The sequence below is a fragment of the Ovis aries genome, chromosome 13, assembly GCF_016772045.2.
Source record: "Ovis aries strain OAR_USU_Benz2616 breed Rambouillet chromosome 13, ARS-UI_Ramb_v3.0, whole genome shotgun sequence".
NCBI classification, from domain to species: domain Eukaryota; kingdom Metazoa; phylum Chordata; class Mammalia; order Artiodactyla; family Bovidae; genus Ovis; species Ovis aries.
In genome coordinates this window covers 57118361-57262539 of record NC_056066.1, presented here as the reverse complement: position 1 = coordinate 57262539, position 144179 = coordinate 57118361, and the positions used below count along the sequence as shown (strand labels likewise).

General features: G+C 46.3%; 2 protein-coding genes and 2 long non-coding RNA genes across 24 annotated transcripts; 2 read left to right on the top strand and 2 right to left on the bottom strand.

Annotated features, from left to right (window-relative positions):
* Positions 1-24405: 24405 nt before the first annotated feature.
* On the bottom strand, positions 24406-53779 carry LOC105606221 (uncharacterized). 2 transcript variants are annotated; one of them, XR_009595953.1, is made up of 4 exons: positions 53422-53779; positions 27309-51852; positions 27003-27097; positions 24406-26478 (listed from the first exon to the last, which is right to left on the bottom strand). It is a non-coding gene; the product is annotated as an uncharacterized LOC105606221 (long non-coding RNA). The 2 variants fall into 2 exon arrangements; XR_009595952.1 differs by having other exon boundaries at positions 24406-51852.
* On the top strand, positions 43009-85981 carry LOC101102411 (neuroendocrine secretory protein 55). The gene is made up of 2 exons (XM_060396969.1): positions 43009-44133; positions 63595-85981. The coding sequence occupies exon 1, from the start codon at positions 43366-43368 to the stop codon at positions 44089-44091; it is 726 nt and encodes a 241-aa protein (XP_060252952.1). The 5' UTR covers positions 43009-43365; the 3' UTR covers positions 44092-44133; positions 63595-85981.
* On the top strand, positions 43009-109928 carry GNAS (GNAS complex locus). Of its 20 annotated transcripts, none has more exons than XM_027977001.3 (13): positions 43009-44133; positions 95458-95530; positions 98484-98528; positions 102745-102799; positions 102886-103005; positions 104784-104881; positions 107950-108004; positions 108136-108209; positions 108327-108385; positions 108494-108614; positions 108774-108904; positions 109126-109193; positions 109418-109928. In XM_027977001.3, exons 1-13 carry the CDS (start codon positions 44091-44093, stop codon positions 109562-109564), a joined length of 1089 nt encoding a protein of 362 aa, XP_027832802.1. In that variant the 5' UTR covers positions 43009-44090; the 3' UTR covers positions 109565-109928. The 20 variants fall into 20 exon arrangements, with proteins under 20 accessions (XP_027832802.1, XP_060252944.1, XP_060252946.1 ...); XM_060396961.1 differs by having other exon boundaries at positions 102742-102799; XM_060396958.1 differs by lacking the exon at positions 43009-44133 and adding an exon at positions 44876-58150.
* LOC121816191 (uncharacterized) lies at positions 75246-88709 on the bottom strand. The gene is made up of 2 exons (XR_006055660.2): positions 76759-88709; positions 75246-76115 (listed from the first exon to the last, which is right to left on the bottom strand). It is a non-coding gene; the product is annotated as an uncharacterized LOC121816191 (long non-coding RNA).
* Positions 109929-144179: the final 34251 nt, after the last annotated feature.

The following is a 144179-nucleotide window of genomic DNA, read 5'->3' as shown; positions in this document are numbered from 1 at the left end:
CAGGTGGTCCCTGCTCCTCTGATTCTGGAGTCAGACCTGGATTTGAGTCCTGTCCCCATGATCTTGGTCTGTGTGGCTGGGAGCAAGCTGCCCGCCTTCTCTGAGCCTCTGTCTGCCTGTCTGTGAAAGAGGATCATTCCAGTACCTTCCTCGTGAGATGCAGCAGGGTGATGTGTGGACGTCGGTGGTCCATGCTCACCATGGTGCCAGCCGGGCTTATTCGCTGTTTCCAGGGATGAGCTGGAAGACCCTGGACACACTCCACTCGTGTCTGTCTATGCCCAGTAGCTTCCAACACTATCTAAAACCTCAAAGACCTACCAGAAACTTCACAAACCAGCCAGATAATCAAGCTCCCCAGGAACCTGACTTTCTTAAATTCAAACCTAAATCAAAGATGTTTTCTTTGTTATTCAGTCTCTAAGTTGTGTCCGGCTCTTTGTGACCCCATGGACTGCAGCACACCAGGCTTCATTGTCCTTCACTATCTCTCAGAGCTTGCTCAAACTTATGTGCATTGAGTCAGTGATGCCATCCAACCAGCTCATCCTCCGTTACCCCCTTCTCCTTAGGCCCTCAATCTTTCCCAGCGCCAGGGTCTTTTCCAATAGGTCCACTCTTCGTATCAGGTGGCCAAAATACTGGAGCTTCAGCTTCAGCATCAGTCCTTCCAATGAATATTCAGGGTTTATTTCCTTCAGGATTGACTGATCTCCTTGCTGTCCAAGGGACTCTCAAGAGTCCTCTAGCACCACAATTGGATTAACTAGGCTTTCGATAGAAGAAAATAACCAGCCAATGAGGAGATGACCATGAGCTCATGCACTAGGACCACGCTGTAACCAGCTCCAAGTGAGCGGGCACTTGGGGCATTCTGAAGGTAGACAGCGCACTGGGTTCCGGTGAGACGCTGCTTCTGTGCAGCAGTAATTCCACTTGGCACTCTCAGCCCGTCTTGCTGAAATTCCAATCGGGAAAAACCCTTAGGACCTTCTCCCTTGGAGCCCTCCATATGTTTCCACAGTGTGATTTAGAGCTCACTTGCATCTAAGAATCCTATAAAACAGTATTGCTATCTCCCTGGTTAACCAGTTTTTAGATCTTCTGAGGGGAGCTTTATCCCAGGACCCATGTCTGGCCCTAGCTGTCTGCACTGTCTCTGAGAATGAACTGCAGGCAAGTGTTGATCCTGCCAAATGCTAGAGGTTCAATAGACTTACCTTATCAGCTGGAGATTTACGGCACTTAGACAGCAGAGAGTGGACAATACGTTCTAGGACAGAATGGAAAGTACCTTCTAAAACAGAATAGAAAGTGAGGGTCATCGTCTCTGAACAGAGGTGGACAGACCCAGCCAAAGAGCACAGTGTACTTTGGGGAGCCTGTCCCACCCACCTAAGCACAGGACACCTGGATTTTCTCCTCAGCACAGCAATTAAAATCTCACTACAAAGGCCCGTTTATTTCCTCTTTTCTTGATCCTATTGCATGAGAGTCCAGGAGACCAGGTCATCAAACGTCAAACAGATTTGCAGAGGAGAAGGGGCCGTGTTGTACAGAGCTGTGTGTCCCCAGTTTCAGTACCAAGGGATCTAGCTCTGTGATTTGTGCTTATCTGCAGGCTTAGCTGTGCTATTGTTCACTCAATACTGTTTTGCTCTTGCGTTACTTAAATTATTTGAAAGGGAACTTTGACACTCCCATAGTGGATGGAAAAATCTATACCACTTGCCACACATAGGAAATATCCATAAAAACAAGTCCATGCTTATCAGCCTAATAACCTAGCCAGATATCAGCCTAATAACTTAGCCATAACATATCAGCCAGAAGCAGGTTAAGGGGGTTTAAGAGTTCTAGAACAAGTCACCGCCCACGACTAGAGGCTGTCATCAACACGTTGTAATTTGAAGACATCCAAAGATCACGGCATATTAGCAAAGCAAAGTGCCTTAGAAAACAACTGCAAAATGAAAAATTCCAAGATGCGGAGAGGGGCCCAGGTTTGCCCAAGGCGATACACTGGAGTTGGTTTCACAGGAATTCATCATCCTTTCCGCGTGATATGTTTTTCAGAACAAATTAGCATGGTGTGTGGTTGTTTTCTCTTTTTAAAGGAAACTTAATTTTATGTATTTATTTCTGAGCACTTATTTCTGGTTCAAAAAAATCAAAACACAGAAAAGGGTGTGCGGTAGCACGTCCTGTGGGCTCTCTCCTCCTGGCCTCCCCCTTCCCCTCCTGGGACCCAGCCAGCCCGGTTCACTGGTCTATACAGACTAGGTGTACACAAGCCAACGCACACGTGCATATTTTTTCCTTTCTTTATAAACACAGATGGTAGCACACTATAAACACTGTTCCCCACCGGGCCTCAACAATGCGACCGTGATGACGCATCTCCTCTCACTGTGCAGTGCGTCTCCGGGTCTGTTTTTAGCGCAACATGGTAATTCCATGGGCAGGGGAGGAATGGGGTTATTTAACCGGTTCTCTATGGCGGGCATCTACGTGGTTTCCAGTCTGTTGCTATTACCAACCGATCCTCAATGAATAAACCTGTTTATTCATCATCGCCAGCCCGAGCGAGGGGACAGCGGCAGAACAAATTCCTGGCAGTGCAATTAGCATGTGTCTGTAATGTTCTGTCCCCGCAGGATGGAGACCTGGGCCAGGGAGGTCAAGACCAGGGGGACATGAGGGCCCAAGAGTTGCTTTTTATTTTCTCCATTTCAAGAAATTGTCTCTCTCAGCCAAGGTCTTCAGAGGGAAAAAAAAAAAAAAAAAGGAAGGATAATTCAATTTGAGCTGCACACCCCCTGACTGGGTTCTCTATGAATTATGGATTTTTAAAAAGACAGAAAGGGAGGTGAGATATTGAATTTCCAAACTGGTTTTATCTTACTCAATTTAAAGTTCATCTCCTGATTCTTGTGTAGGTGCTGGTGTGCCAAGTGGCCACAGAGGCATGTGTCCTGGGCCTGTCCCAGTTAGTCTGGGGCTTTGTTTGCAGGGCCAGCAAACAGGTTTGCCCTGTGGTCACTCAGCTGGAGCACAGCCTGCCTGCCTGTCATTATTTTTTGAGAAAGCAGAGACCCAGGCCTCACTACCTCCTGGTGAGGCTCATCAGGGGACTCCAGGGCTCACAGACCATCAGGGGTTCCCTGCTTGGGTGAGGGGCTGTGTCTCAGAGTGGAGAGACACAAAGGGAAGACTTTTGAAGATGGAAAACACAAGCAGTGACTCAGAAATGCAGCAGACGAGCCTCCTGAGCCAGGAGCCTGTACCACTGCTCTGAGGCCTTCTCGTTAAAACACCAGGCATGCCTGGCCAGCCCAGTGGCTCTGCACGAGCGTGATCTTCAGCTCCCCCACTGCACCGTTTGGCCTTGGCTAGAGACATTTCTAGTTGTCACGGACTTGGGGGAAGGAGGGGTGGGTGCTACTAGTTTATCGTGGGTAGAGTCCGGGGTTGAGGGTGCTCCTAGAAACCCAACAGTGTCTCTGCCTCCCCCTCTCCATCCTCAGAGCAGGGAATCATCCCACCTGAACATCAACAGTGCCCCAGTGGAGAAATCCAGCTCTTAGCCTGGCCTTGAGATGAAATCAAAATGATCTGAGTGCTAAATGCTACCTTGGGAAGGTGGGAGCCCCAGTTCTGCCCACCCTGAGCATAAGAGATTGTGGACCCCACTCTATTTCCCAGTCCTGGGCACATAGAAGACCTTCCCTGAATGCCAGTCTCCTGAATTTCTAGGCTGCAAAAATGCACACATTACATCAGAGGGAAGATGGATACATGGGAAAAGCAATAACTCAACGCTCTCAACAATTCTCCTCTGGGCTCAGAGAGCCTCTTTCCAGGACACTGTTACTTTATATTCCTACAATATTGCTCAGGAAAGATTGTTCTTCTCAGTTTCCAGATAGACATATTTTCCAGAGAGCTGTTCCTGACAGCTAGTTAGTGAGGCAACCGGATCAGAATCGATAAGTCCTGGATCCCTTTCTCCTTTTTTTTTTTTTTTTTTCACAAAATGAAAACAGTTCTTCTTCTTGGATTATTAAAATGATACATGCACCTTGTTCCTTACAAAATTCAGACAGTACCAAAAACACGAGGAAGAACAATAAAAAATTACCCAAACCTGTTCACCAAGAGATAAACAAATGTAGACATTCTAGTGCTTATCTTTCCAGCCCTTTCTCTGAGCCTGAGCATATGCATATATTTTTACTGTTTTACCCACATCAGGGTTTCCCCACCTGGATGCTGCTGACATTCTGGGCTGGATAATTCTCTGCTGTGAGGTGTCCTCTGCATCGTAGGATGTTTAACAACATCCCCGACCACCAGATGCTAATGGCATCTCCCCACCCCTGAGCAGTGACAACCAAATCTGTCCCTGAAAGTAAAAGTGTTAGTCACTCAGTTGACTGATTCTTTTCGACCCCATGGACCGTAGCCTGCCAGGCTCCTCTTTCCATGGAATTCTCCAGGCAAGAATACTGGAGTGGGTTACCATGCCCTTCTCCAGGGGCTCTTCCCAATCAAGGAATGGGACCCAGGTCTTCCGCATTGCAGGCAGATTCTCTACTATCTGAGTTACCAGGGAAGCTCAGAACTGTCCCTAGACATTGTCAAATGCCCCTGGGGCGAGAGGGAGCCAGACTGTCCTGAGTCGGAAACCACGGATTATCAGTGGAATCCCATGCCCAGTGCTCTGTATACACACAATGTTGGGAGAGAGAAAATGGAGAAGTTTATGACTTCCGTGTCCTTTGGCATTAGCGTCAGAATCGGGCATCAAAGTCCAGCTCTGGTATTTACGAGGTAAGAGCTCTAGGAAATGAGTTGGCTTCTCTGAGCCTCAGTTTCCGGTCTGCAGACTGGGACAGGGATAGGACATTGTGCCAGGAGTGATCCCGAGGGGCCCATCCACAGACCTCTCCCAGACTGGTCCCATGTATGCCTTTCCCTGTACTTCCTGCCACAGGGACCCCAGGATCAGAAGGAGGATGGCCCCTGGCCAGGGGGGGAGGTAGGCTGAAGGGTGATTTATTGCAGGCACCTAGGCGAGGGGAGCAGTGAGGGGCCTGGTGCAGACAGCGTCGTGAGGTTCTGTTTGTGGGCTTTGTTTTTTAATTCAATTCTTTTGAAAAACAGATAAGCGCACGTCTGCTTCAATCTAGTATGCTGGGTTTTTTTCTTTTCGTGTAAACTTTGGTTTCTTTTGAGCTTCAAATATTAAAAAAAAAAAAAAAAGACAAATGTACTAGATCAGTGGAGGTTTAAGCAAATTGGTTTATTTCACTGCCGGGGGAATTGGGCTGGATGAGTCACTATCCTAGACTTGTCGGACTCCTACCAAGAAGTGCATGGTTTCCATGCTGATGAGGAAGACGAGGCCTGCAGCCTCCTATGGGCCGAGGAATCAGGCCCTGAGCCCATGGGCCCTTCGGGACCCTCCTTTCATGACCCCCAGTGGTCTTGGCTGGGCCTCTGCTCGCTCTGGTCTATGGTTGTGCTAAGTCACTTCAGTCATGTCCAACTCCTTGTGACCCTATGGACCATAGCCCACTAGGCTCCACTGTCCCTGAGATTCTCCAGGCAAAAATACTGTAGTGGGATGCCATGCCCTCCTCCAGGGGATCTTCCCAACCCAGGGATCGAGCCTGCGTCTCTCACATCTCCTGCACTGGCAGGCAGGTTCTTTACTGCTAGTGCCACCTCCCTTGTCCATAAAATGATCCTGCAGACAGATCTGATTGTGGCCCACCCGCTCCCTCTAGCATCAGTGCACCCTCTACCTTCAGAACACTAAGCTCATCCTCTCCAGGGGCTCCAGAGCCCTGAACTCTGAGCCCTGCCCACTGTTCTGCCAGCTCACCTGGCTTTCCATGGGCCCTGCCTGCCCCCTGGGTTCTCCCTCAAGGGGCCTTTGCACTTGCTGTCACACAGCTCTGCAGGCGGAGCATCCCGGCTCTCAGCCTCCAATCGCCTCCTGGGGTGGGGGTCTGGGGGACCGTCCTGGCGTGCATCCTCATGTGCAGCAGTTTGGCAGGTGCTTCTGCGATCAACCAGTCTGTCTCTGGTTCGGACACAAGCACCCCCCACCCCGGGGGGGAGTGCTGAAATCCCGTCTAGTTTTGTTCTCTATGGCATCACCAGCGTCTCACGCGATGCAGGGCACAGTCAGTAAATACAACTCGAAGGAGGGAAAGTGACCCTCGCATCTTTGAAAGAGAGATTTTTGTTTTTCACCCTCAACATCTCAGTCTTCCACTTTCAAGTGGGACTTGTAACATAAGCTCTCACTATCCCCCTGGGCTCCCGGGCCCGAGGTGAGCATCTCCCATTAGTGATGGGGAGCCGCATCCATTAAGCCACCTGCGAGGGCCGGCAGCCGCCAGCCGGCGCGTGGGCGGAGCGATGACTCAGCGCTTCCCGGCTCGGGTGTCCACGCCGCCGCCCGCCTTCCCGGGGAGCCGTCCTAGCCAGTAATGGAGAAATTATGTGAGGCGTAATTTATAGTAAAAATCAAATGAACATTAATTCTGGTGAGTCACCCATGCAGAAAGGGCACCGGCGGCTGTGGACGTGGGCTGCGGGCGAGGACGGCTGGATGTTTAATCAGAGGGAGGAGAGACTGCTGCCTGGTACCTAAAGTTTGGGGGGAGGGGGAGGGTGGGGACTCGAGCCCCTTTTGGTGACCACAGTCCCACATCAGCACCATCCCGGGGCTCCTGGACTCTGAGGGACGTGGCCAGTAGCCTTTCCAGCTCCCTATTTGACAGGTGAGGACTCGAAGACCAGAGGGAGACTCCAAACTCATCAGATGTCTGGCCCCAAAGCACCCTTCCCGGCCTCGCCCATCCCTGCTGTCTCCTGGGTGGTCCCTCTCAGCAGTCCCCATCGTCAGGGCCACCTGCACCCAGTGCTCTCTCTGCACTCCTCTCCCTTCCTCCTGGCTGGATGCTGCCACCTCTCAAGGGGCAGCTCCAACAGCTCCTCCCCCAACTTGTGTCCCGGCTTCCCCTCTGGCCTGAAGTGGCCTTCTAGAAGGAACTTTCCAAAATGCAAATAGGTTGTCATTTGTCTGAAGCACTTGGGTAGTTCTTTCTTCCCTGCCCCCTCAGTCTAATCCAAGCTCGGGGTGGGACTTGGAAGGGGAGCGGCTTTGCAAGGTCAGGGCCCTCCCACTTGCTGCCCCATCCCCCATGGGCACACTTCCCTTCTACCTAGTCATCTGGCGACCTCAGGTACATGCCACCTCCTTCAAGAAGCCCTCCTTGCTTTCTCCTGGCTAAGACCCTGCTATACCCATGGCCAGGTTCTGTGTCACACCTGGGCTCTACACTCCATGAGGACAGGCTGGTGTCCAGCTTGTCCTCCCCTGTGTCCCTGGGGCCCACGTCAGAGCCTGGCTTGCAGTGGGTATGCTTATGTCTTTTCACACTGTCTGCAGGGAGAGGTGGGTAGTGACTGGCCACAGAGAGCTGGTGATGGTGCTGGGCAACCCCACTCTTCTTCTTCTGCCCAGAAGGGAGCTGGTTCTCAGAAAAGTTGAGGGGTACCTTTGCTCACATTGACACCCCCTGGCCCACCATCACAGCCCGTCCACCTGGCAGCAAACCACACCCTTCCCCCCAGCCTTCCTCACATCCCACTTAGATATGAAGGAATAGGTCGCAGATGACCGCTTTCACAGGTGGGTACAAGTGCCTAGGACAGGGGCACGTCCTCTTTTTATCAGGATGTCATCAGTCCCAAGTCAGTGATGCAAACATCCTGCCTCTTGAGAAAGGGAAAAATTCAGAGAAGGGGGATATTGGAGGCAGACAGGGCCTCCCCTAATTTCCTTCTCCAAACGTGTGCTCTGAGTTTTGTTCATCTGTGGAAACTCCAACCAGCTGCCAGGAAGCCTGGCCCTATGGAATCTCGGCTGTGGGCAGGCTTTGCCAGGGAGCTGACCAGAAAGGCTCTGGAACTAGTGGTTCTGGCCCAGTGAGGCTGTGGCCTTTCCCCCAGGCTGTCCTGGTGGGCATGTTGGGGGTACCTGGAAGCTTCCAGGGTGCAAAATCCCACCACACCTGTCCTGTGCCTTAAACATAGAACCAACAGCCACTCCTCATTTGCTCACTGCCTGTCTTTGGTGCTGAAGCCCCAGGCGCCTCCTGTACCCTGACTTCCCACTCCCACCCACAGAAACCCCCTCGTAAAGGACTGTCTCCCTCGCCTCTTCTACTTGGATATCGGCCGTGCACCTGCTGGGTGGCAGTACACCTAGGACTTGGGCAGAGCAGGGCAGAGCCCCACCGTGCAGCCTGTATCCTGGCGGAAAGGGACCCCCAAGCCCTGTAAACAGGCGAACTTTGAAGTGTGATGCAGAGACAGAGCAGCAGGCCCGGATTGGAGTGAGGGCCTCCAGTGGTTCTCTCTGCAGCGCCTGGCTCTGTCCAGGAAGGCCTGGTCCTTTGTCACTCTTTCTCATGAGTCTGGCCCCAAAACTATCTCCATATGTATATGCATATATATACATGTATATATGTATGTATATTATGGTGTCATCTAACTTTATTTCTGTGTTGCTTTTCTTTTTTTTTTTTTACATTTTGAAGTGCCTTTATCTTTTCTTAAAATTTTATTGCAGTATAATTGATTTACAATGTTGTGTTAGTTCCAGGTACACAGCAAAGTGATTCAGTTAGATGTATACATATATTCATTCTTTTGCAGATTCTTTTCTCATGTAGGTTACCACAGAATAGTGAGTAGAGTTCCCTGTGCTCCACAGTAGGTCCTTGTCGCTTATCTACCTTATATATAGTAGTGTGTGTGTGTTCATCCCAAGCTCCTGATTTGTCCCTCTGCCTTTGGGAAAGTTTGTTTTCGATACCTATCAGTCTGTTTCAGTTTGTAAATAAGTTCATTCGTATCATTTTTAAAAGATTAGATTCCACATTTGAGTGATATCGTATGCTATTTGCATTTCTCTGTCTGGCTTACTTCCCTTAATATAATCATCTCTAGGTTCATTCATGTTGCTGCACAAGGCATTATTTCACTCTTTTTATGGCCGAGTAGTATTCCATAGTATATATGTTTGTTGTTTTTTCAATCACTAAGTCATATCTGACTCTTTGTGACCCCATGGACTGCAGCACGCCAGGCTTCCCTGTCATCACCAACTCCCGGAGTCTGCTCAAACTCATGTCCATTGAGTCGGTTATGCCATCCAAACATCTCATCCTCTGTTGTCCACTTCTCCTCCTGCCCCCAATCTTTCCCAGCATCAGGGTCTTCTCTGGAGAGTCAACTCTTCATATCAGGTGGCCAAAGTATTAGAGCTTCAGCTTCAGCATCAGTCCTTTGAATGAATATATTCAGGGTTGATTTCCTTCATGACTGAGTGGTTTTGTCTCCTTGCTGTCTAAAGGACTCTCAAGAGTCTTCTCCAACACCATAGTTTGAAAACATCATTTCTTCGGAGTTCAGCCTTCTTCATCTACATCTATACATGATACTTGGAAAAACCATAGCTTTGATTTTACAGACCTTTGTTGGCAAAGTGATGTCTCTGCTTTTTAATATACTGTCTGGGTTTGTCATGGCTTTCTTCCGAGGAACAAGTGTCTTTTAATTTCATGGTTGCAGTCACTGTCCACAGTGATTTTGGAGCCCAAGAAAATAAAATTCTTTCCACTTTTTCCTCGTCTACTTGCCATGAAGTGATGGGACCAGATACCATGGTCTTGGTTTTTTGAATTTTGAGTTTTAAGCCAACTTTTTTCACTCTTTTCACTCTCCTCTTTCACTTTCATCAAGAGGCTCTTTAGTTCCTCTTCGCTTTCTGCCATTAGGGTGGTATCACCTGCCTATCTGAGGTTACTGATATTTCTCCCTGCAGTCTTGATTCCAGCTTGTGATTCATCCAGCCCAGCATTTTGCATGATGTACTCTGCGTATAAGATAAACAAACAGGGTGACAAATATACAGCCTTAAAGTCTTCTTTGCCAATTTGGAACCAGCCTGTTGTTCCATGTCCGGTTCTAACTGTTGCTTCTTGGAACTGCATACAGGTTTCTCAGGAGGCAGGTAAGGTGGTCTGGTATTCCCATCTCTTTAAGAGTTTTCCACAGTTTGTTGTGGTCCACATAGTCAAAGGCTGTAGCATAGTATATATTGTATATATTCACCACATCTTCTTTATCCATCCCTCTCTATATTTCTTTTTTTCTTTATTGTAGTTGATTTACAATGTTGTGTTAATTTCTGCCATAAAACAAAGCTATTCAGATATAGATATATAATGGAAAAGAATATGAAAAAGAATGTATGTGTGTGTATATTCTTTTCCATTATGGCTTATCCCAGGATATTGGATATAGTTCCCTGTACTATATGGTAGGACCTTATTGTTTATCCATTCAATATTTAATAGTCTTCTGTACACTTGTATTTTATCTTATTTGGCTGCACTGTGCAGTTTGCAGAATCTCAGTTCCCTGACCAGAGACTGACCCAGGACTGTGACAGTGAAAGGCAGAATCCTAATCACCAGACCACTAGGGAGCTCCCTGTACACCTATATTTTAAGTAAACTTTGTATTTTAGAGGTTTTAGACTTACAGAGAAACTGCCACTGTGTGTGCTCTGCCATTATCACATGCCAAGGTATTAATAATTCATCACAACTATGAGCCAGTGGGGCTGCCCACTAGTGGGAAGTGGGGCTTTACCACTACTGGTAAAGAACTCGCCTGCCAATGCAGGAGACATGAGAGTTGAGGGTTCGATCCCTGGGTTGAGAAGATCCCCTGGAGGAGGGCATAGCATCCCACGCCAGTATTCTTGCCTGGAGAATCCCATGGACAGAGGAGCCCGAAGGACTACAGTCCATGGGGTCACAGAGTCAGACACAACTGAAGTGAGTGAGCACACCCACACACACACACACACACAAAATGAGCCAATACTGATACATTATTATTAACTGAACTCCACCCATTATTCTGATCTCACTAGTTTTTCACTCATGCCCCTTTTCTGCTCCAGAATCTCCTGGGGGACCCTACATGACACTCAGCTGTCACGTCTCCTTAGGTTCCTCATGATTGAGACACTTTCTCGCATTTTCCTAGTTTTTGATGACCATTTTCAAGGGTGCTGGCAGGTGTTTTGTAGGGTACCCCTGACATTTGGGCCATGGGTTTGGGGGAGGCCTTCTCATCATATCCCTTCAGTTCTAGGCTCTCAATGCGGCCCTGCCACTGATGGGGGGGCTCGGCTTGGATCATGACAGTCCTCCCTCTCCTTTCTACAATGGACTCTGGGAGCAAGTCCCTCCCCTTGTCCTGCCCAGCCTTCAGGGCTGGGGAGTTGAAGGGGCACCTGCATGAATTCTCTGGAGTTACTAACATCCGTGTGGCCTTGTAGATGTTGGTTTTATACGCTGGGTTATGACTCAGTACTACTTGGCTAGTCAGATGGTCCTAGCCTGGGTTCCACATTTGTCCTGCAGTCCTGGTCCCAGCCCAAGAATAAGCTCTTTTTTGCAAGGTGCCTGGTTCCTTTTATTGGAAAATGGTATTAGAAGCCAAAACCTGAGTGTAGGGCATGGTTGTTGCTACTGGATGTCATTACTTCTCAGAGTCCTGGATAGAGCTAGGAAACCTCTGTTTGTACACTAGCTTGTGTTGACACACCAGCCCCTGTAGACACACTGTTCTGGGACCATCTCTTCATCCATCAGTCTCTACATTCAGCTAAACATCCTCAATCATCAGGGCCCTTGAAGGGCATTTTTTTCAACTTTTTATTTTGTATTGGGGTATAGCCAATTAACAGTGTTGTGATAGTTTTAGGTGGACAGTGAAGGGATTCAGCCATACATATACATGTACCCATTCTCACCCAAATTCCCCTCTCGTCCAGGCTGCCAAAGAACATTGAACAGAGTTCTCTGTGATGTACAGTAGGTCCTTGTTCGTTATCCATTTTAAATACAGCAGTGTGTACATGTCCTTCTCAGACTCTGCAACTATTCTTTTCCCCAGGCAACCATAAATTCATTCTCTATGTCTGTGAGTCTCTTCTTGTAAGTATATTCATTTGTATCATTTCTTTTTAGATTCTACATATAAGGGATGTCATACAACATTTCTCCTTCTCTGTCTGGCTTACTTCACTCAGTATGACAAGTCTCTAGGTCCATCCATGTTGCTGCAGACGGCATTATTTCATTCTTTTTAATGCCTGAGTAATATTCCATTGTGTGTGTGCCACATTTTTATCCATTCCTGTCCATAGACATTTAGGTTGCTTCAGTGTCTTGGCTGTTGTAAACGGTGCTGCAGTGAACACTGAGGTGCATGCATCCTTTCAGATCATGTTTTTATCTGGATATATGACAAGAAATGGGATTGCAGGATCATTTGGTGGCTCTATTTTTAGTTTTTTAAGGAACCTCCATACTCTTCTTCATAGTGGCTGCACCAATTTACATTTCCACCGACAATGTAGGAGAGTTTGAAGGGCATTTTCTTTACCACTCAGCTGCCCTGGGGCATTAGAGTCTAGGTCAGGATAGAAGCGACCTGAATGTCTATTGACAGGAATGGATAAAGAAGATATGGTACATACACACAATGGAATATTACTCAGGCGTTAAAAAGAATGAAATCATGCCGTCTGCAGCAACATAGATGGAACTAGAGACTGTCATGCTGAGTGAAGTAAGTCAGACAGAGAAGGAGAAATATTGTATGACATCCCTTATATGTAGAATCTTAAAAGAAATGATACACATGAATGTACTTACAAAACAAGAAGAGACTCACAGACATAGAGAATGAACTTACAGTTGCCAGATCAGGTTTAAACAGCGAATGTGCTAAAAAAAATTATTTTTCTCTGCCAAGCAGGACAAGGTAAAATTCGTGTAAGCTGCTTGTGCACCAGTAGTTCCCAACCAGGCATGAATATCCCCCAGGAGGACATGGGGCAGTGTCTGGAGACGTTTTTGGTTGTGACAGCTGGTGAGGGTGGCATCCCAGGGATGAAGGTTGGGAATGCTGCTTAACATCCCACCATGCTCAGGATGACCATAGAGGATGATCCAGCCCCAAGTCTCCATACTGTGAAAGGTGGAGAAGCCTCAGGGTGCAAAGATGCAAGTGGGGAGGAACACTTGGGGGGCCCCCATTTAAAGTCATAATCTGTTTTCTTTCTTCTCGTGAAATAATACTTAAATTTGTAGAAATGATGCATTATATTTTCTCATCTATTATAATTTTTTTATTTTTATATTTTAATTTTAAAAAAATTCAACTATAGTTAATTTATTATATTAACTTCAAGTTTACAACTTCAGATTATATTAGGTTGTTACAGGACACTGAATATACTACCCTGTGCCATACAGTAAATCCTTATTGTTTAGTTATATATGGTGGTGTGTATATGTTTATTCCAAACTCCTAATTTATCCCTCTCCCATTCCGCGCAACCCCCCTCCCCACATAAGTTCATTTTCTATGTCTATAGGTCTGTTTCTGATTTGTAAATGATTGGGTTTTTTTAAGATTCCACATATACATGCTACATAATATTTGTCTTTAACTTACTTCACTAGGTCCATCTGTGTTGCTGCAACTAGCAAGAATTTATTCTCTTTATGGCTGCGTAATAGTCCACATCTTCTTTATCCCTTCATCTGTTGATGGACAAGGTTTTTTCCATGTGTTGGCTGTTGTGAACAGTGTGAAGAACTGAGTCATTGGAAAAGACCCTGATGCTGGAAAAGACTGAAGGCGGGAGGAGTAGGGGATGACAGAGGATGAGATGGTTGGATGGCATCACCAACTCAATGGACATGAGTTTGTGTAAGCTCCTGGAGTTGGTGATGGACAGGCAAGCCTGGCGTGCTGCAGTCCACGGGGTCGCAAAGAGCTGGACACGACTGAATAACTGAACTGATGAACATTGGAGTGCATGTATCTTTTCAAACTCATGTTTTCTTCTTTTGGGTATATACCCAGGAGTGGGACTGCTGGATCATATGGTAGCTCTATTTTTAGTTTCTTAAGGAAATTCCATACTGTTTTCTGTAGTGGCTGCACCAGTTTACATGCCCACCAACAGTGTAGGAGAGTTCCCTTTTCTCCACACTCTCCAGCATTTATTGTTTGTAGACATTTTGATGATGCCCTTTCTGACCAGTGTGAGGTGATAACCTCTGTAGTTGTGATTTGTATTCTCCAATAATTAGCAATGTGGAACATCTTTTCATGTGCCTGTTGACCATCTGTATGAACTATGTGGTCCTACAAACCACATTTGGAAGAAATGTCGATTTAGGTCTTCTGCCCATCTTTCGATTGGGTTGTTTGTTTTTTATGATTTTTTTAAACTTAAAAATTTTTTAAATTTGTATATATATGAATCACTTTGCTGTACACTTGAAACTAGTACATTGTAAATAACTTATACATTTTTCAGATTATTTTCTCTTGTATGTTATTATAAGATACCAAATGTAGTTCCCTACGTTCTACAGAAGGTCCTTGCTCTTCATCTGTTTTATTATAGTAGCGTGTCTGTGTTAATTTCAAAGTCCTATTTATCTCCCACCCCATCCCATCCCCCTCGGTAACCATAAGTTTGTTTTCTATGTCTGTGAGTCTATTTCTGTTCTGTTAATAATTTCATTTCAACATTTTTTTAGATTCCACGTATGATATGATAGTAATAGTTGTCATTCTGACTTTCTTCACTTAATATAATAATCTCTAGGTCCATCCACGTTACTGAAAATGGCATTATTTCAATTTTTATGGCTCGAAAGTATTCCATTGTATACGTGTACCACATCTTTTTCTTTATCCGTTCATCTGTCAGTGGACATTTAGGTTGCTTCCATGGCTTAGCTATTGTAAATTATGCTGCTATTGGTAAAGAATCTGCCTGTAATGCAGAAGACCTGGGTTCGATCCCTGGATCCAGAAGATCCCCTGGAAAAGGGAATGGCTACCCACTCCAGTATTCGTGCCTGGAGAATTACATATTCAGAAGAGCCTGGCAGGTTACAGTGCATGGGGGTGGCAAAGTGTCACACATGACTGAGTGAATGGCACTTTAACTTCCATGAACATTGAAGTGCATTTTTGTTTTTGCCTTTTTTAAAAAATTATTTTATATTTTAGTATAATTGGTTTACAAAGCTGTTTTAGTTTCAGGTGCACAGGCTTCCCAGGTGGCACTCATGATAAAGAACCTCACTGCCAATGCAGCAGACTCGAGAGCCGTGGGTTCGATCCCTGGGTCGGGAAGATCCCCTGGAGAAGGAAATGGCAACCCACTCCAGTATTCTTGTCTGGAGAATCCCAGGGACAGAGGAGCCTGGCGGGCTACAGTCCGTGGGGTTGCTAAGAGTTGACGGCACGGCTGAGCACATACAAACTTGTACAGCAAAGTGATTCAGTTACACGTACACATATATCCATTTTTTTCAGTCTTTTCCCCCATAGGTTATTTCAGAGTATTGAATAGAGTTCCCTGGGCTATACAGTAGGTCCCTCTTGATTATCTATTTATAAATCATAGTGTATGTATATTAATCCTAGGGGTTCCCTGGTGGCTCCGTGGTGAAGAATCTGCCTGCGAATACAGTGCATGGGGTTGCAAAGGAGTCTGACGTGACTTAGCAACTAAACAACAACAAATATGCTAATCCCAACCTCCTTATTTGTCCCCCCCTCCAAAAAAAAGCTATCCCCTTTGGTAGCCATAAATTTCTTCTCTAAGTCTGTGAGTCTTTTTCTGGTTTGTAAATAAGTCCATTTGTATCATTTCTTTTTAGATTCCGATGTGAGTGATAACATTTGTCTTCCTCTGACTTCACTTAGAATGGCCATCTCTGGGTCCATCCATGTTGCTGTAAATGGCATTATTTCATTCCTTTTTATGACTAATACTCCACTGTGTGCATGTACCACATCTTCCCTATCTATTCATCTGTTAGTGGACATTTCGGTTACTCCCATGTCTTGGCTATTGTAAATAATACTGCTAGTTTTTCTCCGGATATATGCCCAGGAGTGGGATTGCAGGATCATAGGGTAGCTCTATTTTTAGTTTCTTAAAGAACGTCCATACCATTTTCCACAATGGCTGTACCAGTTTACATTCCCACCAATAGTGTAGAAGGGTTCTTTTTTCTCCAAACCCTCTCCAGCATTTTTTATTTGTACTTCTTAATAATGGGCATTCTGACCAGTGTGCAGTGATACCTCATTGTAGCTTTGTTTAGTTCATTTATTTATTTGCGCCGGGTCTTAGTTGCAGCACGCAGGACCTAGTTCCCTGACCCAGGTCAAACCTGGGCCCTCTGCAGTGGAGCACTGGGTCTAAATTGCTAGACCACTAGGGAAGTCCCTTCACTGTAGTTTTGACTTCCATGCCTTTAATAAGTAGTGATGCTGAGCATCTTTTCATGTGCCTATTGGCCATCTGCATGTCTTCTTTGGAGAAATGTCTATTTAGGTCTTCTGCCCATTTTTTGATTGGGCTGTCTTTATGATATTTTCTAAAACATTAAAAAAATTTTTATTCACATAGATACAGGAATCACTTTGCTGTACACTTGAAAATAACACCACATTGTAAATTAATTATACATATATATTCTTTTTCAGATTCTTTTCCATTATAGGTTAATACAAGATATTGAACATAGTTCCCTCTGCTATACAGTAAACCCTTATTGTTTATCTATTTTTTCTTTAACTAAGACTGCAAAGAGAGATGATTTATTATATATATATATATATATATAGTATATATACATTCAACCACAACTGAGAAGAGAACTAGTCAAGAATGAAACTGTCACAGGTCCAGGGTAAAGCCAGGTGGATCTCTCAGAGGTGGTTGAGGTGATCAGAATGGCCATAAATGTTCCAGACCCACTGAGACAGGTTCTAGATAGTAGGCATGCAGACCAACAGTTTGTACCGTGTCCCTCACCTCCGACTTCCCTTGTTTCTGCTTCTGTGACTTCCATGGGTGTATCAGCTTACTTGGACCTCTGTCTAATCTTTCTTCTTTTGCGCTTCAGCCTGCACATCCTCTTCTTCCTCCACTTCACCCTCTTGGCGTGGAGGTTTCTCAGAAGATGACGCTAAGGCTGAGAGCTATCTGTTTTATATATAGTGGTGTGTAGCTGTTAATCCTAAACTCATAATTTATCTCTCTCCCCCTTTTCACCCATAAATTCATTTTCTATGTCTGTAGGTCTGTTGCTGATTTGTAAATAAGTTGATTATATGACTTTTTTAGATTCCACATATGTGTGAACATAATATTTATCTTTCTCTAACTTCATTAGGTCCGTCCATTTTGCAGCTAGTGGCAAGAATTCATTCAGTTTTATGACTAATACTCCATTACCTACGTACACACATATATATGTATATATACCACATCTTCCTTGTCCATTCATCTGGTGACGGACACTTAGGTTGCTTCCTTTTCTTGGCTGTTGTAAACAATGCTGCTGTGAACAGTGGGGTGCATGTATCTATTCAAACTAGTGTTTTCTCCTTTTGGATATATACCCATGAGTGGGAATGCTGGATTATACGATAGCCCCATTTTTAGTTTCTTAAGCAAACTCCATACGGTTTTCCAGAGCGACTACACCAATTTACATTCCTACCAGCAGTGTAGAGGCTTCTCTTTTCTCCACACTCTCCAGCATTTATTGTTCATAGACTTTTTGATGATGGCCTTTTGGACCAGTGTGAGGTGATACCTCATTGTAGTTTTGATTTGCATTTCTCTAATAATGAACAATGTGGAGCATCTTTTCATGTGCCTGTTGATGATATGTATGGACTATGTGGTCCATACAGACTATATTTGGAAGAAATGTCAATTTAGGCCTTCTGCCCATTTTTTTCATTGGCTTGTTTTTATATTTTAAAAAACTTAAAAATTTTTTAAATTCATATATATATATAAATCACTTGCTATATACTTGAAAGTAGCACTACGTTGTAAATCAATTATACATATACATTTTTTACGCTCTTTTCCCTTATAGGTTATTACAAGATATTGAATATAGTTCCCTGTGGTCCACAGTGGGTTCTTGCTGTTTACCTATTTTTATATAGTAGTGTGTGTATCCACAGTGGGTTCTTGCTGTTTACCTATTTTTATATAGTAGTGTGTGTAGTCATAGGAAATAGACGGGGAAACAGTGGAAACTGTCAGACTTTATTTTTCTGGGCTCCAAAATCACTACAGATGGTGATTGCAGCCATGAAATTAAAAGACGTTTACTCCTTGAAAGGAAAGTTATGACCGACCTACGTAGCATATTAAAAAGCAGAGATATTACTTTGCCAACAAAGGTCCGTCTAGTCAAAAACCACTGGTTTTTCCAGTGGTCATGTATGGATGTGAGAGTTGGACTGTGAAGAAAGCTGAGTGTCGAAGACTTGATGCTTTTGAACTGTGGTGTTGGAGAAGACTCTTGAAGGTCCCTTGGACTGCAAGGAGATCCAACCAGTCCATTCTAAAGGAGATCAGTCCTGGGTGTTCATTGGAAGGACTGATGTTGAGGCTGAAACTCCAATACTTTGGCTACCTGATGCAAAGAGTTGACTTATTGGAAAAGACTCTGATGCTAGGAGGGATTGGGGGCAGGAGGAGAAGGGGACGACAGAGGATGAGATGGCTGGATGGCATCACCAACTGGATGCACGAGTTTGAGTGAACTCCGGGAGTTGGTGATGGACAGGGAGGCCTGGCGTGCTGCGATTCATGGGATCGCAAAGAGTTGTACATGCCTGAACGACTGAACTGAACTGAACTGTGTGTAGTCAAAGCTATGGTTTTTCCAGTGATCATGTATGGATGTGAGAGTTGGACCATAAAGAAGGCTGACCGCCAAAGAACTGATGCTTTTGAATTGTGGTCCCAGAGAAGACTCTTGAGAGTTCCTTGGCCAGAAAGAAGATCAAACCAGTCAATCCTAAAGGAAATCAACCTTGAATATTCATTGAAAGGATTGACGCTGAAACTGAAGCTCCAATACTTTGGCTACCTGAGGCAATGAGCCAAATCACTGGAAGATTCTGATGCTGGGAAAGATTGAAGGCAGGAGGAAAAGGGGATGACAGAGGATGAGATGGTTGGATGGCATCACTGACTCAATGGACATAAGTTCAAGCGAGCTTCGGGTGATGGTGAAGGACAGAGAAGCCTGGCATGCTGCCGTCCATGGGTTTGAAAGAGTGGGACATGACTGAGCGGCTGAACAACAAAAGTGTGTACATGTTAATTCTAAACTCCTGTTTACCTCCCACCCCCAGAATTAACCCCCATGTTAATTCTAAACTCCTGTTTACCCCCCGCTATCCCCTTTGGTAACTGTCAGTTTGTTTTCTTTTCTATGTCTGTGAGTCTATTTCTGCTCTGTAAATAATTTCAATCATTTTTTCAGATTCCATGTATGATATCATATGATAGTTGTCTGACTTTTTTCACTTAAAATGATCATCTCTAGGTCCATCCATGTTACTGCAAGTGACATTATTTCATATTTTATGGCTTAAAAGTGTTCCATTATATATATATATATATATATATATATATATATATATATATATATGTAACATATCTTCTATATCCATTCTTCTGTCAATGGACATTTAGGTTGCCACCACATCTTAGCTATTGTAAACTATGCTGCTATGAACATTGGAGTGCATGGGGTTTTTTTTTAACTTAAAAAAGTTTATATTGTAGTATAGTTTATTTTGGAATTCCCTGGTGGCTTAGATGCTAAAGAATCCGCCTACAATACAGGAGACCCAGGTTCGATCCCTGGATCAGAAAGATCCTCTGGAGGAGGGCACGGCAACCCACTCAGTATGCTTGCCTGGAGAATCCCATGGACAGAGGAGCCTGGCAGGCTACAGTCCATGGGGTCGCAGAGAGTCAGACATGACTGAGTGACTAACACTTTCATAGTTTATTTTGGAGCAGGAAATGGTAACCCACTCCACTATTCTTGCCTGGGAAAGCCCATGGAGAGAGGAGCCTGAAAGGCTACAGTTCCTGGGGTTGCAGAAGAGTTGGACGTGACTTAGCAACTAAACCACAACAACATAGTTGATTTGCAATGTTGTCTTAGTCTCAGGTGTACAGCAAAGTGATTCAGTTATACATGTATCCAATCTTTTTCAGATTCTTTTCCCATATAGGCTATTTCAGAGCAGAGCTCCCTGTGCTATACAATAGGTCCTTGTTGATTATCTGCTTTATATACACCTGCATGCTAAGTTACTTCAGTCATGTCTGACTTCTGTGACCCCGTGGACTGTCTAGCCCACCAAGCTCCTCTGTCCATGGGATTCTCCAGGCAAGAACACTGGAGTGGGTAGCCATTACCTTCTCCAGGGAATCTACCCAACCAAGGGACTGAACCCAGGTCTCCTGCATTGCAGGAAGATTCTTTACTCTCTGAGTCACCAGTTTTGAGTAGAATTCCCTGTGCTATATAGTAGGTCCTCGTTGATTATCTATTTTATACATGCTTGTGTGCTAAGTCACTTCAGTCATGTCCAACTCTTTGCGACCCCATGGACTGTAGGCGCTTCCTTCAGGAGACCTTCTCAACTCAGTGATCAAACCTACAGCTCCTGCACTGCAGGTGGAGTCTTCAGTTCAGTTCAGTTCAGTTCAGTTCAGACACTCAGTCGTGTCCGACTCTTTGCGACCCCATGAATTGCAGCACGCCAGGCCTCCCTGTCCATCACCAACTCCTGGAGTTCACTCAAACTCACGACCATGGAGTCGGTGATGCCATCCAGCCATCTCATCCTCTGTTGTCCCCTTCTCCTCCTGCACCCAATCCCTCTAGTGTATATATTAATCCCAACCTCCTTTTGTCCCTTCCCCTACCCATCCCCCTTGGTAACCAAAAATTTTTTTTCTACGTCTTTGAGTCTGTTTCTGGTTTGTAAATAAGTCCATTGTATCATTTCTTTTTAGATACCACACGTAAGTGACAACATTTGTCTTTTTCTGGCTTCAGTTAGTATGATCATCTCTAGGTCTATCCATGTTGCTGTAAATGGTATTATTTCATTCCTTTTTGTGGCTAACACTCCACTGTACACATGTACCCACTTCCTTATCTGCTCATCTGTTAGTGGTCATTTAGGATACGCCCATGCCTTGGCTATTGTAAGTAGTCCTGTTACAAACATTGGGGTGCATGTATCCTTTTGGATGTTTTTCTCTGGATATACGCTCAGGTAGGGGACTGCAGGGTCATATGCATGTGTGTGTTAGTTGCTCAGTCGTGTCTGACTCTTTGGAGGCTCCTCTCTCCATGGAATTCTCCAGGCAAGAATACTGGAGTGGGTAGCCTTTCCCTTGGTAGCTCTTCGTTTAGTTTTTTAAGGAACCTCCATACTGTCCTCCATAGCGGCTGCATCAGTTTAGATTCCCACCAACGGTGTAGGAGGGTCCCCTTTTCTCTACACTCTCCAGCATTTATTGTTTGTAGGCTTTTTGATGATGGCCATTCTAATCAGTGTGAAGTGATACCTCATTGTAGTTTTGATTTGCATTTCTCCAATAATTAGCAAACTGGAGCATCTTTTCATGTGTCTCTTGGTTATGTGTATGGACAATGTGGTCTATATAGACCATATTTGGAAGAACTATTTAAGTCTCCTGCCCATTTTTTTGATTGGGTTTTTTGTGTGTGATATTTTAAAAAACTTTTTAAATTTGTTAATTCACGTGTATATGAATTCCTTTGCTGTACACTTGAAACTAGCACTGCATTGTAAATTATACACTTTTCAGGTTCTTTCCCCTTATAGGTTATTACAAGATACTGAGCATAGTCTCCTGTGCTCTAGAGTCCTTGCTGTTTACCTATTTTTACATACTAGTGTGTATATGTTAATTCCAAACTCCTATTATCCCCTGCCCCTTGTCCCGCTATCCCCTTTGGTAACCCTAAGTTTGTTTTCTATGGTTTTCTATGTCTGGGGGTTTGTTTCCGTTCTGTAATTTTGTCTTCTTGTTTACATCTCACATATGAGATCATGTGATAGTTGTCTGTCTTCAGTTAATATGACAATCTCTAGCTCCATCTATGCTGCTGCAGATGCCATTATTTCATCTTTATGATTCAAAGATATTCCATTATATACACGTACCACATCTTCTTGATCCGTTCATCTGTCAGTGGACATTTAGGTTGCTTCTGTGTCTTAGTTATTGTAAATGATGCTGCTGTGAACATTGGAGTGCATTTTTTTTGCTTTTTAAAAAACATTTTATATCATATGGTAGTATAGTTGATTTACAACATTGTTTTAGTTTCAAGGGTACAGCAAAGTGATTCAGTTATACATATATCCTTTCTTTTTCAGATTCTTTTCCCATATGGGTTATTTCATAGTTTTGAACAGAGTTCCCTGTGCTATACAGGTCCTCGTTGATTATCTATTTTATACATGCATGCATGCTAAGTCACTTCAGTCCTGTCCAACTCTTTGCGACCCCAGGCTCCTGTCGCTGGGATTCTCCAGGCAAGAATACTGGAGTGGGTAGCCATGCCTTCCTCCTGGAGACCTTCTCGACCCAGTGATCGAACCTACAGCTCCTGCATTGCAGGTGGATTCTTTACCACTAATGTATATATTAATCCCAACCTCCTTTTGTCCCTTCCCCTACCCATCCCCTTTGGTAACCAAAAATTTTTTTTCTACATCTTTGAGTCTGTTTCTGGTTTATAAATAAGTCCATTTGTATCATTTCTTTTTAGATACCACATGTAAGTGATAACATTTGTCTTTTCCTGACCTCACTTAATATGATCATCTCTAGGTCCATCCATGTTGCTGTAAATGGTATTATTTCATTCCTTTTTGTGGCTAATACTCCACTGTACACGTTACCATGTCTTCCTTATCTATTCATCTGTTAGTGGTCATTTAGGATACTCCCATGTCTTGGCTATTCTAAGTAGTGCTGCTACAAACATTGGGGTGCATGTATCCTTTTGGATCGTGTTTTTCTCTAGACATATGCTCACGTGTAGGATTTGAGGGTCATGTGGTAGCTCTATTTCTGGTTTTCTAAGGAACTTCCATTCTGTTCTCCATAGTGGCTGCACCAGTTTACATTCCCACCAACAGGAGAACATTCCCCCTTTCTCCACACGCTCCAGCATTGTTTGTAGACTGTTCAATGGTGGCCATTTTGACGCGTGGGAGGTGTTACTTCATTGTAGTTGTGATTTGCATTCTCCAGTAATTAGCAATGTGGAACATCTTTTCATGGGCCTGTTGACCATCTGTATGGAGTAAGTGTTCCACACAGACATTTGGAAGAAATGTTGATTTAGGGCTTTTGCCCAGTTTTTGATTGGGTTGTTTTTTCTTATGATATTGAGTTGCCTGAGCTGTATATTTGGAATTTAAGCTCTTGTCAGTTGCCTCATTTGCAAATATTTTGTCTTGGTCTGTAGGTTGTCTTTTCATTTTGTTTCTGCATACCTTGTTTTCTTGTTTCTCTTAGGTTGCTTCACTTTTCAGCAGAATTTATCAGTTTCTAATGAGGCTTATCATCAGTCTTACTCTTGACCTTCCCCAGAACCCCTGGCCTCCCTGTCCTGTCCACCCAAGGGCCTTTCTGCCTGGTACCCTGCTGTGAGGGCACCTGAGCCTGGTTGGTATTAACTGCTGGAGCAGAAGAGGGACAGCCATCTCCCAGGCAAACCCCCAACATGAGGTGACTGGAGGCGTGGCACTGTTCCTGCAGTTCCCCCTCAGCTCCCCTTCCCAGCCTGTGGAGCCAGGCCGCACCCAGCAAGGTTTGTGAATGGGCACCAGGTCCCAGGAATTGTCCATCAACTCCAACTGCTATTGTGATTGGCAGGGGGGGAGCGGTCAGTTTCTCAGAGGAATTAATCTGCTATACTGGGAACAGGGTGTCCTCCTCCTGCCTCTGCTCAGATCACTACATCCTGGGCCACCGCTCACCCCCACACCTCCCGCCCCTGCCCAGAGCATCCCATCAACTGTCAGGAGGCCACTCTGCACTTTTCAACTTTGCTGCCTTTTGCACATCCTCAAGTGTCTGAGTCTGTGTCTGTGCATCCATTTGTCTGCCCACCCATCCCCTCATCCACCCATCCCGTCAATGCCTACTCTGCTCTAAGTGTGCTCTGGGATGTAGTGTTAGGCTCCATGCGTTAGGAGCGCCTGCGGGAGGGCAGACCAGGATGTGTGTGCACACGGGCTTGCAGGGCTCCCATGTGTGGAGCTGCGCTCCATGCACAACGAACAAAGACAAAGAGACCCATCTACTCGTTCTAAACAGGTTTATTGGGCACCTACTGAGTGCCACGTGTGGAGAAAGAAGCTGGAGGACCATTCAGTTGGCACAGCAGCTCTGGCCATCCCCTGGGTGCTCATCCAGAAGAACTAGAAGCCGTGGGCAGCAAATAGACTTCAGCAGAGAGATCAGACGAAAGGGATGTGATGTCCTAGGAGGGCTGATGGTCAGAGAGGCTTCCCAAGGGTGGGGAGGGCTGGCCAGGCCAGGCGTCCAGCTGGGGTGAGGGAGAAAGACCCCAAAGAGGGCACAAAGGGAGGTGCAGACTGGCCAACAGCTGCAGGCTCAAGAATATGAGGGCTGATGAGCTGCAGGTGCTCAAGGTCAAGGCTGGGGTCGGGAGCCTGCGCTCCTGGGTTTTCATCTTGATGCTCACTGGCCACCACAGGGTGGTTGACTGGGTCGGGCCTCCATCAGGGGAGCTGGCAGACACGCGGCCAGGCCAGGCTGGCCTTCCCCTCATCCAACCCCCCACGTCCTAGCTCCTGAGTACACAGCCTGTGGGTGCTGCTCTCTCAGACCCTTCAGGAAAGCCTCCGCCCAACCCTCTGAACCAAGCACAACAGGATTGGGGGGGGCCCTCCGGAAGGGTCCTTCATGGTCACTTTCCACAAGGCGGTGCCTGATGCCCCTTCCCAGCCCCGCCCACATGGGGCCAGATAGCGCCCAGGTGGACATGGACCCCTCTCCCCAGCCCAAGTTCTCACACCATCATAAACCAAAGAACCCCTACTGCCCCTTCAAACATGCACATGGAAACGGGCCTCCCAACTGCCCGCTTCCCCTCCCAGCTCAAAGGCGGCACCATTAACTTTGAAGAAACAGCCTTTGAACGTGGGCTTGGCAGCAGGCTCAGGGCACCATGGGAAGCAGAAGAACTTGACCGTGGCTCTGCCGTGGCCTCGACATTTTACTTCCAAAGGCTTTTCTGGGAAGGTTCTGTCACTGCCTTGGTCTGAATGACGGGTGGTGCTAACAATGTCGTCCTGCACAGGGGGACCCAGAGAGGGGGCCATGACCATGCCCAACCCCCACCCAACCATCCAGTGCCATGGTGATGGACAGAGACGCTGCCCCAAATCCAACAAAAGCTGCAAATCAAAACGGGGCTGGCAGCTCACCGAGGTGCCAAGCAAAAGGCTTGTCCTTAGCGGTCACAAGAAGCCCTCTTCGGCCTGTGCTCCTGTGTCCTGCCCTGTAGGCTGGCCTCCACGACAGGTCCATGAGACTGACCACAAGGACTCTCAGCTGATGGGATGGACATCCTGCTGGGAACAGTCTCTGAGGTCTAAAGAAGAGTTAGAAACCCTCAAATGCAGCCAGACCTGGACGAGGGGCCTGGGAGCAGCTAGGACGAGTGATGCTGGCTGTTGGGGGAGGGGGGTGGTGTGGTGGTGCTCTGCCTTCCACAAACCTGGTGCCCCGGGTGAGAGGGATGGAGGACAAGCCTGTGGCCCTCAGCTGAGGTCACTGCATCCAGTGGGCTCATTTACTATGCAGCAGTACAAAGTGTTAGCTCTAGGGCTGTGCTGCTGTTAACTTTTTATTTTTAAACAGATGGTCTGGAGTTTCCTGCTTATCAACCAATACAGCTTGGCAATAAACTGGTACAGTAAATCCTCGTGTCTCGGGTGGCTATGGGTTGGGGGGAGGGGGGCACCATGAATTAATCAGGCCTCTTAGAGAAGCCCAGTGATGAACCTAAGGTCAGTTGTGATGAGGTATTTCTAAGAGGCCTGTTGCTGGCCCAGACAGGACCCCAGTCTAACTGATATCTGCAGACCCTGCAACATGGAGACCCTTAAGTATAGGTGGGTTCTATTGGAGGGCGAAGACAACACCTTACCTCCCAGGACTCTATTTTCTGAGCAAAGCTCTCCTTCAAGGGCAAGATGAGATACCCATCAAGAAGAGGCTGAAGCACTAAGATTTCACAGCCAGGAGGGACATTAAGGAGGCTCAGTAGTACCACACAGAGTAGTGTCAGGGCTTTGTGGGGGACACAGCTGCTGATGGCTCCAAGGACACTGAAAGCAGAAAGGCTTGGGGGAGAGACAAAAGGGGGCAAAGGGTTAACAGGATAAGCAACCCCCTCACACACCACAACATGCCCACAACCCCCAAGGTCACACCCAGATGGATCTTCAACTTGGTGTCCTCCTTCCATTAGCCAAAACAGCCCTCAGTGCAGCGGACGTTAACGGGTGTTCTTCAGGCTATTGTCTGCTGATTTAGAGAAGTAGCCATGATTTTGAGAACGGCCCCTTCTCAGGTGAAAGCGAGCAGGCTGTAATGAAATGGGCTGAGTGGAGCTCTCCCAGGCCTCCAACATGATCTCAGACAGATCACCTGTGTGAAGTTAACTCCTGCTGGCCTTAGCCCTTCTACTTGGCCAGAGGAAGGAGTCAGAGTTGCGAGGCCCTGCTGATGCTATAGAGCAGGGGTGGGGTGGGGAGCTGTATGGCGTGGCCTCCTTCACAATGGGAGGGAAAAAGCTGGTGGAACCCGTGATGCGCCACCCAACCATCATGCAGACAAGGAAACCCACATGGGTCATGTCACCTACCTGAGACCACAGGGCTACCAGGTCCAGAGCAGGTCCAAAAAGTGTCCAGGGTGGGAGAGGGTGGGTGGGCACAGGAACCTACCCTGGAGAGTCTCCTAAGAAAGGGGCACCACCTGTTGGTGGGGGCCTGGAGCACTTTGTGCCAAGGCTCTAGTCCCAGCAAGGTCAATCACCCAGAGAGCAGTACTATGGGCGGGGCTCCATTGAGATCATGGGGGTGTCCAGGAGCCCCCATCATAGCAGACACACTGCACCAGGCACCCACCTGCTGCCCCCCTCCCCCCACCGCAGCTAACCCCCAGGTACCTGCTGTTCCCATCGGGACTAGGGAAGTGGCTCTCGTACTGAACTCTCTCTAGGATCACTCTCCTCACTGGTCACAAAACCCGGGAAAACTTGTATCACCCTGTCCGGAAGATGAGGATGAGCGGCCTCCTCAAAGGGGGCCAGAGGAGGGGAGGCACTGCTGGTATCCGTAAGGCCAGCAGGGCACCCTCCCCACCACGTGGGCTCCAGGCCCCAAGGAACCAGCTCAGGACAGACTGAGCCCCGGGAGCTGAGGAAGGGCCCAGAAGCAGCAGAGACCCTCTACTACACAGTCCACAGAAGGTCTCAGAGGGAAAGCCTCCCAGACACTGGCCTCTGGAAGCCACCCCAGCTCCAGCCTGACCCACCACCTGAGTTCAAATCTGGGCGCCCCCACTTTCCAGCTGTGTGGCCTCAGGCAAGTTGTTTGACCTCTCTGTGCCTCAGCTTCCCTCTCAGATTACTGTGAAGATTGAACGAATGAATATTCTCCTGGGAGAGCAGGCACCGCTTGTTGTGTGTGCTCCCTTGTGTCCGACTCTGTGACGCCCGTGGACTGGAGCCCACCAGGCTCCTCTGTCCGTGGGATTTTTCAGGTAAGAATACTGGAGTGGGTAGCCATTTCCTCCTCCAGGGAATCTTCCCTACTCAGGGATTGAACCCGTGTCTCCTGCATTGCAGGCAGATTCTTATACCCGCTGAGCCACCAGGGAAAAGACTCATCAAACAGAGAGGAACAAACAAGGCAGGAGGAGAGCTTCTCTAGGCCAAGCTCCTCAAGGAAAGAGGACCTCCCAATCCCCCAGGAAGGTGTCCCTGAAGGCCTAGCAGTAGTCACAGCTGCCGTGGCTCTTCCCAGGGGCCTGGACAAGCAATAGTGAAGTCGGAACCACAGAGGACCAGGAGGAAATTCTGCACAGGAATAGGAATTACTCGAGGCCCACACCCAAGGCCCCGAAGGCCCTAAGAGACCCCCAGTGCAGTGCCCTCCTCCTCTCCCTCCCCTGTGCCTTGAACCACACCCAGGCTTCAGCCTTGCCCCAGCCTCCTTGGTGTCTTCCTAACCACAGCTGAGAGGCCCAGAGCTGCACAGATGGTGTAGCCGTGGTCACTACCCTGACCCTGTGGAGTCTGTTCAGACTGCTAAGCGGCCGCTAGAGAAAACCAGGCTACCTCGCTGGGCCCATGGGCTCGGTGAAGGCCCAGGGAGGGCTCATTGCCCCCTTCCTCCACTGCCTCCTCGCCAGGCCAGGCCACTCCAGGCAGGTCCATGAGCCCAGGTCTCTCAGCCCAATGTCAAGACAAAGTCAAGGAGGCCCTGGGCAGCCACTCAGAGGCTAATTCTGACGGCCCTCATTCCTCCTGAGATAATAATAGCTCCACTTTACTGCAGGAGGCAAGTGCAGATGCCTACAGAGGCCAGGCCTGCTCAGCCTTGACTGACGGGGCCAGGTGGTGGCGGGTCTGTGGCTCACCGACAGGGGGCGGCCGCCCCTCAGCTTCAGGGCCTGCGGACTGCGGGCCCCAGACAACCAAAGGCTCCCTAGGCCCAGAAAAGTCAAATCTCCAAAGCTTTTGGGAAAATCTCCTATGATTGAAACGTTCACGGCTAACAGAAGGCAGACTTTAAAAAAAATCTGTGCAGATGAAATACATCCTGGGTGGGTTCAGGCCTCAGGGCAGCGTCGAGCTCCCCTCTGGGGTGGCGGGCATCCACAGATGAATTCCTGCTGTTAGTAACAGCGGTGGCACTTAGGAGTCTGTGCGGGAAGGGAGAAAGGTCCTAGGCAGAGGAACAGTTGCCCAGGGGGCACTGGTGGGGTGCTGAGGCAGGTGCTCAGGTCTGTTCTACAGCCAAAACCAGGGCCTAAACCAAAGCTGTATTCCCACTCCCCTCTGCGCTGGGGGTTGGGTCCTGCTGACCTCCCACCTCTAGACCTGTCCCTTGTGGGTGGGTCCCCTGTCCCCAGCACCTGCTCAGAGTCCTCACCTGCCCCACCCCCCTTGCCAGGGCCTTTAGCTCACTCACATGACCTTCCCGCTACCTCTTCACATGCTGGGCTGCTTCCCAGACCTAATCCCGCCCCACTCTCCTGACCATATCTGGCCATAGCGAGGCGGCGGCCTCCAAACCCCCCTGCCCCTCTACCCTGCCACGACTGGGCTTCCGTGTGTCCTGGGACATTAAAAATATCTGTGCGGCCTTGGCACATAAAAGCCTAGTGCCCCCAGCTGTTGGAATACAGGGCCTCACTGGCCGGCACATGCCACCGCTTCCAATAAACATGTCAGCTGACCTGGAATGCGGCGGCCAAGCCCTCCACCCCATCTCTCAGCTCTTAACTTGGCTCCTGTGTCAAGGGTATTGTCAGCCCAGCCCATTCCTGACCCTACAAGGAGAAGACAGGCGCGGGCTGGGGGCCTCTGCGGCATCTGTGTGCCCAGGATACAGAGCACATGCACGGAGCGTGGCGCGGCATCCACCACAGCTGTCCCCCTGCCTGGCTGCCGACCCCGACGGGCCCCACAGCCCTGGGATTAATAGAGCACAAGGGGCCCGGCAGCTGGCGGGGGCAAAATCTTTCCACACGGATGGTGACAACTGACATCACGCTGATTTGGACCCTGACGGCTCCATCTGTGCATTCTTTTGGAAAGATCACAGCTGCAACCTGCCTGCTCACTGGAAATGTGTCCACTTCGCTGGGGAAACTGAGGACATTTCCAGTGAGCAACTGGGGCCTTTAAGAGGGAACTCAGATGTCGGGTGGTGGCTTTGGGAGACTCGGGCTCGCAGGAGTGAGGTCTGCTCCTCGGGCCAGGCCCCCTCGGTCTGTGCTGTGGTTACACATCTTGTGGGGAAGAAGGGAAAGCAGGTTCATGACCCGACATGCTCACCCCTGGGGAATGGAGGAAGAGGGTGGCCTCAACAGCCCCTAAAAGAACTCAAAAAGTGTAGGGGTGAAATGAGATGATTTCTGGAATTGAGATCCTTTAAAGTCCACCCAGAGAAAAGGTAGAGGCAACCAAGGGAAGCAGGGCAGTGGGGCTGATGGCCATGCAGACGTGCTGGGGCCCTGGCCCCTCTCTGCCTCGGGGCACTTGGAAACTTCCATAACAAGTTTAAAAATATACACGTCAAAAAAGTATTCAACAGAAGTTTGCTGAGGGCCTAGTGTGCGCTGGTACTCTCTGGCAGAGAAGGGAGTGGGTCCTGGCAGGTGACAGAACATCAAGTCCCCTCCTCGCAGGCCTCGGATTGGTGTCAGATGTCCCATTCCACTGGTGCATACCTTTTAAATTCAGTGTTTAAAAATACCACGATGAGCCTTCTAACCCTGCAGCTGACCCAAGAAAGCACAGGCGGTAACCTGATCAACTGGACCCCCTGCTCCCCTGCCCACCTTTTCATGGAGGCAGTGAAGACGTCACATGAGTTGATCTGGGTTGACCATATGCTGCTCGTGAACAGCACTTTGCCTTCATCATGCATAGACCACTCGCTTTTGAACTTCACTATGTCTGAATACGGCCTTTCAGGCACAGGCTCTCTTTCCTGGCATTTTCTGGCAGTCAGTCAAAAACAGAAAGTGCGACGGAAGACCCCTCCCCCACCAAACCCTTGAGTGAGAAGGGCAGCCGCAGCCCTCCTGGGCCTGGGGGCGCTGCTTGTGAGGCATCTCGCTGAGGCCAAGGGCATGCATGGGGTGAAGCCCCTCATTAAGCCTCGTTCTTGGCTGCGTCTGCAAATGGAACTGAAGTATGTGAAGTGGCAGAAATGTCATGGTAAAAGCAGAGCAAGACAACTGCGTCTGTCGATGTATTATGAGAAGGCAAGTGTCACTGAAAACAGACCCGCCCCAGCCACTGGGTCCTGGTGAGACTCCACAGGGCACTGCAGCATGGGAGAACTCTTCTCACCACGTGTCCACCAGGAGAGGCCTTTCCTGGTTCTGGGGCCAAATCTAACCTGTCCCCTTTGATGGTGAGGGATACAGGAAGACCAGCTGTCTTCACAACCCCTCTGGGTTCCACACGAGTATCTATCAGGGAGAGGAGGGTGCTGGACTGGATGTAGGCGGTGTCTGGGCCGATTTCCAGAGATGAGGACCACCGCTATCTGTTTTAAGAGCTATGCATTGATCTTGGCATACTGTATATGTATTTAAGAAACACGCCGCCAGGAGCTAAGTGATGGTGGTATAACTGTCCTTTAAAACCAAATTCATTTACGTAAAGAAAGCAAGTGAACCTAAAGAAAACCATTCCATGGCTAGAGTGTGGCAATATGGCAAAATCATGAAGCTACAGGAGCAACAAGTTTGAGCACAAATGATCTCAACACTTCTAAGAGACTGCAAAAGCTTTTCTAATTTCTAAGCTGCTACTGAGCTCAGAACATTCTGACTATGTTATCTGCTTAGAAGTGGCCATTCCACACAATAGGCAGCCACCTGGCTGGACTGAGCCTCCTCGGCTCCATGTCCTGTGCTTTGGAGCATCTCCACAGCTCTGCCAGCCCACCAAAGCTGCTGCTGAAGGAAGCCCTCAACAACAGGGCTCAGCTCTTGGTCAGGAGCGCCCCAAGGAACCTCTTGGAAAGCTCCCATTTTTCTCTCCTGAGTTTGCTCTTTGCCCCAAGTTTCCATAGTGACTTCAGAAAGAAACAGACAAGCACATTACTCTTCATGCAGGTAGTTCTCCCAACTCCACAAGTGCTCTCAACCGCAGACCCTCTCTCATCCCACAGAAGCCTATTTGAAAAATACTTTGAGATGGGAATGACTTCTTTTAAATATCGTTTAAAATAATTAAATTATTAATTGTATTACCTCCTTTATTTATGTATTTTAATGCCACATTATTAATACTATTATTAAGGGAAAGCCAGGGTTTACCTGTCATCTCAGCACCTTTCTCCTCATTAGCACTGCCTTCCACACTCAAGTATGTCCCATTTGGATGACAATGACACAGTCACCCTAGTTGTGCACCATGACGAACTTGTCTATGCCTGCAATGAGTGGCTGGGTAGGAGCAGGGGGAGGACAGAGATTCAAAAGGCCGAAGAACATTGTTTAAATTGCAGCCATTCTGAACTTAAACTGTCCAGATCCAGGATTAGGAAAAGAGGTCTACTGCTTGGGTTCAAAACGATCAGCTGCCCCGTAGTAGCGGTGTGAACAGTGCTATTTTACAGGAGCTCAGTTACCTTCAAGAAGAACTAAAAGTGGCCCTGACCCCAGCATACACGGCCTCTCTCTTCTCAGATCTCTTATTGAGGTTTTTCCACCCTTTGTCTTTGTGGCAGATTCTGAAATAAACTTCACTGAAGTTCAGTGTTTTTTTCTTGACCCATTAGAGATAAGAATAATGAAGTCTAGGTCACGACCCCCCAGACCCAGCCCCAACCCCTCACGCCCACCCTGGGGAGGTCTGGGCTATCCAAGCCAGAAGAACAGGGTGGTGTGGAGAGTGGAGTCACATGTGCTGCTGGGGATCAAACTGGTGGCCTTGTATTGAAGGGCGGCTGAGCCAAGGCCCTGTGTCTACCTGTGACCCAGGTAGACAGTTAGATCCACCTCAGCAGTCGCATTGCCTGAGATCAACCCTAGAGAAGCCCCTGTGAACACATACACAGAAGCAGGTGAAAGGACAGGGGTGATGGTCTTCTAACAGGGACCAAGTGCATGGGGTGGGGGTGGGGGGGAACTATCAGCATCTTCTATTCAGACAGAGATGATGACTGACAATCTAAGAGCCAGGCAGCTTCTGTGACCCAGCCAAGGGTCTCCAAGATACAGGGCCAAGTGAAAAGCCACAAAGTGGCATAGATATTACTTCTATTGTTTTTTTTAAAGCAATTTTGCTGTGGAAACTGGCCAGTAGGTGAAGCTGGTAACCTCAGGGGCATTCGAGAGGTGGGTTATGGAGATGGTCACAAGTTGAGGGTTATTAAGGCAGACTTTGGCCTTTAGCTCTAGTTAGTATTTTAAACTTCTTATGTAATGTACTAGTTTACATATTCTACACGTAATTAAACATTAAATTTTTCACAGTAATGCCAGGGAGGAGCTGCTGCTATGTCACAGGTTTCATGGAGCAGACATCTTGAGAAAACTGACTTGTCTTTCTTGTGCCTAACTTCCATATTTGGGGGACAAGCTTTAAGTAGTTAACAGGTGCTTTTGGAGTTGGGTGAATTTTTGAACAACCGGCAGAAATAAGTGCCACCAAATTGTCTTCACTCTAACCTTGCCCAGGCCTTTCCTGGTTGCTGGGTGGACTCTGCCAGGCTTGATTACTAAGGGCAGGTACAGTTCTATTTCTAGCTTCCAAACCACTTCTGGTCAGTTCCTGCTCTGCTCTTTCTTTAACAAGAAGCTGGCAGAATGTCAGTTCTAAAGTGATCAAGAAAAGAATGCGAAGCCGGGAACTGTCCATTTGGATGCTCACAAAAAGCAGAGCTGATATCATGGGGCTGACATCCGAGCCCTCAGCTCACGGTCCGCATGTCAGTGAAGATGCCTCACTTGTTGGAATGAACAGGCACTAACCCTGAATCACAAAAGTTCTCATCTAAGAGATGGCTTTGCCATTCCTAGCAGGTCCCACCTCTGAGCCTCAAGTTTCCCCACCTGTACTGCCAAGGAGCTAAGATTTCACCTCTCGAGGAACATGAAAAGATACACAACATCACTAATTATTAGGAAAATGCAAAACAAAACTACAATGAAGTATCATCTCACACCAAAGAGTCTACAAATAACATATGCTGGAGAGGATGTGGAGAAAAGGGAACCCTCCTACGACCCTGTTGGTGGCAATGTGCATTGGTGCAGCCACTATGGATAACAGTATGGAGTGTCCTCAAAACACTGAAAACAGGGTTACCATATGACCCAGCAATCCCACTCCTGGCCATACATCAGGAAAAGACAAAAAGTCCAATTCAGAAAGATACATGTTCCACTATTTCCAATAGCCAAGACATGGAAGCAATCTAAGTTTCCTTCAAGAGATGAATAGATAAAGATACGGTACATAAGAGGCCACTAAGACACAAGACCCAACTTGACTGGCTGCCCCAACTTTACGTTAAGTTCTTCCTGCCTCTCTGGGAGGAGCACCATCGCCTTCCTGGCTTCTTGCCTTTTACCACCACCAACTGAGCTACCATCAATTAAGCTATCATTTCAGCAGCTCAATACCAGTTTGCTTGCTAATTCCTTTCCTCATTTGATCACCTTCACAACTCTGGAAGGTAGGTTTCTTTAGACCCTTGAAGGACCTTATTTTGCAACTGTGGAGGCAGAAGATGGAACAGGTAGTGCTACTAGTTAGCTATGAAGCAGGAGGCAAGATGTACCTCCAGCCCCAGCTGTTCCCAATCCGGCTTCTTGTCTCTCATCCTAGCCTTTCTGTTGAGTTCCTCTCACAGGATACCATCTTATTTCCTTTTATTTTATTATTATTTTTGTACACTTTTGGTCATGCCACACGGCATGTGGGCTCTTAATCCTCTGAACAGGGATGCACTGGAACCTCAGAGTCTTAACCACTAGACCACCAGGGAAGTCCCTGTTTCCTTTTAAAACCCACCTAAGTAGCTTCAGAGAAAAGACATTGAGAAAATCCCTTTAAACAAAGAAGCGCAGTGAGGATGTCCCACTGCACCCATCTCCTCTAGAAAAGGAGCAATGACTCCTGTCTCTCACATCGCCTCAGGAACATGGCAGCACACAGAGGAAGGGTGAAGAAAACAGGAAAAGAGGAAGGAAGAAATAAAAACATGAATCTAACTACATGACAAGACTAACTAGAAGAAGACAAAAGGTTAAACCAAAACTTATTTTTAAATTTAAAAAAGAAAACCCAGAATTACCAAATAACACAGAACTGTGAAGTCCAAAAGGACATGAGTTGGAAGTTCCTGATTTTGACATTTCAGAAAACGCTAAAATGTTCAAATTAATATGGAATGCCAACCTAGGCTGCCAATTTTTTTTTTAATATGCTGTCATTTAAAAAACTAAATAAAAACCAAATTTTAAATAAACTTCTAAAAAGTCCTCTAATATCTTCCAACAAAAAGCCTCAGGTTGCTATCAATTGTCATCCAAAAAGAAATGACAGTGAAATACCGAAAGGTAGGAAGCTTCTGCAGCCTCCATCTCAAGGACAGCCCCTTCCAGGAATACGCTTAACCTGACGGAAACCCCACGACATCATCTCGATTTCTCTCACTTCACTGTGCATTGGCATCTGGCAACCAGTGACTTAGCAGGACTCTCTCCTACCTACGGGATTCTCTTCTACAAACCTTCCCACAGCCACCTTTCAGCGTTTGCTGGAGCAGCTCCCGGATGCCTCATAAACCAACCAATTCTAAAGGGAGCAAAACAAGAGAAAGATGCACAAAAATCAATACCATTTCTATAAACAATAATCAACAGCCTGAATATAATGATAAAGCAGATTCTGCTCACAATAGCAACAAACATTATCAAACACTTGGGAAATACTTGATACATATTCATATATCAAACTCCACAAAGGATATATTAGAATTATATAAAGAAAACACAAATCCTTAATGTAAGAAATAGAAACTCAAACGAAGAAGAGACCAAACTTCTGGCTGAAGGCTTAACAATGCTATTTCCCAACTTGATTTATAGATTGACTCAAAATCCAGTCAAGGCATCACCAAGGTCATTACAGAATTTGGTAAGAATGATTCTTAAATTCTGTAGAAAAATAAATGGGCAAAACAATCAGAGGATTCTGAGAGCACACAGAAGATTCTTATCCCAGCAGATCTTAAACTATGGTATGAAATGATAATTGTTAAGGCTATAAACCAACTAAAATACTGGGGAAAGAGACTACATCTTACTACAGCAGAATCAAATTCGCTACCAATAGAAAAATACACAGGCCCCACTACTGTCCCCATAGTCTAAAGATAGAGTGATAGTTTTTAAAACCTTCTTGTCTCAGTTTGGAACAGGATGTTTTAGAGTTTCTAAGTATTCTTGCCTGGAGAATCCCATGGAAAGAGGAGCCTGGCAGGCTACACAATCCATGAGGTCGCAAGCGTCGGACACGACTTTGCAACTAAACCAAACCAAGCAATACCAGAAAATTTCAAAGTGACAAAGATGAAGATTTCTTGGCAATCTAAAAAAAAACCTTTTGAATTCCAGTGTGTTTCCCTAGAGTCATCGCAAGCCCTACCTCCTCATCCCTAGGCTGTCCAAATCACAACTTGAAATTCATTGGATTCATCTTGTTCTCCAATTGTGAGTGTGAGGATGGGGTGGCAGAGGTGCTGGCAGCGGGTGCCAGATTATTTTCCGACTTCTTTAGTCAGGGGCCCTTGCCCACCTGCCTGGCATCCAGCAGGCCCCACGCAGCCCTCGACTTCCCAGCTACACAGATTGTTCCAGAAAGTAATCCGGAATTCTCAAGTCCTCACTTGCCACAAACCAATCAAACTCAGCCATTTGGAAAACAAGTCTTGTTTTTCCTTCTCTCACCAGTGAAGAGCTGGGAGGGAAGTGTCGGCTCTTTCAGGAAGAAATTTCTAGACCAGCAAAGGGAAAACCTCCCAATTTAAACGACTTTTAGGCTTCCCCCTCAAAAAAAAAAAAAAAAAAAACCCAAAATAAAAACAGATGGAAGTGAGAGGGTCCAGAAGTCATCATCAGTCAAGAGTGAGTCTTCACTTCTGATCTAAGAAGACCTGTTCTCTCATTCTTCTAGTTCTGTGACATTTTCATTAACTCCAGCAGTTCATGTCTAACTGTGGGCCTACTGAGACCTGTATAATCCTGGCCCTGGAAGTGATCTTGTCCATCCTCTGGCCCTACATCTCAGGACGAGGGAAGAAGGGGAGGCAGGTATCTGCCAGAAGCAGGAAGCAGAGGCTGGACCCCAGCAGGCCGGGGACCTGCTCATAGGGAGCTGGTCCAGAGCACCTCCCACCCCTGCCTGGCTGACAGGTCCTACAGCCTAGACACTCGCATCTGTGTCAGTAGGATGGCCCTCCGCTGACTGCCTTGGGGAAAAACAAAGCCAAGTGCAAATAACAAACAAATACCTTAGAATCCTCCTCAACTCAAGCACCACCACCATGAATGAGGCTGATTCCCTAGTTATCAGAACCGACTGATTACAGAGCCCAGCATCATTTGCCTGAAGATAATTGCCTCAATTCTCCACTTCACTTTGCCCATATAGAAACAGTCCCAATCTACCCGAGCCTCAGTGACTAGGCATGTAAAATTGGTCTAATCACATCTTGAAGAGCTTGGCCTCAAAGGACAGCTCCAAGCGTCAGCCTGAACCATGACACCAGCAGACTCTCTCCCTCCCTCTGGCCCGCCACTGCCTCACCCTGCCCCCCAGCCAGGACCAAGCCTAGAAAGGTGAGTCAGGAGGCCCTTAGCAGAGCAGAGAAAAACAACGTGGAGGCTCTCTGTTAATGCCAGTGGCTGGGGGACAAGGTGGGAGTCAGGGTGAGCTGAACAAAAGCAAAACAGCGTGCCGAGGATACTCCTGACGGCTGAGTGCCCTCTACCATCAGCAGTGCTTTCACCCACCGCCCACCATCCCCACGAAGGGCTGCCGCGCAGGGAAAAGGATGCAGCTCACACTGCATCACCTGGGCCGTGGGCAGTGCTGGCCACGGAAAGGCACCAGGCAGGCTGGGGCAGGGCAGGTGACCGAGCCCAGTCCACATTTCTCCAGGAAAGAGCAGGAAGAGAGCCAGAGTCCAGTGTGAACCTGGGACCACATCACACGAAAGCTAAGAGCCACAGTCGAGGCAGAGAAAGAGAGTCATCCCACCCCAGGAGGCCCTGGCCACCCAAGTTTACACCCTGCCTGGGGGAGGGGCCTTCCAGACACTTTCTGTTGGATCAGGAGCCTAGAAATTGCTCCGCCCATGACAGGAGCAGGTGGGCAGGCGGGTGGATGCAGGGTTGGTGGGAGAACCTCGAGAGAGCACAAAGCTAAGGTGAACGAAGGCCACTCATGAGAGGACAACACCAGCAGCGCTGCACGAGGACACACAATGGAGAATCGCAATCCCAACAACAGAAGCCAGCCAGGTCAGAAGATGATGATTCCCTCCTGTTGTCTGCTTCTGCTCTGGACGCAAGTGCTCCCAAAATCACGAAATCAGGGGCCCAGACCTGTGGCCCTTTCTACTGGTGAGAGCCAATCGATACCGGTGCTGCTTGAGTAAGTGACATGGTGCCCAGAGAAGCGAGACGAACCCAGACCTCTGTAGGGGGCAGGCAGGAGGGCTGACGCCAAATTCCCAGGGCTGGAGGGGTTGAGCCTTCTGGCTGATTGCCACAGTCAGGGGTGGGGAGCACTTCAAACTCCCTGAATTAATTTCTACCCAAAGGAAAGTTTGAAAAGCTCTCCATCTTCAAAAATAACCTTTTCAAATGATTGTCCAAAAAATATGTTCAAGAGTGATTGTACCCACTCGCCTGGAGGAGCAGAACCACTCTTTTATCTTCCGTCTCATCTTGGAAAATGTACTGGTATTGAGGGGACCTGTGACAATGGCCCGGCAAGCCTTCTGAGAATTCCTGTGAGTCATCTGTCTCCCCAGAGGGGCCAGAGCAGGGCTTTGCACACAGTAGGCACGTGGCTTGAAAGCCTTCTAATGGGCTTCAAACAAGAGAAAAGAAAAGAAAGCCTCAAAGTCAGACGAGGGAAGAGCCCACCTCCTGCAGAAACCCACCAGATGGACACTCCCTGACATAACCACTGCCCACCGGCTTCCCTCCCTGGTTTGCCCATCTGGGAAGGATTGAGGACTTGCCACCTGTTGGCAATCCACTCTCTAATAACTGGGGGCATTTCCCACTGACATGCATGTTGTTGAATGGCAGGGTTTGGTCCCCTCTCAGTCACCTCCATCTCCCCATAGGCCTGGAAGACTGTCCTGGTCACAGAAGTGACTCAATGTACAATTGCTATACAGCTCATTTCATTTTAATTTCTGAGACAGCTCAGGGCAGGGAGGCAAAGAGGCCCAATATAATGAATAGACAGATGGCTGATTTCTCCGCCAGTGAATTGTGGAGCAGAGAGCCAGAGTCCCACCTTGGTTACTAAAGGCCCACCCACCACCAGCTGAGGCTTCCCAGTTAACACCTGTTTGCTTGTGTCCTGAAACTGCCACCCAGACATTCCTTCCTGCCATTGAGCCACCTGCACTTTCAAATGCCTCTGAAATAGAAGCCGAGTTGGAAGAACATGTCCATTGATAGAGCCCCAGCTCCTCTCCCAGGGCCTCCAGGCCCCTTTCATGAAATCAGAGTCTGACTTGAAAAAAACTCATTGAGCGTGGGGTTCTAATTCCACCTGGCTCAGGAGTCCTGGGGAAAACATCTCCAATATGTGGTCCCCTGTCTTTTGATTTAATGCTGCTCCTGACAAAGAGCCAACCACCTCCTGAGAGCCGTTTCATTTCACAGTACTAATTGTTCAAATACTCTTCCTTGGGCGGAGCTGACATCTCAGCCTGTTGGAAAGGTATCCCATAGGTTCTAATTCTACCCTCCCAAGCCACATAAAAGACATCTTAGTGCCTCTTCCCCAGGATGATCCTTATAAAGGGCTGGAGACAATATTCTTCACGATGAACTGGGAACTGCATTTCCCTATCCCATGGGCTCAGGGGCCACCCTCCGGCCGAGCCCCGCAGGTGACATACATCCGCACTTTATTTACCGCAGACAGCCTGCCCCTCGCTCCTTAGCCTGGTAACAACCTGAGGTCGTTCATCACCACTTGCTCCTTTTTGAAATTCATCCTGCAGCAAGCACTTTTAAAGTCATACACGTAATGCATTTTAAAGAGCGTTTTTTGCACGGAGCCATTTGCCTGGCCTCGGCACTAAGTACAAGATGGAACAGTATTTTAGTGTGGTCCTCCTGCTCTCGGAGCCCGTGTCAAATGAACGCCAGAAATGTACCTGTACCTATACATGACTGGGGCTCTCAATGTGGTGCTTTGTTAAATGTTTGTTTGTTGATTAAAATGCATCTTGCAAAGAAAGTGCAATTTCTAATGCAGACTGTAGTCCAAAACTATGTATTATGTAATGCACATTTTTTTAATAATGCAGGCAATCTTGTGTATCTTGTGTATTAGTGGATCGGCTCTGAGCTGCCATCTCCATTACAGGCAGAAAGCACTCCTGCAAAACGAAGTACTTTCTTATGTCCACTAAAGAATCATAATCCCCCTCATTGCTGACAGCTGGCATTTGTCTCCATTGAAAGGGCATTCAGCAGCACCCACATCTGCCTGATTTTTTCCTAAAGTGCCCTAAGAACCACTTGAGTGATGTCTTTTATGTTCCATTCACTGTCAGGGGGGCTGCACTGATTGAAAGAAAGAAAGCAGATGGGTCAATGTGAGCAGAACCTTTGGAAATGTCTTAGGGTGGGGCTGAGAGATCAGGATTTGAGATCTATAGCTCCAAAGGACCCTGTCCCCTGTCCTGTAATAACATCCATATGTGATTCGTGCCATCAGACATCTGTGACAGTAAACCCCTTTCGGTCACTCTGGACCGAGGTGGAGGGCACGACAAGAATGCAGATATGTGCCCTTTGACGAGGTTTGCAAATCGATTCCACTTTATTAGACCGATCAGTATTTTAATACTACAAACGAACTCAATGAACTCAAGACACAAGACAGGCACTGCCGAGAAGCCAGGTCAGGAACATTTAAGGCCATTCACAGCCAACACGCAGATATAAAACCTCCACATGTCCAAAACAGTGGCTAGGATCTCACTAAGGTCTTAACTCTGGGCTTGACAGCTCTAAGGCGAACATGGAAGGAAAGGGGTGAGGGTGCACCCCACCATGCTGAGGAACCGCTGTGGATGCAGGGCACTCTACTGTGGACTACCACAGAAGGTAAAGCAGAATCACCTCATAGAGGAGAGACTACCCTGATGGTCCCGTGGTTAAGAATCCGCCTGCCAATGTAGGGGATGCGGGTTCAGTGCCTGGTTCGGGAAGCTCCCACGTGGCATGGAGGAACCAAGCCTGTGTGCCACAACCGCTGAGCAACAGAAGTCACCACAATGAGAACCCCGAGCACCACAACGAAGAGTAGCCCCTGCTTCCCACAGCTAGAGAAAGTCCAAGTGCAGGAATAAAGACCCAGCAGAGCCATAAAGAAAGAAAAGGAAAAGAATCACCTCATGGACTCTTGACGTCTCCACCACATTGACTCAAAGACAAGAAAAACCACCTGTGCCACCTGGAAGCTTGCTGGTTGCAGGATTTGAGGAAGCTTGCAGACTTGAGGAAGATGGTTTTGCTGAGCTGTACCACTGGTGGACCTGTCACTAGGGCAAAAGGGATGCTCCGTATTTGAATAAGGTGGGCAGAAGCAGCAGTCAAGTTGCAACTGGAACCCCTGAGCTTCCAAAGTACCACCCTTTCCCGAGCAAGGACCACTCCAGGGACCCCCTCCAGGAGAACACGGAGCTCATTTGATTTTCCAGGGCCAAGAGATGGTCTCATCTCCTTTGGGGTTCAACGGTATGACCTAGGGGGTCTAGCTGTCCCCTAGCCTTAATACTCTGGTTGACCCAATAAATTTTCTCATACCGTAGAATGCATACTCGATTAAACAATGCTGATGGGTAAGGAGTGAGTCCTAAGTGGTTTAATGCTCTGATTAACATAAGATTAGCCCTAAAGATTCTCTCCTTAATATAAGATTGCCTTTCCTTTCCTCTTCTTCCTACTCTAGCATCTTCAGCACCTAGAACAGAGGTTGGCAAGAGCTAGGCATTCAATATTTGATGAATAACCGCACTTTGTTGAAAACCTGTTTATGAAAAGATCTGTGAACGGTACCCGGCGGTTTCCTTGATAGCCGGACGCCCTGCAGCGCCCTCCAGGGTCGGCGAACTGGTTTGCACGTACTGAACATCAGCACAGATCTTCCTTGAGGGATGTTCTGGGCAAAGAGAGACTTTCAGCCCGCGTTCTCAGCTAGAGCTCAGGGTGGCCCACCAACGGGTTTGGGGACGTGTAAACCATCACTTCGTCTGTCTGTGGTTGTCCTTCTTAGCGAATCCGTAATTAATTAGTCGCTTCAGACCTGGGGGGAAAGGACTGGAAACGTCTCAAATTACAGTCTCTAGACGAGATCTGCGATTAATGACTGCCTGAGATTACCCTTTTCCAACTATAATATTAAGCCCTTGGAAAATGCCCTGGACTGGATAGTTTAATACTGATGTACAGACGCTCATTCCTCCAGAATACAGAATATCTGCAAATTTTTTAGCTGCTTCAGGCTTTGTTCAGTTTATCAATAACCCTGGAGAAGCTGGGGAGGGGTCCGGACACCATGGAGAACCCATGCCCCGCTGCGCAAACACTCTAACCTGTGGCTCGCTGGCTGGCTGGCTCGCTCGCCCCATGGCACACGCCTGGTTCCCCCGCCGCTCGCGTCCTTCAAAACCTTTCAAACAAGGTTCCCTCCTGCCACCTGCCGGTCCACTAGGGTCTGAGCCTCGGCTCCGCGCCACCGCGCAGCGCGCGGGGACCCGCCCCCGCCTCCCTACTGCACATGCCCGGCAGAAGTCCGGGCGCGCAACTTTGCAGAACCTCTCAGCCCCGTCTGTCTTCGCCTCAGTCTCCTCTTTCCTCTCCCAGGCGAGAGGACCAGCGGAGGCACCTCTTCGGAGTCTTAGGCTACAGAGTCTAAGACTTAGAGAGAGGGGCCCCGGAGGAGACGGACTTTCCCACCCCTTTTCCCATCCTTTCTTTATGCCCAGAGAGGCAAGCAGAGGCGCGGAGCTTTAGAAAGTTGAGTGGTCAGGAAGGTAGGTGCTTCCCTTTTTCCCCTCGAGCCGAGGTGGGGCTGGGACCGCCGGACCCAGCTTCTTCCCTCGCGAGGAGCACCTTTTTCGGCTCTAGCGGCCGATGCGCTTCGGAGCTGCTCTCTGCAGAGCCAGAGGGTGGGTCGGATTCGCCGAGTGTGCGTGAGGATGGATCGTAGATCCCGACCTCAGCTAGGGCGCCGAGCTCGCCACAATTACAACGATCTGTGCCCACCCATAGGCCGCCGGGCAGCCACAGCGCTCCTCTGGCTCTCCTGCTCCATCGCGCTCCTCCGCGCCCTTGCCACCTCCAGCACCCGCGCCCAGCAGCGCGCGGCTGCCCAGCGCCGGAGCTTCCTGAACGCCCACCACCGCTCTGCAGCCCAGGTATTCCCCGAGCCCCCTGAATCTGACCACGAGGACACAGACCTCGAGCCCTCCCTTCCCGAGTGCCCAGAGTACCAGGAAGAAGAGTTCGACTACGAATCCGAGACCGAGTCCGAGTCTGAAATCGAGTCCGAGACCGAATTCGAGACCGAGTCTGACACAGCCCCCACCACTGAGCCGGAGACCGAGCCCGAGGACGAGCGGGGCCCCGTGGTGCCCAAGCGCCCCACCTTCCACCAATCTCTCACCGAGCGTCTCAGCGCCCTGAGGCTGCGGAGCCCCGACGCCTCCCCGAGTCGTGCGCCGCCCAGTACTCAGGAGTCTGAGAGCCCCAGACAACGGGAAGAGCCCGAGGACAAGGATCCGAGGGACCCCGAAGAGTCTGAGGAGCCAAAGGAGGAGGAGAAGGAGCAGCAGCGTCGCTGCAAGCCGAAGAAGCCCACCCGCCGCGACCCATCCCCCGAGTCCCCTTCCAAAAGGGGGCCCATCCCCATCCGGCGTCACTAATGGAAGACGCGCCCCGGATTCTCCTTGTGTTCTTTGACCCAGGTTGGTTGCCCACTGCTAAACTGGGGAGTCTGGGGTCGGTGCAGGACCGGCGGGAGGAAGGGAGGGAGGAAAAGCAGGTTAGAGGGGAAGCGGGAAGAGAGCGGGCTCAGTGAGCCAGCCCGGGAGGGGCAGGGGCACAGAACCAACTGGGAAGGGCTCCCCAGATCTCCCCCAGGGTGCCGGTGGGCGCCTAGGTGGCCAAACGCTTGTTGGACGGTGGGGCGTCTTTGCGTTCCTCTGGAAACAGCCAGAGGTCTCCGAGCTGGCGTCCAGGACCCGCGCAACTGAATCCCGGGCGCACCCCAGGTTTCGAGCTGTACACCCAGAAGGCACGGGTAAGTCACTTATTTTATGCGCTTTTTCCCCTTCTAGAGAAACTAGTCTCAAACCAGTTGGCCACGGCGGGTGCCAAAAACGTGGCTCAGAAGTGCTCGCGCCAACTTTCGGAAAGCAGAGCCACCGCGCTGTAGCGACACTGTTGCAATGTGCGAAAAGTAACCTGGCAGGGATTGGGTGAGAACTCCGGAGACTTGCCCGCTCCCGGAAAGTCTCTCGCGCGCGCGGCGCTTAAGGCACTTGGAGCCTGGAGCCCAGGACCCTTTGCTGCCAATTTGCAGCCGCGGGGCCTCGGCGCCAGTGCCCCTCGCGGCTGTGCGCCAGTCCTGGCCGCCACCGCCCGTCCCCGGGTGCTTGGCGGGCCAGAGACCGCCGCAAAAAGCGTGCGCACCTGCCTGCGCGCCTCATAGCAGACCTCTCCGGGCCAGCCGGCGGTTCCCCACGAATCACCTGTGCTTGGAGGGCAAGCAGAGGAGGTACGGGAGTTTCGGGAGGTGCCCAACGGGCTACCAGGGTTGGGGGCACGGACGTGGTCGTGTCGCGGCATCGCCAACCTTTTGGCGCAGCTGGTCTGATGGTGAGGCTGGGTACATCTTGGCTAGAGAGGTCCCGGGCTTTTTGCGCAGCTGCCTGGGGATGTTAGATAGTAGCTAAAAGGTCAGCGAGGTGGTCGCGAGCGGAAAGGTAAAGCAGAACAAGGAACAGGCTGGAGACAGAGTCGCGCCTATCATCAGGGAACCCCACAACGCACCCCCAAAGAAAGCATAGCCAAAGAGCGCATTCCGAAAGAGCGCAGCACCCGGTGAGCTGGGGAAAGGTGTAGGAGCCGCCGCAAGTCCCAGGGCGATTAGTTGAGAGACGGAAGGGGCCGGAGGCTCCGGCAGCCTCGGGGAGGGGAGGGCTGGCAGCCCGCACCGGCCATTTTTGGCTCGGGTGGGGATAAGTTTGGAATCTGTAACCTGAAGGCAAAGCTGGAGCACAGAAACGGCCGCAATCCGGTAACGCATCTTCGGTGCGTAAAGTGTGCCTTTCTCGCCAACCCTGGGGGGAGAAACTGGTTAGTGAAAATGTATTTACAAAACCTCCCCCGATTTGGAAATTGATCTTTTTCTTGGTGCGCGGGCGTCTCGTTTCGTGCCGGTTTGAGCTATTCTGATGAGAAGGATTTGGGGGGAAAGTGAGGCGTTTGGAGACTTGAAAAGGCGGGTCGGGTTCTTAGACTCCTAAAATAAGGTTTCAGCCTATATTCAGAACATATCTTAAGGGGTCTTCCTTCCAGGTCTCCGCCCGGGGGAAGGCGTCGGGCCGCCCCAAAACTTCGCTCTGGTGGGCTGCGGCGCTGACTAATGGCTCTCGGATGCTGCTCTGGTCTTAACTAGTAAACAGCGGCGAGGGGGCTTCCTTGGGCAGCGGGGGAAGTGTCCAGAAGTCCGAAGGCTGCCTAGGACTTGGAGGCGGGTCCGGTGTGCCCTGTCTTTGGCTTGAAAGCGTTAAACTGCCTAGGTGAAATGGGGCTCCTCAAAGCTAACATTTCTACTTAGTGTAAAAACGGCGGCGCAGTGTTCCTATTGGAGGCATTGAACGTGCTGGCTTTTTCTCTGGTGATGTCTTGGCAGCCTGCGCTCACCCAGTTAAAGGTCTCTGGTGAATAGGCGGCTGCGGTCAGGATGCCCTTGGCTTTTCAATGTGGGGGCTGCCCTCCCAGGTTGGAGAGTCTAGGGGAACTGTTTTCCTGCAGAGCTGGGTTTTCCATTAGAGAAACATGTTGCTTTAGCATATAAAAGTTGAAAAAAAAGTCCTCAGTGCAACGCCCACACCTGTCACCCCAGTCTCGGGCTGTTTTTTAAACAGAAGCCTGCGCGGGAGAGGGTGGCTTTCTTAACTGTAGGCATTATACCAGGTTAGTTGAGGGGGCTGGGTGCCCCCTTCCAGGAACGCAGTGTTGGCCATCTTTCAGACACTCCTCCACGAACTACCGGATTGAGAAAACCTGTTACCCTCCCCCACTCAGTTCCCTTCCCCCACCCCCTCCCTCCTTCCATCCTGATTCCAGGGTAGAAGAGTCATTAGGAACATACAGAACACCTGAGGAACATACCAAACCCCTGTGGGGAGGACCCCCACCCCACGGAGAGGGGCTTTTGCTATACACAGGATTCAAAAAGCCCTCTTTCTACCTACAGCACTAGTGTTTACCTGCCTTTCTCTCCCAGAAGCGTTTCTGGCAACTTCTCCAAGCATTCCCCACTCTCTAGTCTCCCAACTAGCCCTTTGTCTCACCCTGCTGCCCTGAGGTATTAGCATTTGAATGGCCTTATTTGTCCTTGCAACTTAGGAAATGGGCTTCTAAAAAGCAACCCTTAGAGTTGACCACAGGGGTGAATTATCAGCCAGTTACGAGTTTCGACTGGAGAGGAAGAAAGGAAGAGGAGGGGAAAACTAGTCAATAAAGCTGGTTAAATGGTCTGCTCCAATATTCAGGATTTTTTGTTTTGCTACATTAATCATTTGCTTAATAAAAATGTGCTTTTTCTTGGACAAAAGTGTTCTTTTAACTGAACCTGAGTTGGAAAATCATGCATCAGTGTTCAAATACTGTGTGGTGTCAACAGTATGATGAAGATTTATTTCTAAGGTTTGGCAAACAAAACATTTAATCTGTTTATCAGAATTCAGGAATTGGGAATTTTAAAGTTTGGAATTAAGATAATGTCTGTTTAACGCACTAGAAACTTTTCCTCTGGAAATGCTATCACCCCTTTACTCTTTAGCCTCAGTTTTAGCAGCTGTGATAGAAGGTTTAATGAGGAAGAAAGCTGAAACTTCAAGGTTGATAAGGAATGAGCTTTTAAAAAAAAAGTGCATGGATTTTACTCAATTTTTCTATATTATCACTGCACTTCATGTAAAGGGAGGCTACAGAGAGGAAACTGAGCAAAAATCTTGGTGGCTGGGAAAGTATGTCTCTTAACAGAAAGGTGACGGATTACAAACAAATCACTAGAATCAAATCAAACTTCCAGAGTGATGTCATATGCCAACTCAAGGACTGCCCTTCCCTTAAAAATTGTCCAGCAAAGAGGCGAGGAGATTCTCAAATTACATCTTTAATCCTGTTTTAGAATGAGGGCTGGAATTCCTCATCTTGTTCTTCGGGTTTGCCATTAATGTCGCTGTTTTCTAAATTCTGATGCCCCAGAGCTGGATAGCTGGGTCTAAGACCTCAGGCTCATTGCCCACCCCTGCCTGCGGCCTGAGGTCAGGCCCAGCGGTCTCTGCCTCAGTTTCTTCATATGGAACATGAAGGAGCTGAAGAGCAGGTCCTAGCATCCCTTTCTGTTCCCAGTACCTCCAGGGTGACTAAGTAAAGCAAATTTGACTCAGATCAATGATTTTAATGCTAAAGGAGCCTCCCTCCCCCCAAAATGAAAGGTTGATAAAATAAAAACACCAATTGTGAAGAAATCTTTCTGTTTTGTGTTTGTCTAATTTGAGTTTCTCAAATCTGATTTTGCATTGGGGGCAAAAATGGTGCAAAAGTCAGGAAAAAAAAAAAATCCATAAATAGGATTTAGAGAATTCAGGCAGACAGGTTAGAGAATTCAAAATTCCACCACAACCTCTTACTAGCAAGGATGGGGGAGTGGGGTGGGTGAATAGCCTTCTGAAGAGCAGCTGTTAAGCTTAAGAGTTACTGCTTGTTTTAGGTGTGCTGTTTGCTCATCTGCCCTCCTTCATCGCAGGGTCAGAAGACAGGCTTTTCAGGGTGGGGGCTGGCAGCCTGGAGATGCTCGCTGTTTGGGGAGAGAGCAGACAAATGCTCCCAACCTCAAACTGACCACAAGTGCTGAGTATATGTTCTAGTAACACTTACAAGTGCCCTGATGAGGACTGACCTGAAAAATTGGCTCAGAGGCTGCAGCTAATTAGGATAAACCAGTTTTCTTTCAACCTTTTTTTCCCCTTCATTATCGCTCCCTCCCAGGAGCTTTTTCAGACATTTTTTCCTGAATTAGTCCTCATTCATGAAATGTGAATACCACAGATTCAGAGATACACCATGTATCTGCCTCTCTACTGTGGACTCCTGGAATAGCTAAGGTTTTCCTGCACTCTCCCCCAAACCAATCTTACCTCTGTTGCAAATGCATGAAATTGTTTTTTTAAAAGTGTTTAAGAAAAACTAATTTATGTCAAATTAAGTGATTTAACATCCCATTTTCATTCTGTATTTTAACCTTTGGGGGGGCTACATATCACAAGGCTATATATAAGATGAATTTTACTGATGTTTGTTTTCTTTAAATCTCGTGTTTCTTCCCCCAAGACCCCCGATACTGGTGCTAGTGAATTCACATGGCAGAGAAGTCCAAGTAAACAGCCTAGTGACTTAGTGCTTCCAAGGCCAAGAGTGCAGTGTGGGGCCACTGTCACCTGTTGAAAGCACCCAGCCAGTAAAGGCAGGACATCTGAGAGGAGCTGGCACTGCAGCACCCCACCTCCCCATTCCAGGGCATGCAGTGCTGTAATTTAGTGGGAGATTTGAGGACTACAAAAGGAAAGTGTAGGGGAAGTCACAGGAAAAAGGGAGATGAGACACCTGGGAAGAAAGGAGGCTGAGGTTTGGAGGTGGGAATCACAAAAGCTGTGTTAGGGCTAGAAAGAACAGGCTAAAGCAAGAGATTTGGGGAGGCAAAGGTTTAGCGGAACCTCCATGGCAGTCTGGAACATCAGCTTAGTATTAGGAAGAGCGTTTTTCACAGCTGAGGATGACAGTGGAGTGCAGTCACTGTCTCCCTGAGAGTCTTACAGGCCTGGCCCAGAAGTTTCAATTTCATAGGTGCAGTCGAGCTGTCATATATACACCTCAACTGCTTCAATCAAATGGGAAGATTTACAGCCTAGGAAACCTTGCTTTATATGGTTTAAATCCTAAGTCCTGGATTCTGGTTCAGGGAGAGTCCCCAAATCTCAAACTTGAGGGGTGTCAGGATCAGAGTCCAAGACTGCCCCCCACCCACCCCCAAGCTGTAGAAGACAAATTTTTCCTCCCCCAGGCAAGAGCCGGCTTCTAAGTGCCCTGGCTTATGTTGCTGTCTCAATTAGATTTCATTAGGAGACTTTGCTCTGGGTAATTGAGGTTGTGTACAAAGGTGAAATATACCATTCCCCTTACAAAGTCAAGAGGAATAAGTCATGCAGCCGAGAAGCCCCTGGGGGCCTGGAATTTCCACCAAGAATTACTGAAATTTCAAACAGAGCTTCCACTAAAGCCAAATTTCTCTTCTGGGATTTCCTTCCACCATCCCTGCCCCCAACTTTTGCCCCCTTTAGTCCCCTTCCCAGGGTGGCATTGTTCCTCTAATCTGGAATAGCCACTTCCTCCCCTGGAATTCTCGGCTGCACCATCAGCCAGCCTAGAGGAGGAATCCACAGCTCCATCCAGGTGGCTGTAGAGAATGTCTGGACCCACCCTACAAGCCCAAGGGGGTCAGGTGCCAGCCTCACAGAATGGGGTGGCCATTCCAAGATGAGGGCCACCAAGGACAGCTAGTGAGCTGAACGAAGGGGCTAGCTGAACAAAGAGAGCTGGATTCTTGGTGGGAATCCTTGGCCCCTGGGGCTTTTTAATCTGAGATCAAGTCTTCACACCTCTGGCTGCCACTGTCTGTAATGTCAGCTCTGCGCCTGCTCCTAAGCCTCATCCATTGGAGGCATTTTCCCTGCACTTGGCATTTGCTGAAATAGCCTGGTCACGCAGACCCTTCTGCAGACAGCAGTAGGCTGCTGCTGCCTCCACCGGCTGAGGCTGGCAGAGGAGATGCTGGGAGGTAAAAGGATGGGCACAGTGAGTCCTAATTGAACAGTAATTAATTGAACAGCATCAAAGTCTTATTGCTACTCAGTCAGCACTCAGAAAACATTTGTCACTGGGAGGCTGAGAAATGTAATCGTTGCCTGAATTCTCTTCCCTTTGTCCTCCCATTTCTGCTTTAGCCTTTTCCTCACAACTGGTGAAAAGATTCTCCTTTTCCTCACCTGACAGTAACCCACTGCCAGCTAATGACACATGGGGGCTGCAGAGAGGGCTCAGCAAACTGCCCCCCTGCCAACCATCCCCCCACCTCCCGGGAGGAAATGTCACCACCAGGGGAAGAGGGATCTTTTTTTTTGTCCTGGTTTCTGCTCTCTTCTCTCTTGCCTACCTCCCCTCCCTCTCAAGGGACCCTCTTCCACTTTGCTTTCTCTTTATTGGATACAGGGATGAACTAAAACAGAAAGCTGATAGGCAGCTACTTACAGTCTGGATAGGCCATGTGCCTTTAGCAATGAATAAGAACCTCCAGACGTAAGTACACTGACGATCGTTCACTGATTATGACGTGTGCTGCCATGGAGGCATCAATAGAGCAGAAGACGGAGTTGGGGGGCGGGTGTTGGCAGGGAGTCATGTGGGGCTGCCAAGGAAGGGGGCCATGTCCCTGCAGGTGACACTGGTGCCGTTTAAGAATCAACAGTGAAGAAATGCTGTCTTTTCATTTGGGTTACTTCTTTACAAAAAGCCAGCTGATCACTCCCTGTGGCACCTGGGCTGTCAGATCTGAACAGATTGACTTCCTTAGAAGTGCAGTGTTTGACTGAAACATGTGTATTATTTCCCATCCTTTCACAATGCATGAAGTGTAGAAACCCTATTCTTTTTAAGTAGTTGAGGATACACAATTTTCAAGAAACCTCCACCTGGCTTCTGACAGCCCAGGCTTTCCTCCTCTCAGGGTACCATTTCACTGCAGACCCTAGCACAAGCCCTGCTGGGTGGGCGCCAAACCCCAGGCTGCAGCTTCACCCCAGCTCAGTCTTTCTTTAGGCACCCTGCCTAGTCTCTGCCTTCCTCTTCTGGGCTACATGAACCCATTAACTAATGTTCCTTCCCCCTTTGTGCTCATTTCTAAAAATATTTACCTTTTCCCTGATAGAAATCCATTCAGAATTGGAAATCAATGCCTAATGTAATACTTTGCGATTATAAAATCATAATGGCAGATCTTAAAAACTGCCCTCTGGCCACCTCCATCCAGGTCAAGGCCATGTTTGTCTTGGCCAATAAGGTCACCAGCCCTGAATGGGCTCGCCAGACAGTCCCACCAATTAGAGTGGTCACCAGTTAGCCCCTCAGCTGATCACCCCCAGCTCTTACCATACTGGTTTCTTGGGTCCCTGTGGCGAGGCTACCCAGCTGCCTTTCAGGTTAGCCAGCTCTTCTGACATCTGGCTACCCTTCTGCCAGTCTCTCAAGTCCCACTTCTGATTTGTGGTGAAGCTTCAGCTCTGATCCCCACTCATCCAAGAGATTTGGGGTTTTCAGATTCTGGTAGCCAGTCACTACAGTGAAATAAACAAGAGTGGACAAAAGGGGGACACTGGAATTAAATGCCACAACCTTTTCTTCCTGATCCTAATTTACCTTCAAATTAAGGCAGTTGCTACTTAAGTCTAAGGATCCTTTCTCAGCCCACAGCAGTGGTTTCAACTGGGGGCAGTTTTGCCTCCCAGAGGACACTTGGCAAATTTTAGAGACATTTTTAGTTGCTACAACGAAGGGGATGCTACTGGCATCTAGTGGGTAGAGGCCAGGGATGCTTCTAGACATCCTCCAGTGCCCAGGACAGTCCCCACAGCACAGAACTCCCTGGCCCCAGAAGGCAACCAGTGTAGAGGCAGAGAAACCACCATCTAAATGCTGACCAGTTCTTAAATTCTTCCCTCTGGTGTGCTTCCACCTGGCCCTTCCTAGGCCCACCACTCTTTCCTGTAATGTCCCCCCTTTTTCTCTCCAGTGCTCCAAGTGTTTGAGAGTCTATCACCAAATTTATTTCTCCCCTTGAAGATTTTATCTGATCGAATGATTTCATATCCTAATAAGGATAACTGTCACTTTGAATTTGGGGTCTTGTCTTGACTTTGGTCCCGTCCTCCTAAATGACAGGCTGAAAGAAATCTCCACCCAGACTGTACCTCCTTCTCCCCTCTGTCAGGTCCAAAACCAAACTGGCTAGGCACCATGCCAGCTTTTCTCCAGGTCCTCCCTGACTTCTCCATCCCAGGGGCCAGACTTGGGCTCCCCTGACCCTTGCATGTTGCACCCGGGGGCTGCTGGAGGGTCCTCTGGGATCCCTCTGACTCCCTCCCTCCAGCCTTCTTGCTTCCTTCACTGTGCCTGTTTCTCTGTCCCTTAAAGGTCACAACCAGCCAGGGTCTCCTTTGTTCTCTTCAGCAGGACCATCCTCCACACTGCTTCAATCCTGCCCTAAAACTAGGCTCAAATCCTCACTTGCAGGATTAAAAAAAAAAAGTTCAATATCTGTTCCATTTCCTACCAAAGAAGCCTCCAAACTGTTTGCCCTGCTATTCCACGGCATCCTCAGAAAAACACTATCCAGTATTCCCTGCCTCTCTCTCCCACTGCTCCCCCAGGCCCGGCCAGGTGACCTGTTCTCTTTATCCAGCCGAGTGCCATGTTTCTTACTATTGGATCTTTGTTCGTGGTAGGCCGACGTCTCCCATCCCCCCACTTTTGCTCACAGCCTAGCCATCCATCCCTCCGTGGAGGCCCATCTGCAACTCCATTTTCTCCAACAAGGTCCCCCCCAGCCCACCGCCCCAGTTGAGGGGTCTTTCTTTTCATTTTTATGTTGCTTAGCCTCTAGGAGGGAGGATACTGTCGGCCCGATCTTCATCCCGTCAGTGCGTGTGCTCTCCTGGCAAATAATCCAGGTGCTACAGGCTCCTGGGGATGCAGAACAGACTCTCTGCATCCATTCCTTGTTGAATAGTGCTGTGGGAAAGAGCCTCGGTGACATGGGCTGTGCGCGAGGCCTGGTGAGTGTAAACCATCCCTTTAGGGCCCCCATCGCGGCCTCCTTGAGGCTCCAAACCGCGACACCTACTGACCTTCCACTTCGGCAGGGCTCAGCATCCCCGTGACCTCAACTCCTTATCCATCTGGGGCTGTTCCTCTGCATCGGGGCAGTGAGCCCCCTCTCTCCTCAGGGTCTTGGCCCTCTACCTGCAGGCCCTTCGCCTCCTCCTCGCCTCGCCCCGGCAGCGGATCCCCCTTAGGGGTTTGCCCACCGCCATCGGCAAAAACGAGGGCTGCTCCCTGAGAGACCCCACCTCCTCTTTCAGCCTCGGTGACCTGGGGCGCCAGGTAGTGACCCCACAACGCCAGCCGGCCTCGTGGCGGCCCAGGCCTGGCCGCCATACGCCCGCCCACCAACCGCTCCTAACCACCCCAGCGGCACAACCTCTTAGGGCGTTCCAACGCGGCGCCCCCTATTGGACCTCCCACTCACATCCGGTTTCCGGTCTGACGCCCCCCGCTCATTCGCTAGGCAGCCTTGATTGGCGTGACCCCAGCCCAATGGCTGACCCAGCGCTGGGGTCGGAGGGGAGTGAATTGACTGTTGCAATCCAGTTGGCACATTCCGTGGATGCCCAAAAGGTTGAGCCGTTACGCGTGGGGGTAGTTGTTCAAAGTTTGAACCAAAGTTCAGTGTTGGTACTTAGAAGTGTATTGACCCGAAGAGCTGAGATGATACGCCCTTGGGGGGGCGGGGCTCCAAACATTACCCGGGGTCCGACTTTGTCAGTTTTTCTCGGCACAGCTCATCCGCATGGGTGGTACGGGGGCAATGATGCGCGGTGGCTCTGACCCCCTCATTCAAAGAGGGATGTGTTAGGTTTATCGAGGTGGGAGTGTGTGTGCGTACGTGGTTAGCCTGACCGTGGCTCGTAGATACAGCGATCCAGGCGATGCGATCTAAGCGATGCGCCCCGCTTGCCGCAGCCCACCTTGCACGTACCATCCCTCCCCACGCCCTAAGGCCAAGTGATCACCTCCTTCTTGCCCAGCTACCTTCCACCTAAAAGTGGCTCATGGGTCCATGTCACCCACTGGCAAGACAGATATGATGCTTGAGTCCCGGGTCTTACGTGAACTACACGCAGCAAATTTTTCCTGGGGCTCAAATCCCTCCGCAAACCCCCAAACCTTGATCTCTGTCCATGCGCACGCCAAGCCCACCCAGGTGGTGTTGGCATTTATCCCTGCCGGCTCTGAGCCCACCACGCGCTACAGCGACTGCGATGGGAGCTCAAGCCGGGCGACTGCCGGGTTTGTGGCCGGACTTAGTGCCGCCTCAGCTGGCTCAGGCATTAGAAAAGTAAAGCAGCTGTTTTGGGGGACCCATAGCGAGACGACAAGAACTTGAAGGGGGCTGGAGAGGGGCTAGAGAAGCTGACTGATCAACCCCGCAGCCGGTGCCGGAAGCGGGCAACAAGCGCACCGCGGTCGCAGCTGCCCGCACGGCACGGTGTGTATCTTTGGGTTCGGTGCGCACAGGGTTTTTCAGTTTCCGAGACCACCTTAAACTGGCCATAAATCTCAACTGAAATTCCATTTAGCCCTCTCCCAGAACAGCAAGACCCCTGGAACTCTGGGGCCTTCAGTCTGTGGGGTCCCTGTGTGCGTCCCACAACCCCCAGTTCCGTGCCGCGTCAGCTACCGCTTGTAGGGTCTTGGTAGTAGATACCCAAGACCCTCTTACTCCCTTGTATTTATCGTCGTCCCCATGAACGGAGAAGAACCCTGCCTGCGTCACCGTAGGCCACTGCAGAGACCCCAGAATGTGGTGGGGATGGGGGACATTGATGTGCTTTATAGGAGCCTGCCTCGGCAATCGGCAAACAAAAGCCGTAGAAGCGATGTAAAGTACCCCAAACACATTTTAAAAACAAATTGCGTGCTCACACTCGTCAACCCCTTTCCCCTCGCCACCAGTCTGCTCCGCCGGTGGGCTCACGACCACCTGTCGCATCCCCGCGCGCTCCTGCACCCCCTTCGCACGTGCCCGAAGCCTTGCGCTCCAGACTCGGGACTTAGAATCTGAGGCTGCTCAGGGCTGGGGGCTGCGGCTCAGGGGTTCGGGGGTAGTTTGGGGTTACGAAACACTCCTGCAGTCCCCCCTCCCCCCGAGGAGAGTCTGTTGGGTCTGGGAGGGAGGGGTTCAGCTCCTGCGCTCCCGCAGCCCGGGGCCCACGTCTTGCGTCACGTGTCCTGCAACGCAGGAGAGCGCTCTCTCTGACCAGGGGAGAAGCGAGGAGAAACACAACAAATCAGTCAGGGAGAGGACTGGAAGGAGCCAAAACGTCCCTGCGAGGCCTGCGCGCATCAGCCCCCTTACCCAAAGTCTGGGGCTCCCGGAGCCTGGCACCGGCTCCCAGAGCCATCTCGACACTGGACCTGCGTCCTCTGGTGGCAGAAAAAGAGCACTACGAGCGATTTTCGGACCGAATCGGCGCGCTCCTCTGATCCAAGCAGGCGGGGCTGGCCTGGGACTGAGCAAAAGAGAGAGGAGGGGACGAGTAAGGCCAAAGGTGGTAGGGGGTGTCCAGGGGGCAGCCTGAGGGGATAAAACGTGACCAGAAAGGAGCCGAGACTCAACCAGCAAAAATAGACTTGTTTTTGCCATGGTCTGGGGTTCGAGGCCTTGAACTCCTGAACCCCTAGACCTCACTAGGGTTGGATAGTGAGGTCGGAGAACTTTCCAGCTGGTACTTTGATTTAAATTTTTTGAAAAATTTTTTTTTCACCCTAGTTCGGTTGGGTGCTCCGTCTCACGGGGCCCCAAGTTTATTTTAAGAAGCCGCCACCGTGTTATGGGCGTGCGCAACTGCCTCGACGGCAATAATATGTCAGGACAACGCAATAACCCCCTCGAACCCGGGGAACAGCCCGAGCAACCACCTTTGGAGGCCCCAGGGGCAGCTGCCCCCGGTGCTGGGCCTGGCCCAGCCGAAGAGATGGAGACCCCACCGCCTCACAGCGAGCCCATCCCCATCGAGACTGAAGGCGAAGCCTGTGGACCCCCAGAGGTCTCCAGACCCAACTTCCAGGACCTCAGCCAGGCCATCAAGGAAGCCGGAGCCCAGGGAGGGTACAGCCCCCCTCCCGAGGAAGCCATGCCCTTCGAGGTCGAGCAAGCCAGCTTGGGAAGCTTCTGGCCTACCCTGCAGCATCCTGGAGACACCACTGGGACCGGTGCAGGCCTTGAGGCCTTCAGCCCACCGGTCATGGAGCCCCGAGCCTCCCATGAGGCCGTTCCAAGCCTGGGAAGCTACAGCCCTCCACCAGAAGAAGCTATGCCTTTTGAGTTTGAGCAGCCTGACCAGGGAGACAACCAACCTCCCTTGCAGGTCTCAGACCTTGCTCCAGGAGGCCCAGGTTCGGTGGTCTTCAGGGCTCCTCCCAAGGAGCCCCGAGCCATCAGACCTGCAAACGCAGGCATCAGAGGAGGATGCAGCCCTCCCCGCGAGGAGGCTCTGCCATTCGAGTTTGATGGAGCAGCCTTGGGGGACGACAGCCCACCCCCCGGGCTCCCCCGAGCTATCCCACAGATCGACGGCGGTGGGGGCAGCCGGATCACGACAGTCGCGGTCTCGAGTGCGATCCTCCTCACTCCCGCCGCGAACGAGCCCCCCCTCTGGGTCCCCGGCATCATCGGCAGCCCATCTCGAGAGGCTGTCAGACCTTCTCCACACTTCGCGGGAGACAGCCCCCCGATGGAGGTCTCCAGACCCCCGCGCGAGATTGGCAGCGCCCCCGTTGGGGTCGATGACGCTCCCGGCGACATGGACAGCCCCCCAGTCGCGCTTGACAATCTGCGCATCGAGGTCTCCGGAGCTCCCGCTGAGAGAGAGCAAGCAGAGGGAGAGAGACCCCCAGCCGAGGGAGAAGCAGCCGAGATGGAGGGAGGCTCAGCCACCACAGCCGCAGAGGGAGGCAAGGTCCCTGATCCCGGGGACCGAGCCCCTGCCGCCGCCGCCGAGGCAGCACTGGCCGCTCCAGCCGCCGAGGCAGCCCCGGCTGCTCCAGACCCCCCCGCCGCCGGAGCAGCCCCTGCCGCTCCTGCCGCCCCAGCCTCTCCTGCCGCCCCGGCCGTTCCTGCCGCCCCAGCCGCTTCTGTCGCTGGGGCAGCCCCGGCCGCTCTTGTCGCCAGGGGAGCCCCTGTTGGCCGGGCGGCTCCTGTCCCCCGGGCAGCCACTGTCCCCCGGGCAGCCACTGTCCCCCGGGCAGCCTCCGTCCCCAGGGCCACTCCTATCACCTGGGCAAACCCCACCTCGGGAGCCCGACCCGAGATCAGTTTCCTTAGACCCCCCAGCCCGGAGATCCAGGCTGCCGATCCGCCTGTTCCGCAGCCTCCGCGCGCGTTTGCCTGGCGGGGCAGGTCAGAGCCCAGCTGCTGCTACCTCTACGACGACCAGATATCGGTCAGCAGCGACAGCGGAGACGAATCCGACGATGGGACCTTCGGATGCCGCGGCTGGTTTTCGTCCAAGCGAAACCGCCGCCGCCGAAAGCCCCGGAGCAACTTGCTCCACAACTTCCTCGTCCGGGCCTTCCGAGGCTGCGTCTTCGGATCCGAGAGCCCCCAGTTCAGAGGCTCCTTCAGCCCCAAGGTCAAGAAGGCTGCCTTGGCGGAGAAGCGCAGACAGGACCGCAAGGAAAACGCGGGGAAGTTTGGCCAGAAGCGGTCCGAGAAGAGACACAGCCAGCTCACCAACAAGCAACTCCAGAACAAGAAGATGGACAACTCGCATACGCACCGCATGCTGTTTCTAGGTAATGCGGCGGACTTTGCCCGTGGGGAGCAGGGCCACCCGGGAACCCCGGGAGCGGGTGGCAGGGCTGCCCGATGGGCCTCCGGGCCTGGCGGCGGGAGGTGGGTGTCTGGGCCGAGGCGGGAAGAACCTGCCAGAAAGTTCCAGCACGGGGCCCTAACTTTGCCCTGGGAGCGGGAGGAATTTTGGGTGGGCTTGGGTGGGGGAGAATGTGCCCTTTGGGGGATAAACATGGCGCGATTCAACACTTGAGGGTCGTTTCCAGCTGGACAAACCAGTGCCAGCGATCGTAAGACCACGTCGCCGAGTCGTGGGGTGGGGGACGGCAAGAAAGGCGGGGGCTTCAGGTGAGCCAGGAACTGCGGGGCGGGGGGATGGGGTGGGGGTGGGGCGCTCATGGGTCGCTCATGCTAGCTGGCTGGGGCGGTCGGTGGGTTGGGGGTTGATGGAGAACGTGCGTCCCTGCCTCGCCCGGCTCGGCTTCCCGGTATCCGACAGCTTGTTGTGGGTGTGCATTGGTGTCCACATTGTGTCCGCCTGTGCATGGTATCCTCAAGTGTTCTCCAACCCCCATCCCTGGCACCCCCCAAATTACCCGCCGACTGTGTACTTGTACCGGGGAATGGGCTGTCTTGTGTTTTGCGCCATTGCGCGGGCAAAAACTTTCCGTGAACACACAACACACTCCGGCGGTACCTGTGTGCTGGCGCTGGCGCTCTGCAGCGGGCGGCGCGAAACGGGCGGCGCGAAAAGCCTGAGAAAGTAGCGGGAGATGCTGGGGAGGTTGTGGGGCCGCCAGCTGAGCTGGGGGCGGGGGCCGCCTCTGGGCGGCCTCCATAACCTATTTTCTGTCTGTCTTTCTCTCTCTTTTCCCCTTTGCGCTAAGCGTTTCCTCACTTCTTATTCGTTCGCCAAACCCTCCCGCCTTTACGGTTGAAAAACCAGACACGCAGGTATCTGGGGTGTCCGGGGCTGCGCGCAAAAATTTGGTATTCTGCGCACATTCGGTTTACCTGGTGGGGGATGAAGGGAGGAGGGGCAAAAAAACCCTACAAACCACACCGGGACTGGTTCCAGGGGATGGGCGTGGCTATGTTTAAGAACTATGAAATCATTTTTTTTTTTTTAACCTAGGGAAGAGCCTGAGGTAAGCCAATCCTTTACCCTTTTACCAAATACAGTAGGAGGGGCTTGGTTCTAAGAGAGGGGTTATGCGTTGGGAGTTGAATGCCCATCTTGTGTTTGAAATGCAATTAAAATAAAACTTTTTAAAACAAGCTTCCAGTGTATTTTAAGTGTGTGGATAAAATCTGAAAAAACTGTGAAACATGTAAATGTTTACATGTGAATTTTTTCAAGCAGCTTTAGCTGGGGGCAGAGAGGCTCAAAGGTAAGACCCTCTGCATATGGGCTTGGGATACAAAAACATTAAAAAATCTGTTGATAATCCCATTGGGAGGATGCCGACGATGGCCCTGGCCTCCGCCCTCCTCCTCCCCTCACTTTTCCAACAGCCTCCTCCTCCCCCCACAACAAGACCCTCTGCTGCATCTCCCCAGTCCTTCCCTGGCCCCGCCCAGTCCCCCTCCCTCCTTCCCCCTCCCCTAGATTCTCCTTAGCTCAAATCTGGGTCTTGATTCCTGTGCCACAATCAGAGCAGCAATTAGCAAAGGTCTGAATGTGTGGCTTAAGTGAAGATTTCAAAAGTGAAACTCCACAATCCTAACTTTTTAAATTTTATTCTCTAAGCCCTCTCGAGGGATTTCAAGATTACAATTTTTCAGGCTATGCTACATTTGCTAAATATTTTGTAATGTGCCATATAACTGTGTGCTATTTTGATATGTGCTTCCCACGAGTCACAGTTTTAAATGTGATGGTCATTTTATTCATGCCCACCCAGGGAAATAAGGACAGCATCATTTCCCTCAAAAACATCCAGGAGGGAGGTAGTTTTACACTTCAGATGCCCTAACTGCACCAAAGGCCCAGAGCCTCAAATGACAATGTGTTCTTTTCCTGCGGACAACTGATTTTGCCACAACAGTTCCATTTCAGCATTCCAAACATAGCACTGGGTAGCACACCTGTGATGGGGGAGGGGCCATAATTGGGGGCAGACAGGAGAGCCAAGGCGCAGTGTGCACCTGCCGCCTAATTGGCAGTGTCCCTCACATGCTGCAGCCTCAGTTGCCTCATTTGTAAAAATCTTTCAAGCAGATCTTCACTAAATTTTCCTTTGCTCCATGCCCGGAATCTCCTATTCTAGGGCTTTAGTGTGGGGTGCACCACCCACTTAAATCAAGACTGGAGGCTTATGCCATAGGTTATACAAACATCTACCCTGCAGCAAACAGTCCATGTCTGAGGCTGAGCCTTAAGAACATTAGAAGTTTCCCTTGCTTACTCTTCTTTTGAGGCAGGGGGGAAAATTCACCTTATAAAGATTAGCTAGGGTCACCCTGCATCACCCTGGCCCTACACCCAGGTCAAGCACCTTTGCATGCAGTGTGGTCCAGTGAGCCTTGGGCCCTGTCTATCAGGAAAACCTGAATTCAGAAAGCCAGGTTGCCTGCTGTGTCAGTGTGGCTCATTGAGCCAGACTGCAATCTGATAAGACTTTGTTTTTTGGTTTTTGGTTTTTTTTGCTGAAGTGACAAGAGAGGTACCCCACTGGATCTGAATGACTGATTGGGGAGGGGGAGAGAAGGCAGGGTGAAGACCCACAGACATCTAGGACAAACATTTTCACTAATATTTAAATCCTAACACATAAAACAAGATATCCATACATGCCCACCCTTGAAAATGCAGACCAAATGACCATCATTTTGATAATTTGTGACATACAGATTCAAATGTTGCTTTAACAACATGTGTGCATTTCTGTGTATATACCTTCCCCATTTTTATTGCCCAAACAGCTTAACCACATTACAGAGAATCTTAAAAAGATAGGTAAATGGTTAGATAGTCGATAACATGACTGAAATTCTAGAATAGCTAAAAAAAGGTGAAGCCCATTTCTTACTCAACACTATCCAATGATAGATTTATTTCCATGTTTCTATTGCCTTTCTGAGTAATTTCAGTGGCTTAAACATGTTTTTTGGAAGCCTAATTTGGGTGATTCCATCATTTTCCTTTAAGAATTGAAGGGACTGCCAGGTTAGAATTTCTTAGTAGCTACTGCATTTATTAAAATTATGCAGGTAAATGCTATATATATAATAATGGCTATTCTGTCATGACACTTTATTTATACAGTGAGTCTCAATTAATTGTATGATCATTTATGCCACCAAGTACAACAGTGAGGGCTCCGTCTCATCCTGCTGGATACCCCTTTCCTTTTTTTTTTTTCCTTTTTCAGTTCAGCCCTTTTTTCCTTATTCAAAATGCCTCCACTGAGTCATTTGTTGCAGTGGGAAAGGCATGGCTTATCAGCCCAAAAATCTCTTCCTTGCCTTTTAAAATCCAATTTCCTACAGATTTTCCTTCAAATAAAACCATTTTTCTATATAGCTATGTTAGTTTTTATCATTTGCCTACATTACAGATACCTTGGAAAACTGGTATTCAGCAAAAAAAAAAAAAAAAAAAGATTTGTCACTTTTTTGTTTATTCCTCCCACCTCCTTACCTTCCCCACCCCCAGTTTGAAAGGAGCAGCTTCACTGCCTTCAGAGTTATTAGTAACCTGTAATAGTAATGATTACACATAATGATAGCACATTCTTACTGTATTTTTAAATGCCTTTCATCCAGTCACATTCGTCCTTTGCAACAGCCTTGGGCAATAAAAATGTGATGGGACCCCAGTGCATAGGCAAATAAACCAAAAGCCTAGTGATTAAATGTCAGTTACTTTTGCTCAACTCTGCAAGATAAGTGAGGGCGTCAGAAGTTTCTGATTCATTGCTTGTCCCCAGAATGCGGTGATACGCTATAAGGCATCGTTTTGTAAGTGTGCTGTGTGTTCTCTAGTTCCCTTGTCAGATGACAGGTGTCCAGCAGTCTTCTGCTTCCTGAATTATAGCCAGAACCAGACAGATCCCTGCTTATAAATGTCCACTGTGTGTCCGTGAAACGTGAGCCTCCCCATTTCTGGAATACCTGTCACTGTTCTGGTGGTATTTTGTTTCCACATTTGTTGTAACCCATCTGCCAACACCACAGCCTTAGTTTGTTTGTTGGACTTCTTTTTTTAAAAGCAGGTTTTCCTTAAAGTCTTTTTTAAAATCCCCCAGAAGTATTCGTTAGTGAGGTCTAAAGTTTTTCCCTTTACTCAGATTTCTACTAAAAAAAATACACACGCACACAAAATACACCATCATCATCATTTTAAAATAGTTGCTTTTATGCCTAGCCCCCTCCATTTTTAGTGTTCCAGTGTAATAGACTTGTTTAGAATCTCCCGGCTTGGATCTAATGACCCTATTAAAATAACTCTTGCTCAATATTCTTCATAGTGATTATTTTTTAAAAAGTATTCCTTCCTTTTAGTCAGGGTTAATTCCTTCTTAGTGAGAGTCAGTGCATAATCTTAGAAATCACCTTTGACTTTTATGGAGGAAGGTTGATATTAAGCAAAAAAGAAAAAAAGACATCTTTTTAAGAGAAGGTAACCTAACTGACTAGATTTGAAATTCTCCATATCAACCATGAATCTTTTTAGAGTCAATTTCCCCACCATATGAAATGTACCCCTCACCCCCAGCAGAACTGTGACAACTGTGACCCTCTAATTCCCTCCCCATGAAGTGATTTTGGGAGACGTGTAGATTGCAAAGGCAAACTGTCCTCTACAGTTGATGTGACAGGGTCCCCACTAACAATGAAAAAAGTTAGTTGAGGAGGAAACTGCAAGCACTGGTCAGCCTAATTAACCCTCTCCAGCCTTGATGCCCCAACCCCCAACCCCCCCCCCCCACCCCCCCCAAGGAAGAGGAACTCAGACTCTGGCCCTGTTAATTCCAACCTCAACAGATTTCATTGAATTAGACTGAAAGAGTCTTTGTTCCATCAGATTCCTGTTCTGGCCCATGGTCATGCAGGGCATAAGATGGTAAAAGTCGGGCCGGGGTCTCTCCTTGGGATTCATCTAAAGGGTCAACTAGTCCAAGTGGCCTTTGTAAAACTGAGGAAGGCTAATGGGAAGCCCCAGATACAAACTGACCATTGGTGTAGGCCAAGGAGCCTCTGAAAAGGGAGGGGAGGGGTATTTCCAGAAGAATCAGAGAAGGATGTGTCCTTTTCCTTCATTGTCTAAAATGGGCACCAGATACTAAAAACTGAGAGGAGCCTTTAACTAAGGGCTGGGCACATATAAGTGTATGATACATGGCAGCCATTATTTTTAGTTGTCTTACTTGTCTTCCTGGAGTTTTCTCTCCTTGGTCCAAGTGAGGGTTTTTATTTGCTTGTTTGTCTCATATTTTCTTAGCTTGTGGGATCTTGGTTCCCCTACCGAGGATCGAATCCACACCCCCTGCACTGGCAACGCAGAGTCTTAACCACTGAACCGCCAGGAAAGTCACTGGTTGTCTTCTTTGTTTACGGTATTCCCTGTGAGACTTACAAATTCTAAAAATCCGAGGCACCCATCCTGTCTTTTCCTTCTCAACATTTCCGAATACACTCTTTATCCAGGTTTTATAAACAAGAGTCAACCCAAGCAGTAGACGGACACGTTGCCACATTTATGATGGTGTGGAGTCACTGTTAGGTGAGTGACAAGATGAGGTGGGAGCTTATTCTTCACCTGTCCTGAGAAAGCATTACCTACTCCCCTCTCAGATCCCTTGCTGCCGCCCCCCCTCCTCTTTATTAGCCCTTATCTATAAATCAAATCACTACTGTGGTTGAGCCCGGGGTCCTGAGCACTGATTGCTCTGTGCTTATTACACATGCCAAAAAAAAGATTGTCTCTAGTTTTCCTTCCGACAGCCAGATGGAGAAGAAGGCCAGCCACTGGGAATGGAAGATGAGAAGACCCTCCGAGAATGAGGTAGGGAACAACACCCAAAAATACCCACGTTTGACTTTTCCTGGTTGTTGATAACATGCTCAGCTGAGACATGAGACGCTCTGGTCTCTGACAAACAGCAAACCCTTGAGAGGCGCAGCCCCCTCCAATCAGAATTCCTGGAGTAGTTTCACCCAGGCAGCAACTGGGGGCTGTAACAGGGAAGGACATTCGGGGACTGATCTGTGACAGAGCAGGGAACTGAACAGTAAGGGAGCATGCGCTGCCATCCTGCCTTAGAGGAAGAATGCACTGCAGGGTAATTTGTTAAACCTCAGGAGAATTCTCAAGCCTTTTGACTCGTGGAGTTCTGCCCACAGAACCTGAACATAAGATCTTACTGAATGTTTCTTAATGATTCAAATTGGGGCGAGGAGGGAGGTATAAAGGCATAAATTGTTATCGGATCCCAGATTTATTATGAGTCAGTCAACGTTTCTGAAGTTGTCACACACACTTGGTGTGTAGGACAGAGTGAGTACCTTAAACTTCCCTTAATGAGTTGATAATGGGAAGGGAAATCTCGTACTCACTTTTGAAGGCGTGCCACAGACAAGCTTTCCCAACCTCCGTATCAGCACACAGCGCCAATTCTTTAAGGGAAAAAGAACTCGATTTATCCAGCTCTCACCTCTCCCCTACGATCAAAAGACCAGAGCACCTCACTTCTCTTTCCTCTCTGAGCAGTTTTGCCTTGCCTCAAACTGACTGCTAATTTGCAAATGACTGTGAAGATATAGATATAGATAGATAGATATGTATTTTTTTTTACAGGGAACCTTTATTCAGGTAAGTTTATAGCTGTGGGATTTTTAAAAAGAAACAGTAATTCCTGTGATGAGGCACACAGACTAAAAGCAGACACTGTAATGTAGTCCATGGCCAAGAGAGGCTGCTTGCCAGGGCTCTGCTGAAGGATCCAGAGCCAGGTCCTGCATCTCGGCAAGTCTCCATCCAGGCCCCACTGACCTGGGGGACCACAGGCCTGGGCCTCAGTTTCTTTAGCCATACAAGTAGCTAACTGGTCCATCTGAAAAAGAAAACAAACCAACCTGTTGAAATAGGGTGTGTCACTTATGAGGTACACAGCTACTGAAATTGCTGGGGCACAGGGACACTCCCTTTTAGTAGATGCTTCTTGTTTCTCTGTGGTTCCATAAGGTACCTCCTAAGTTTTATCGGCCTTTGTAGTTTCTGAAGTTATAGCAAGTGTCCATGTTAATTCTCAATCACTGTTCTCTGGATAGGTCTGAGAGGCCCACAGTCTACTCCATTAACTTATTCATAAAATCATATATGTCATTCAGGGGTCCTTCCACCCACTGCCCACCCCCAAATATGAATTATTTTTTTACTGACTGACTCTAGAAGGGCCAAGAGACGATGGGAGTGAGTTGGTATTTCAGGTGACCACTAGATGGTGAGGTGGTACAGGCAAAAGAAAGGTGTCACATCTGTAGTGACAGCGAGAGGGGAAGAGGAGAGCCAGCCAAGATAGAGGAGGGTCCCTCTTCCCTGCAGCCCCACCCCAGGACAAAGCCCAGGTTCTGATCAAAACCCCTTTGGTTGGTAAGGCCCTGGAGCTTTGGTCAAACCTCGTCTCTTATTCTTAAACTGTGACTTCTCCCTGCTGGCTCTCTGCTGGGATTTTAGCATTTTCAGGGGGCTCTGTATAACAGAGGGGTCCTTCATAGGCAGACCACTGACATGTTGCCATGGAGACCAACCTGTGCAATGTAGAATGTGTGGGAGCATCTCTAACCTCTGCCTACTAGATGCCAGTAACACACATACACACACACACACACATACACAAAAATATACACACAATACACATGCACACATATACAGACACACAAACGTACACACATACAAACATATACACAAACGTACACATATACAAACATGCACACACATGCATTCATATACACACAGACACAAATGTACACACACATACACACAATACACATGCACACAAACATACACAGATACACATACATGCATACACATATATACACAAACATATATGCATACACATACATACATATACACACAAACATACACACATTTACAGACATAGACACATACACACACACACACCCCACCCCACCCACCACCACCACATACACACAGTGTGACAACCAGAACTGCCTCCAGTCATTGCCAGGTGTCCCCTGGAAGCGGGGGAACAGAAATCACCCCCAGTTGAGAACCACTGCCCTCACATCAACATCAAATCCTAGGAAAGGCAGAGCTCATGCAGATCATAACCTGACCACTTTAAAAAGAAAACTATTATCTTCAGAGAAAAAGTTGCTAACTTCAGTTACTAGTAACCACTCAGAAATGTTAATTCCAGCCTTGGTGATCCTACATTCTCGGGTAGAACTGATTTCCAAATATCTCTGAGAAGAAGGTGACCTCCAGAAGTTCACTAGATGACCCTAAATGGAAGAGAAAAGGAAATTATTACAGGGAAGGAAATAATGAATCAGTCTAAGATTGCTGATTACGCAAGTCAGTCTGTATCTAATCAATAGCAGATCAGGGCGTAAATAGATTTTAACCCTTCAGTGATCTCATCTACCACTTAGGGGTTCTTTAGGGGCTTCTGTTTGAAGCAGGCAGGGGATGGGATTCTCCCTATCTGATGTGCATAAATTGATTCACTCTGCATCAGAGAGGAGTATGGTCAGGATAGTAACGACTGGTACTCAGATGACTGCTGGTCACATAACAGGTCTAGATGGCTGGGGCCTCACCTGCATGTGTCCCACACACACAAAAAAATCACACAAACAGAGCCTGTGATTGGTAATGTGTGCATTGCAGCCATAGGGTGTAGGCCCTGCTAGCTGGGTCATTGTAGTCCTAGCCCTATGGGGAACCAGCCCATTGCATGGGGGTGACCCCTAACCGTTAGGACTTGAGATTTCAAGGCAGGAAGTTGTAGAGGCAGGTAGGGGGCAGTGGAAGGAATGACTCTGAATGACTGTACTGATGAAGGTAAAATAAGATCTTTAAGAAATAAGACATACTTGTGCCAACAGAAGTGAGAACCCAAGGACGTTTCCTGTTCAAGAGTTGCACTTGGTTTTTGATAAGATGGTGGATACGCCCAGCCGTCCATACCCCCATTGCTAGGGCAGATTCTATAACCAATATCTTGGAATAATCATAACAAGACTAAGTAATTTAAAAATTTTTTTACAGATTATTTTTTTACTCAAGTATAGTGAATAAGTCATTTTATTTTTATTTTTATATATTTTTTTATCATTTTATTTTTAAATAGTGGTCTAGCACCCCCCAGCTTGCACCTAACCAGCCCCCTTCCCCGCCCAATTAACCCTTATGGAAGGAGACTTTTTGCTTCTTTATTAATATTTTGAGCCTAAAACACTTACATGTTTGCCCCCTTCTGGTCTTCCAATAGAGCTATTACAGATTCATTTGAGATTTATTAGTTTTTAAGAATTTTTTTTTCATTTTCCTTAGCGAACTTGGAATTTGGGGCCCTTAAGTTAACTGCAAAGTCTAGAAGGAAAAAAAAAACCCTACTCTCCATTCTACATACCTATGAGAACTTAGATTTTTGCTTTTACTATTAAGATTACTTTAGGATAAAGGGTGAAAACTGGTTGGTAGTTTAATAAATTATCTACTGGATATTAAAAAAAAAAAGGTTCCAAGTTTAGTTAAGCAAAGTGCCCTCTAACTAAGATCTGCTTATTGCAGAATCCTCGAAACTACCCAAGGCATGTTTTTTTTTTGCATGTTGATTTTGACTTTTTGCCTGGGACCAAGTGCAACATCTTTCCAAGGAAATGCTTAGAAGGCTCCAGGCAGAACCCAAAACAAATGCCAGACGTTAGGGGAAAAATTTTAAAAGTTGGATTGTCATAAAACTAATAGCTGTTTATAATTCCACACTTAGGTGATTTCATTTCTTCCTTTTTAGCTGCGAAAAGGGAAGCATATTAAGATCATTTTGTTTTGCAAACAAATGGCTTGTTTTAAGATGGACACTTGACTGAGGGTTCTCTTTTCCAGTTGGAGGGTTTCTCTCGGGATCTTTATCCTTGGGAGGTTTGGTCCGGGGTGGACTGGTTGTGTTCATCCTTTGCCATGCTCCCAAGTTACCCGGATTGCAGAGGGGGTGGGCACAGAAGCCCTGGCTTCTTCCCAGGATCATGGAAAGGGTGCACTGGGTGAACATTAGCCGGCTCTCATTTCCAGAACCTTGGTTGATTCCACTGCTCTATTCAAGGGTTCCATGAATTTGCCAAGTGATAGCCAGGAAAGGCCAAAACTTGATCCTTAAAATACCAACAAGGCTCCTCGTCCTGAAGGTTCTGCACGGTCAGGGGAGACGCTTAAACTTGGTGGGTGGCCCTAGAGAGAGCCAGGAGGTGCGGCTGTCAGTGTTCAGCTTTACGTAGAAAGAGGTAATGACCCAAGGGACAAAGCCAAATCCCTTGCAGACGTCTTATCCTGAGATTTAAGTTGACAGGTGGCACAGGTCTCGCTTTTTATTCTTTCTGACCCTAAAACCATGATTCCCCAGAGATAGGGTCTGACTTCCCATGTTAAGGCAGGCTCCAAGCTGGGCGCTGACCTTTCATTCTGCCAGGAAGAAAGGGTTGGGGAAAGGCCACCAGGACTGCTTCATTGGAGAAGGGTAGGGGGAGGGGGGAGCTGTCCTATTCTCCCCGGAGGTCTGCCCAGCTCAAACCTGGGGTCAGAAATCAGCCTCTTAAGAGATTCCCTCATTTTTTCTTTGCTTTCTCGTTTTCTCTTCCTTTCTTTTGAGATTAAAAAAAAAAAAATTCTTACTTTAGGGAGGTTTCTGAGCAAGCAATACCTTTTTTTTTCCCCTTTTTTTTTTAAGGAAAGGGGCCAGAACACCAACTATTTAGGGCTGGGAAGTGGAGACAATAAAATAATGCAAGGCTGTTCATATCTGGCTGGCAGATGGCGCTCGGCTTTTACAATTGAGAGCCTGGCTTTCCAGAATTCACAGGGAGCTTGCGCCCAAGACAGAATTCCGCAGCCCCCTCCCCTAATCCTCTTTCCCAGGGTCACAGTCCCCGCCCCTCAAGGCCCAGGGATCATTTTCTTTTTTTTTTAAAAGGTTTTCCAGTGGAACAATGGATCTCTAAGGACAGATACCCTTTTAACTAGTGGTTCTGTTAGACCATGGCCCATGCAAAAAAAACACTATCACAGTGACCTCTAACCTCCCAGCCCTTTTGCGTGCCCTCGGTCTTCCGGGAACCAGTTCTGAGACCTTGGGCAAATTGTTTATCTTCTGGGTCCCAGTTTTTCTCATCTGAAAAAAGGAGAGGACTGTCCTTTTCACTTTAAACTTCTCTAATTCTCTTCTTAAAAGTTTTAATAGGACAGGTATGCCAAATAACCATCCTGCCACACACACACACACACACACACACACACACACACACACACACACACACACACACACACACGCACACACGCACACACGCACACACGCACACACACGTCTTTCTTTTCTCTTAAAGCATCCTTTCCAAAATAGCAGCTTGTACAGGAAATATTAGGCCTGTCTCTTGCTCTTTGGCACCTAATTAATAATTTCTGGGTACCCGTCATTGGGAGAACCTCTGCAGGATGCACAAGAGGGTGGGATTCTTTCTCACCCCAATCCAGGGCTAGAAAAGAAATTCAGAGGTGTCAGAGGTCCTTTTGTCCATCAGAGAAACCCTGGGAGGTTCCTGGAGGAGTTAGCATTTGAGACAATATGGGAAGATCCTGGGAGATGAGGGCGTAGACTTTGGGGTAGATACTCAGTGCTGTCTTATAGAAAAGATACTGGCTGGGGGTGAATCCTTACAGTTTTTTCCATTCATGAGAAAATGGTTGGGGTTTTTGAGGGTCTCTGAGATTTCAGGGCTAGTTTTTCTTTTCTCCCATTTATGACCTTTCTCTGCCTCTCAGGGCTGCAAGCCTGTTGAGCTTTCATGGGCATTCTTACTAAGAAGAGTTTTTCCCAGCTAAGGACCTCCACCCTCCATCTCAGGCCCAACCCTGGACTTAAAGGAAGGTCACATCTGTCATGATGAGGCCAAGTCCAGTGGAGGGACAGTGAGATCCGATGGGGTCCGGGGCCAAGTTCCTTGGTTCCAAAGAGAACAGGGACCCCTTCCATTTCTCTTCTCCCCTCCCTACAGCAGCTGTAAAACCATGAGGTCATCTATTTGAGAAGGGCCACGTGAACTTCCTCCCATGCCAGGACCTACCAAATCCTGTCACAGGAGTTCATTCCTGTCCAACAAAACCTACCCTCCACTCACCATTCTTAAATACACCCTCTCCCCTTCCCCTTTATAACTGAAAAAATTAAATGAAACTGAATAAAATATCCTCTATGCCAACAGGTTTCTCTCAAACTCCTAATTTCCTGGGGTTCCTTTAAAGGTTTTCTTACTTTTTTCCTGCCCACACCTTCCAACCCATAGCCCTGAACTTTGAACAAGGCAGGTTAACAAAGCTCTCCCCCTTCCCCGGGGCTGGGTGTTGGGGGGGGGGGGGTTCCTCTGGATGTGGGGTCCCTGGGAAAGCAGGGCAGGGGGGTTGCCCTATTAAAGACACCTTTTCTGGGCCAGTAGAATTCTCCCCCACCAGAGGTCAGCAAAGAGCTCAGAATGACTGGGATGCCTACAGGAAGTGGGATCACTTAGAATTTTCTAGATGAAATGTAGCAAGCCCTACGGAAAAAAACCCCAGGTTTGGGGGAGTGGGTATCTCAAATTAGGGTTCCATCCTATTCTGGGCCCCTGGGAGTTTAGTTTTAACACCAGTGCTGCCATTCTGTACTTTAGGGAGACAGGGAGCTTAGGTCCATTCATTTGGTGGGTTTCTCTACCACTTTTCCCCCCCCTGGACAGCACACACATCTTTACCTTCTGGGGGGCCATGTCCTCTTAGAACCCAGTCTCCCACATCGGGCCGAACTGCCCACTTTTGCTGCCCACAGGACTGGGAATCCACACCCCACACTTTCCCTGACCCCTTTCTCTTTTTCTTCCAGAAGTTGTACTTATTGTTAAAATGACATTATAATATTACAGGAAATCCACCCCCCGCCCTGCCCTTATCCTGTCAGGGTTTTATATCTCCTTATCTCCTCCTGTTCTCTACCCAGACATATGGATGTTTCTAAAGAGGGTACTGATGGCGGTGCGCAAACAACTTCACCTTTAACTCACCCCCCCACCCAGCACTCACTGACTTCCTGAGCGCATTTCCCACATTCTCCATTGTGTCTTTTCAGGGTTCTTTTACTAGCTCAGCGCTTTCCCCTGGGGTGGGACAAGGGGGGAAGGAATCTGAATTCCTTTCTTTTCTGAACTTTTGTGAACTCAGAAGTGGAAAAACCAGCTCCCCTCCAAGCCAGTTCTTTCTTGAGGAAAGAGAGAGAAAGAAGGTACAAAGGAAAGAGAGAGAGATAGCAACATAGAGATGAAATTAAAAGTTAGAAAGAGGAGGGAAGAGGGGAGAGAGAAAGAGAAAGAAAGAAAAAGTGCTTTAGCTAAATGTATCTCTAGAGGGGAGCCATAGTCCCTGCCCTTTAGGAACTTACCCTCCATCTGGGAGGGAGAAGGAGGAGGAGAGGGATCTGGGTATAAGGAATGGAAGCTGTACCAGGTAGAGGATGGAGCGTTGTCAGTTCAGGCTGAATGGCCAGTGCAGCTGAGGGGCCAGGCTGCCCTTGACTGAAGGCCTGGGGTGCAGGCCCAGGAATCTGAAGGGGGAGTGGGGAACGACACAACACATCACTCGCTCCCCATTCCACCACCCTTCAGGACCCCACCCAGGAGGACAGGGACTGGGGGCTGGTCCTCAGTGCCAAGACCAGTGCCCCTCCCTCCCCTCCCCACCATCCCCTGAGCTGTGACCTCCACTCTTTCTACCACAGTTGGCCCTTTTCCACTTGCTAGAACATTATTCTCCTGACCCTAAGATGATTCCTCAATTTTTTTCCCCCTTAATTAGTAATGAGCCCCCTTCTGGCACAGCCTGATTTTCTGAGTGTTTTCACAAGCCTTACCCCACTGAGTGGTTTGATTTTTAAGAAATCTGGCGCCCGTTGGACCTTTTTGACCTTTAAAAAAAAAAGCTAATCTTTATGAGTTCTTTGATTTGATAGTTACTCAAAACAAAGCAAAGTAAATCTTCAAGTTGAAAGTGAACACCCTGTATATTACGTATACCTCTCAGACGTTGAGGAAATCCTCAGAAGTTTATAGGTTAGTGTCCTCCAGAACTTGGCTCCTGCCAGACCCAGTATAGGCATTGTGTGCTTTTTTTTTCCTTCCTTCCTCCCTTCCTTCCTTTCTTCCTTCCCCACACTTTTGAAAAACAAGTTTTATTCTCCTGGGTATGTTCATTAGAGACAGGGGACAATTCTGTTCCGTGAGGAAGGCGGAGGGGGCTTCTGCAAGAGGAGACAAGATTGATTGCTTTGAGCTGGGGGCCGGGGGGGGGGCCCTCAAGCAAGCACACCCAGATGCAAATCTCTCAGGCTATTAAAAAAACACACACACACACACAAAAGCTGATTTTAGCTTCCTGGCATTAGTGGGGAAAATATTCCGTCAGCTGCCTCTGTGTCCTGTGCTTGATTCATTAGCTCAAGCAAAAAAATAAAATAAAAATCTTGTCCTAAATTGTTGTAGTAGGACCCCATTCTCCCCAGTTTGGGCCTAAAGCAAAAAGCAACAACCAAAAAACGTAGTCCACAGAGGCAGAAGACTTTTGCTAGGTTGAACAGGATTCATTTGTTCTCAAGGTTTTAACTTCCCTCCACCAGGAAAAGTTCACCCTTTTCCCAAGCCCCCAAGTTAGAAACGTGTTACTAATTGATTGGAGCTAAATTTGCATTGCTTTGAAACCCAGCAGAATGGCCGATTAAGGGGCCAGAGGGGGGAGATGTAACTGCTAGCCTAATAGCCCAGAAAGCAGCCTCACCACCAATATGCTTATCGAATGCGCCTTCTATGACCTTTAAGAATCCTGGGTTGGAGGGGGGGCGCGGAACGCGAGAGAAAAGAACCCTTAGGGGGAAAAGGATCATCAGGGCTGGTCTTCAAAAAAAAAAAAAAAGAAAGAAAGAAAGAAAGAAAAAGAAAAGCTTGTTGGGAAATGTTTAATGGGAATTTAGCATAAAATGACACACCTAATTGAAGGAAATCATGGTTCCAAGTGAAAACAGTTGTCACGAATTAATTTTTGACTATTGGCAGATCTGAGGTTTACCTCATATGTAGACTGTATCCAACTTGGCAAAGAGCATGGAATACTGCCCAGTTCTCAGTGCAAATGCTCCCATTTTCTCTCACTGATAAGTCACTGCCGAATTGGGGGGTTAAATGAGATGTCAAAATGGCTGTGTTTCCTTTTTGCCTTTCTAGTAGCATCTCTTAAGTTGCAGTAGCCATGCGTGTGTCTGCCAGGCCTCTCAGAAGCGTGAAATCCTTGCTGGGTCGGTGAGTTTGCCTTCATTTGGGCATTTTTGTTTATTCATTCATTCACTCAATATACACTTAAAATGTGCCCTTCCCCATGGGGAAGACAAAGGTATAAGGCATTGCTGCTCTCTTTGGTCTTACAATCAAAACAATCCCAGGAAGTTAACCGTGAACCATTGCTGCTGGGTGATTAAATAGGAAATAGATATGGCAGGTAAGAAAAGATAGAAAGGTTGTCAAAAAACACAGATGTTGGTGGTCTTCCAACCCTTCCCCAACCTAGTTGAGCAAAGCAAATCAATGGTCACATAAAATGATTGTTGAGTCTTGATAATGAGACTGTAGAAAACCCAGAAGGAGCAAAACAGAAGTCCATGTGTAGATATTCCACAGGCACACAGTTCAGATTTCCACATCAGTCCAGGACTAAACAGTTATAGGTAAACAGCAGGGCTGGGACCTTCTCGAGGCCCGGTGTGGGTATCAGAGAAGCTACTGAACCAGGCCTTTCTTCAGGAGGTGTTGCTGGGGGTTTGCTGGGCGAACTGAGGAGTGGACTTGCTTTCAGAAGGGATTCCAGAGGCCTGACCCTGGGATGGTGAAGCTCCTTCTTCATCTAGCTCCTTTAGCCAGCTCCTTCTCTCTTCTCTGATTTTTCTGGAGCCTAAGCCTTTCAGGATCTTCTGGGACTGAAAATCCTCTTAGGGGATAGCCTTAAATTCTTCCACCTAAGCTTAGCATCTTCTGTTTATGTCTAGGATTTGTATTCTGAGGGGTGGGGTGAAAAAGCATTCACAGTTTGCATCCAGAGGTCCTGAGGTACTGTGGAGTGTTTTCATCTTAGCTTTGGTCCTCCATCTTAGCTTGGATCTTCCATCTTCTGGGATGCCCTCCATTTTGGTTTTAGTCAGTCCTCCATTTTAGGTCCTCAACTGCCCTCCATTTTTGCTCCAGTCCTCCATTTTAGATCCTGGCCTGCCCTCCATCCTAGTTTCTGTCCTCTATCTTAGCTTCTGGGCTCTGGGACTCTTTTTCCTATTTTCCTAATGGAAATAGAGATACTCACTATTCAGGTTAGTATAATTAACCCCCAGTCTTTGCGGAAAGAAAAGTGCAGAGTTAATTGCAAAATTTAATTTCCAGCTTTTCTCTCACAAATACTTTTGAGTCATCTCTTCAGAGCCTTGGAAGAGTTGTTTTATCTATAGGGCTCTTGTAATACTCAGCATAGGATATGCGGTTTTTATAGAAATACGTGTGTGTGTATACAGATAGGTAAATAGAGAATTCTTATTTTATATATAAGAGGAGGGAAGTGCTTTTGTGAAGGCGATTGAACTGAAGGAACTCCCCAGACAACAGGGACTGGTTTTATTTCAGGAGTCAAATTCAGATTTACAGAATTAATAAGTTTGGGCTTCTCCTTGTTTGTGACATTTTCATACTTTTCACCTGAGACGCACACTTCGAAATCAATGTGAATGAAAACCCATTTTCAGGGCATAATGTGAAGCTTGTTTACCAGCTCAGGGGGAAAAAAAAAATCAGTTTGCCAAGTCACTTTGAAAACGTCCTTTATTACAAGTGGCTGCCTCTGTAAATGAATTAGTAATGTGCAGTTACCTCCCCACCGCAGCCTGATGCTCTCTTGAATCCGGACCACTCTGCTACGATACCTTGAAAACGTTGTCCATCCTGAGAGAACTGATTGTTAAGAGATGGGGCCACCAAGGCACTGAGAACTGCAGTGAGCAAATGGTCCCATTGCTGGGACTCAGGGCCCCCTCAGCTGCAGAGTCCCCTTTCAAAGACATCTGGACAGCTGAGGCTGGGAAGAGTGGATTTTGCTTGCTCCCTGCTCAGGGATGAGCCTGTGGCAAATTGGAGAAGCGGGCTTCTGGCCACAGGCCTCCTTACCTCCCTGCAGGTGGTTGTGTTCTGTTCAGTTAATCCCATTAGCTGGCAAAGGCTTATGGGGCTACCCTTAAGGGACATTTGCATTTTAATAAAGAGCTCTCTGAGGCCAGAGAGCTGAAAGAGTCACGTTTTTAATAGAGAAATAGAATTCTAACAAGAGGCTGTGGAGGAAAGACTGGGGAGGGAACATTTGGGTAGTTGACACCCGAACGCTTCCCCCACCCCCAGCTCTGTGCACCCTCAAGCAGTGAATTCAGCAAATTGGCTCCCTGCCCCCACTGCCCCGTGACCCCAGGGCTTGCTTGCTCTCCAGGTACAGCTCAGCGGATGTAGGAGGGGGCCTCATCCGAGTGGCAGAGTCAGGTCCACATCGAAGCTTCAGGTGCCTGACTCATTCCGGCTCAGGCCGGTAATAACAAGCCCCATGTTTTTCTCCAACGTCCACTTCTCTGACACACAGAATAGTCAGGAAATAAAAGATTCGAGTACTATACAGCTGCTTTGCTTTCTCTAAAAAGAAAAAAAAAAAAAAAAGTCGGGGGTGGGGAGGGAGAAAGGAGCAGGGAGGCAGGAGACTAGGCCGGCAAATAATGATGCCGCAAAAACAAGCTTATTGCTGGTGTGTTACATAAACAGCCCCACCATCCTTTGCTGCAGCCCAGGGAAGAAGCAGTGCTGTAGTGACACTTGGGCTATTTCACACCTGAGCTTGGAGTTACTCAGAGGTGCATTAACAACTAATGATTCAATCGAGGGAGGCCTGGATTGCCATTTTGACTTGCCACATATTAGCATATCCTTCTAGAAACCCGGAACCTGCCAATTAAGCTCCCCAGTGAAACTCAGAAGGGGCCTTTCCAAGATGTCTGATATTTAGGAAGAGGAAATTAAGCTAATTGTGAAAGCACCTGACATGTTTCCTTAATATCTAGGTAGTTGAAGGCTAGGATTGAATATTATGAATTCCTCACATGATAAGTGTTTGCATATATGCCATGGCTTCCACACATGGTTTTCCAAAGGTGCAGCTCAGAAGTACTCAGGGCCCTGGCTTCCTTTGCCTTCTTTTTTTTTTTTTTCTTTTTAATCTCCTTTATTTCCTTTTTCTCCCCCCCCCCCCCCGCCCCTCCTTAAATGTTACTGCATTGCTCACCTGAAATGTCCTTTTCAGAAAGTTCTCTGATAGCTCACAGGCTGGTGACGTCTTCACAAAATGAGAGGAGCTGAGATTGCCAGAGAGGGCCCTGGGCACTGCAGTGGCTGTGACAGGCAGGAGTGTCACCGGCGGAGCTCTGCAGCCCTCGGCAGGCAGGAGGAGGGGGGCGCATTTCATTATGCGTGGAAGTTATAGCTTTATTTCAAACACAAACATGCAGGCCAGCAAGGATATTAAATATGCAGTCATGCTTTCCCTCTGAGCGAGGAAGGCGCTCGGATTTTATCTTCCTTCCAAGCAGCTTCCTTCTGCCCCTAAGATAAGTCAACAGGGAGAATCTACCTCCAAGTGTGGCTAAATTGCGACCCCCTGACAACGCCTGGGAGGGAGGGAGCCGGCATGATGGAGCCGAGGGCACCCTTGCTGATGGGGAAGATGGCCTCACAGCACCTTGGCTGCTGCCGCAGAGAGGCCGGCTCCAAAAACATCGATTTTTCTCCCCACTCTCCCAAGGTTAGGATTCTGCTTAGAACTCTCCGCTTCCTGCTAAAATTTCCATCACCAAAGGGCCTGATTTCAGGCAGAGAAAGGACCACTTTAGCAAATGAGAGGAGAGGAAAGCTGAGGGTCATTTCAACTGCGACAAAAATCAGCCATGCCATTTTCCCTGACAGCACTTTAATTATGATGAAAGAACAAGATGGTTTTTGGTGGTTGTTGTTGTTGTTTTTAAACCAAGGAGGCTGGGGCTCTGAAAGAGATATGAGGGGGGTGCCAAGCGGGCTGTCACTACACAGTGATGGATAAGCTGAAGGAGGGCGGGAAGCCCCCTGCCTGTGGTCCCGGGTCCCTGCCCCAGTTGTGCTGGTCAGGCCGGCTGTTTGTAGCCAGGGCCGAGCCTGGCCTGGGAGGAGCCCACAGGACAGGCTTTAGCCAGTGCCTCCTGAGTGCCGGCTTCTCCCTTGCCCTCTGTGGAATGAGCTGTGACTTTAACCTCGAGCTGGGGGTCTCGCTCGTGTTCTGCTCCGTTGGCTTTTAAAGTAGCTGAGGGGTTTTCAGTGGTCACACGTCTCATTGTTGAAAATGCTGGGTTGTTTATTTTTTTACAGTCAGGTTCTAGGGCCTGGGAGCTGCAGAGGAGGCCAGAGAGAACCCTGCAGGTCTGAGGGCTGAGGCCCAAGCTGTAGCAATGGGAAAAGAGGTGGAAAGCAGATGTTAATCAGTTTCTTTCAGCTCTGGCGAGAATCAGGGAAAAGGCCCATTTCCCCTTCCACCCACCCTGCCTTGACCTTCGACCTTGAGCTCTCAGGAACTCCTCCCCCAGCCCGACCCCCCCCAGCCCCTGAAGGTGGCCCTGGGATTCAGACTGGCAGTATTTAGAGAAAAAGAAAAGTGAATTCCAGACTCAATCCCAGCTGAAAAGAGCCTTAGCTCCTGGGCTTGGGAATGTGAGGAAGAGAGCAACATGGATCCAGACTGCCCACGGGGCCCAGGAATGGAGGGAGGTGGTGGGGCACTATTTCAGCCCCCTCCTCCGTTTTAGAACCTTTTCACGCCCTACAGACACCAGGTAGCGGGTGCTGGAGAGCCTCTAGGACGGAACTACACAAAGCAGGAGACGTGATGTGACCCTGACTTTGTGCCTCTGAATTACCCAATGTCTGTTACACATGCAGGCAGAGCACCCTGCAGGCTGCGGTAAACACCGAGGGGCGTAGTTTCCCCAGCCCTTGGGGGTGGGGCGCTCTACGCCAGCAGGTTCTTCCAAACAGTCCATGACTTTTCCAGGGTCCCTTCTGCCCCCCACTGAACCGTCAGGCTGGTACAGACCCTTCTGGTTGTGATGACAATTACCAGGCAGAGGGTAGTGAGGCAGCAGGGACTTAGGGCTCTATGGCAGGAGAATAATGGGCATTTCCCAGTGAAGCCACTGTATTTCTTGCACTTCGTTGAGAGACTTCACAAGCCAAGTGCAACACCCGCAGGATCTCATGGGAGGTGGCAGTGGTCTCAGGGTGCAGAGACGCCTCCTTTTTCTAGAACAACTGCAGTGTCCCCATCTGAGCCCCGCCAAAAGGCAGATTCTTTATCTAGATGCTCAGCGACTCTGCCTGCTGCAGAGATGGAGGAACCATGATCCTGCTGATTGCAATGGACCGGTTGAGAAAACACAAGAGAAAAACAAATCTTTTTCTCAGTCTTCTCTTTACTGCTTGGAAAACAATATTAGGGGCCGGCAGTTGGGTCTGCATGGAGAAAGATACAGGGGCAGCATCCTGACCTCCCTCTCTCTTGGGGGTCTGTAGGTATTTTAGAGGGATTTTAGTTTGGAGGGGGAAAAAAAACAGACAAATAAGATACAGAGTCTATGGGGTCCAAGCAGGTCACATTAGGAGATTGTACCTTTTCAGTGTCAGAGTAAGGATCATCTGAGAGGATTTGGGGTCTCTCTTGGAAATAAATAGGCACTTTGGAAAAGGAAAATATCCGGTTCTTTAAGAAACGAGGGTGATCAGTTAATGTCAGGCATCCGTGATCATAATCCTGTCTGAAGAACTGGTCTCGTTTTTCATGTCAGAATTAATATTGGTTGAGATTAGCTGGCTTCTTACTTTAGACCATTTGCATTTTACAGAGTTCTTAAAAGGGGGTGTCAAGCCACTTTCTGATGGCACCAAAGCCAAATAAATAGGACCATATTAAAAGGTTATATTGATAACCTTTTACAAAATCCTTTCTTTCTGCCTTGTCTTCTCTCTGGCAGACTGAGTCATTTAGCACAACCTGAAAACTTGGATTTTCCTTGCTCGAAAAATGTAACGCTTCCTACTATAATATGTTTTTTCTTGTCGCCCACAAACTTCCTCTTCTGGTGACCCTTCTGACTTTTTGTGTTCTTGACACTGAAGCATCCAATCAATTTGGTCAAAAGTCCAGTTGTGAAAAAGCATCTGGATGTTTTGTCCCCAGACAGCCAGTTTGTGGAATATTTGAGGATCAGCTCATCTGACCCCCTCCCCTGACATTCCTGCCCACCCATCCCCCGCCCCATCCCCGCCCGCCCGCCCACAAGTAGGCTTATTTTTAGGGATCAGAGGAGACAGACCTAGAAAGCCAGCCAGCTCTCTGAGGAATGAGGAACTAGAAGGGGCATGAATAAGACGTGAGACCCTCGTGCTTTCTCTGCAGTGGCCACCTGGAGTCTGCTGCAGAGGGGCAGAGGGTCACCAGTCTTTACAGGCAGGCACACAGAGGGCAGTCTTTGTGATTAGGCTCTTGGCAGCACCATTGTCAGGGTCAAGATTTATCTGGTGCCTGCGGCCACCTCAGCACGAAAAGGAGGCTGAAGCCACCTGCCCTCATTTTGTCTTAGATTACCACCAGCTAAGGGCAGCTAGTGAAAAATACAGACGAGGAGTATTGCTTTCATAGGAAAAAAAAAAAACTGGTCATGATTCAGTTTCTTGAAAAAGTGCCCCCCCCCATCCTTTATTCTCAGAGTCACTAAAACTAGGACTCGATCATCAGTCTCTTCTCTTTCTTTCTCATCTGGCTAGCTAATTCAGACTCTTTGGGCTTCAGTTTCTTTCAGTAGCCAGGCAGGTAGGGTAGGAAGGGGATGCTAGTGGGGGCAGAGGAAGGGGGAAGGGCTCCTTGGCACCCCTCCCTCCTGGACTTCAGTCTCAGGCAGAGTAGTTCTATTTGCAGACAGCTCAGCCAAAGCAGAGCATTGCTGTTACCCCCAGATGCTGTTTCCAATCGATCTTACTCATTTTCCCTCTGGGGTGCAGGCAGGGCAGAACCCAAATCTGCTCAGACTCCCCAAGCCACCCAGCCTTGATCTTTTATTTCTATTTTATAGTCACAGAACCTTGAAGATACTTTTTTCAGCAGTTTAACCACATACCGAGAATTTCAGGGGGGAAAAGGTCAAGAATTGATAACTTTCATTTATTAAGAGTTCATTAAGCAGACCTCTGAATTCTAATAATGACAAATCAGTGTCACATTGCTGGGAGGAAAAGACTGACAGCTGGGTGATTTCACAGAACTATCAGGCGTTGGGAGGAAGGTACAGCTAGGGTTCAATTACTATAAATTAGAGCGATTTTGTTTGTTTCCCTGGGGTTTTCCTGTTGCTAGTACCTTTTTTGGTGTGTTTGTAGTTTTACTGAAAACGCATATAGTTTTCTGCCACTGTCTCTTCTACTTTGGCATCCATTTTAGAAGTTAACTTTTTGTTGTAGAGTTCTATTCTTTAGTTTTCTTCTTTTTTACAAAGTTCCCTTCTCTGCCTTCTGTACCCTCAGTAAATCTAGAGGATATATAGTTATGCCACGGTGAGGAATACACATCTATTTAGCACATTTAAGAATGTGCAAGGCAAATGAAATATAAAGTTATCTTATATCTGAGATGAAAACATTAAGTGTCCTTGGGGATCACCTTAGTTAGTTCACAATTTGGGGTTCCCCCCCCCCGCCTTTTGCATTCAACTAACTTGTGGCAGATCACTGAAACATATTTAGGCTGATTACTGATTTTTATGCAAAACTATTTAAGAAATTCACTTTGAAGGCGGAGAAAGACTTTTGGTTCCCCTGCTCTGGAGCGCCCCCCTGAGGCCTGGGTTAATAATAACACCATGATAGGAATTTGCAGCTAACTAGTTAGGTCTTTGTGCCTAGGCTCTTGAGTAAACTCAAGAGAGTTGGTGATGAACACCAAGGCCTGGCGTGCTGCAGTCCATGGGGTAGCAAGGGGTTGGACACCACTGAGCGACTGAACTGAACTGAGTTAGGTCTTTCTAGACTTTAGGATGCTTTGAATGGTTATGAATAAACAGAGTATCCATTTAGCTTGAAGATTAGATGTCTTTGCATCCCAGCTAAGTTTTATATCAGCTTCCTCTGAAAGATTCTTTCACGAGCTTTTTGAAGCAGCTCCCAGGGAATCCAATTATGAAAGCATCCTGTACTCAGAAGGTAGAGGTTTGCCTTGTCAGAATAAGGGAGCAATAGCTTCAACCATCATCTTCATGAGAAGCTTCCTTATTGGAACCAGGCCCCAAAGTGGGATATTTGTCAACTTCTGGAGGTGGTTCTCTGTCCTTCAGCCACCTGGCACCATCTTGCCAAAAGATAGGGATCCCATACCTTTGTGGCTGGTGGCATAGACGAAAGAAAGCTTCATCTGGGCTCCTTCTTGACTTACCCAGCCTTCTTCTTGCCCTCTGCAAACCACTAGGACACAGTATAGGCATTTGCTCAGGCCAGACTTTTGACATTGCAGAGTTGCTCACTTCACACCAGAGCTTCCAAGGTTTAGTCTGGAGCCTTCACTGGCTTTCCTCAAAAATCAGCTGCCTTCATGAGTGACTGCTGATGTCTAACCCTTGGTCAGATTAAGGGACCTAGTGAAACCTTTGCCCTGCCACCCCACTCTCAAGGTGTTCATGTCTTCTATCGATGAAGGGCTAGTTTTCTATAGAGTTTTCATTTCTTGGTGTTAGGTCACTGCAACCCTGGGGTAAAAATAGGTGTAGTTAGTATGTTACAGATTAGACTCCGAATTTCCAGCTTTGTGGCACTTCCTCTAGTAATACCAATTTTGGTGACACATTTCCTAGAATCCCAGGCTTGCTTCATTTGCTAGAATCCTCCAAGGACAGATCTTGTTTGCTTTAAAACCTAGAAGGATTTCAAATCAGACTTTTCAGCTCCCACTTCCTCTTCCCCCTGTCTTCTGTCTTGATTTTCTTGTTTTCTATTCAGGGAGCAAGGGCCCCCATCCTCCCCCTCCCCAACCCAAGGCTGGCGTTTTTGTTGACGGCTGAGCACACGTGGCCTTCCATGGTCAAAGGCCCTTTCCTGGCTGGCTCCAGAGTTGTCGCCAACGAGTCGAGGGGGAAAACTTGAGTTAGGCCTCACAATTTCAGCCAAGCTGGGCATACATCGAGTACACCTGTCACTTGAACCGGTGTCCAAAATGCAGCCCTAAGGGTCACAGCTGTGGCATTATTTCAGCATGAGCAATTCAGTATTTAATGTTCCTTGGAAAAATAAATCATTCCAAGCGGCTACTGTTCACCTATTAACCCTTAGAGGATTTCATAGAAGGAGCATGGGGATGCCATCCATAATTTTCTTGGCCAGCAACATGCACTTCCCAGTTCTGTCTTTTAAAAGACCATTCCTTATATAATGGAGAACAGGGAGTTGGAAGAACAGCATTCTCTTGTTTTGTGGCAGGCGCAGCCTTCCAGGGTGAGACGTTAGACTTTCTTTTCCTCTCATTTATATTTTTACCTGCGTAGTACATAGCTTTCTACACACTGGCATTCCATTTCTTTCCTCTCTTCATGGTAGCTTATATTAGCCTGCTATCACTGGCAAGTCTTATTTTACAATTAAGCGCTGGGTGTGTGTGTGGGGTGGGGTGGAGGGCAGTTCATCATTAATCAGATCTTGGGATTTCATGTGAATGGCCCCCCAAAGCCACGAACATTTTAAATGTATCCTCCTTTCTGCAGTTAATCCACACAGTGCAAATCGTTTCGAAGGCTGAGTGGTCCCCCTTCTGAAAGAAATTGGCTATATTTAGTTTTTTAAGCAAGCCTGCTTTGTGTTCTTTGTAAAGTCAGCGACATTCTTTCAATTTTTTCGGTGTAATTAGCACAAAAGGAGCCGTAATATGAGAAGGTAGTAGAGACTTCAGCGACCAAGAAACAGGAATGTTCGAGAAAGCGGGCAGAGGCCGCCTTCCCAGTTCTGGGCGGCAGGCAGAGACCCTAGGACGTGGCTGTGGGCACAGCTGAGGTCTGTAGCTCGTGAAAACATCTCCTTTCCATCTGATCCCAGACTGATTGCAATGCCCGTTGTTTCAGCTGGCTAGTTCTCTCTTCCTCATAACTTCCAGAGGTCGGCAAAGACCTGAGGAGCCGCTGTAGCATCTGGGCTTCGCTGAGTTGAGTAGCTCCTGGCTCATCAGGCACAGGGCTGTGCACGCCGCCCAGTCCTCCATGGGCCGCCGGCAGAGGCGAGGGCACTCTCTGGGCAAATACTGAGTTGTGACCAAACAGAGGCTAAACGGAGATGGAGGGGGGAGGGGCGAAGCTGGGGCTTCTCTTGGAACCAAGCATTTGTGCCCCTCAAAATAAAAAACCAGGGAAGGAGGCGGAGCTAAACTATAATTACACATTTTTTTATTTCATTTTCAACATGTGTGGGCAAACACAGAAAGATGAAAATGTACCCACAGTTTTAGATAAATGTGTGACTAATTATGTCCCATTAATTGCTTAATTCTGGGTTTACCAACAACAGATGGAAGTGGGTTTGGTGGGGGGGGGGGTCGAAGGCAAGTAACACCCACAGCCCCATCAGAATCTTACTTGTCCCAAACTGAGGCTAGTAACTAATTGCAAGCCTGTTTGAAATCTACACTTGGTTGGTAGGTAAATGCAGTAAAAACACCAAGATGGTAAAAGCTGTATTTAGCAGTTATTTCCTTTATACACAAAACAGCATTTAATGAAAGGAAATTTATTACCTGATTCATCCAGAGTATTTAATGCTATAAACACTTAATTATATGGGGCTAAATTTGAAGAATTGAATGCAATGGGAAAAAAAAAAAACACCAAAATCTTTAAAATCAGAACAATTAAAGGATTTCTTTTTAGAAAGATATCTTATTAGGACTTTAGGGCTCTCTTGATTGCGCCAACTTGCTTTTTTTTTTTCTCTCCTGTTGGTACTTGTTTAATAAGATGTTGAATCAAAACGTCATTTAAATAAGACATCTTGTGAACAAAGACACAAGTGAGCTGACCCTGTACCTATTGTTAACCAGTCCTCCCTGCATTATTTTCCATCCTGGATGAATTCCTATCCTAAAGGCCAAATTAAAAGTTTGAAGCAACAGGCTTTCCCATTACCTAACAAAAGTTAGTTTGGTTTAGGAAAATTAACTCTTCTGCTATAGAGTGGTAACAGTTTGACATACCTCACCCCTCAATTAGGACCTCCAATAAGTGGGTCCATTGATCTGTGGTTGATGTTAGTAAGCCACTCATCCAAATCATCTACCTTGAATCTTTTCAGGGCTATCATGTGTATCATTATTAAGGTTTCAGTTTTTAAAAGGAACAGGGTAGACTCGACTTTATTGTGTCCCACTTTTCAAAGTGTTTGGTGACTTTGTTAAAGTCCACTTCTGGGAATGTCCTGAGAAAGGCACTAAGTAAGGGTCTTGGGAACTGGGCATCATAGAGACCAGGACTTTCCTCTCTTTGATGGTGTCCATCTATCAGAGTCAGGAAAGATCCATCAAGGCACAAAAGACCTAGTTTCCCTCATTTTGTGAACTGTGCTTTTAAGATGTTTGATTGGTATCCCAAAGCCACTGGCTCAAAAAATTGGGTCCAAACACATTGGCTAACATGCCTCCATATTTTGTTTTGATTAGAGTATATTCTAAGTTAAAAATAAATTATTTTAGAATTAATAGGAATCAAATTGGGTAATTTCATGTGGCCCTGTAGTTAGTTCCTTGATGTCAGCTTTTGAAAGGAAGTTTCACTAACTTGAACACCATGTTTAGTTTTGAATGCAAGTTTAGGGTTACCTTGTGGTTGTCACTGTTAACTAGTGAGTGTGACAAGGAAAAAAAGGCCCTTGGTAAGCAGTACATTAGATTTTTAAGAACTTTATGGGACTAAGTAATAGAACCTTCTCATCAGGGATTAACTAGGAAGGCTTCTTACAATACCTGCTTCATCATGTGCATAGAACAGGTGTCAAGTCACATTCATTTGCAACAACAAATTCAGTCATTCAGTTAAAGTGCAAAATGTGCTTCAAAGACAGAAATCACCAATGAAGTACTAAACATTATTATTAAAAACTTACAGCTAAGGTTTCTGTTTCAGTGGAAACCTATTTGTTTCCTAGGCTATTAAAATAATATCATAATTTTATTTTCTCTGGAACCTCACAATGACCCATCTAATGAAAGGCCAAGAAGAACACATGCTTGTCCAAAAACTTAATTACACCATTAAGTGTAAAAACGTTTTCAAGATTCTGAGCTATAGCAAGTATATTGCTTGTAAAAGCAGACGAGGCATTCTTTCTCAGACAGGAAGATGCAAAAGAGCCAAGGAACACATCCACCCATAAATATGAAGCTTAAAAGACCACTAAAAAAGAAAAACAAACCCCGACTTGCCAATCCATCCATTGTTGTAAAGTATGCTTTGCTGGAGGGAGCTGTTGATCGGTTAGCCGTGTGTATAGCATGGGAACCCCCCCTGTTTCACAAAATCACAGCACGAGGTGACCTAGTGTTTAGGTTACGGGTGTATTCTTATCCCCACTTGCTGGCTTTGGCAGGGAGCAGGTCACCTGAACCAGGCACTTTACACCCGGGACATTCTGGCCCTTTGCCCCTCTTCAGAGCTTGAAATTTCTATGACTTCCATCTTTCCCTGAGCCAAACAAGAGGCCCCTTCCACTGGAAAACTCTCCAGTCTGGACTGTTCCAAGAATTATGCTAATGGATTGCTCCACTCTCAAAGCATAAACCAGGCACTTAAAATGGTAACAACCTATTAAAATAAATCACTAATTCATATGAAAAGGTCACGCATGGTGGCCTCTGAACCTGAAAGCCTTTAAAAAAATTTTTTTTTAATTAAAACTTTTAAGGCCCTGGGTAGGTCAACTGCTAGACTGAAAACTGTAGACAGTATCAGCTCACCACGCCAATTAAGTAAAATCTCATCTTTCACTTTGTGTCGGGTGAAAACAGAAAGCCGAACGGACCACAAACGAGCTTGTGTTTCAGAGCTCTTAGTGGCCTTTGCTTACCTGTAAACCATTGATTCCACCTGCTGTCATATATTTACAAAGTAAATGCTTTATTTGTTCATCAGTGGTTGGTCATAATAAAATATAGGTGAAAGCTACACTAAAAAAAAGAAAAAAATGTTTTTCCAAGAATGTCCTGCCAGGTTAGAAGTTGAAATGGCTGAAGCCTGACCTTGCTTTATACGTTCTAGGACAATAGTCCTGATTGTACTTGCCTGGAATATGTGTCAGCATATGACATGGGACAGCTTCACTCCTTTCAAAGTTCAGGCGTCATATTTATCTAAAAGGAGGGAGATGGTAACCCAACTCAGGGATTTCCAAATAAGGAGACTCTTCATTATATTCTTTGTAGTAATGTGTAGCTACTGGCATAAGTATCAAGGTTGTATTGGTTACTATTTACCTTGTTCCTCTTAAATACAATGTATTTGCTCTTCACTACATTAGAAGCAGGAAAGGAAGATGCTTTGGAACAAATGGAGCTTAACAAAAATCTGGCCTGTTCCCCTTATAAGCCTTCACCAATTTTTAAAAATGACAATCGATCAATTAAATTCAAGCAAGAGGTTTTTATTTACTAGGTAAAGATAAAAAAACTCAATCTTTAGGTAGTCTCTAATCTAGCTGGTAAATGATTAAGTCATGGTTTCAGACAGCCTTACTGTGGAATTTATTTATGAGAACATTCTGGTCTATAGGGTGAATATTTTTATCCGTTTTTGTTTTGGTGGATGACAGTTCCTTTGAGGTTTCTGTCGACAGAAGGTGTATTTTTGTGTGGAAAGAGAGGACATATCCAGAGCGTGATCAGAACCTGGCTGATTTGGGAATGGGGGTGGAAGGGCAAACACAGCAACTTTTCTGCAGAGTCCGAGAATGTCTGGGCCCCGTGCTGTCAGGAGAGGTAGCAGATATAGATAGACCATGAGAGTCTGGAGTGAAGATTTCGCTTCCTGTTCTTAATTCCGAGTGTTCTCTGCTGACTTTGAATTGCCCTGCCATCTCTCAGGTTCATGAAGTGAGGCCTTGCAGAAGGGGGGTGGGGGTGGGGTGCAGAGGTGTACCTGGTGGGGTCAACAGCAAATAATGGGTGACACCTTCATCTGCCACACCTTTTCTTATTTTGAGTTGAGCAAACTGGGGGAAGGGGGGAATTTCATCAGTCCCGTTGAATGATTAACAGTGCCTTTCTATTTTCAAAGAAAAACTATAGGGACAATTTACTCAAGGCCTCTGACCCAACCAATCAATCACTCCACCCCCTAGGTATGTTAGCTGTGTTTCCATTTACAAATAGGCTGTTTTCCTCTCCTTTTATCCTCCAACTTTTATCCAAAGTTTTAATGACTGTTTCAAAGTGAAAGAAAGTTAAAGAACGGAGAGAGTAGTAGTGACTACTTGTGAATTTGAACCACCAAAGGCAGTTGCCAAGGTCTTAGACTGACGTCCTGGCTACTCTTGACTCACCTGGGCACCAGGTGGGCTGCTGGGACCAAACTTTTATTGAATGAATGAATGAACTGTACCCAAGCAGACACCCGCTTGACTTCAAACGACTCAACCAAGGTCCCAGGAAAAGCGAGCCACCGCCGAGCCGTTGAGGACTGACTCGGTGTCACTGCCCTTAACCCACCGCGCTCGGCCTGCTATATCCTTAAATGGGATAGTGCTGGGGTGGAGTGGGGGAAACACTTGAAAGTTTTTAAACAATTCTCAAACAAATTTGTGATCAATAAACTACTTTTCCATCTGTTCCAGAACACCCCCAGCCACCGCGGCCCACAGGCCCAGCCACGGATAACTGAGACACCCTGGCCCACCACCTTGCCAACCCGGGAGGACTCCAAGGGCGCCGACCCCGCGACCTGGCCACCCGCGCTCGGCTCTCGCGTCGCCGGCTTCACCTAGCGATGATGCTCGTTTCGCGCTCATATCACATCGCCTATCGCGCGCCGCGATTAATTAGTGCCGACACCTACCTCCGCGGGTGCGCGCCGCTGGGAGGGAGGGCTGGGTGGCCGGCCCCGCGCACGCTAACTGGGAAGCGGGAGGTAAGGAGGCGCGCCGCCGGGTGAGCGCCGCCGTCGCACACTTTGCACGCCGCCCAGGGCTACACCACTCACCGAAAATTGGGAGGCAGGTTTGGGAGGCGGGGTCCGGCGCCCACCGCCTTGGGCGCCCCCGAGCCCCCCAGCGCCGCATCCCCCACGCCCCACGCCCACACCTGTGTGGACCCCCGCACCCGCCCGCACCCCCGGGGTGCGCGGCAGCCCGTTTGGGCATGTCCCCGGCGGGCCGATTTTTCGGCTTCCCCTTCGGTTTATAGGGGCCACCGCGGTGGGTCCGTCCTCTGAAGAGAGGCTGGGGCGTCATCGGGCCGCTTAGGAGCGCTGCTCTTCGGCTGCACTCTCAGTCGCGTCGGCACCGCGGAGCGGGCTGCGTCAGGTGGCCGGCCCGGCGCGCTGCTCGCTCGCTGGCTCTCTGGCTCCGGGCGGCGGCGCCGTGGCTGGAGCGAAGCCTCCCGGCGCGGGGCGGCGGCGGCGGGCGGCCGGCAGGCAGGCAGGCAGGCACTGCCTTGCGTGTGAGTGCACCTCACTCACATGTAAGTCCGGGGGCACCGTGGCCTCCCGCGGAAGTGCGAGTCGCCCGGCGCGGGGCAACAGCCACCGGGGCCGGGACAGGGCAGGGGCGCCCCGGCGCTACCGCCCTGCCCGAGCCTTCGGGGCACCCCCCAATTCTCTCTCTTCTCTTCTCTTTTCTCCATTGGCGTGCCCAAGAGCCTAACCAAGGAGCGCCTGAGGGTAACAGCAAACTCGTGCCATCGCGCCTTCTGCACTCTTTCTTTTTTGAGTTGTTTGACATTTCTTGGTGCTTTTTGATTTCTCGTATTGTTGGGTGCTTTTTGGTTTGTTCTTGCCCTTTTTTCGTTTGCTCATCCGTTTTGGCGCTAACTCTTAGGCAGCCAGCCCAGCAGCCCGGACGAAGCCCAGCAGCCCGGACGAAGCCCGGCAGCCGCGCTCCGCGGCCCCCGGGACAGAGCCGCGGGGATCGCAACAGACTCCCCCGACACGGGGCGCACGGGGTCCGGCCAGCCCGAGGCCGGGGGCAAACAGGGCGCCCGGGCCAGGCGAGAGCCAGGCACCCCGAGGTGGCCGAGCCGTCATGCTGAAGATGGCCATGAAACTCAAAGCTCGAGCTTTGGAGAGCGAGAGGAAGACAGCGTCGGCTGCGGCCGAGGTGGTTGCCGAAGCTGCGGCGGTGGCTGCAGCGCTGGCCGAGCAGCGCGCTTCTTGGAAGAAAGGGGTCGCCAAGAAGACCCCGAAGAAGTCGGAGCAAGAGGCGCCCGGCGAGAAGTTGCTGACCGAAAAGGAGCGGCGGAAGATGGAGAAGAAGCTGCTGGAGAAGAGAAGAAAAGAGGAGAAGGAGAAGGAGAAGGAGAGGAAGAAGCTGGAGAAGATGCAGAAGAAGATGAAGAAGAAGGGGCCAGAAGCCCAGGAGGAGGCCCGAGGCCCGGAGGCCGCCGCCGCAGCCGGCGCCGCCGCCGCCGTCGAGGGCGCCGCGGAGGGCGCCGCCGGGGTCGGCGTGGGCGCCGGCGCCGGGGCCACGAGTAGGATCTGGATTGAGTGGGACACGGACTCGAGTGACGAGGACGACGACTACGACGATGAGGACGACGACGACGACGACGACGACTACGACTACGACGACTTGTTCGACGCCCTGCGAGGCTTCAGGAGCGCTGTGTGGGGGTCCGGGCGGCTGGAGATGAGCGCGCTGAGCGCCCACCTGCCGCTGCTGACCTTCCTCGTCTTCTCCGTGCGCAACCCCGCGTGGGTGCTGGACTTTCTGCTGCACCCAAGCCCGGACGAGGGCCGCGGCTGCGGCTTCTTTTTCGGGGCGACCTGCTGCTTCCGAATGTTCCTGGGCTGCGCCTTCTTCTCCTTCGTGGGCGGCCCGGCCAAGCGCAGAAGACGAGGGCACTCCGGGGCCTCGGGTGCCTTTGGGTCCGGCCCTGGCGCCCGTCGCCGGGGGCGCGAGGAACGGCTCATCTAAGTCAGACCCTCGCCCCCACCCCCAGACACCACCATCGCTGTGTAGTGTGGAGTTTTATTGAGTATTTGTGTATGTGTGTTTGGACACATTTTCCTTTTCGGTTGCTCTGTCCTTTGGTTCGTGCTCGCCTCGCTTTTTCCACACTTCCCTGCTCTCTAGCTCTCTCTATGTCTCTCACTTCTTTTCGAAAATTTTCCTAAGTCCGGGCTCTGGCTCGCACTCCCTCCCCTTCCGCCCACCCCGGCCCCTCGGCGGCGCCCGCGGGAGGGGAGGGGGGCGCTCGGCCTTGGGGGCCGCAGGGCGACGCGGCCCGGGGGGGGGGGGGTGGAGCGTTGGCGTCGTGCGAGGGGTCGTCACCGGCTCGGAGACGCCCCCTCTCCCCCCGGGGACCGGCCCCACTTGGGGCCCAAGCCAGTGGGGGGGCGAGGGGGCGTCTCCCGGGCCAGTCCCGTCCCGGGCCGGACGCGGGCGGAGGGACCCCCCCCTCCCCGGGTACCCGGGGGGGGGGCGCCTCCCTCCACCAGCTCCCGCCCTCCCCGCCGCCGCGGCCGCTCCTCATCCCTCCTCCTCCTCCTCCTTCCACCCCCCTCGCCGCCGCCGCCTCCGCCTCCCCCCGCCTCCCCCCGCCTCCCCCCCGCCCGCCGCGGAGCTCTGGGTCGGGGCGGCGGCGGGGCTCCGGCCGAGGCAATAAGAGCGGCGGCGGCGGCAGCGGCGGCAGCAGCTCCCGCAGCTCCGTCTCAGGTCCGCCTCGCTCCGCGGCGGCCATCAGACCCCTGGGCTCAGGCTCGAGGGGCTGGGAGCCGCGCGTTCCGCTCGGGCACAGCGACACCGCCCTCCCCGCGCGCTCCTCCCCGAGGAGCCGAGTCCGCGCCCGGCCCGCCCGCCCGGCGCTGCCCCGGCCCTCTCGGCCCGCGTGAGGCCGCCCGCGCCCGGCCCCGCCGCCGCCGCCGCCATGGGCTGTCTCGGAAACAGCAAGACCGAGGACCAGCGCAACGAGGAGAAGGCGCAGCGCGAGGCCAACAAGAAGATCGAGAAGCAGCTGCAGAAGGACAAGCAGGTCTACCGGGCCACGCACCGTCTGCTGCTGCTGGGTAAGGGCGGGGCGGGGGGCGCCGGCCCCGGCCCGGCCCGGCCCGGAGGGGCCCCTCGGGGCGCCCCGCAGGCCGCGCGCGCCGAGCCCGCCCCCCGCCCCGGGTGCGCGCTCCCGAGCCCGCCGCCCGCCCGCGGGCTCAGCCTCCGGGGGGCGAGGCCGGAAGGGGGACCCCGGGGCGCCATTCGGCCGGGCGGGGGCCTGAAATGGGGCTGGGGGCCGTGGCGACGCGGGCGCGGGGCTCCCTGCCCTGGCCGCCCGCTCCCGGTCCCTCTCCCGTCCTCCCCGCGCCCTCCCCTCTCTCTCTCTCTCTCCCCGCGAGGCCTACACGGCGCCGGGGCTTCGGGTGCGTGTTGGGGAGGGGGAGGGGGAGTCCCACAGGGCTCGGGAGACTGCGACAAAAAGAGGGTTTCGGGGACAGGAAACGGGGTGGCGGGCCACGGGAGGGGGACCCGCCTCCGTGGGGTGTGTGATTTGTCGGGAGAGGGACAGGGAAAAAGCCAGCCAGCAGGGGAGAGGCGGGGGGACGCCGCGGTGGCGGAGGGGGCCTCGTCGAGGGGAGGTTCGGCGGGGGAAGTGGCCGCGGAGAGTGGGGGGGGGTGGGTGACATCAGCCCCTCGGAAGGGCTCCGGGTGGTAAAGGTGGTGCAGCGAGGGGGAGGGGGGCGCGGGCGAGTCGTGGCGCCGGAGCCGAGGGGGGGGCGGGGGGCGGGAGGAGGCTGCGCGGCGGCCGCTGGGCGCGACTTGGTGCGTTTGGGGCAGGACACTCTGTGTGCGCGGAGCAGACGTGTCCCGGGCCGGGCCGGGCCGTGGAAGGAAGCGAAGGAGAATCGAATAAAATAAGGCCGAAAAAAAAAAAATGGAGTTAGTACGCTGAAGTGCCCAGTGAAGCCAAATGACACGTCATTTTACAGTATGACCTTTTTTTCCCCTTCCAGATATGCAGGCTTTTTGAAAAGCACAGAAGAGAATTAATTGTAGCAGCTGCCGCCCACCCCCCCCTCGCAGCAGCGCCCCCCCCCCCATAAACCATTAGCACACACACATTTTCCTGTTAGTCGGCCACATTGAGAGCGCTTTGTGAAAAAAAGGAAAAAAAAAAAAGACATGCACAAATCAAAACTGGAAAATGACATTTGTCTGTAAATGGCTTCTTGGTCTGGAAATGGCGTTTTTTTTTTTTTTTTTTTTGTCCTTTTCAAGGTGGGGTGGGGGGGAGAATCCAGCGCACATGAAGGAAAAGACTTTTTTTCCAGGTGGAAGGAGAGGAGAATACATGAATTAGTTGTTTGTCAAGTGACATTTGGTTGTTTGGTTTTGGGTTTTCTCTTTTGATTGCGGTTTTTCCTCTTTGGCAAAAAAAAAAGAAAAAAAAAGGCGTGGGGGGGGCTGTTAACTCTAAGGAGATGGCCTTTCCCCCATTTTTCTTAAAGGTGCTAATTTGAAAAATAAATAAAAGAAGCATAAAAGAAATTGTTGAAATGACCAGAAGAATTACACAAGCATTAATTAGTATGGAAGTTTTCCATTTCCTCACTAATTTGGCTATCTGAGTGAATTTGCTAGGTTAAGACCTAGTTCAGGGTCACATATCAACAAAAGAGCTTGATTAAAAAGAATAAAATGTAAAGGGCTGTTTTTCCGTTGTGGTGGCGTCTCCTTTGCTTTTGGGGGACGGGTCATGTCTTTGTTCTCCTGGGTCCAGATATATGTAAAGCAGAAAATTAAGTGAAAATAAGTCTCTTTGGTGTTTATGCATTTGCAATTACAGTAATTAAATGGTACATATGTTGAGCTGTTGTCAGAAACTTCTAAAGGTGGAATTATGGTGTGTGAATATTAATTGCGTATAATTTGATTTCAAAGTATAAGCCTAGAAAAGTCTAGAATCTTTCCTAGGAACACTCTTGCTATCTGAATAATTTAAAACAAGTGTGATGCAAATGGTACCTTAAATTTCTGACACCTTTGCACAGTGATCATAGTCTCCCCTTAATTTGAGACTGTTAACTCTGAATGCACCTGGCATCACTAGGCTAACCTGCCCCAGGGGTCCTAGTCCCATTATCATAAAAAGCCTCTGGCATGGGGCTCTGCAGCCCGGGTCAGTGCCATGCGTTTTACATCTTTAAATGGTGATTCTCACTGAGTGATGCCCCTTATCCAAAAAAAGAGTAAACATCATGATGCCCTTTTTAAAAAAAGAGGATCCTCTTTTTTAATTTAATGGAATAAAATTTGAATTACAGGGCCACAAAAGATCTTGCAGTAGTTTTTCAGTTTCTCTGATTTCCTAAATGTGGAAACTGAGGCACAGACCTCTGCATGTAAAAGAGAGGTGCTACGAATTTTAACACGAAATAAGAATATTGGAGATTCTGATTAATATTATGTATTCTCTTCAATAGTACTATTAATATTTTAATTTGTGAGAGTTAGGCTCATTAAGACAGAATGTTTGCTTTGAAATCAATGTTTCTGTGGAAACTAATTTTAACTTTTTACAGATATTGATTACAGCCTTGTGAAAAGGCAAAAGGAGGAGGAATGCTTTGCTCTCTGGGCAGTAAAACAAAACAATAAAAAGTGAAGAGGGGCTACAAAACCACATAGGTTTGTGTGGGAGGGGGACAAAAATTGTCCACTCAGGATTATTTGTTGGACAGAGTATCCATTTACGGAGGCCGAGAAACTAGCAATCCTCCTCCTAGCTTGGTGGAACTATGTTTTTTCCCATAAAATACATGTTTTTACAAATTTAAGGTGATTTCAAATGGGGCATACGCCCTTTTTCTAGCTCTGTTAGTCGTGAAGGGCTTGGAATCATTGAAAATTCCATCGTTTTCAGGAATATTTCCCCTTATGATTAAAGTCTTGTCCTTTTTAACATGTTATTAATAGGGTTTCAAGCACTATATTTAAATATTTTTCAAGAAGACAGCAAATCGATGGTCTTTCATCTCCCCCCCACCCCCAAATGGTTATTATATCCAGAGAGTTTACCATAGAAAAATAAAGTTTGCAGTAAAAGGGGGGAGGAGTGTGGAGAAGTGGATCAAATGGCATATTGTGGGGCTAAGGGGGTGACTTTTAAGTAGCCCAGGGGACAAGAACCCTGCAGACAAAACAGCTACTTTGAGAAAATGTTGGAGAGCTGCTGCGTCAGTTTAGATCTGGGGGCGCCTTAGGGGGTCTGGGCATTGTCTGTGAACCCTGAGGTATTTTAACCATGAAACAGCTGACAAAGAATTATGTGCCCATATACATTAAGGTGTACATTTTTACCAGTGAATGCTCGTAGTTCAGAGATCCAGTTTCATAGTTATAACTGTAATTTTCCTACCTCCCCCCACCATGACAAAATTGCATCATTCTTTGTGTGCCCACCCCACAAATTTTAAAACAACTAAAAACACCTAAACAAACCAAAACCTTTAATTCTTGTTTGTTGTTCTGATGGTGAAATACTGCAGGTACACACAAAGTTGGATGTTTATTTCATTTTTTCTGCGTCGAAATGTCAAGGAAATTTACACGTCTCTTATTTTGCTTGTGTTTTGCGTGTTGCTTCTATGGAGAAAACAGCAGTAGTGTCTCTCTCTCTCTCCCTCTCTCTCCTCCCTGCCCAAAGTGTGTAAAATGCCTCTTTCTTAACCTGAGACTTACTTTCATTTTCTAGGTGCTGGAGAATCTGGTAAAAGCACCATTGTGAAGCAAATGAGGATCCTGCATGTTAATGGGTTTAATGGAGAGTAAGTGTCAAATCTTTACCAAGGGCACGATCAGAGTATCACATTTTATACTAACCTTTAGGAAGTTTAGGTAGCTTTTAGGGGCTGGGCAGCCAATGTCCGCTTAATTTTTTCAGCCTACATTTCAGGAAAGAGCTCTTTAGGGGCTCTTTTCCTCCTTTTTTACTCTTTGGTGCAGCAACAAACAGTAATAGTTATAAAGCCCCTGCGTTGGCCCCGTGACAGGTCTGCGGTAGGTTTTGGTGCAGTGGGTCTCCAACGTGGCTAACACCGGCCCTGGCCATCCCTTTGCCTGGCCAAGCTGACCACTGCAGAGCTGGTCCCCACCCCTAGCACATTTCAGCGCAATGCACCAGTGCAGGATGTTTTAAACTATTAGGGAAACATTGTTTCAATAATAATCTCACATAAAACAAAGTGGGAAGAGTCAGCCCTTGTTAGTAATTCTTCATCCCGCCCCCGACTGTGGAATTATCATGGGCAAATCATCATTTCCCTTTTTAAAAATCGATGATCTTGCCTAAAGAAAAGAAAAAGATATTTAAATGATAGAAAGGCTGGGAGTTAGGTACTTCTGGCCAGACCTAGGAGCACTTTTGCCTTTGAAAAGTCCTTCAAGGCATCTTGCTTTAGGACAATGTGACAATACCGCAGTGAGAATAAAGATGAAAAGAGAGAGTGCATATATGAACATGTAAACTATAGGAGAAGAATGCAAATAAGCGGCAGAGGTTTCCCCAGACCCACCTCTACTTTCACGGGGGTGGGAGGGCTGGTAAGGGTCGTCAACCTGACAAACACTTGCAGGCACTAGTTTGCAGTTAACTAATTGGTTAGCAATCCTATTCCTTTTCTTAAACCTGGGTTCAATTTAAAATTGCATTCCCCTTTAGTTTCCAAAGGGGAGGCTGAGTCAGGGGCATAGTTTTAATTCAGTTATGCACCAACCCTTCCCTCCAACGAACTAATAAAGACCAGTTACTGTCTCCTACTGTGCACTACACAGGGGGAAACAGAGATGAATTTTATCACCTATTAGAAGTAAAAGAACTGCAGGAGGCAGCTCTTTATTGGAAAATTCTAGAATTTCTTAGACCAAATAATCATGGAGGGGGAAGGTAGAGAACAGGATGACATCATCCATACAAATGGACATTTAGTTTAGAATGCTTTCTAAGTTTAAAATTCAGAGGGATGAGCTCTTTTACCAGTTTTATGAATGGCTCTCCCGATGAGTTAATAGTATGCAAGTACATGTTGATTAAGTCACCTTCACATGTCACAAATCAATTCTGAAATTCTTAATTTGACACACCTTTCAGTAAAGCCTTGCCACCAAAGACTGCTGTCTGTCAATTAAAAAGCCTGAAATAGGCTTTTTGCTGTGATTTTGTAATTTAAAGAAAAATCTTGCATAATTTTCCCCCCAGCAACTTTCCGGGGAGTGCTGCTTCAGGAGGCTTGTTAAGCAAAAATAATTTGACCATGTCCCCTCTAGATAAATATTTTGATTAAAACTGGATGTGGCCTGCATTTTTAAAAGGATGCAGAGCCACTGTTTACCTTAGCTCAGGTCCAATAGAAGATAGGACATCCTTGAAATAATTCACTTAAAGTTTTATTACTCTGTGGATTGCCGTAAAATTTTTTAATTTTTAGAGAAAAGTTTCTCCCCCCTAAGTGAACCTGTCTGTAAAGCAGACGAGGCATTTAAACCAGCACTTCTCTTTTCTGGGTTGTTGGGTTTTTTTTTGCACCCCCGCCCCCCGAAAGAGGAAGAGACATTCCCAGTTTGCCTGTTTGTAGAGGAAACCATAGGTAATCTCTGAGGATGTTAAATTTAGCCTGTGAAAGTGACATACAGGGGAATTCTTTATGTGAGCCTAGAAACCTTATTTTTATCTCATACAAATGAGCCTCCTTTTTTCTTTTTCCTCGCTGCGGTATTGCAACAAAGGCAGTTTCCTTCTCCACTAGGAATTCCCTGCCAAGTGAGGACATCCGTCCACCCAAGGGGATTCTGTGTAGTGGCTCAGGGTCTCTGCCTCCTTGCTCCGTAAACGTGCGCTTTGTCAGGGCTGGGCTGAGCTATTACATTTGCCTTAACTGTCCGCAGACTGCTGTGCCAAGTACCTCTGCAGAGTAACCGTGGCATATTAATCTGACCTTCACAAATACAGAGGTCAAATGCGGATTTTCCTAACTCAACGCTAGCTAACTGTTTGGGGTTGGGGGGGAGTGCCATTAACACTGGATGAGCTAATAAGCTAATCAATTACAAGACCTGGTAGACAGCTTAAGCCATCCTGTCCCTCCCACCTTTAAGGAGGAGTTCCTGCCAATCACGAAGATTGGGTTTGGGGAGGGAGGGGCTTGGTGGTAGTGGGTTTTATTCTTTTAATCTTTTTTTTTTGCTGTGTGCCTCACAGTCCAGGCACACTTTTAATTGATGACAATTTGTGGGAACAGTTACATAGAAATAAAAACATACGTAGCTGCCCAAGTTCAAGAAGGGAGGAAATTAATAATGCACCAGAAAGTCACGGGCCGAAAATCATGGACCTATGTGTATTCAGTACAACACGGCGACTGAGGTCTGGAACCATCAGGGGCCTTTCACGCTGCTATATTCTCCAAAGAACTGTGAGATAAATCACTGCGTTAGCTCCCTGATGCATGTACATTTAGTGAAAGCACAAGAAAATAATTATCCGTCCCTCCTGTACCTGACGGAAGTCTCCAGAGGGTTCTGCTAATGCTGCAGTGAAGGTGTGGAATTCTTCCCTCCATGGCCTGCAGTCTCAGTAGACGTGCCAATTTAGCCAGGAAGGCGACCTAAGAATGAACGGGAGGATGGCGGCCGTTTGTTTAGGAATGTAGGGAGGCTGTGTGGGGTTTTTGTGAAATTGCGGTGCCTTGCAGATTAGGTGAGCTTTCAATCTCTCTTTAAAAGGGGCGGCGAAGAGGACCCGCAGGCTGCAAGGAGCAACAGCGATGGGTAGGAACATTCAAAAACAGAAAAACTTTTCACACACACACACCTGACAAACACAAAGCTCATACTGGGAAACAGGACACAGAGACCCGGGAAGAAAACCAAAATCATTTAAGGCCATCAGCCATCTTGGTATATACATTTGCAAACAACACAATTTCTTGTCATTTCAGAGCAAGTGAAGTGCAAAACAATTTTTTTTTTTTTTTTTTTTGCCATCCTTAAGGTATAGTTAGATTCAGCTGGGGGAAAGCTGTAGCGTTCAGCATTAAGACGGTCAATTTAGGATTTCAAACATAGACGGTTTCTATCCCCCACCCCCAGCTCTCCATTTGAATTGGCTACTTGTTTTAAAAACTGGCTACTTGTTTTTAAAACTACTAAATTCTGTCTACCCTGTGGCTGGTCTGATGTTAAGATTTCAGACCTCTTTGGGGGGAAAAAAAAAATCTTTTTATCTCTATTAAAATACGTGGTGCCGCACCGTCCTTAATTGGGCGGGGGGAGATAAATGCTTGGCACCTTGAGGAGGAGGGAGGTCATTATTGAGAATGATCTCGAAAAGTCTCTGGTCTTTTTAAAATTGTCATTTTATCCAGTGGACAGGAAATTAATGATGGCCTCCATCTTTTTCCATTCATTATCAAATTATTTTTTTTCCTTCACTTCCTGCATCCGCACTGCCCATCACACTCATGCACACGTACATACACGCATGCCAGGTAACCCTCTCCAAGCACTGCTCTGCGTATTCAGCATGCAGTGAGGGAGCAGGTCTTTGTCCTGAGAACATGCAGAGCCAACTGACCTAGCCTAGGGCACCTCAAAAATAGCTTCTGTGGCTTGGGAGGGGAGGGGCAAAGGAGATGGGGGTCGGGACCAAGTAACTGACACATGTTTGTTCATCTGTTTTTTTTAGACTATATAACCCCTAGATGATGGCTTCAATTTCTCATCTTCCCGGCTATGTCCTATCACACTTTGCATGCTGGAATTGCCCGTCTTAGGAACTTCTAATAAGAATACTATTCTGTTGTGGGGGGTGGGGGGATGGGGCCCCAACACCTAACCTCTAAAGATAACTGAAAAAAAATTAAAAAAAAAAAAAAAAAAAACAAAAAGCAAAAAAAAAGTAATCCCTAATTGACAAATACATAGTGTATCAACCACCCAAAGCATCTACATAAACAGTGATTGACAGCTTACTGTACCAAAAGTTGGCATTTGGGAGCTGTGACCCCTCTCTATTGAACCACCTCCCTATTGAACCACCACCTGTATACTTCCTAGATGCTATGCTAGATCCCTGACTGAACCCTACTAATACCTACTAACAGCCTGCTCTTCTATCTGTGACTCTGTTCTACAAGTTAAAACTTAAGTATTAACAAATGTGATAAATAAAAATTCTCTGCATGTCTCAGCAATCCCTGTATCTTGCGTCTGTCTTCTGTCTTTCTTCTTTCGTCTGTCTGCCCACCAAAAGAAAAAAAGCATAAAGATAAAAAGGTATAGAAGTCAGTATACAACATAGCCTTCCCCTAACACTTGGAGGAGGGGGTGGCCATCTCTTAAAATTTGAACCCAGCATATAAAGCAGCCGTGATCTCAGGCTTTATATATTCTGCGGGTAGCGGGGAGGGGGGGGGTTACAAAATCCAACAGTACTTCCAGCCCCCACTTTTCATCCATCCGAATTCTGTATGTAGTTGATATACATTTTGGCTTTCATTACTTCAAAAACATATGAGGAACTTTATCAGAGGCTGTCACAATCAATGTTAAATTCATTAATCGATAGTAAAAGTTATGATAAACCTGCCAACCCCCAGTATAATATCTCCATCTACATAGTAATTGCTTCAATGGAGGAATTTTTGTTTTAGTATTACACACCCGAATTAGATTTCAGATTTCTATTTTAGCTGTTTTATACTTGATATACTCCCACACCTATTCACATACGTAGATGAATACTGAGCACATTCTCAGAATATCCGTATTTAAGACTGGAAGTTTTCCAATTACCATACTACTACTTAGACCAAAATATCAACCTGAATGAAAGAACCAGGTTTCTGGAAATAACTTTTCTCTTGCTTTGGGCTCATTTGGGCATTAATACCCAGACATACATGATTTTAACTGTTGTGGGACCTTAAAACCAAAGCTCCAAGGCGCTCATTACCATGGAAATGGAGCTTCTTTCTAATGAATGGGAATGAGACTGTCTTGTGGGGTTTTAACTTTGAATTTCTGTGTGCAATTTGGGAACAAACATGTCCGTTTAAAACTACAATGTCTAAATACCTGATTTAGGCCGTAGCGCCAAGTCGGGACACGATTGGGAATTTCAGAAACTCACAAACTCACAGAGGGGGTCAGGATGAGATCCCTTTATATCGATGCTGGTTGCATTAAGAGTCAGGGGTTTGGGGCACAAATCCCCCACTTCTGGTTGGCAGCACAGCTCTCCTGGAGTTCTCCCGCCTTGCAGCACTTTTATTAAAAGCCATGAGGGGGTTCCTGGTACCATCTGTAGCCCTGCACCCGCAAAGCATACACCTCTTCAGCCCCTGATGAGGGCAGTACCTCCAACTAGCTCCCCCCATTCAGATACGAGACTCGGAGGCCAGTTGCACCCTGGGGAAAGGAAGAAATGAGATCACTCGGAAAACAAGGGCCCACCGCTCAAAGGAATATGCAAAAGGCTTATTTTGAAAGGGTGAAAGGCCAAGTTCTCCGGGGGGCGGGGCTTTGCAGGCGATCACATGGCCACACAACCCACCCCACCCCCGGCCCTGGAGCTGCCTCCCCCTCCCCACGTCACACTGACCTCCCGGCTAGGCTGCTCTTGCTGTTAACATCCCCTCCCCGCTTGTCCTCTACGCTAATGTCCTGTCGTGTCCTGCCCCTGCTGAGGGGCTACGTGTTTAATTTCTACCTCCATCCCAGTACTGTAGGTGAATTAACCCCGTGAATACATCAACTGGATTCCAGAGATTTATTTTAAAAATCCCCAGCAAGAAAAATATAAGCCCTGTCCCCCTCCTGCCTCTGTCACCGGGACCCTCAGCCCCTCCCCTGAGGACAGCACCTTCCATCTTTGTGACACTACTGTCACCTCCCAGGACCTGATACTCAGTAGGTGTGTCCTGGGTGTGGTCCAATCCCCTAGCCCACAGGTGACCCACTCTGGGCAATACTGTGGCAAGAACACAGCCCCAAAGAATCTTTCTTGGCTGTGTTTGATGATGGACAGTGTCTGAAGACACAGGGACAAGCACAATGTCAGGGTTCCCCAGAGTCAAAGGGCCTTTACCTGTGGCCCCAGGGACCCTGAAAGTAGCTGGTTCCACACAGACCACACGTGCCCTGCCAGGTGTGCAAGTTAAAATCAAAAAGTGATGAAGGCACTAACATCTACTTAACCGTGGGGCATAGGCCACACCGCCTCCCTCCCCTTCCCCTCGTAAGTCCCAGATCTTAAAAGACTTTCAGGGAGGGGTGGCAGAATTCCATTTTACTGTATTCACATCGAGGGATCAATGTATATGAACATCATCAACTAGAAATATTGTCCACTGCTGCTGGCCACATCGAGGGACACACAGTGACTATTCCAATAAATAGGGCCCTTAAGTCTGTAATTAACACTACCACCTACATTTCATTCACTGCTGATCCCTATGCTAATCCAGTGACTGAAGAAGCCCCAAGGCACACCATGACCTTTCCGCACCTCCCTAACCCTACAGTAACACTTTACCGCTCCCACCAAAAGCTTCGGGACAGGGATGCCTGGCGTGCTGCAGTCCATGGGGTCGCAAAGAGTCACAACTGAGCAACTGAAACCTCAGTAGGGATGCTAATAAAGGCCAGTAGGAACTTTTAGGAAGTGCTGGTATGCAGGGGGGGCCACAAGAGGGTGGAAGCCCCTCTGAATAGTAAATAACCAGGCCACACTTCTGGTACAGTAGCCACAATCCTTATCTAGATGCTTGGGATTCTGCCCTACTTGGGCGTGTCCTCAGGACACAATGGATGGTTATCATTTGAAACCACCATTGTTCAGGAACCTCCAACCTAAGCACAGATCTGAACCCACCACTCCTTCAAGAACAGAATACTATTTTAGTTGGAAAGTCGTGATTGAAACGACACTGTGAGTCAACGTGATGCAATATGATTTTTTTTTTTCTTTTCAATCCCACTGTAGTGAGAAGGCCACCAAAGTGCAGGACATCAAAAACAACCTGAAAGAGGCCATTGAAGTACGTGCCTGGTCCTTTTCTGTCGTTTCTTTTAGCCTCCCTTTCAGACAGTGCTCTCCCCCTGACCTTTGCTCCATCATTTTCAGACCATCGTGGCCGCCATGAGCAACCTGGTGCCCCCTGTGGAGCTGGCCAACCCAGAGAACCAGTTCAGAGTGGATTACATTCTGAGCGTGATGAACGTGCCGGATTTTGATTTCCCTCCCGTAAGCCAAGCCTGCACCCCCTCCCCACACCACCAGGGGCCCCCCTCCCCCTACTCTGCCACAAAACTCAGTTTGCACACTGCCAGCAAAATCCATTTCTTTGACACTGTTAGGAAACAGTTAACCCATTAAGAATCCTTATTCTTTAAATGACAGCAACAGCTAGCAATAATCATTAGGGCTTTAGTCAAGATGGAGGAGCAAAGTTATGTCACCCCTTGTCAGTCTTGACTCCTCTCCACAAGTAAACATCCCAATTCAATACTACAATTCCCACTGGATTGGACTGTAAATTTTCACAGAAGAAAAAGTCATGAGTTGTGGCAGCCTTAATTATTCCCGTATACACATCTTGTGACAAAGTACTGTATGTTGAGTATGGCACAGAAATGCTAATCGTCTAGCGATTGAAACTATTCTGAGATATCAAGGAATGAGAAATGAAGTGCCAGCGCTGAGTTTTATAAATGGGAGATATTCTCATTTTAAACAACTTGCCATTTAACTTTTGTTAATTTTTTTTCTAGAATCAGTCCTTTGGCTAAATGAAGTCTTTTCTCATTAATTAAAAAAAAATTACAAAAGGCCCTCACCTAAATGTCATAACACAGGGATTGTCTTCTCTGTTCCCTGGCTGACGTGCAGGACACTTTTTGCACAGATTTGTTGGCTCTGTAAAGAACTATTTTTAGGGAACAGAGAACTGCCCATGCCCTAAGCATATATATATATATATATATATATATATATATATATATGTTTTGACCCTTAGTGAGGGAAGAATAGTTTATAAGAGGGGAACAGGAAATACGGTGGAAAGATGGGCAAGTTTATAAGGTCCAAAAGGAAAAGACTTGTCTACAGCAAAAACAATGACTTATTGTTGCCTTTTGTCAGGATTTCGTGGGAATTTGTGTTTGTATATTTTAAATGTGTTTGGCTGCAAACTTCTCCTATCCAGGAAGCAGTATTAATAAGTATGGCTAGGTAAATTTTCTTAAATAGGAAGAAATAAAAGAAGAGTCCAGCAGTAAACACAGCATACATAATGCCCAACACAGACTCTTCTGTGATTCTGTAGCTCTAACAGGAGAAAATGCACCAGGATGGTGACTCTTAAGGGTCCTCCTGTTTAGCTTTTGACCCTTTTCTTGCTGCATTCATATTGCAGAAAAACCTTTCCTTCCCTTGTAAGGGGAGATTGCCCCATATAATTAAAAATGTTTTTACGTCAAATGACATATGAACCGTGACCTATTGCAGTTTAAAACTAGGCAGAGGTCATTTGCTCCTTTGATTGATAGGCATTGACTGACAAGGTCAGATTTGCCAATAGCTCCCAATTATAATATTTTTTGCTAAAATTCACATTTTCCTGGAAGGAAAATTGCGGTCTCATCACATCTTCATAAATGAGATGTCTTACCTCCATGACATCAAATCATTTATTGGCAAAGTCTCCTAATTAGCTTGTATTCCTCCTAGGTAAGCAATTGGGTGAGGAAAGAAACTTATTCAGTAGTTCAGTTTGGCCCTTCATCCCATTCCCAAAAAAGTACAGAATGAAAACTACCCAAGACCAGTAATCCACAGAAAGAGATCAGCTGGTGTCAATTTCCAAATACGTGTAGCACGCTGAAGTTCTTTATGAACACTGACTCCTTAGTTTGCCTCGAAACGGAATAATTGCACCCAGGGTTGGTGGCAGGGTGAACTCTGGTCTCACTGACTGGGAGCAGCCCCTGTGTCTAAACATTCCCTCTCTTGTTCACTTCCAGGAATTCTATGAGCATGCCAAGGCTCTCTGGGAGGATGAAGGGGTGCGTGCCTGCTATGAGCGCTCCAATGAGTACCAGCTGATTGACTGCGCCCAGTAGTAAGTACACTGTCTCCGCATCAGCGTGCACGCGCACACACACAAACACGAGCGCATGGAGAACATCCTAAAAACCACAACTCACACTGTTTAAGTTACTTCTTTTCAGAGAAGCCAGCCTGCAGTTTGAAAGTTGTAGTCCAATTCACTGGTTTTATAAAGCCCTTAATTGTACTTTTTAGTGCAGTGACATTATTTTTATACAAACAGGTAATGCCTGGTAGAGCAAAATGATAATTACCTGCAGTAAAGTGATGTTCATAATTAATTACCTTGAAGTAATTAATTGAATTGACCTCCAAGCATGTGGGGAGATAGGACAGCTTTCACACTTTGGATAAGGTAGAAGTATTGTATTTTATTGCTATAATTTAAAACGTGACAAAGAGGAACAGTGTGGCAAAAATATGCCTCCCCCCTCCTTCGTGGCCAGTCCAGTATTTCTACTATCAGGTAAGTGACTGTAGTAGCTGCTAGAGTCCAATATGTCTAGTTCATCTAGAGTTGGGTATTGTGTTGAATTCCATCTCCTATCCTTATTGATTCATTCACACTGGGCTTAATTCGAGGATGCTCCCCCCATGGGGTCCTTGCTGTGTCCCTTCATGGGCTCTCTTCCAGTGGATGTGATAAACACAGCTGGAAAGTTGCTTTTTAAATAGTTTACAACCTTGCTTATCCTGTACATAATATAGCAAATATGTGATGTTCAGAGCCATAAAAGATATTTTAAAGGTATCGTTTGTTTGCTGATGTTGCACAAATGTACTCAGCGGTCTCAGTTATCATATATTCTTAAGTTGGATTGTCTTTTATGACTGGGGGAAGGGCAAGAGATATTTGTGATGTTTCAGCCTCTCTTATGTAAGTAACTGAAACACACACAATTTTGCTATTGAAAATATTAAGTAACCAGAAACACGGTACCCGGCTGGCTCACAGAAAGCTAAAATTGCATTACTTAGGAGCCCCACGCCTGAGGAACTTATGAAAACCACTTGAATAAACAGGAGGGAGGAAGAGGTGACAGCACTCCAACTGCAAACACAAAGCAAGTGCCCCAAATTCCTGTTATCTACACATGACAAGAGCTTGTGTTAGGGGCTGTGAAGCCTGTCAGTTTCTCTCTCCTTGGCCCTGCTTTCCCATTGGAAGTGCATTTGATTATTTTCAGTTATCACACATACAGCTATTTTGTGATTTCATATACAAGCAAATCTGTATATTTTTTCAACAAGTGAGAAAAAAAAAGTCCATCTTGGCCAGTCTCTGTGACCCCCCCCCCCCCCCCCCCCCCCCCTCAACAAAGTCTCTGATTTTCTCAAAAGTTTGAGCTTAAAGCTGGAAGTGCTAATTATAGTAATGCAAAACAAATGGAAATCCTGGAATTGTTTGCCTTTTGTAGTTTGGATCCAAGTCAGAAGTACAGGTACAAGATTAGAAGGATTTAACCACTCCAGTTTGGAGTGCTCTGGGAGGGGGTAGGGTGTAACACTTCATTAATTAACAGTTTAGCCAGCTTTTTTTTTTTACTCTCACACCATTTAAAAGTTTTTTTTTTTTTTAAAGCAACACTCAATTACTCCTGCAACTTTATCTGAAAAAGGCAACATATGCAGTTTATGGAAAGTTTTAAGGAAACTCTAAGAAAAAGAGAACACAGCTCAAATTTTATAAAATGTCTTCCCCAGCCCAATGATTGGAAAGCGGCTCTGCCCCTGCAGTGACCAGTGTGTTTCTGGTTTCACTGCCTTTATGTTAAAAAGTTGATCTACTGCTACCTTGCCCATTTCTTAAGGCGCCTGTTTTTATTTGTTGAGCCGGGGTTTGGCTGGCCCCACTCCAGATGTCTCTCTCACAAGATTTGGTGCTGATGATCTATTTTTAGAACTGTGGTTCTGTTGCCATGGCAACATGCTGGAGGCCAGGGCGGCTGGGGAGCTATTTCTGGACTGGTACTGTAATGTAAGACTGATTGGGCAAGTTAGTATATCCTCTAAGCCAGACTAACTTTAAACTGGTAAAAAGGAAGGAGGAAAGAAGAAAAAAAAAAAGGTACAGACTTTCTTTAAATAGACTTTTCTTTGTGATTTTTCTTCTCTGATTAGCCCCCTTTAAAATAATTCCAGACCCCTCCCCCAAGGGGGAAAAAGAAAAAAGCTGGTTTTACCATTAACACAGTAATCAGTGTTTTAAAAGTTATTTTTCCTAACAGTGTTATCTAGTCTGGCAACATAAGCAAGGTACTTTTTGCTTTGGGGACAGTGTATAGCTGTGGAGAGGGAGGTGAAAAACACTGCTTTTCCCCTATAAAGCTTTCTCATCGTTAAGGATGGCCCCTAAGATCTCTACCCCTCCACTATGCAGGCTCCCAGCCTGAATAAGAGCCCCTAACCTGGGTGGCTGTGAGGGTTTTTGAAAACACTAAAGTTTAATATCTTGACTGTGCTATTTCATAGACCAAGTAGAACGGAAGGGAACGTTGTGTCTGTTTCCTGTTCAGTGTGGTAAGGGCCCGGCCCCTTCTTACAAGTAGAAGGAAGGGATACCCTTTCTGAGTAACTCAGACAATCTCATTTTTATTAGTCTCTTGGGAGGGGAAAAAACCTTGCTGCTCTTAAATGTGCCATTTTTTTCCATTTTTTAAAACACCGCATGACAGGAAGAGTCCAATTTTCATACTACTTGCCATTTTAACCAAAGCCAAACAATTTGAATTTAACTCAGTCATTATCAAACTGCACAAAATCAGTCAGCTGATTGATCTGCACAGAACCAGCCTTTTAAAATTAAAACAAGGCCAGGAGAGCCCACTCCTAGTTCCTGATTCCTAGACGTACTACTGCTCAGCCAGGTACATTTATCTTATATTCTCTTTGCTCTAACCTCTCTAAAGCATAAGCTTGGAATCATAAGTTTAATGAACACAAGAAAAATTCCCACTGACTTAACGCCATGTAACTGTGGGGTGATCATTTCCATTAGCTGATCGTTGCAGAGAGGCAGGAATAGTGGGTGGGCAAAGTGGCACGAGTATGTGGTCACCCTGATGCATCTTTTTCTCCCAGCTTCCTGGACAAGATTGACGTCATCAAGCAGGATGACTATGTGCCCAGCGACCAGGTACGCACACATTCTCACAAGCAGAGGACTTGGAGCCCTCTGTCCCAACTAATTGGCAACTCCAGACTGGCAATTATTAATGAGTGTTAGTTGGTTTCGGTGAGATCCCTTGACCCAAGATTCTGTTTTAGGATCTGCTCCGCTGCCGTGTCCTGACTTCTGGAATCTTTGAGACCAAGTTCCAGGTGGACAAAGTCAACTTCCAGTAAGTAAATGGTTCCCTTTAAAAAAAAAAAAAAGATATCTTGACGTTCCTTCTGGTAGGGAGAGTGGTGGACCAGTGTCGCCCTTGGAGTGACCAGGTATCATTTCTCTCCTGCAGCATGTTTGACGTGGGCGGCCAGCGCGATGAACGCCGCAAATGGATCCAATGCTTCAATGGTACGGGAGCCGCGGGCTTCTCTGCTCTTTAAGGACATTTTGCTTTTCTAGTTGTTAAGGATCACTTTCCCTGCTAACATGCGTTATGTTTGCTTTCTCGTGCTGAAGATGTGACTGCCATCATCTTCGTGGTTGCCAGCAGCAGCTACAACATGGTCATTCGGGAGGACAACCAGACCAACCGCCTGCAGGAGGCTCTGAACCTCTTCAAGAGCATCTGGAACAACAGGTTTGTGCAGTGACGCCCCCCTTCCCCCAGTCTCCTTCCTACTGATGTCAAGGTCAATAGAAAAGAATCTTGTACAAGTTCTTGTGCAAGCATCTCAAACCACTTGCAAAAAGAATACTCTCTTTTCCTGGGCAATAAACATGCTTCCCTCTTTCTTAGATGGCTGCGCACCATCTCTGTGATTCTGTTCCTCAACAAGCAAGATCTGCTGGCTGAGAAAGTCCTTGCTGGAAAATCGAAGATTGAGGACTACTTTCCAGAATTTGCTCGCTACACTACTCCTGAGGATGGTACGTATGGCCTTCTGCAGTTGATTAGTGCCCATGGGTCCCACAGGGTTTTGCATATGTTAAAGATTTCTATTGATTTTAAAAATGAATGATCTCTAAGAATGGAACTCCACTTCCCCAGCCACCACCACCACCACCACCACACTATAAGGGGTCTATAGGGGGAGCAAAAGAATCTCATTCTAATTACTTAAGTAACAAAATATTTATATTCTTTACAGCGACTCCCGAGCCTGGAGAGGACCCACGCGTGACCCGGGCCAAGTACTTCATTCGAGATGAATTTCTGGTGAGTAGAGATTGTTGTTTACTTAATTCTAAATCTGAGGATCAAACCATCCAGTTCCTCCATGTTATTTCACTGATAGCCAGCATGACTCTTAGCCTTTGTGCCCTTCAGTTGGGGATTGTTTCAACATAATGTCAATAACTAGCAGGCAGAGTTTGGTAGATGACATCTACTGGTGAGTTTCTGGCGAGGGGTCACTGACCACCGTTCCTCTGTCCCCACAGAGAATCAGCACTGCTAGTGGAGATGGGCGCCACTACTGCTACCCTCACTTCACCTGCGCTGTGGACACCGAGAACATCCGCCGTGTGTTCAACGACTGCCGTGACATCATCCAGCGCATGCACCTCCGTCAGTATGAGCTGCTCTAAGAAGGGAACCTCTAGATTTAATTAAGGCCTTAAGCGCAATTAATTACAAGTAAGATATAACTACACGCAGTTGATCACCCACCATAGGGCATGATTAACAAAGCAACCTTTCCTTTCCCTCAAGTGATTTTGCGAAACCCCCTTTACCCTACAGCTTGCTTAAATATTACAAATTTAGAAAGCTTAAGGCGGCCTATAGATTAAGATTAAGAAAAAAAGGCCACAAATGTTCCCTTCTCTCTTTAAGTAAGCAAAATATAATAGCAGCAAACAGAAATAAATAAATGAAATAAATGAAACAAATGAAATAAATATCGTGTTGTGCAGCATTAAAAAATCAAAATAAAAATTAAATGTGAGCAAAGATGTGACTCCTGTGAATTATTTGCGGTTTCGAGCAGACATGCACTGTTCAGGGTTTGGACTACATCAAAAGTTAGGAGGCCCCCATGTTTAGGTGACAAGGCCCCAAGGTTATAAGTGGGTGTAAAATCTTCCCATATTATTTGTTGACCTAACCTTGGGTTTCTGAAAATGATTTTCAGACGATACCAAATGATCACCCTGTCCTTCTCCCAAACCGATGCCCTGAAGAAAACCATTAAGGTCCATCAAAAAATTCTATACTTTGAGCATTGCTGCCCTATCCAAGTATTCTACCAATTTATACCTTTATATACTATCTTAGGGTGGGTCTACTTCCCTACTCTCCCCAAAATAGGTGTCTGCTTTTCAGCTCTTTGTCCATCCAACATCTCAGTTGGGTGGGAGGAATTTAGTAATGCAGTTTCAAATCAAGTGGATTTACTTAAGAAATAGTGTATAATGTATATTAAATCATCACACTGTATACACTGAATATATTAAAATTTGTCAATTATTAACTCAGTAAAAATGATGGGAGGGGTGTGGGAGGTAGGGGGTCGGGAGGAATAAACCTGGTGCAAAGCTATCAAATAGTTACAAACAAATGGTGTCGTGATTTGGGGAAAAATTAGGCTGGATCCCTATCTCATTCCATATGTAAATGAACTCAATGTGCAGCAAACATGTATGTTTAAATACAGAAAGTTACTTTTTAAATGGCTATCTTTACAGTTCAAATCTTGGTTTATAGACGGCCTCTCTAAGCTGGATGTAAGATTTAAAAAATTTAAATGGGGGGAGGACTGTAAAAAAAATATGAGTGAGGGCAGGGGTGGGAACTGGGTAAAAATATGTAAGAAAGGATTCATGTCTCTAATAGGCAAAGAGCTCTTAAGAATTAATAAGCAAGCCTATCACAAAAATGGGCAAGGTACATGAACAAGCAATTTTACTTTTTAAGGTACAAATAAGTAATTACCTCTACACCTCATCTCATACACAGATGAACTCAGTGGGTCAAACACATATGTTTAAATACAAAAATGTACTTTAAAAATGGTGATTTTTACAATTAAAATCTTAGTTTATAGAAGACCTCTCTAAGCATGACCTAAGATTACAAAATATAAAGTGGAGGTGGGGAGATGGGAGAGGACTGTGCATAAAATATGAATCAGGGTGGGGGTAGGGGTGGAAAATGGGTAACAATATGTAAGAAAGGATTGATTATCCTAATTAGCAAAGAGCTCTTAAGAATTAATAAGCAAGCCATCATAAAAATGGGCAAGATACATGAACAAGCAATTTTACTTTTAAAGAAGATACAAATAACTATCTACCTCATCCCACACACAGATGAATTCAGTGTTGGTCAAACACATGTTTAAATACAAACATGTACTTTTAAAATGGCAATTATTACAATTAAAATCTTATGGAAGGCCCCTCTAAGCATGACCTCAGATTAAAAAAATATAAAATGGGGGTGGGGAGGTGGGGTGGGAGACGGCTATACAAAACTTAAATAAGAACGGTGTTGGGGTGGAAACGGTAAAAATACGTAAGAAGGATTAATTTCCCTAATAAGCAAAGATCTCTTATTCAATAAGCCATCACAAAAATGGGCAAGATACATGAACAAGCAATTTTACTTTTAAAAAAGGTACAAATAATTATCTCTACCTCATCCCACACACAGATGAACTCAGTGTTGGTCAAACATGTTTAAATACAAACATATACTTTTTAAATGGCAATTATTACAATTAAAATCTTATGGAAGGCCCCTCTAAGCATGACCTCAGATTAAAAAAATATAAAATGGGGGTGGGGAGGTAGGGTGGGAGATGGCTATACAAAACTTAAATAAGGACGGGGTTGGGGTGGAAACGGTAAAAATACATAAGAAGGATTAATTTCCCTAATAAGCAAAGATCTCTTATTTAATAAGCCATCACAAAAATGGGTAAGATACATGAACAAGCAATTTTACTTTTTAAAAAGGTACAAATAACTATCTCTACCTCATCCCACACACAGATGAACTCAGTGTTGGTCAAACACATGTTTAAATACAAATGTGTACTTTTAAAATGGCAATTATTACAATTAAAATCTTATGGAAGGCCCCTCTAAGCATGACCTCAGATTAAAAAAATATAAAATGGGGGTGGGGAGGTGGGGTGGGAGATGGCTATACAAAACTTAAATAAGAACAGGGTTGGGGTGGAAACGGTAAAAATGCGTAAGAAAGATTAATTTCCCTAATAAGCAAAGATCTCTTATTCAATAAGCCATCACAAAAATGGGCAAGATACATGAACAAGCAATTTTACTTTTTAAAAAAGTACAAATAATTATCTCTACCTCATCCCATACACAAATGAACTCAGTGTTGGTCAAACACATATGTTTAAATACAAACATGTACTTTTAAAATGGTGATTTTTACTACTGAAATCTTATGGCTCATCTAAGCATGACCTAAGACTAAAAAAATGTATAGTGGCAGTTGGGGATGGGGTAGGAGAGGGCTGTATAAAATGTAAGATCAAATATGAATGGGAGTGGGGATGGAACTGGGTAAAAATACATAAGAAAGGATTAATTTCTCTAATAAGCAAGGAACCCCTAAGAATTAACAAGCAAGCCGTCACAAAAATGGGCAAGGTATATGAACAAGCAATTTTACTTTTTAAAAAGGTACAAATAACTATCCTTACCCTCATTCCATACACAAATGGACTCAATGTGGGTCAAAAACATATATTTAAATATAAAAATACATCTTTAAAATGGCTACCTTAAAATATTGGTTTATAGAAGGTAATAAGCATGACATAAGATTTAAAAACCATAAAGGGGGGTTGGCCGAGGAGAGTGCAAAACTTAAATGTGAATGGGGGTGGGGGTGGAGACTGGGTAAAAATCTGTAACAACAGGTTAATTTCCCTAACAAGCAAAGAGTTCTTAAGAATAAACAAGCCCATCACAAAAATGGGCAAGGTACAGGAACAAGCAATTTTACTTTCTAAAAAGGTACAACTAACTAACATTGGGGAAACCATGCAACTTCACTCATAATGAAGTGAAATACAAATAAAAATCTTGCACCATTGCTGGGGGAGGGAATGGGCAACAGCACTCACAGGTCCCACACCAAACTCACTGAATCCTTGACGGGTCATGGCTTGGACCTGAGATGATCTTGGGTTCCCTATAGTTCTTCATCACCAGGCTCATCCCTTAAGCTCATGGTCAACCATGGTGTGGCTTCCTAGAAGGTTGGGAGGGAGACACCAGCTCACCCCCAGCATCAACCATTGCACCCTCTGAAACAGGCCAAATGGGACATCAGTCAAGGTGACTCTACCTCAGGCCCAAACCCTACTTCCTGTTCTATTTTCCAGGTCAAATTAATCCCAGTCAATTAATCCTCAAGCTCAGTACTGCAGAGGTGAGCAAAGAGTATGCCACCGAGGGCAAGAAAAGTAGCAAACACCCCCTATCCATTAACCTTCCCAAAGTTCCTATGTAACATTCATTCCACATAAAAATTGTGTGCTTACTAGCGAGATTTCATCACAAAATGACACTCAAAAGCCGCCCAAATGAACATACAATCAACATGAGTGCTAGCTATCCAAATACAGCCAAAGACCCACCCCTTAAATGTGCATAATCCTCCAAAGTACCCCAAATAAACACTAAACCCTGGGCAACAACTACAGGACCAGCCCAACCATAAAAACACCCATCCAGGTAAAGTGCTGGCAGAGAATAGTTCCCAAGTCCCTCTTCCAAGATGGCCAGCCGGAGGCCCCACCCATCCTGAGATTCTAGAACCTTCTCGGAATAATCCACATTAGGTTGCCATAGTGCTAGCCACATATCCATCACCATTAGAAAACAAACTCTCAGGCTATAGAACATGTATATGTGAAAAATGCAATCCCAGAACCCCAGGCCCTTGCTGATCACAACTGGCAGAGACTGTGATGACGTCCAGAAGGATGGTAATAAAAGTCACAGTTATCCAGCATCTACCAGGCACCCATCAGCACCTAACCAGGCAGGGTCCGCTGTTTCTGCCTTTTTTACCAATGACTAAACACGGCCTAGGGAGGCCAAAGTAACTTGCCCCAAGAAAGATTAGTAAGCGGGGAAGATGGGCTTCAAACTCAGGTAGACAAAGCCCACTGCTTGGCTGCTATCATATCCTGTAGTTCTAGACAATACGGGAAAAGAGAGAGGGTCTCCTGCTAGTCTTTCCAGGATGTCAGTTGTGGGGAGACCATGACCCATGGTCACCATTGGATTCCATAGCTGGTGGTGCTGGGGGTAGAGAGATTTGTGAGTAGGCAGCAGAGTGGAAGGGAGGAGTGCCCTCCTCCCTCAGAGTGGCACTGGATACACACCCCCAACCCAGGGATTGAACCTGCATCTCCTATGTCTCCTGCATTGCAGGCAGATTCTTTACCACTAATAATAAACCACTAAGTGGCCTGATGAAGCTTTAGTTTGAAGACGGTCTAGAATTTTTACCCATCTTCACTTTCAAAATTATCCCCAAAGAAATGGCCACCTCAGCACAGCCCTTCTATGTCAAATGGTATTCTCTTATCATAATAGTTTCTTGGACATTTTTTGGTCTTTTTATTCAACAAATAGAGAGCAGAGAATCTATGCCAGCCACTGGGAGTTCAGCTCTCATGGGGTTTACGTCTATCAGGGGAGACATGCATTTACCAAATAAGTAATTGAATTACAGATGATGACAAGGCCTCTGGGCTAGTAAACAGGTTGGGGGCAATGGGGAATGGGAACTATTGGAGGGATTCCACTTGAGATAGAATAGCCAGGGAGGGCTTTTTGGAGGAGGAGGCTTTTCTTACTGGAATACAAAGGATAAGAAGGAGCTAGTCATTTAAGTATGAGTCACCAGTAGCAAACATCACTCTTCTTTATCGATATTGATTATTAAAATATTAATAGCATTTATGGAGCACTTTACTGGCACTTTATGTGCCAGACAGTGTCCTAGGCCCTTTATAGGGGTTATTCCACTTAATCATTTTGAAACCCTAGGAGGACGTACCCTATCATCCATGTAAGATGTGTGCAATCTGTTATCCCACTGTACAAAAATAAAAAAGGTAAAATATATCTAAAACATTATGAATAATTTATATAAACTATGCTTTTAACACTGGTTACACTATAAAGGTCATGTAATATTCACTTAATTAGTGTAACTTCTACTCAGGTTGCTAACAGAGAGTTGGGGAATTTAGTGTCTCTACGATAATTTTTCTGTGTATCAACATTTAATACTATGAACAAAACAATTATCTGATTTTGCCTGTCTTGTTCTCTGTATCAGTTAGGAATGTATTCAGCCACACATAACGGAACCTGACTTGGAGTGGAACAAACAGGCTTACATCTCTCACCAAGAATTCTGGAGGTAGGTGTTTCCTGGTTTTATCTCAGTAGCTCATCAAACAGCAGCGCCAATGCCTCCACAATTCTCTTGGCTTCTCTCTCCTGGTTGCAAAATTGTATATCTTAGCCTAAAGCAGAAAGGAGAACAGGACACCCCAATCAGCTCTTTCATCTGGAATGCACATGCTTTGTAGATGCCCTTCATTTTCTCTACCATGTGAAATATACAGAGATACCAGGATAGCAAGTTAGTTAGATGGCTAGATAAATTGCTAGCCAGCCAGCCAGAAAAGTATCTGTTCAATAACACTATTGAACATTCATGCACACACACAGACGTATTTGTAACCTTTTGTTGCACACACCTTAATGGAACATCTCCACACAGAACCTGTTGTTTTTAAGGATTAGGGAATACAACAGGTAAAACATTCAAATCATAAAGGACTAAATTACATAATTATATGTAAATCAGTTTGAAAGCTTGGATGAAATAGATAATTTTCCAGAAAACATTGGTTAATCAAAATTGACTGGAGATTAAATAAAAAAAAGACTTAAGCAGACCATATAACATAGGAAAAAAATTACAGAGCCTAGAGAACACCATGGCCAAAGGGCTTCAGGCTCTTGTGGAAAGCTAGAGAGTTCAAAAAAATATGAAAGTGGTTTCTGGGGCTCCAGTGTCTGTTTCTTGATCTAAATGCTGATTAAGCAAGCATATTCTATTTGAGAAAATTCACAGAACTATCTACCTATGATTTATTTGATTTTTTTTTCAGTAATGTATACTTAAAAAAAGAATCTAGGATGAAAGGGAAGAAAGGATTCTTTATATATAATGAGGAAATGGAAAAAGGCAGACCCAGGTAGTTATATAGGGGAATTCTACTAAACCTTTAAAGTTCAAATAATTCCAATGCTACTTAAATTATTCAAGCATATAACCAAAGGAAAATTTTCAAAATTATTTTTATAAAGAAAAACACTGATTCTAAAACATGCCAAAGATTGCATCCAAAATTAAAATTACAGACCAATCTCATTTATGAATATCAATGATAAAACTTTAAAATATAAGCAAGCAGAATCCAATATTATCCAGTCTAATATTAGATTAAAAAAATAAAACATCACACCTAGGTAAGATTTATTCTTTGAATTCAAGGTTGGTTCAGTATCGACAAGGCAGTAATATTTGCCAGAATTTAATACCTATTTATATTTTTTAATAATCCAATAAAATAGTAATCAATGGATGCCCCCTTAATATAATGAATTTATGTAACATATATAACATTAATTATATTATATAAATGTTATATATAGATAAATTATTATATATGATACATCTATAAAACATATTTTTCTCCAATATTCAACAATTTACTTGATGAAGAACATCTAAAACTTTTCCACCAATGTCAAAAATAAGAATCAAAAAAGACAAGGTTGTCTCACATTGCCATACTGTATCATTTTATTGAGCATATGAGCCAATTCAATTAGAAGAAAAAAATTCGAGGTCTAAGAATTGGAAAGAAGTAAAACTATTCTTTATCACAAATGATATAATTAAATAACTTAACTCCCCCCAAAAGTTCCCAGAGAAACAATTACTAAAAATTGAGAATTTAGCAAAGAACAGAGTTCTAAGATGAACATGTAAAAATCATTAGCCTTTCAAGTTTGATTTTCCTTCTGAATGACCTACCCGACAGCTGACTTGAACAACATAACAAACACATAGACACTAAAACTTAACAGATATATACCACTGAATAAATATTATTCTCAAATGCACATGAAATATTCTCCAGGATAAGTCATGTGTTAAGTCACAAAACATATCGCAATGAATTTAACATTAAAATCATTCTAAGTATCTTTTCCATCTAAACTGGAATGAAACTAGAAATCAAAACACTAAGAAAATGAAAAAATTCACAAATATGTGGACACTACACACACTCTGGAACGATGATTGAGTCGAAGAGAAAAGGAAAATTTAAAACTATGTTGGGATAAACAAAAGTGAGCATATAGCATGCCGTAACTCACGGGATGCAGGAAAAGCAGCACTGCGAGGAGTGTTTATGATGACGGACTCCAACACTGAAAAAGAGGAGAGACCTCGAACAAACAACATAACTTTACATCTCAAAGAACTAGAGAAAGAACAAACTCAGATGAAAGCTAGCAAAAAAAAAGATACAATAAAGATTAGAGCAGAAGTAAATCAAACAGAGGGCACAAATCAAATAGAGAATAGAAAAACAGGGGGGGGAAACTAGGAATTGTTTTTTTTGAAAATATAAACAAAACCAACCAACCCTTAGTGAAACTAACAAAAAAAGAGACTCAAATTTTAAAAATCAGAAATGAAAGAGGAGCCATTACAACAGATGCCTCAGCTATTAAAAATAAAAAGATAATAAGGGATTATTATGAACAATTATATGACAATAAACTGGATAACTTAGATGAAATATATAAATTCCTAGAAACATACAACCCGCCAAAACTAAATCAAGAAGAAACAGAAATTCTGAACAGACTAATAACAAATAAAGCAGACTGAATTAGTAATCAAATCCTTCTCAACAAAGACAAGCCCAGGGCTAGGAGTTGGTGATGGACAGGGAGGCCTAGTGTGCTGTGATTCATGGGGTTGCAAAGAGTCAGACATGACTGAGCAACTGAACTGAACTGAACTGAACTGAGATGGTGTCATGGATGAATTCTACTAAACATTCATAGAGAAATTCATACCAATTCTTCTTAAAATATTCTTCCAAAATAACAGAAGAAGAGGGAACACTTTCAAATTCATTTTATGAGGCCAGCATCTGATACCCTGATACCAAACCCAGAAAAAGACACCATAAGAGGGAATTCCCTCATGCCCCCGTGTAGGACTCTGCTTTCACTGCTAGGGCCTGGGTTCAATCCATAGTTAGAGAACTAAGATCCTGTAAGCCACATGGCATAGCCACAACTACAGACCAATATCCCTGATGAACATAGATGCAAAAATCCTCAAAACACTAACAAACCAAATTTAATAATCCATTAAAAAGATCATCTACCATGAACCAGTAGGATATATCCCTGGGATATAAAGATAGTTCAGCATGAAGAGTAAAAATCACATGATCATCTCAATCAATGCAGAAAAACATTTGACAAATGGCAACATCCATTCATGATTAAAAACTCTCATCAGGGGCTTCCCTGGTGGCTCAGTGCTAAAGAATCCACCTGCCAGTGCAGGAGATGTGAGTTCAATCCCTTGTCCGGGAAGATCCCATATACCTCACAGCAGCTAAGCCTGTGTGCCCCAACTACTGAGCCTGTGCTCTAGAGCCCAGGAACCACAACTGCTGAGCCCATGTGCCACAACCACTGAGGCCTGCCTGCCCCACTGTCTGTGCTCTGTAAAGAGACACCACTGCAATAAGAAAGCCCGGCTACTGCAATGAGGAGTGGCCCCTACTCATTGCAACTAGAGAAAAGCCTGGGCAGTAACCGAGACCCAGTACAGCCATAAATAAATAAATAAATAAATTTTTTTAATCTCTCAACAAAATCAGTGTAGAAAGAACTTTCCTCAATACAATGAGGCCATCAAGGAAAACACAGCTAATACCGTAATAAATGGGAAAAACCTGAAAGCTTTTCCTCTAAGATTCAATATAAAACAAAGATGCCCACTCTCATCTGTTTTGTTCAGCATAGTACTAGAAGTTGTAGCCAGAGTATTAGACAGGGAAAAGAAATAAAAGTCATCCAGACTGGAAGGGAGGAAGCAAAATTAATTGCGTTTGCAGATGACATGATAGCATATGTAGACAATTCTCAAAACTCAACAAAAAAACTATTAGAACTAGTATGAATTCAGTAAAGTTGCAGGATAAAAAACATATTAAAAATGAGTCTTAATTCTATACAAGCAACACATTATCCTATGAGGAAATAGAGAAAACAATTCCATCACAATAGCAAGAAGGAAAAAAATAACAACTTAGAAATAAACCAAAGAGTTGAAAGACTGGTACACTAAAAATTATAAACCACTGATGAAGGAAATTAAAGAAAACATAGGTGAGTGGAAAGACATCTTATTTTCACGGATTAGAAGAATATTATTAAAATGTCCATACTACCCAAAATGGATCTATAGATTCAGCACATTCACTATCAAAACCCCAAAGGAATTCTTTACAGAAATAGAAAAAAAAAATTCCTAAAATTAACATGGAACAAAAGACCCCCAAATAGCAAAAACAATTTGAATAAGATGAGCAAAGCGAGGGTAACACATTTTCTTTTCAAAATTACACTACAGGGACCTCCCTGGTGGTCTGTATGGTAAGACTGTGTGCTCCTAGGGCAGGGGGCCTAAGTTTGATCCCTAGTCAAGGAACTAAATCCCACAAGCTGCAACAAGAAGATAGAAGATCCTGTATGCTGCAACTGAGACCCTGCACAGCCAAATAGATAAATATTCTAAAAAACACATTACAAAGCTACAGTAATAAAAACATTAATATATATGTAATAGGTACTTAATTATATAATATATACTTATGTGATATATATTATGTATATGATTATTCTATATTTATATACTATATAATATATGCCCATATAATATTATATAACTGCTTATTTTACATTATATATATTTCATATCTATGGTTATACTTCTGTGAGTTTCACTCTGTTAGCTCAATCCCACACATAAGGGAGATCACCCAGTACTTGTTTTTTTGTGTCTAGCTTATTTCACTTAGCATAATGTCATCCGGGTTCATTCACATTATCATAAACAGGATTTACTTCTTTTTTTAAAACCTGAATAATAGTCCATTGCATATACAATCTTTTTTTAATCCATCAGTAAATAGATCAATTTAGATTGTGTCCATATCTTAGCTATTGTGACTAATGCTGCAGTGAATGGGGGAGGGTTATCTCAAGACACTGATTGTATTTCTTGTGGTGAGTACCCAGAAGTAGGACTGCTGGACCATATGGTAGCTCTATTTTGAATTTTTCGAAGAACCTCCATCCTGTTTTCCATAATGGCCACCCTAGTTTACATCCGATCCATAGCGTGTAAGCGTTCCCTATTCTCCACATCCTCACCAACACTTACATTTTACCTTTTTGATAACAGTCACTCGGACAGGGGTGAGGCAGCATCTCATGGTAGTTTTGATTTGTATCTCCCACGTGATTATTGATAATGTGTTTTCATACACTGTTGGCCATGTGTACGTCTGCTTTTGAGAAATATCTATTCATGTCCTTCGCCTATTTTATATTCAGGTTATTAGATTCCTTTTTTTGAGTTTTATGAGTTCCTTCCCAATTTTGCACATTAACCACTTATGCACACCTATTCTTCTATTCCCTACACTGTCTTTTCCCTCTCCTGAGTGTTTCTGTGCTCAGCCTTTTTGGTTAAATGCAGTCTCACTCACCTATTTTCGCTTTTGTTGCCTGTGCTTTCAGTTTCCAAAGAATCACCACCCAGACCATTATAAAAAATTTTTTTCCTATGTTTTCCCATATTAGTTTTATGGCTTCGGGTCTTAAGTCTTTAATCTATTTTGAGTTGACTTTTTTTTTTTTTTACCATTTTAAAAGTTGAAGTATAGTTAATTTGCAATGTTGTGTTAGTTTCAGGTGTACAGCTGTCTATGGACAAATAGATACAACCTTTAAAAAAAGAAGTAAACCCTGTCATTTATAATAATATGAATGAACCTAGGTGACATTATGCCAAGTAAAATAAGCTAGGCACAAAAAGACAAGTACTGGGAGATGTTCCTTATGTGTGGGATCTAACAGAGTTAAACTCATAGAAGCAGAGGGTTAGGATTGGTGGTTGCCAGGGGTTGGGGCTGGGGTTATGCAGGGGAGGGGAGGGATAGTTTAGGAGGTAAAGTTTCAGCTATGCAAAAGAATACATTTGGGGATCTGATGTACACAATATGACTGTAGTTAATACTGCATTGTGCTTTAAATTTGCTAGGAGAGTGGACCCTAAGTGTTCTCACTACAAAGAAAAAAAAGATGCTATGTGAGATCCTATGTGAGAGGATGAATATGTTAATGAACTTGATTATCATGATAGTTTCACAATGTATACATATACCAAAACATCAAATTGTACAAGCTAAATACATACATTTTCCATAGTCCATGGAATTCTCCAAGCTAGAATACTGGAGTGGGTAGCTGCTGCAGAATCTCCCCAACCCAGGGATTGAACCCAGGTCTTCTGCAATGCAGGCGGATTCTTTACTAAGTGAGCCACCACAGAAGCCCAAGAATACTGGAATGGGTAGCCTATCACTTCTCCAGAGGATCTTCCCAACCCAGGAATTGAACCAGAGTCTCTTGTATTGTAGGCAGATTCTTTACCAGCTGAGCTACCAGGGAAGTCCTTCCATTATCTATTATACCTCAATAAAGATGGGAAAAGTCAATTAACATGTGAAAAGTAAAACAACAAAGCTTTTAGGAGAAAACGTGGGAAACTACTGGCTTGGATAGGACTCACAAGTTGTATTTCATTTATATGACTTTTTAAATTTTATATTGGAGCATAGGTCTTCCCTTGTGGTTCAGATGGTGAATAGTTCGCTTGCAATGCAGGAGACCTGGTTCGATCCCTGAGTTGGGAATATCCCCAGGAGGAGGGCAGGGAAATCCACTCCAGTATTCTTACCTGAAGAATCCCATGGACAGAGAAGCCTGGTGGGCTACAGTCTGTGGGGCTGGATAGGGTCGGACATGACTGAGCAACTAACACCCACATACACAAAGCCGATTAACAATATGGTGATAGTTTCGGGTGGACAGCAAAGGGACTCAGCCACATACATACACGTATCCATTCTCCCTCATATATAACTATTTAATTTTCCCTAATTCATCGGTTTCTCCCTCTCTTCTTTTTTTTTAAGCAACTCTTACTACAATTTATTTAGTTGTTGAAAGAAAAGGGTTATTTGTCCTCTAGAGTTTTCCCTAGTTTAGATTTTGCCACCCTGCAGTTCAGACCTATTTGGAATTCTTACTTGAACAAAACAACAATTATGAAAAAAGTAAAAATAGAAATATAAAAAGTAATGAAATTACCAGGGAAATCTGAAGACGTGGATATTTGACAATATTTTATTTTTTTTTTAATTTTTTTTTTTTATTTTTTTTTTGACAATATTTTAAAAATTAGTGTTAACTTTTTAATATGTGACAAGGGAATTATGGTCTTATTTTTAAAGGAACTGTAATATTTTAGGTGTACATACTGAAACAAAATAATATCATGTTCCAAAAGAATCTAATGGGGTGGGGGTGGGGGTTGTAGCAGCAGGTGTCTGGTAATTCCTTAACAACAGGCTCTTCCAAGCACAGCAGTGGGAGCAGGGGAGAAGGCTTGATTTGTAGCACTTGCCAATTTCCATGATGTAAATACTCCCACTATGGTTGGCTGCAAACTCCTAACAGTGTGTCATTGAACACAGAATTGGGAAGAGAATCTTGGGTCTTGGAACGGAGCATGGAACTGGGTCTTGGCAAGCAGAGCAAGTCAGCTCCAGGACATCACTGGTATCGGGCAGAGGTCAAACAAGACTAGTTTCGAGTCCATCCTGGTTGAACCTGAAAGATGAGTCCTCGAGGGTTCATTAATTATTCTAATTTTAAAAATTGAGACATAATTGACGTACAATATTATATTTGCTTCAGGTGTGCAATGTAAAGATTTGACTTATTTATTGCACAATGATCACCACAATAGATTTAACATTCATCCACCACCACACAGTTTAACATTTTTTGTGATGAGAACTTTCAAGATCTCTCTTAGCAACTTTCAAATAGACAATAATCTTATTAACTATAGTCATCATGTGGTTCGACACCCCCATCTAATTCTGTATATGCTCATTTTGTATCAAAATTTTAAAAACAAGAAAAAAGAAAGAAAAATCCTAAATCTCAAGATTAAACTTTTTTTTAAAAAAAACTTACAGGGTAATGAGTGGCCATTGCAACTAATTATAAACAAGAATTAGGACTTCCCTGGTGGTCCAGTGGTTAAAAATCTGCCTGCCAGTGCAGGGGACATGGATTCGATCCCTGGTCCACAAAGACCCAACATGCCGTGGAGCAACTAAACCCATGAGCCACAACAACTGAGCCTGTGTGCTCTAGATAGAGCCCATAGTCAGTAGCAAGAGAAGCCACTGCAATGAGAAGCCCACGCATCACAACTAGAGACCAGCACCCATTCTCCACCGCTTGAGAAAGCCGACTCACAGCAAGGAAGACTCAGGGCAGCCAAAAATAAATGTTTATGAAAAAAAAATTAAGAATTACATGTAATCACATCAGTGGTCCATGAGAGACTTGCCGAAGTAAATTAACGATAAAAGAGCTACGGTGTTACTCAGTGCCCGCTACCTGCTTGACCTTGTTGAGTGCTTTACAAGGAATAACCCAAGGGGCTATTCTCATCCATGTTTCACAAACAAGGAACCCGACAGCCAGAAAGCTGAACAACTTCCTTGGTCTACAATCAAGCAGCCATTAGGGGCAGCACTGTTCAAATCCAGGTAATAGGCTCCAGAGCCTGTGATTTTAAACTCTGACCTAAGATACTTGATTCAACACCCAAATTTGTTGGATTGGAGATAAACCAGTGATGTTGCTGAAAGACAGTCAGTATGTGTTGTACTCAGTCGCATCCAACTGTATGCGACCCAGCCCGCCAGGCTCCTCTGTCCGTGGAACTCTCCAAGCAAGAATACTGGAGTGGGGTTGCCATTTCCTTCTCCGAGGGATCTCTTCGACCTAGGGATTGAACCCAAGTCTCTTGCCCCTCCTGCATTAGCAGGTGGAATCTTTACCACTGCTCCACCTGGGAAGTCAATGTGCTGTCCAGGAAATCCTTTCCCCATTTACTGATTCACCCTGTGGACCTGTGCTGGACCAAATGATAAGCAAGGGGCTCAAGCTGCTGAGTACCACCCCAAGGAAGTCTGGGTGCCCTCCATGTCTTTAGAGCACACATTTTGAGACACAAATGTGGTTTTGTAATTAGGGACTTTGGGTCTTGCTATGTAGGTGGTCTCCAGCCTTGCATCTCAGATTCCTTCCTCTCTAAAAGAGTGAGAAATACAAACTGAGAACCATGATTCTGGCTGGGAGGTCAGATTTGGGTGTAGGTTTAAGAAGAGAGTTAAAGAAAGAAATACTCCCATTTAAGAATCTGGAATCAACGGCCTTGACCATACAGCCTGGAAGAGCACCTGTCATTCAAAGTCATGAAGAGTTTGAAAAAGAAACACCTGGAGAAACAAGAGGGCCTTTCCATCAATCATCTCTTGAAATTAATGAGATCATCACGGTGGCTCTTTCAATAAAAGGAATGTGAATGTAGACCTCCCTGACCCTGCCTACCAAAATTTTTCTCATGGCTCTCAAGATTCTAATGCCTTAAGTTCTTTAAGTTTGATGAACCCTTTAATGTAGTTTCATCTAGGTGATTTGATAATGCATTTTCCCCTTAATTTCAAGCCAAAAAAATTTTTAGTAACATATTGCAAATAGACTGGCCACTAAAAAGCTGTAGGTCAGAGAAATAGAAGCTCCTAAAGAAAAAAAGTTATGACCAACCTAGATAGCATATTCAAAAAGCAGAGACATTACTTTGCCGACTAAGGTCCGTCTAGTCAAGGCTATGGTTTTTCCCGTGGTCATGTATGGATGTGACAGTTGGACTGTGAAGAAAGCTGAGTGCCAAAGAATTGATGCTTTTGAACTGTGGTGTTGGAGAAGACTCTTGAGAGTGTCTTGGACTGCAAGGAGATCAGTCCTGGGTGTTCTTTGCAAGGAATGATGCTAGAGCTGAAACTCCAGTACTTTGGCTACCTCATGCAAAGAGTTGACTCATTGGAAAAGACTCTGATGCTGGGAGGGATTGGGGGCAGGAGAAGGGGACGACAGACAATGAGATGGCTGGATGGCATCACTGACTCGATGGACATGAGTTTGCGTGAACTCCGGGAGTTGGTGATGGACAGGGAGGCCTGGCGTGCTGCAATTCATGGGGTCACAAAGAGTCGGACACAACTGAGCAACTGAACTGAACTGAAAGAAAAAAATGGTAAAAAGGTGAGGGGGAAATCAAACTGGTGCAGAAAGTTTCAAGGAGAAATTCAAGTTTTCTCATCTTCTCAAAAGAAAAAAAAAAAAAGAATTATTGTCACTGAAGTAGCTGGAATAATTTTTATTTGTCTCTAGGAACCAGAATCCAATTAATACATATTGCAGAAATGAATACATATTGCAAAAGAGAAGGGACCTTTCTTTAATTAATAACTGGAAAGTCTAAAAACCAGCAGATAATCCAGGTTAAATTCAAAATGATAGTACATGATAACAAAGCATTAAACCTTTACCCATAAAATTGTAACTCATCATACAATCCATTGACAAATCACCCCATAAAAATTCCATAATCGCTTCTCTCCGCAACTATCAGTTCAGTTCAGTCACTCCGTCGTGTCCGACTATTTGTGACCCCATGAATCGCAGCACGCCAGGCCTCCCTGTCCATCACCAACTCCCGAAGTTCACTCAGACTCACGTCCATCGAGTCCATGATGCCATCCAGCCATCTCACCTTCTGTTGTCCCCTTCTCCTCCTGCCCCCAATCGCTCCCAGCATCAGAGTCTTTTCCAATGAGTCAGCTCTTTGCATGAGGTGGCCAAAGTATTGGAGTTTCAGCTTTAGCATCATTCCTTCCAAAGAACACCCAGGACTGATCTCCTTCAGAATGGACTGGTTGGATCTCCCTCCACAACTATAAACATCTCCATTTTCTTCATATAGAGGTTAAATATTCTTATAATAGTTTCAGCAATAAATTGAAGTTGTAATAGTAGCTTACCCATTGCCTTATGGCTTTTACTTTTATTAAGTAGTAGTAATAATAGTAGTAGAGACACAATGTGGTCCCTGGTGTGTGCCTGTGATGAATTCAGTTGGTCAAAGTTCAACCCTTGATGAAATCCATCATGTCTTCAAAGTACTGTTCTTTCTATATAAAAGAGGATTTGTTTCTCACCTACATACTGAAGAGAAAAATTAAACTTATGTCACCGCCCCCCCCCCCATTAGGAGTTTTAAATTCAGACCTGGAATTAACTCATCCTCACATATGACCATGATAAGAGCTTTTCCAGGCTTGATTCAGTGAATCTGCTGCAACTCAAACCTTTATTGTAAGATTTTAAATTCAGGTGAGTTTCAGGAAGTCAGTTTCTGCCCTTGTCCTCAAAATAAGCAATTCTGACAGTTTTCCTCTGCTTTCCATTGTGGCTTTAGGTTCATTAAAGCTGGTTCCACCAGTTGGTGCCATCTGAGGAATCTTATTACCTTGGGCTTGCTTCTGCCTCATTTAGTTCTTCCCCCAAATGATACTGATCCTTTGTCTCCTGACCCTGATGCTTGATGCACCTCTCTACAAATTAAGAGATGAATCGAATTGTAGTAAACAAGATCCAGACCACAGAAAGTGGGGTTTAGGGACAGAAGGCAAAGGATGAGCATCACAAAGCAGTCAGTATGTTTCTCTAGTTAACAGAACAAAGGAGAAGACCCTTCAGTAACTCAATGGGAATTGAAAAGGCGTTTGAGAGCACTAGGTCTCTTCCTGGTTCATTTTTTTTTTAAAGGCCTTGGCAGAATAGTAATAAAAGGACACTTCCTTAACATCACCAGTAGTGAGCATGGACCCAACAGCCAGCAATACTCAACATTCTTGAAGTCAGGAACAACAAATTTCTGTTCTCATCACTGTTATATAGTTTTGTTCTGAAAACTGCACTTCTAGAACAAAATTAGACAAAATAATAATAACAAATGGAATTAAATACACGAGAAAGTAGAAGATAACATTCTCATTGTGTGTGGATGATATGATTGTATGACTTAAGAAAATCCCAAAGAAAGCTTGCAAGAAAATCCCAAGGAAAGCTTGCTAAGTGTATTACAGTACGAAATTAACACGAGCACTGGGCACGAAGTGTTTTAATACTCACCTGCTACATACCAGTAAAAGATAACGTCTATGGAGTAGTTACCCTGGGCCAGGCACTGTTTAATTCTTTGCTACTCATAAACTATACAACTATAGCAATAAAATTTTATACCTGCTGAGTGTTTATTATGGGCTAGGCCTTGTCAAAATACTTCAATACTTTTGACAATTGTAAGAGGCTTTAAATCCTGTTTGTGTCATATGATATTATAGATTAAAAATGTGTCATTTCTACATATATTTATATAACATAGCTTATAATTACACATATATGTGAATTTATACATTCTCTATTAAATTTTATATAATTTGTTATACTATGAATTATAAATTTTATTTTATTACCAATTAGTCATGGTTATATTTTTATATTACTACATACTTATATAACATTTCTCATGCTATAATTACATATATAGAGAGTAATATATTACCAATTATATAACTTATTATGCTATACTATATTTTGTTATATAGATTAATATCTACTAATGTGTTACATTTAGGGCCTCCCATGTGCCAAAGCAGGAGATGGAAGAGACTCAGGTTCAGTCCCTGCGTTGGGAAGATCCCCTGGAGAAGGGAATGGCAACCCGCTCCAGTATTCTTCCCTGGAAAATTCCATGGACAGATGAGCCTGGCAGGCTACAGTCCATGGGGCCACAGAGTTAGATGTAACTGAGCACACACAACAATATGCTACATTACTACATAGTTATATATTTCATATCATAGTTACATGTGTATAATGGATACAATTGTACACATTAAGTTATATACAACTAAACTACATTATACTACATTATGTTTTCAATCACACCATCTATGGAGGAGGAAACTGAGGTACAGGAAGGCATCCTTCATTTGAGGTCACGAGGCTCCTGGAACTCCCATGCCACTCTGCTCTGGTTCCAGAATCACTCCTTTTTTATTTTTGGCTGCGCTGGGCACCACAGGGCATGCAGGACCTTAGTTCCCACACTGGTGATCGAACCGGTGCCCTCTGCAGTGGCAGCGCTAGTCCTAACCATTGGACCACAGGGAAGTCCCCAGAACCCCTGCTCCTAACCTCTGCACTCCCCACCCTCGCTGGCGCCGCTGAGCTCTCCGCTGACTGTGGGGACCTCTGCCTGCTCTGTGCCTGGAAAGAGACAGGCACAGACAGATGCTCTTGTATCTCCTGCATTCGCAGGTGGATTCTTTACCACTAGCTCCACCAGGGAAGCCCTAATGTTTCTGCCAAGGGTCAAAAGCTCAATGAGCATGTTGTGTGTGATTTTAAAATTCCAGATGAAAAAAAATAAAATAAAATTCCAAATGGCCCCATTCTCCCAGCTACATGGTACTGAAAGTGAGAGAAACACGCAGAAAGGTAGGGCGTGTGCAGGGCACAGAAAGGGAGGTAAGGCCATTGGATTTCTTCCCTCAGGACTGTGAGGAAAGAACCACATGGAAACAACCACTGGTGACTGATGCTGCAGTGGAAGCATGTTGGGTGGGGTGACGGCCAGGTCACCACGGCAGGCGGTCCAGGCGGCAGCTGGACCACTTTGGAGCTGAAGTGGTAACCAGGAACCGGTGGGAGGAGCCAGGTGGCTGAGCCGGGCAAATGGAGCTGATAAGCAGGTAAGCAGAGGAGACACCCAGGAGAAAGGTCCGGTGGGCAGCTTCTGGGCTCTCACCAGCCTCCCAGGTCCATGCCTCTGTGGGTGGTCTGGATTCCCCTCAGCCACCACTCCATTTCCTCCCCTCCTACATACACACCTTGATTACTTCCAGGGAGTCTATATTTCTTGGTGGCACTAGTAGTAAAAAACCCACATGCCCATGCAGGAGATTTAAGAGACACAGGTTCGATCCCTGGGTTGGGAAGATCCCCTGGAGAAGGGCATGGCAACCCACTCCAGTATTCTTGCCTGGAAAATTCCATGGACAGAGGAGCCTGGTGGGCTATAGTCCTTGGGGTTGCAAGGAGTCAGACACGACTGAAGCAACTGAGCACACACACACACCTTTCTTGCAATAATTGGTGTGTGTGTTAGTCACTCAGTTGTGTCCGACTCTTTGCAATCCCATGGACATAGAAGTCCAGACAAGAAGACTGGAGTGGGGTGCCATTCCCTTCTCCAGGGGATCTTCCCGAACCACGGTCTCCTGCATTGCAGGCAGATTGTTTACTGTCAATAATTAGACCCACCCTAAAAACCACCTGACGGTTGGGTACAGAGTAAACGCACTCAGAGTTTATAGCACATGTATCAACACCAACACTAACCTCTTATAAAGTAAAACCAGGAAAAGATACAAACCACCAAAACAAGAAAAATTATAAAATATTTAAGAACAAATGTAACAATCGCAGGTTTTTATTAGATGAAAACTGTAACTTTACTGAAATACAGAAAGGAAAATTGGAATAAATGGAAAAAAAAAACAACAACAAACCCTCCTTGTGCTTGGCTAGGAGGATTCCACATTGAAAGATCACAATTCTCTCTAAACCAACCTCTAAATGTAACACAACCTCAGAGTACACTTTTTTTTCTGTTGCTCCATGTGGCTTGTGGGATCTTGGTTCCCCAACCAGGAATCCAACCCATGGCCCCTGCCATGGAAGGTCAGAGTCCTAACCACCAGACCTCTAGGAAATTTCCTACCCTGATTTTTTTTTCCCTACTCTGATTTTTTGAAAGCAGCTAAATTATGCTATGTAGCTCACCCTGGAGATTGTATCATACAAAAGAAAAGCAGATAAAATTCTGAAAATAAAGGTTATAGACAGGAGACTTGCCAACTAGATATAAAAAATATTCTAAATATTACAACCATGTTATAAAGAGACAGAGTATTAGAACAAAACACAAGTCCAGAGAAGAGACTCAAGTATTTGGAAATCTAATATATGATCCAAGTGGCATTTGAATGCGTTGGTCAGGATTCGTCAGTTACACGTAACAGAAACTCAACATGAAATAGCTGAAGTAAAGCAGGGATTGGACGAAGATTCTTAACGCTACAGAAAGATCAAGGGTGGATATCTGCATCTTGGATTTATCCTCCCAGTTTTTTTTCCCCATATGGTGAAAACCCTGTCCCATGCCCCAGTTCTTCCAATCTCACCATCAAAACTTGACTGAGAAACAAGAACCAAGCAACAGACCAAGCAGCATGCCTTCACACACGCTTCCATTTGTATGAAAAGCATGCACGCGTGTGGTGTTGGGGGAGCATGTGTATCTATTTGCCTATGTTTAAACTATGCCCACCCCAGCAGGACGCATAGTAAACAGGCAATATTGGATGCCTCCAGGGAGCAGGTACAAGGTGAGAATCACTTTCCCTTTACTGGACTTCAGGAAAAGCGTTCAAGACGGACCCCAGGTGACAGCCCAGCCACCACTGGTCTGTGCAGGTGCATCTTGTTTTATTGACCTACTTATTCCCTTTTACCTGCAATTTCCCTTTCCACCATTGCCAGCAATTCCAGGATGTTAGATGTCTAACCCTTTGGGGTGTGTGTGTGTGTGTGTTTGGGGAAAATGTGTAAATTGTCTGGGGGCACATCTTTTAAAAAAAAATGGAGCACGTTTATATATTAAAACAGTACAATCACAGCAAGTGGCATATCATATGTCATTTCCTTGGACCCATTCTCCATGTTATACACCTTCATCAAATGAAACTATTATAAATGATTGGCTGTGGCTTTGAAGTCACTTATCATGAATTTGCATGTTAATATTGAACAGGCTTCTCAATAGATATATCTGCAATATTTTGAAGAGAATACATACATTTGCTCAGTATTTGCATTTGTCCAATGAGTTTGTAATTTCATTTTTTAAATTTATTTTTAATTGGAGGATAATCAGTTTACAATATTATATTGGTTTCTGCCTATATCAATATGTACCCTCTCTCTTGAGTCTCCCTCCCACCCTACCCCATCCCTCCAGGTTATCCCAGAGCACCAGATTTGAGCTTCCTGCGTCATGCAGTAAATTCCTAGTGGCTTCTAATCCCGCATATGGTCATGCATGTGTTTCGGTGCCACTCTTTCAATTCATCCCACCCTCTCCTTCCCAGTGAGTTTGTAACTTTGGATTTGACAAATGTGATCGCCCTAACAATAAGTGGAACACATGTATGCCAACATCAAACAAGTTGATGTTTTTAGGATTAAATATGTTCGTTACTATGCTAGTTATCTTATGGTATCTCATTCAGTTCAGTTCAGTCACTCAGTCGTGTCCGACTCTTTGCGACCTCATGAATCACAGCACACCAGGCCTCCCTGTCCATCACCAACTCCCGAAGTTCACTCAGACTCACGTCCATCGAGTCAGTGATGCCATCCAGCCATCTCATCCTCTGTCGTCCCCTTCTCCTCCTGCCCCCAACCCCTCCCGGCATCAGAGACTTTTCCAATGAGTCAACTCTTTGCATGAGGTGGCCAAAGTACTGGAGTTTCAGCTTTAGCATAATTCCTTCCAAAGAAATCCCAGGGCTGATCTCCTTCAGAATAGATTGGTTGGATCTCCTTGCAGTCCAAGGGACTCTCAAGAGTCCTCCAACATCACAGTTCAAAAGCATCAATTCTTTGGTGCTCAGCCTTCTTCACAGTCCAACTCTCACATCCATACATGACCATCTAGCCTTGACTAGATGGATCTTAGTTGGCAAAGTAATGTCTCTGCTTTTGAATATGCTATCTAGGTTGGTCATAACTTTTCCTCCAAGGAGTAAGCGTCTTTTAATTTCATGGCTGTAATCACCATCTGCAGTGATTGTGGAGCCCCCCAAAATAAAGTCTGACACTGTTTCCACTGTTTTCCCATCTATTTGCCATGAAGTGATGGGACCAGATGCCATGATCTTCATTTTCTGAATGTTGAGCTTTAAGCCAAGTTTTTCACTCTCCACTTTCACTTTCATCAAGAGGCTTTTTAGTTCCTCTTCACTTTCTGCCATTAGGGTGGTGTCATCTGCATATCTGAGGTTATTGATATTTCTCCCAGCAATCTTGATTCCAGCTTGTGCTTCTTCCAGCCCAGCGTTTCTCATGATGTACTATGCATATAAGTTAAATAACCAGGGTGACAATATACAGCCTTGGCGTACTCCTTTCCCAATTTGGAACCAGTCTGTTTTTCCACATCCAGTTCTAACTGTTGCTTCCTGATCTGCGTACAGATTTCTTAAGAGGCAGGTCAACTGGTCTGGTATTCCCATCTCTCTCAGAATTTTCCACAGTTTGTTGTGATCCACACAGTCAAAGGCTTTGGCATAATCAATAAAGCAGAAATAGATGTTTTTCTGGAGCTTTCTTGCTTTTTCAATGATCCAACTGATGTTGGCAACTTGATCTCTGGTTCCTCTGCCTTTTCTAAATCCAACTTGAACATCTGGAAGTTCACAGTTCATGTACTGTTGAAGCCTGGGTTGGAGAATTTTGAGCATTACTTTACTAGCATGTGAGATGAGTGCAATTGTGTGGTAGTTTGAGCATTCTTTGGCATTGCCTTTCTTTGGGATTGGAATGAAAACTGACCTTTTCCAGTCCTGTGGTCACTGCTGAATTTTCCAAATTTGCTGGCATATTGAGTGCTTATGCGCTGGTATATTGCTCCCTTCAGTCATTTGATTTTACTCATTGTAGAAACAGGATGGTTGCTCTGCTGAGAAGCAGCAGCTATAGTATCCAAATTCCATTTTTCATATTTCCAGGAATCTTCAACAGACCTTTCACATCAGACCGAGAACAGTTTATCAAATATCTTTCCATCAGGAGCTTGTCAGAACTGCCCTCCCTGGACTTTCCTTTATCCTGAGCTGCCCTTGACATATTGACATGAGGATGAGATGATGATTCTTGCTTCTGACCCCACTAAGCAACATGGGGTATGTTATTTTTAATTTATATAAAGGGTGTTATGGTACGGATCTCCTTCAGTTTTTTCTCATCCAGGACTTTTAAAAAAGTATTTTACTGAAGTAATAGTCGATTTACAATGTTGTTAATTTCTGCTGCATAGGAAAGTGATTTAGTCATACCTATATATACATTCTTTCATATTCTTTCCCCTTATGGCTTATCACAGGATATTGAACATAGTTCCTTGTGCCATATAGTAGAACCTCGTTTGTCCATTCTGCGTATACTAGTTTGCATCTGCTAATCCCCAATTCCCAACCCATCCCTCCCCCAACCGCTTCCCCCTTGGCAAGCACAAGTCTGTTCTCTCTGTGTATAAGTCTGTTTCTGTTTCATAGATAGGTTCATTTATGTCAGATTTTAGATTCTACATATAAGTGACATCATATGGTATTTGTCTCTTTCTGACTTCATTCAGTATGATAATCTCTAGGTCCATCCATGTTGCAGCAGATGGTATTTCATTCTTTTTAATGTGTCAGGAACACTCGTGTGCTTTATCCATTCATCTTGTCAAAGGACATTTAAGCTGTTTCCTTGTCTTGACTGTATAGTGAAGGACAGGGAAGCCTGGCGTGCTACAGTTCATGGGCATGCAAAGAGTTGGACACGACTTAGTGACTGAACAATGACTGAACAGCTGTTTTTAAGATCTATCCCCAATGCTGTGTATGTGTCTGGTCCACAGCTTCCACTGTGTACATGTGGCCACTGTATCAGTCAGTTAGAGTAGATTACACTGCAGTAACAAATACTCCCCAGATTACAGGCATATCTTGTTTAATTGCACTTTGCTTAGCTGTGTTTTGCGGATACTGCATTTTTTAAAATAAACAAATTGAAGGTTTGTAGCAACTCTGTCTTGTCAGATGGTGTTAATACTTCTCAGCAATAAAGTATTTTAAAATTAAGGTATGTACATTGTTTTATAAAACACAATGATATTACAGATTAAATAGACTATGGTATAAACATTTTTATATGCGCCCTGAAACCAAAAAAATTAACTTGATTTGCCTTAATTGCTGTGGCTTAGAACTGAAAGTGCAGCATCTGAGGTATATCTGTGTAATAGCTTAAAACCACAAAGGCTTATTTCTCATAGATGTTGCACGTCCACTGTAGATAAAAACACCGACCTTTGACTTCCATTTGCAGGTGACACACATCCACTCTGCCAACATTCTCATGGCCTTTTACTTTTATTTCACATCATCCCACCTACCTTACACGGCAGGGAAGTTCAGGCCCACCACGTGGTCATGGAAAGAGAAAGTTGGAATATCTGTGGACAGTCCTAATGACCACCAGGGACACTCAGGCTACCGTCAACTCCCTTTTCCCCCAACAATGGCATGATAAACATACTTGTATTTGTTCCATACAGGCCACTGTTTTAGACATACACCCAGGCGTGGGATTGCTGGGCAGCAGAGCACATATTTCATTTCCCTCACGAGTACCAGGTGATTCTCTAGATGGCTGTTGCAGTCTGAACTACAAGCAGGCACAAAAGTGCATCTATCCCCACATCCCTCCGATGTGGTGGAAATAACCACCTTTCAAAAATTTGCCAGTCAAATAGGGATAAAGTGATAGCTACTATTGTTCTTAATGCAGTCTCTTGTTTCTAATGAGTTAAAGCATCTTTTCATATACTTATCAGCCTTTTAGATGCCTTCTTCTATAAAGTGCTTGTTCATACCTTTTTCTTATTTTTTTTTCTATTAGGGTTACTATAGTTCTATTGTTGATTTTCAAGAGTTTCTGGTAGAAATTTTTTACTGTATGGCCTTCAATATCTTTTGGATTTAAACAATATAAATATACTTCTGTCCCCCCAGAAAGTTACATATTATTTTAATGGCTCCCATATCATCTCCCAAAACTTTGGGGGAAAAAACATTAAAGAAAGGAAGATAGAGTAGGCTTGAATCAGAAGCCATACCTGAGCCAACTGAAGTTGGCTGAGAAGGTGAGACTTATACAGTGACACCTTCTATTTGAACCACAAAGCTGAACAGAAGAAAAAATTTTTCCCAGAATAAAGGGGAGGGTTGAGGGGGAGAGGAAGGGAGGGATGCTCTTCTTTTGGGCAGACAAAGCAACAGATGATCCCTTGATTGGCATTTGATATAAAAAAGAAGGCCATACATCCATCAGGATTCTTTTGATTGCAAATGACAGAAACTCAACTAAGTTTTAAAAAGAAATGTACTGGTTCAAGTAACTCAAAAGTCCAACAGATAGGATAGCTAGATCCAGGTGTTCCAATAATATCTTCAGGTCCTCATCTTTGATTCCATCTCTCTGATAAGCTCTCTCCAAGGTAGGCTGTCTCCAACAGCCAGACAGACACACATAGGACCTTAACAACAGCAGCATAAAGAGTGTGTTTTTTCTTATCTCTGTGGTAGAAAAACATCATAGGGAGGAATTCTGATTGGTCCAACCTACAAGACACACCCTTTTCTAAACCAATCACTGTGGCCAGAGGGATGGAGTTGCCTGATTGGTCAGACATGGGGTCAAGGATAGATGATGGATAAGCCACTTCAGACACAATGAGAGGGTGCCCCATAGAAAAGAAGGAGAGAGTTCTTGCCAGAAGGAGAGAGAAGACATGTTGGACAAGAAGAACCCAGAAGTACCAGATCCAGGCCAGATTTCCACCTCATTCCTTACATCAATATGCATTCCATATGGACAAGGACCGAGGCGAATGGGAAGAAACCACAGGAGAGTGAGAATACAATACTGGTGACTGAAAGAGTTAGGGGCTCAGCAAATGCCCTTCCAACCAAGACACTAAAATCAGACACTATGATGACAAAGACTGATGCTTTCTAAACTTCCGTGGTACAAACACACACCAAACAATCAGACGCTCCATAGGCAAGATCAAGAGACTACTGACAAACTGAGAGGAAAACATTTGCAACACACACGTCAAAGTACTGGGATCCCATATGTGCCAAAGAGTGCTTAAGAGATTCAGACAAGGTGGACACCCTCACGGAAAGCTGAGAAAATGACATGAATTAATTCAGAAAGTGACAGTGCAAGTGCAATACCTGTCTGAAAGACAGGAAAAAAGATAAAAGTTAAAAAAAAATTGCCAACTCTGGGTAGAAATATGAATGTGCTTAGACGTCTCCCTCAGGGCCACCCTCCAAGAGCAGATGGAGTCCTGGTGTGTACACTCTGAGCCCAAGGAGTGACCAAGGGGGTGGACAGAGCTTGGAGGTGTGGGCTGGGGTGTTGACACCTGCATGTCCAGTCCCTTCAGGGTGGGACCTCGACAAGGATGGAAGAAGGTGCAGACCCAGGTACCTCTGTTTGTACTCTTGCTTCGGGCCCCTTGGATGCTCAAGGGGTGGATCATTCAGAGCTTTTGAGAGCCAGGTTAGAATTAGGGACATTATTCTAAGAGCAACAGGAGGCCCCCCCTAAAGGATTCTTGGTAAAGAGAATAAATTCGGGTTTTTAGAAGATTTAAGGGGGTGAATGGTGTGACATTAGAAAGGAAGAAGAGGGAAGGGTTGGGAGAGTGCTGTCGTAATTCAAAACAGACATGATGGCAATTTACATTTGAAAACCAGGAAAAAGTGAGGAGAAGAAACAAACACAATCATGGATGCTCTATGGAGTTGGAGAGAGCAAGGGATCAGGGGTCACTTTTTAGGCTTCTGTCACCTGTTACTGGTGGGGAGTGGTGCAGTCTATTGGGACAGGGAACTGGACAAAGATTCAGCTTTGGTGGGAGGTGGGGAGGGTTGGGGAGAGGAGACCACAGACACATCGAGCTCATTGCCTTTGAGACATCCCAGCAGCGATGCCAAGCAGGCAATCGGATAACTAGGTCCAGAGCTCTGGGGACAGGCTGGGTTGAGGAGACACGTGGCGTCAAGACTAGATTTTACATCATCTAAGGTGCCACCTACTGGAAGCTTTACCATTATTTCAGATAACACTAAGAAGGAAGAAAAAGCATTGATATTCAGACTGAATAGTTCTGATTTCAGATAAAATGTAAAAAAAAAATGCATCTGAGAATTGATTAAATTGATTGTTAGGGTGTAAGTCTGGCCTCTTCTGATGAACTGAAGTGACAGGGACATAGTGTGATTGAAGATCCCTTCTGTGACGTGGAGAAGCTGGAAAAGGTACTACGGCCTTGCTGCACGAGGGGTCCCGGGGCCCCTTTGCATGTCTCTCCTTTCACATTATGGTGCACCCATCTCCAGAGCTGTTTTCAATTTGCAAAACTAAAACTCAGTCCCCATTAAACACTAACCCCCCACTGTCCCGGCTCCCTAGCTCCTGGCAACCACCATTTGATTTTCTGTGTCTGTGCATTTAACAACCTCTGGTTCTCTTTGGTACACTCATCCTCAGAACCCAGCTGCCCTACTGGGAAGAAGCCTGAAGTAGTTCATGAAGAGATCACTTGGGTCCCCAGCCCCTGTTCCAGAGACCACTGGCCAAAGCTCAGACACTGGAGCAGAAACTAGCTAGCCCCACTGTGCTTGGTCTGAATTCCTGACCCAAAGAAACCATGAGAATAATCCATGTCACTATGTTTGGGGGTCATTTGTTATGTAGCCACAGTGACTGGGACAGTAGGTAATTCTTACGAGCAGTTTCTCTGTGAAGGAGAGAAGGAAACTCAGGGAAAGGGGTGACCCAAGGAAGGTAAGTCAAGGAGAGCTGGTCTTTGTTTTGCTTCTTTAAGATGGGAGCAATCTGAGTATGTTTTACAACTGAGGGAAAAGAAACACCCATGTGAGGAGACTTGAGTGACTTCCCTGGTGGTCAGTGACTTAAGACTTCATTCTCTGAATGCAGGGGGGCCCAGGTTCAATTCCTGGTGAGGGAACCAGATCCCACAGGCTGCAATGAAGACTGAAGATCCTACATGCTGCTACTAAGACCCAGCACAGCCAAACAAATATTTTTTTAAAAGGAGACTTGAATATTCAAATGACATAGGACGAGTCCATGGGTAAGTTTTTCAATGGATTGGGTTTGATCCTTGTCAGGGAACTAGATCCTGCATGTCACAACTAAAGATCTCATATGCTGCAATGGAGACCCATCAGTTCAGTTCAGTTCAGTTGTGTCCGACTCTTTGCAACCCCATGAATTGCAGCACGCCAGGCCTCCCTGTCCATCACCAACTCCCGGAGTTCACTCAGACTCACGTCCATCGAGCCAGTGATGCCATCCAGCCATCTCATCCTCTGTCGTCCCCTTCTCCTCCTGCCCCCAATCCCCCCAGCATCAGAGTATTTTCCAATGAGTCAGCTCTTCGCGTGAGGTGGCCTAAGTACTGGAGTCTCAGCTTTAGCATCATTCCTTCCAAAGAAATCCCAGGGCTGATCTCCTTGAGAATGGACTAGTTGGATATCCTTGCAGTCCAAGAGACACTCAAGAGTCTTCTACAACACCACAGTTCAAAAGCATCAATTCTTCGGTGCTCAGCCTTCTTCACAGTCCAACTCTCACATCTATACATGACCACTGGAAAAACCATAGCCTTGACTAGACGGACCTTAGTTGGCAAAGTAATGTCTCTGTTTTGAATATGCTGTCTAAGTTATTCATAACTTTTCTTCCAAGGAGTAAGCATCTTTTAATTTCATGGCTGCAATCACCATCTGCAGTGATTTTGGAGCCCCCCAAAATAAAGTCTGACACTGTTTCCACTGTTTCCCCATCTATTTGCCATGAAGTGATGGGACCGGATGCCATGATCCTCATTTTCTGAATGTTGAGCTTTAAGCCAAGTTTTTCACTCTCCACTTTCACTTTTATCAAGAGGCTTTTAGTTCCTCTTCACTTTCTGCCATTAGGGTGGTGTCATCTGCATGTCTGAGGTTATTGATATTTCTCCCAGCAATCTTGATTCCAGCTTGTGCTTCTTCCAGCCCAGCGTTCCTCATGATGTACTCTGCATAGAAGTTAAATAAGCAGAGTGCACAGACACATAAATAAAATACATTTTTTAAAGGAGACTTGAATATTCAGATGAAAGAAGCTGTGTCCATAACATAAGGTTCCTGATGCGGTAGAGTGAAGGCAGTTCTAAACACAGGTGGAGGGCTAGCTCACCTGTGAGGAGGGACCACTTCCTTGTTTTCAGGTGTAGGAAGGGTGTGCTGTAGGTGTGTTCACAAGGGTATACCTGTAACGTGGAGAATGTGGTGGGGCAGTTGTGGGATAGCCGCTCTATTCTCTGTGAGGACGTGAGTGGGGAGGGTGAAGTCAGAGGTTTGGGGAGAAAAAAGAAAGTTGGAAACATCTCTACAAAGAAGGGGAGAATATGTTGACCAGACAAAGCCGCAGGACATGAGGACAGACGGCTTACTTGATGCTGGTGATTAGGAATCTCAGGAAATCAGGTGACCCTGGTATGTGCTTTTTTTCTCTATAGGAATTATCTACCCAGGTGCAGGCATAGTAGAGTCACCCAGGGCTGAGGTTCTGAAAGCACATGTGATAAGATAACAGGGCAGTGGAATCAAGGCTTTAGCAAAAGAATGATTGTACATGATGAAGCATGAAAATTAGGCTGGAGAAGGACAGAAATTATGGCAGGTTGGGGCAACTGAGGCATTTTGACTTAGCATTCCACTTCTACAAATATATGTGGAAAAGAACATTGTGCCTGGGTGTCCAGCAGTTAAGACTCGGGGCTTTCACTGCCGTGGGCCTGGATCTAACCCAGTTTGGGGAACAAAGATCGCATAAGATGCCCATGCTCAGTCACTTCAGTGGTATTCAACTCTGAAACCAGATGGACTACACCCCACCAGGCTCCTCTGTCCATGAGACTTCCCAGGCAAGAATACTGGAGTGGGTTACCATTTCCTACTCACAAGATGCACAGTACCCCACCTCCCCCCGCAAAAAAGAGAAAGAGTACTACGAAAAAAGAGAAAATGTGGATCACTTCTGGTTTCCAAGTGCCTATGTAACGTGATAAGATAACAGGGTCACTCCATCCTAACAAGTAAAAAGCTGGGCAGATTATTAAAAACAAAACAAAAAAAACCAACAACTCTTCTTGGATCTCTAAGATGGAAGAGGACACAGAACAAACTGCTGCCTTGAGACTGGAGAGACCAAGAAGCAAATGCTGGAATCACTACTTACCAGAGTGAGACTCACAGGTCAAGACCCTGGGGACCAGTGTCAGGCAGGAAAAGCTGAACTGTAATTGAAAGACTGCTGGAGGCTCTGTGCGGATAACTCTGAGCTTAAAAATCTAAGACCACAGGGGTAGTTCAGTTCAGTCACTCAGTTGTGTCTGACTCTTTGAGACCCCATGAATCGTAACACGCCAGGCCTCCCTGTCTATCACCAGCTCCTGGAGTTCACCCAAACTGATGTCCATCGAGTCGGTGATGCCATTCAGCCATCTCATCCTCTGTCATCCCCTACTCCTCCTGCCCCCAATCCCTCCCAGCATCAGAGTCTTTTCCAGTTGAGGTGGCCAAAGTATTGGAGTTGCAGCTTTAGCATCAGTCCTTCCAAAGAACACCCAGGACTGATCTCCTTTAGGATGGACTGGTTGGATCTCCTTGCAGTCCAAGGGACTCTCAAGAGTCTTTTCCAACACCACAGTTCAAAAGCATCAATTCTTCGGCACTCAGCTTTCTTCACAGTCCAACTCTCACATCCATACATGACCACTGGAAAAACCATAGCCTTGACTAGATGACAAAGTAATGTCTCTGCTTTTGAATATGCTGTCTAGGTTGGTCATAACTTTCTTTCCAAGGAGTAAGTGTCTTTTAATTTCATGGCTGCAATCACCATCTGCAGTGATTTTGGAGCCCCCCAAAATAAAGTCTGACACTGTTTCCACTCTTTCCCCATCTATCTGCCATGAAGTGATGGGGCCAGATGCCATGATCTTAGTTTTCTGAACGTTGAGCTTTAAGCCAAGTTTTTCACTCTCCACTTTCACTTTCATCAAGAGGCTTTTAGTTCCTCTTCACTTTCTGCCATAAGGGTGGTGTCATCTGCATATCTGAGGTTATTGATATTTCTCCCGGAAGTCTTGATTCCAGCTTGTGCTCCTTCCAGCCCAGCGTTTCTCATGATGTACTATGCATATAAGTTAAATAACCAGGGTGACAATATACAGCCTTGACGTACTCCTTTTCCTATTTGGAACCAGTCTGTTTTTCCATGTACAGTTCTAACTGTTGCTTCCTGACCTGCATACAGGTTTCTCAAGAGGCAGGTCAGGTGGTCTGGTATTCCCATTTCTTTCAGAATTTTCCACACAGTCAAAAGTTTTGGCATAGTCAATAAAGCAGATGTTTTTCTGGAACTCTCTTGCTTTTCCATGATCCAGCGGATGTTGGCAATTTGATCTCTGGTTCCTCTGCCTTTTCTAAAACCAGCTTGAACATCTGGAAGTTCACAGTTCACGTGTTCCTGAAGCCTGGCTTAGAGAATTTTGAGCGTTACTTTACTAGTGTGTGAAATAAGTGCAATTGGGCAGTATTTTGAGCATTCTTTGGCATTGCCTTTCTTTGGGACTGAAATGAAAACTGACCTTTTCCAGTCCTGTGGCCACTGCTGAGTTTTCCAAATTTGCTGGCATATTTAGTGCAGCACTTTAAGGGATGGAGCCAATGCAAAAACAATACCCAGTTGTGGATGTGACTGGTGATAGAAGCAAGGTCCAATGCTGTAAAGAGCAATATTGCATAGGAACCTGGAATGTTAGGTCCATGAATCAAGGCAAATTGGAAGTGGTCAAACAGGAGATGGCAAGAGTCAACGTCAACATTCTAGGAATCAGCGAACTAAAATGGACTAGAATGGGTGAATTTAACTCAGATGACCATTATATCTACTACTGCGGGCAGGAATCCCTTAGAAGAAATGGAGTAGCCATCATGGTCAACAAAAGAGTCCGAAATGCAGTACTTGCATGCAATCTCAAAAACGACAGAATGATCTCTGTTCGTTTCCAAGGCAAACCATTCAATATGACAGTAATCCAAGCCTATGCCCTGACCAATAATGCTGAAGAAGCTGAAGTTGAACGGTTCTATGAAGACCTACAAGATCTTTTAGAACTAACACCCAAAAAAGATGTCCTTTTCATTATAGGGGACTGGAATGCAAAAGTAGGAAATCAAGAAACACCTGGAGTAACAGGCAAATTTGGCCTTGGAATACAGAATGAAGCAGGGCAAAGACTAATAGAGTTTTGCCAAGAGAACACACTGGTCATAGCAAACACCCTCTCCCAACAACACAAGAGAAACCTCTACACATGGACATCACCAGGTGGTCAACACCAAAATCAGATTGATTATATTCTTTGCAGCCAAAGATGGAGAAGCTCTATACAGTCAGCAAAAACAAGACTGGAAGCTGACTGTGGCTTAGATCATGAACTCCTTATTGCCAAATTCAGACTTAAATTGAAGAAAGTGGGGAAAACCGCTAGACCATTCAGTTATGACCTAAATAAAATCCCTTATGATTATATAGTGGAAGTGAGAAGTAGATTTAAGGGACTAGATTTGATAGTGTGCCTGGTGAACTATGGACGGAGGTTCATGACATTGTAGAGAAAACAGGGATCAAGACCATTCCCATGGAAAAGAAAGGCAAAAAAGCAAAATGGCTGTCTGGGGAGGCCTTACAAATAGCTGTGAAAAGAAGAGAAGTGAAAAGCAAAGGAGAAAAGGAAAGATATAAGCATCTGAATGCAGAGTTCCAAAGAATAGCAAGGAGAGATAAGAAAGCCTGCCTCAGCAATCAGTGCAAAGAAATAGAGGAAAACAACAAAATGGGAAAGACTAGAGATCTCTTCAAGAAAATTAGAGATACCAAGGGAACATTTCATGCAAAGATGGGCTCGATAAAGGACAGAAATGGTATGGACTTAACAGAAGCAGAAGATATTAAGAAGAGGTGTCAAGAATACACAGAACTGTACAAAAAAGACCTTCACGACCAAGATAATCACGATGTTGTGATCTCTCACCTAGAGCCAGACATCCTGGAATATGAAGTCACGTGGGCCGTAGAAAGCATCACTACAAACAGGGGTAGAGGGACCCCCAAATATCATGAAATTCACCAGCAGGAGCTCAGCAGTGGTAGGGGGACCCAAATATCATAAGGTTTACCAGCAGTAGCTCCACCTGTTTCCCCTAGTATTAACAAGTATCTGAGAAGAATCCCCTCAGGCAAACAGCACAGAGAGGGGGAAAGGAACCAGAGATGTTATGGGGAGGGAGGTGGGAGGGGGGTTCATGTTTGGGAATGCATGTAAGAATTAAAGATTTTAAAATTTAAAAAATAAAAAACTAAAAAAAAATAAAAATAAAAAATAAATACTCAGGATGATCTGTTCTTCTTAACAAGGTCTGACCCTCAGGGAAAGCAAGTAACCAGCACCTGGGGAAGGGAAACACCCAACTGTATAGTTCACTGGAGTCATTTGGTTCGGCCCAAGTATAAGGAGATCAAACCAGTCAATCCTAAACGAAATCAATCCTGAATGTTCACTGGAAGGACTGATGCTGAAGCTGAAACTCCAATACTTAGGCCATCTGATGCGAAGAGCTGACGCATTGGAAAAGACCCTGATGTTGGGATGAAAAGGCAGGAGAAGGGGAAGAAAGAGGATGAGATGGTTGGATGGCATCACTGACTCAGTGGACATGAATTTGAGCAAGCTCCGGGAGTTGGTGATGGACAGGGA

What these genes read in the sequence shown, in the direction of transcription:
- LOC101102411 (XM_060396969.1), top strand. Translation starts at nt 43,366, where the DNA reads ATGGATCGTAGATCCCGACCTCAGCTAGGGCGCCGAGCTCGCCACAAT.
- GNAS (XM_060396957.1), top strand. Translation starts at nt 56,188, where the DNA reads ATGGGCGTGCGCAACTGCCTCGACGGCAATAATATGTCAGGACAACGC. An exon ending in ACCTGAAAGAGGCCATTGAA is followed by an intron (nt 102,800 to 102,885) that starts GTACGTGCCTGG and finishes CATCATTTTCAG; the next exon opens with ACCATCGTGGCCGCCATGAG. An exon ending in GTGGACAAAGTCAACTTCCA is followed by an intron (nt 108,210 to 108,326) that starts GTAAGTAAATGG and finishes TCTCTCCTGCAG; the next exon opens with CATGTTTGACGTGGGCGGCC.